This window comes from Chenopodium quinoa, unplaced genomic scaffold (assembly GCF_001683475.1).
Source record: "Chenopodium quinoa cultivar QQ74 unplaced genomic scaffold, ASM168347v1, whole genome shotgun sequence".
NCBI classification, from domain to species: domain Eukaryota; kingdom Viridiplantae; phylum Streptophyta; class Magnoliopsida; order Caryophyllales; family Amaranthaceae; genus Chenopodium; species Chenopodium quinoa.
Genome location: NW_018743434.1, coordinates 88,081 through 229,050, shown reverse-complemented (window position 1 = coordinate 229,050; position 140,970 = coordinate 88,081). Strand labels below are relative to the sequence as shown.

At 37.0% G+C, this 140,970-nt stretch overlaps 13 protein-coding genes, 2 long non-coding RNA genes and 3 pseudogenes across 25 annotated transcripts; 10 read left to right on the top strand and 8 right to left on the bottom strand.

Annotated features, from left to right (window-relative positions):
- Nucleotides 1-6,775: 6,775 nt before the first annotated feature.
- On the top strand, nt 6,776-8,512 carry LOC110739126 (major pollen allergen Lol p 11-like). The gene is made up of 2 exons (XM_021919582.1): nt 6,776-7,026; nt 7,870-8,512. Exons 1-2 carry the CDS (start codon nt 6,870-6,872, stop codon nt 8,199-8,201), a joined length of 489 nt encoding a protein of 162 aa, XP_021775274.1. The 5' UTR covers nt 6,776-6,869; the 3' UTR covers nt 8,202-8,512.
- A 21,679-nt stretch (nt 8,513-30,191) lies between these two features.
- On the top strand, nt 30,192-35,772 carry LOC110739124 (uncharacterized WD repeat-containing protein C2A9.03-like). 2 transcript variants are annotated; one of them, XM_021919581.1, is made up of 8 exons: nt 30,192-30,350; nt 30,429-30,606; nt 30,728-30,901; nt 31,474-31,560; nt 34,192-34,326; nt 34,436-34,546; nt 34,640-34,837; nt 34,944-35,772. In XM_021919581.1, the coding sequence occupies exons 2-8, from the start codon at nt 30,436-30,438 to the stop codon at nt 35,442-35,444; spliced, it is 1,377 nt and encodes a 458-aa protein (XP_021775273.1). In that variant the 5' UTR covers nt 30,192-30,350; nt 30,429-30,435; the 3' UTR covers nt 35,445-35,772. The 2 variants fall into 2 exon arrangements, with proteins under 2 accessions (XP_021775273.1, XP_021775272.1); XM_021919580.1 differs by having other exon boundaries at nt 34,192-34,356.
- A 9,198-nt stretch (nt 35,773-44,970) lies between these two features.
- On the top strand, nt 44,971-46,443 carry LOC110739096. Its single transcript, XM_021919549.1, has 3 exons — nt 44,971-45,123; nt 45,261-45,499; nt 45,747-46,443. The coding sequence occupies exons 1-3, from the start codon at nt 44,971-44,973 to the stop codon at nt 46,441-46,443; spliced, it is 1,089 nt and encodes a 362-aa protein (XP_021775241.1).
- A 3,482-nt stretch (nt 46,444-49,925) lies between these two features.
- LOC110739123 (F-box/FBD/LRR-repeat protein At5g56420-like) lies at nt 49,926-54,062 on the bottom strand. 3 transcript variants are annotated; one of them, XM_021919578.1, is made up of 5 exons: nt 53,707-54,062; nt 51,362-52,298; nt 50,757-50,930; nt 50,555-50,669; nt 49,926-50,470 (listed from the first exon to the last, which is right to left on the bottom strand). In XM_021919578.1, exons 2-3 carry the CDS (start codon nt 52,293-52,295, stop codon nt 50,860-50,862), a joined length of 1,005 nt encoding a protein of 334 aa, XP_021775270.1. In that variant the 5' UTR covers nt 52,296-52,298; nt 53,707-54,062; the 3' UTR covers nt 49,926-50,470; nt 50,555-50,669; nt 50,757-50,859. The 3 variants fall into 3 exon arrangements, with proteins under 3 accessions (XP_021775270.1, XP_021775271.1, XP_021775269.1); XM_021919579.1 differs by having other exon boundaries at nt 49,926-50,464; XM_021919577.1 differs by having other exon boundaries at nt 49,926-50,669.
- A 1,290-nt stretch (nt 54,063-55,352) lies between these two features.
- LOC110739122 (signal peptidase complex-like protein DTM1) lies at nt 55,353-58,091 on the bottom strand. Its single transcript, XM_021919576.1, has 2 exons — nt 57,405-58,091; nt 55,353-55,605 (listed from the first exon to the last, which is right to left on the bottom strand). The coding sequence occupies exons 1-2, from the start codon at nt 57,644-57,646 to the stop codon at nt 55,518-55,520; spliced, it is 330 nt and encodes a 109-aa protein (XP_021775268.1). The 5' UTR covers nt 57,647-58,091; the 3' UTR covers nt 55,353-55,517.
- A 1,510-nt stretch (nt 58,092-59,601) lies between these two features.
- On the top strand, nt 59,602-60,867 carry LOC110739121 (annotated as a pseudogene).
- Nucleotides 60,868-61,002: 135 nt separating this feature from the next.
- On the bottom strand, nt 61,003-66,327 carry LOC110739120. 3 transcript variants are annotated; one of them, XM_021919572.1, is made up of 8 exons: nt 65,496-66,322; nt 65,265-65,405; nt 64,216-64,443; nt 63,580-63,787; nt 63,136-63,272; nt 62,263-62,343; nt 61,653-61,719; nt 61,003-61,527 (listed from the first exon to the last, which is right to left on the bottom strand). In XM_021919572.1, exons 1-8 carry the CDS (start codon nt 65,762-65,764, stop codon nt 61,210-61,212), a joined length of 1,449 nt encoding a protein of 482 aa, XP_021775264.1. In that variant the 5' UTR covers nt 65,765-66,322; the 3' UTR covers nt 61,003-61,209. The 3 variants fall into 3 exon arrangements, with proteins under 3 accessions (XP_021775264.1, XP_021775266.1, XP_021775267.1); XM_021919574.1 differs by lacking the exon at nt 64,216-64,443 and having other exon boundaries at nt 65,496-66,327; XM_021919575.1 differs by lacking the exon at nt 65,496-66,322 and having other exon boundaries at nt 64,216-64,460; nt 65,265-65,354.
- An 18,957-nt stretch (nt 66,328-85,284) lies between these two features.
- Nucleotides 85,285-86,741, bottom strand: LOC110739095. The gene is made up of 2 exons (XM_021919548.1): nt 86,251-86,741; nt 85,285-86,162 (listed from the first exon to the last, which is right to left on the bottom strand). Exons 1-2 carry the CDS (start codon nt 86,739-86,741, stop codon nt 85,571-85,573), a joined length of 1,083 nt encoding a protein of 360 aa, XP_021775240.1. The 3' UTR covers nt 85,285-85,570.
- A 3-nt stretch (nt 86,742-86,744) lies between these two features.
- LOC110739094 lies at nt 86,745-87,830 on the bottom strand. The gene is made up of 2 exons (XM_021919547.1): nt 87,731-87,830; nt 86,745-87,628 (listed from the first exon to the last, which is right to left on the bottom strand). Exons 1-2 carry the CDS (start codon nt 87,828-87,830, stop codon nt 86,745-86,747), a joined length of 984 nt encoding a protein of 327 aa, XP_021775239.1.
- A 207-nt stretch (nt 87,831-88,037) lies between these two features.
- LOC110739119 lies at nt 88,038-88,451 on the bottom strand. The gene is made up of 2 exons (XR_002514732.1): nt 88,412-88,451; nt 88,038-88,308 (listed from the first exon to the last, which is right to left on the bottom strand). It is a non-coding gene; the product is annotated as an uncharacterized LOC110739119 (long non-coding RNA).
- Nucleotides 88,452-96,041: 7,590 nt separating this feature from the next.
- LOC110739117 lies at nt 96,042-96,831 on the top strand. The gene has a single exon (XM_021919571.1). It carries the CDS (start codon nt 96,177-96,179, stop codon nt 96,636-96,638), a length of 462 nt encoding a protein of 153 aa, XP_021775263.1. The 5' UTR covers nt 96,042-96,176; the 3' UTR covers nt 96,639-96,831.
- A 326-nt stretch (nt 96,832-97,157) lies between these two features.
- On the bottom strand, nt 97,158-102,127 carry LOC110739118. The gene is made up of 2 exons (XR_002514731.1): nt 100,123-102,127; nt 97,158-97,766 (listed from the first exon to the last, which is right to left on the bottom strand). It is a non-coding gene; the product is annotated as an uncharacterized LOC110739118 (long non-coding RNA).
- Nucleotides 102,128-102,691: 564 nt separating this feature from the next.
- Nucleotides 102,692-108,279, top strand: LOC110739115 (monothiol glutaredoxin-S15, mitochondrial-like). The gene is made up of 7 exons (XM_021919570.1): nt 102,692-102,899; nt 103,263-103,382; nt 104,250-104,381; nt 104,517-104,616; nt 105,626-105,692; nt 107,857-107,935; nt 108,012-108,279. Exons 2-7 carry the CDS (start codon nt 103,311-103,313, stop codon nt 108,069-108,071), a joined length of 510 nt encoding a protein of 169 aa, XP_021775262.1. The 5' UTR covers nt 102,692-102,899; nt 103,263-103,310; the 3' UTR covers nt 108,072-108,279.
- Nucleotides 108,280-108,687: 408 nt separating this feature from the next.
- LOC110739114 lies at nt 108,688-118,288 on the top strand (annotated as a pseudogene).
- On the top strand, nt 115,774-118,288 carry LOC110739093 (annotated as a pseudogene).
- A 2,111-nt stretch (nt 118,289-120,399) lies between these two features.
- Nucleotides 120,400-126,687, top strand: LOC110739113 (carbon catabolite repressor protein 4 homolog 1-like). Of its 6 annotated transcripts, none has more exons than XR_002514728.1 (12): nt 120,401-120,791; nt 121,435-122,140; nt 122,245-122,331; nt 122,598-122,681; nt 122,768-122,851; nt 122,935-123,012; nt 123,134-123,187; nt 123,269-123,357; nt 124,860-124,968; nt 125,153-125,300; nt 125,419-125,522; nt 125,899-126,025. XR_002514728.1 is itself a non-coding variant. In XM_021919567.1 (12 exons), exons 1-12 carry the CDS (start codon nt 120,700-120,702, stop codon nt 126,381-126,383), a joined length of 1,722 nt encoding a protein of 573 aa, XP_021775259.1. In that variant the 5' UTR covers nt 120,404-120,699; the 3' UTR covers nt 126,384-126,687. The 6 variants fall into 6 exon arrangements, 3 of the variants coding, with proteins under 3 accessions (XP_021775261.1, XP_021775260.1, XP_021775259.1); XR_002514729.1 differs by having other exon boundaries at nt 125,419-125,494; nt 125,899-125,983; XM_021919567.1 differs by lacking the exon at nt 125,419-125,522 and adding an exon at nt 126,352-126,687 and having other exon boundaries at nt 120,404-120,791; nt 125,899-126,057.
- A 429-nt stretch (nt 126,688-127,116) lies between these two features.
- Nucleotides 127,117-135,723, top strand: LOC110739111 (carbon catabolite repressor protein 4 homolog 1-like). The gene is made up of 12 exons (XM_021919564.1): nt 127,117-127,551; nt 128,543-129,269; nt 129,464-129,553; nt 129,790-129,882; nt 129,970-130,053; nt 130,148-130,270; nt 130,383-130,436; nt 130,519-130,616; nt 131,535-131,643; nt 131,836-132,004; nt 132,652-132,812; nt 135,330-135,723. Exons 1-11 carry the CDS (start codon nt 127,460-127,462, stop codon nt 132,789-132,791), a joined length of 1,779 nt encoding a protein of 592 aa, XP_021775256.1. The 5' UTR covers nt 127,117-127,459; the 3' UTR covers nt 132,792-132,812; nt 135,330-135,723.
- Nucleotides 135,724-137,085: 1,362 nt separating this feature from the next.
- On the bottom strand, nt 137,086-138,154 carry LOC110739112. The gene is made up of 2 exons (XM_021919566.1): nt 137,784-138,154; nt 137,086-137,626 (listed from the first exon to the last, which is right to left on the bottom strand). Exons 1-2 carry the CDS (start codon nt 138,045-138,047, stop codon nt 137,177-137,179), a joined length of 714 nt encoding a protein of 237 aa, XP_021775258.1. The 5' UTR covers nt 138,048-138,154; the 3' UTR covers nt 137,086-137,176.
- Nucleotides 138,155-140,970: the final 2,816 nt, after the last annotated feature.

Genomic DNA, 140,970 nt, shown 5'->3' with positions numbered 1-140,970 from the left:
ATGAACAAATTATATTACAACTTAATTAAAAAAAATAGATTATAACTCTCAATAATTATCTTATAAATTTATTTTTTATATATCATAATATTTGTGTTAAAGAGTACTTTAAAATATCCCTAAAAATATACTTTAAAATAAATCTATGACATATTTTATTAATTGACATAAAATATAATTTAGTCATTATTAAAATATATAAAAATGTATGTCACGCGATACAACAAAACTTAGGCGGTACGATTAGCCCAGGCACCAGATATGACATTTTAACTTTTCGCAAGTGTCGTTCCACAAAGGTAACAACTAACCGTTAGATTGATATGATGATTTATTTGGATAGATAAAAAGTTTATATTAATGATATATTTTAAAATTTAGCATATAGATAAAAAAAATTTATCTTAAATTTAATAAACAACCCGGCATCGCACGGGGAGATAGCGATACTTGGCATTCCAATTTTCAGCCAAGTGTCGTGCCACATAGATAATAATTAATTTTTAGTATGACACATAGGATTTATTTGAATATATTTTTTGTAGAATAAGATAAAAAATTTATTTTAGCGTTTTATTTTCAACAAAATTTGAATATATTTAGTAGGATAAAAAAGTTATTTTAGAATTTTATTTTCAATAAAACTTTGATTTAGAATTTTATTTTCAATAAAATACCAATATTTTTATACAAAATGGCGGATCCAGGTCAGAGAGATACAAAAGGAAAAAAAAATGAAAATTCAAATAAACCCATTATTATATATAACTGTTCTCTTAAGTCTTAACATGCAACCAGTCTTTCTCTAGATGTTCAAAGAAAATGATAAGAGATCACACCTTTAGACAACCGTTCTTTTCAATTGTACATTATTATTTCTAATTTGTTTAGATTGTCAAGTGATTATTAATCCATAAAATACTCACAAACGAACAAGTATGATTGTCAAGTGATTATTAATCCATGAGTAGAAAATTCAAATAACATGAAGTATATATTTTAGATAAAAAGTTTTATTATATAATTTAATAACAAGTCAGGCATCGCATTGGGCACAAAACTAGTATATATATAAAGGGGAGTTCTTTTCCCGGCTTTTTAGAGCGCCACGTAGGATTTTAATTTTTAAAAAATTATTAGAGTGCCACTTAGGATTAATATTTTTAAAACGTTACAATCGGATTATGCCAAGTAAGATTAATTTTTGTAAAGTGCTTCATAGGATTATAATAAAAAAGAGCCACGTAAGATTAATAATTTTAAAACGCTACAATAGGATTAAGACACGTAAGATTAATTTTTTAAAAGCGCTACTTAGGATTGTAATATAAAATAAAAAAACTATCAGAGTGACCATAAGATTATTATTTTAAAAAAATTATCATGAATAAAATTAAATGATTTATTTGCATGGATGATTAATGGAACCAACATTATGATAAATTTTACAAAAATTACATAAGGAAAAGTTTTTTCAAGATATTTTAGAGTGTCACATAGGAAAATGTTATATTTTAGCTAATGAAAAAAAAAAAAGGAATTGCAATTTATTTTAGATCTAAAATTTTATACTAATTATAAAAATAAAATTAGCGTGTTTTCTGTGTGGTTGGCCATATCGTGTGGCCGGTTGAGACACACCCAAACACTAACCGAGTAACCCCTGATCGATTGAGTAACCCTTGACCAACCAAGTAACCCCTGATCAAGTAATCCCGACACACGGTGTGACCAGCAACATATGAAACTTTGTAAAATAAAATATTATCTTTCTACATTACGAATTTTATCTAAATATGAGAAACAAAATTAGTATTTCATTTTTATATTAAAATATTCAAGTAGTAAGCAAGCAAATATCACAAAGTTTATTAAATAAATATATATTTCAAAAAAAAAAAAAAAGAGTTTGCCATTGTAATTGCTCTAATTCCACATTTTTTTCATTTGGTTATTATGTAGGATTCGTCTAATATTAGGATATGACATTACTTATATATGTAGAACCGGTCTCAATCTCCTTAATTGTAAAGTTATAATAGTAAACAAAAGATGGTTCATTATTTTAACTAATAACAAACTAGTATCCAACCATGCATTGGGTTACACGATAAATACGAAGATAATCATCTAATTTGACAATTAGGTTGTCATTAGATTGCTCTAAAGGTGGTTAGATTGAGAGTTAATTTAATTTTGAAGTATATGCATACAGATTTCAAACCACAATAGTAGATAACTAGATATATAAGTGATCATTGATATCAAACCTGGTAAACATACATTGTGACTTGGCTAGTGAGGACCACAGTCCTATTTGCTATCAATTAAGAAAAATATTAAGATATTAATGCATTATAAACTAATAATTAGCAAATATCCAAAATAATATATGGTCATAGAAAAAAAGACAATAATATTGTGTTTTATAGGTGACTAGTTTTGTGCCCGGGCGATATCCAGATAGTTGATAAAATTTTAAGATAACATTTTTACTTGAATGTTAAATACGGTCATATAATCCGTTATGATAATGTAGGATATTTAGACATACGATATCATATGGCTTATATTTATATAATAGTGTACTTTTTGTAGTTTTGTTTGTAAATAATAGATATCTATGTTATTATTGACTTGAAATTACTTATATTGAGCTTAAATTATTTTCATTGAACTCAAAGTATTTTTACCAAACTAAAATTATTTTTACAAATAAAAACTTGTTTTTACTGAGTCTCTATTTTTTTTTTTTTAAATACTTCCTTTGTTTTTCTTTGATTACACCATAAAGACTTTCACTATTCACTTAATCTTTTTTGACCATCATTTGTCATTTATCCATTAGGAAAAACATAGTCAAGTGGGATCTAGTTATATTCGTCTCGAAATCTACTTTTCAAATATCAATTTTTTTTTATGATTTTTACAAAAGTATAATTGAAGATATTAATAGTTAGAGTAATGCATTGGCAAGCGTGAAATCCCTCATGGTGCAATAAAAAAAGAACGGGGGAAGTAAAATAAATAGCAATGCATTTGTATGCGGCTAGCCACACCATTTTGCCGGACAAAGTAACCCCTATAAAACTGACAAAGTAACCCTGTAATACTAACTGAGTAACCTCTAACACTGACTAAGTAACCCCTATCTATAACAATGATTGAGTAACCACTATGACACTGACCAAGTAACCCCTATAGCACTAACGAAGTAACTTTTAAAATAGTTGGTGACACGATTTGACCAGCTACATATAAAAGTTTGTGATTAAATATATTATAAATGGATGTTATTTTAAAGAACTTTTTAAAACGAATTTGATGATGGAAATAGAATTGGGTTATAGGATACTTATACAATGTTAAGATTAATTTTGTATATATGAAATATTAGAATTCTATCGATAATAAAACTCTATACAACAATTTTATCTTAAATAACCTATTCAAAAATCTCTTACTTAGCATCATACGTATCACAATAATAACTATTTATCGCCTATGTGGCGCGACACTTGGCGAAAAACTGGAATGTCATGTGTCGTTGTCTCGTGGCCTGACATCGAGACCGGCTTTATTAATAGTGATATGATATGATGCCCTATTAGCATTTGGGTTAATGCCTTATATACAAATAGAAATTAAAATTACATCTTCTTTTTTTGGATCAAATAGGTAATCCAAAACAAAAATCGCGATTGTCTTCTTCGATTTGCCTCACAAACCCATATTTCGAAATTTTGATAATTTTTTATTTTCGCATACATATAATGGCCGATTTTGCATCCCTTGATTGCAATTGTCCAATTAACATATATTGTTTTAGGACTAAAAACAAACTCAGATTCGTACATGAATCCCAATTTCGAACGAACTCAAACTTCACATGTAATATGTAGATCTATGCATATTTCAATTTTCATTGATGTGCGAGTGTTTTTACGGGACAAAGATTACAATAATGGTAGTTATTTCATCGGATAATGAAGAACATTAAAAAAAATGAAGAACAATAATTTGATTTTGATTTCTTAATTTAATCTTTATTCTTGATTTTATTAAAAACTAATTTTAATAACTATTATGAAAATAAAAAAAATCAAAAAATTATCCAAAAATCAAAAAATAATTTTCGAAAATAAATAAATGATTAAAAAAATTAAAAAAGAAGTTTGACCAAACATAAAAATAAATCAAAAATCAACCAATAAGAATTAAGAATAGAAGTAGTCATTTTAAAGATGATCTATGTAGAATTTTCCATTCTAAATTCACAAAATTTGCTAGTGGGCTCAAAGAAGGACAAAAGGCTCTATTTTGCAATGTTTCTACGTTAATTTTTTTTTTTATAGAGAAGGATTTTTTAACTTTAATTAATTAAAATCTTTTTAGCAGTTACTTTAAATTTTCCTAAATACAAAAAGAGGGTTAGAATCTTAACTATTGTCCTTGTCCAACGAGAAATTAGAAAATGTGTTGGAACTTAAAATACAAAACATGTTTAAATTTGGTCCCCCCATGAAAAATTTCTGGTTCCATCACAAGGTTTAACAAGTCAATTGTACCTCAGAGTAGGGCTGTTCATCGGTCTAAGACCGAACCGAATCGGACCAAAGACCGAAAAAATAAATTTCAAGAACCGAAAACCAGATCGATTAAGCTAGGATCAAACCCGAAACGGACTGAAAATATCAGTCCAAAACCCGGACCAGACCAGTTTGGACCAATTTTAGAATTTTTTATAAAATTTTCTAAATTTAAATTATTTATAGAAAACTCGAATAAAATAAAGGAAAAACAATATTTTAACGTCTTTTTTTGTATGTTTAGTACAAAAAAGCTCATATAATTAAAGTTTTCTAGGGATAATTTTAATCATTATTAAAGGCTTTATGTATAATTTTAAGCAAAAAAAACCAATTTGGTCTAAGACCGGCTTTTGTATGATTTTGCCCGGACCGGAGACCGGGAAAAATAAATTATTCGACCCGAAAACCGGACCGATTAATTTGGTCCGGTCTAGAGTTGGTTCGGACCAACTTTTGAACACCCCTACCCCGGAGAATGGATGGGCAAATATCAAGGCAAATAAGTCCTTATGAATCGATGGACTTGGCCCAAATCGTATCAAGCTGGGCCATACCGTACAACTGCTGCCTGGTGAATGTTGGGCTTAGTTGATCATTAGTTCTTGATCATACCATACATGTGACGTTGCATTTGGCCCAAATCATACCAAGCTGCTGTTCTAATAAACCCGCAAGTCCAAGCTCCATTCGATGCTTCACCCATTGATATTAGTTCTTGATCATTAGGGAAGAAAGGATCTGATGCAAAGGAGATGTAGAGAAAGTCAAGGGAAAGTTAAGAGGATAGAAAGTATGGAGCCAATGGAGGTATTTACAATTTCATTGCTCTCATATTCTCATTGTAGCGTAACCTTGAGCATTTTTACTAGTACTAATCCTATGTTATTATTCAACAAATATTACAATTTTTTAATTACTAGGGTTATACTCCCTCCATCCCAAAATATTTGGGATGTTGGACTTTTTTCACTATTTATGTATTAGTTTTGAGTATAATTTTTTTACTAATGTAATAAAAACATATTTTATCATAAAACTTGTTGTTAGATAATTATTAATATGAAGTTTTATAATATAATTTTTATAATAATTTTCATTAATATTTAATTTATATAAAAATAAAGTCAAACTAGTGTATTGGCATGTGTGTACAAGTTGAATGTGTCATATATTATGGGACAGAATGAGTAAATGTCCTCACACTATTTTTAAGAGTAAAAATAAAAACAATTAACGTTAGTGATAAATAAGTAAACAATTTTTTAGAGGGTATAATTGTCTAAAAATTATTTATAAGATTTAAATCATTGAATCATACAAGGAAAAATCTTTCAAGCAATTAACATCATATCAATACAGACATATAGTCTAACAAACATTTTAAGGATATAATTATCCTCACATTATTCATAAGCGTTTTCTCATACTAAAAAAAAGGATGTTTTCACAAACTTTTGAAAAGGTAGGGTTCCTCAAAAAAATAAAAATTATTACAGAGTAATTCCTTGGGTCATTACATAGGTTAATCATTATGGAGTAGGATATTTACATTTAATTTATGACTCAATTTTCTCATAATTAAATTTGTTATTCACATTGTCATTTATTATATACATAAATATAAAATATAAGGTATGACATGACTTGGTGATAAGACGATTTTATATCCAAATTTTATATTACATCTGTTTTATATTATTTGTAATAATAAAATACTTTTCAATTACACTTTATGTCAAATCGTTGTAAATATTAAGTCACGGAGGTAGTATAAATAATGCTTATGGTTTGTGTGAACTTTGATCCCCTAAAATCACGGTCAACAAAGCGGCCAAAGTAATCTAGAAATTAAATTTGAAAAATTACTTCATAATCACGATAACAAAAATTATTTGTTTGGATTATTCAAAAAACACAAAAATCAAACTTAAATCGAAAGCAGAATAATTAAAGTGATTCGCAACATAGTAGATTACAGCGCCCCATGTGATCCACCGCCACCGACACTACCCCACTTGCCAGACCATCTCTCCGTGACACACTCCTTTACACAACTCCTCATCCCCACCGTCCATCAAACAATCCCATAAATCAACGGCTCAACTCAAACTCATACCATACACCCCACCACACAATATCCCTCCACTTGACTCGTTTTCATGACTTTACAGTGTGACTGTGGGACTTCCTTTCCCAAACAACAGTACATTAATTTCTCTCTCCTCCATAAAACCAAACCCAAAGTAACCATACAAATTCATTCAAGCAAAAAAAACAATGGCTAAGATTATTTCAGTAATTGCTCTACTATGTGTTCTTCCTGCCATTGCTTTTGCTGCTAGGCCTGAGAAATCGCCTTTCTGTGTTCGTGGTCGCGTGTACTGTGACCCTTGTAAGGCTGGGTTTGAAACCCCCGCTTCTACCTATCTTCAAGGTTGGTCTCTTTCTTCTCTCTCTTACTCCAGATCTACTACTTTTTGTGTTAGATCTACTTTGTTCATGGTTGTTTGCTTGGATTTGTTGTGATTGAGTTGGATTTGATGTGAATGTGATGTATTTTTGTATTTGTTTATGTTTAAAAGTGTACTGTCACGATCTTGAGTGTGTTTATATTTATTTTACTGGAATTGACTTGTGTTTGACTAATTACTGATTAATTAAATACTTTTGATTATTGTGGATTCATTTATTGATACGGTTACGAGTAGCATTTGCTTGTTAATAATGCACTCTGTATCAAAACGAATGCTATTGTTGTCTCGATCCAGTTGGTAGAGATATGACATTTTGTTATCTTGATTCTCCCATAATTAACGATATGTCATGATTTTACTATCCCGATTCACTCAGTATCAAAGATGTGACGTGATCTTACTACCCCGTAATCCCGATCCACTCAGTATCGAAGACGTGACATGATTATACATCATTGTAGTTGGAGGTCATTCATACCTAATTGAACCATTTATAGTGATTAGGGAGTTCGGAGTATTAAAGAAAGGTTATCATTTATACGGAGTATTAGAAATCCTGGAATCAGTCTGTCTTGAACTAATTGTCAGGTTGATTATTCATGTGATCGGAACGTAGTACAAGTGATTTACGAATTGATGATGTATGAATGATTAATTGATTGTACTATTGGATTTGGTACATTCTTAGGAGCTTGAATTAACAGCATCATACATTCATACTAGTCTAGACTCCATTTAGATCAGTGACCGGGGTCAAGGGCGATGCATGATTTCTAATGTTGAATTTTGATTCGCGATTTCAGATGTGAAGGTGAAGTTGGAATGCCGTCACAGACACACACAGAAAGTCCTCTACCATGCTGAAGCAACCACCGATGCCACAGGTTCATACAAGATCTTCGTGGCTAATGACCAGAAGGACAATGTTTGTGACACCGTGCTAGTGAGCAGCCCCCACGCAAACTGCAAATTGGCCGACCCAGGACGTGATCGTTCCCGTGTTTCCCTCACCAGCAACAGTGGCGAGGTTTCTAATGATCGATTTGCCAACAACTTGGGCTTTACCGTGGAGGAACCCATGAGTTTCTGTTCCCAGTTGATGCAGCAATATGAGCTCACCGAAGATGAAGTGTAGATTTTAGATTCCAGATAATAGAGCATGTTGGCTCGGTAGTATCTAAGTATGTAATGCCTTATTATGCTCATCGCTTAGTTAATTATCTACCATTCTACCTAACTACCTAAGATGAGCCACATTTGTATTCGTTGTGATTGGTTTTAGTGGTATGAATGTTCTCGATTTCAATTATCTGGAACTACATTGTATCAGTAAGTAGAATCATAAACAGTATTTATTAAATCTTTGTTCTTTTAGTTGATAAAGAAGGCACAAACATTATAAATAAGAATTGAACCATCAACATCTCAGTTGACGGGCATTCTTAATGTGGTGGTATTATCTTTATTCATCTTCCAAACATGAAGGTAGTTTTCAGGTTATACTTAATAATTCTTGATTTATTCAAATTTCGAAGTTGCAATTAGTAATAATATTAAGGTTATCACTATCTTTTTTTCTTTTCAATTTATGCCGAATTGTCAGTAATAATCCTCATCAGATGTTTTAGGAAATGGTGCTGAAATTAGAAATCATTCAACCTCAAATTCCTCTAAACCTTACTGTATATATATATATATATATATTTTTTTTTTTATAAATATTTCTTCTTGTAATTTCATAATGGGTCATAGCATGAATGCATGATTTATCTTGTTATTTTGTGCAAGAATAAATACATTTAAAACGAGCTAATAGGAACCTAACACCTTCACTAACAAAGTTTAAGCTTCATCATGTTATGGTTGCATTTCTTAATAGAATTATTTTTTATTTTTTTTAAAGGAAAGGTAAACAAAAAATTACTTGTAGGATATTCTTCTATAAAGAATATACCCTAACTTGTCAAAATAAATAAATACAAAGTGAAAAGAAAGTTTACTATCGATATCTTGATAAGCTTGTACAAAATTTAGTCTGCTGCTCTATTACTCTCCCAGTAAATGTGGTGGGAATCAATAGAGGTGAAATGTCGAAGCTGCTCCTTGAACTCCTCATCAACAGCTGAATTTTCCACGGACATTGAGCCTTCCCCGGTAAAATACAAAGTATGTAAGAAAATGTAACTATCTAGACAATAAACGAAAATAAATATGAAACCCCTTATTAGATCAAACAATCCTAAGAATTTTGGGTTCAAACACTTTTTGACACTTTTCTTATTTATTAGAACAAAAATTAAAAGGAAAATTTAATTCTAATAATCCAATCTTTGCATGATTTTATTATATTAATCCGATCTTTTGATTATTCCACAATAATCCAAGCTTTGGGGGGTTTACTATTCTATTAGGTTAAACAGGTCACTTAACCTAAAATAATAGGTCACCTAACACGTGTTATGTTTTTATTTGTCCAAAAACTAAATTTCAATTTTTTTTTAAAAAAAAAACTATTTAATCCAAAAAAAAACTTTTTTTTTAATTTTCTTCTTCCTCTTCCCTTCCATCTCCATGAAAACGGAGCTCCAAAACCGCCACCTCTAAAATTCGACAACCGTAATCCCCAAAATCCGACCACCTCCATATCCAACCTCAATAACCCCACCCCTCTCAGTCACCACCTCCACCAGAAAACGCAGCCCACCGCCACCACTTGAAATCCCGACCCCTCCAACCGAAATCCCAGAGATATCATACTTGGGAAACCAATTTCAGATCCCAGAAAGCAAAATGCAGCTCTTCCAAAAGCATATCAGCTTCGAAATTCCCAGAATTAAAATTTGCAAGAAAAAAAAAAAAGAAATGTTCTTGAAATTATCCCCTCAAAAAATTCAACATTTTGCATCTAATTTTCTACAAAACATGAACAATGCCAGTAAATAGAATTAATCTTGCCAAAATTCTCAAATTCAAGATGAACCCATTTTCAAATCCCTAGAAATTAACATAAACATGAATAAAAAAATTGATTTCATTGAAGTATGGACAAGAAATGTAATTTCAACAAATACCCATTTCACCACCATCAAAGTTGCAGAGAAATCCCCGGTTTACCACCCTTTCGCCTGAAAAGCCGACCCCACCATCACCCCTCTACCTGAAAACCTCGACCCACCGTCTTTCCTCCACCTTAAAAACCCAAACCCAGAAAACCCAAACCCCTTATCCTTCCCAAACCCCACCCTCGAAACCGAATTCAAACTATTTCCTTTTAATTTCTGCACTACTGGATCCGATTCAAAGGTTCTGGGTTTTGAAAGCTTTGATTATACGAGGTGGGTTTTGGGGGTGGTTGCGGGGAAGGAGGGGCGGCAAGAGGGTGGTCGAAAATCGGAAAAGGTAGGGGAAGGGGTAGCAGGCCCGGCAGTTGGTTGTGGGTGGCAATGGAAGGGGGAGCTCGTGGGTGGCTGCTTGGATGGGAATATATATAATTTTTTTTTAAACTTTTTTTTTGTTAAATAAATTGAAAATAATAAAGTATAAATTTTTTACCGGAAGAACAGGTAGCAGGTCACTTTGACCTAATAGAATAAAACTACCCCTAAATCTTGGATTATTGTGGAATAAATGAAAGGTCGAATTAATAAAATAATATCGCACAAAGGTCGGATTATTATAATCAAATTTTTCAAAATAAAAATATAATAAAATTAAGGGGTTTAGACCATTTAGTAGAATGTAAGCCCATTTTGAACAATTTGAATATTTGATAGGTTAAAGAAAAGAAAAAATTGTTAGGAACTACCCACCTATTAGGTCATTTTGTCTGCAACTACTCGCTTAAAATTTTTATAAAAAAATTTACCCAATATTTATAAAGTTTGACTAGAACTACCCATTTTGGTCGTCCGACAATAAAATCCAGCGAGTGGGGCTCACTTTTGTTTTTCTTTCCAAAACTTAAGCACAATATGAAGAATCACACGATTAAGAAGCCAAATAAGTGAATTGAACATCAATTTAGAAACATTACATATCTCTTAATTAAAAACCACAATTACTTTCCCCTTCTTCAATTAGCGAAATTTTAAAAATTTTGTGTTTTTAGGTTGTGTAACTATAAAGAGGATGAGGTTAGTTGTTATATACGAGGTTTAGGCTTGAGTTTTGAGGGGAAAAATAAAATTCGGCCACACTTGTCGGATTTTGTTGCCGGAAAATCAAAATGGGTAGTGTCACTCCAACTTTTTAAATTTAAGGGGTAGTTTTTTTATAAAAAATTTAAGTGAGTAGTTGTTGAAAAAATGACTTAATTAAGTGGGTAGTTCCTAAAAATTTTTCCTATAGAAAATTGCTTCAACCACAAATCCATAACGGTGTGTTTGGATAAAGAAATGGGAAAGAAAAGAAGGGGAGGGATGTGAAGGGGAGGAAAGAGACAGGGTGGTGAGGGAAGAAAGATGAGTTTTCCTTCCAAATCTCTCCATTGTTGTGGAGATCAATTTCTCACAATTTAATCCCTCTATTTCTCTTCCCTCCAATTCCCTTCCTCCCTCATTTGTTATCCAAATAAAAGATAGTTCATCCCTTCATTTCCCTTTTCTACCTTTCCCTCCATTTCCTTCAATCCAAACCAAGTGTAAATATGGGTTTTGTTAAATGTTGCTCCCAAATTACAAGGGGTCGCTCGTATTTTTGTCATGAATTTTCGTATTTGCCCCTCGTATACAAATACTCACGACACTCACTCGCGCAACACATTTCACGCTTTTACTTCTCACTCTAGAAGTTTATCTCTCTAAAATTTCAAATTCTCTCCAAAATTCAAAAAATCAGAAATTTAGGGAAAAAAAATCTGAAAAACCCAAAAAAAAAAAACAGAAAATTAAAAAGAAAAACACCAACAACCACCACCAATCCAATTGGTACAAGAAATCCGGCAATGGCGGACCGGCGACGAATCAAGTTGACTTTCGGCGGTCGTGGTGGCGGCGGCGAACAGGTACAGTTTGAATTTGTTTGTTAATTGGGAAAAAAAATTCTGGAATTTTAGGGACATCCGCCTCAATTTTCCGGATGTCCCAAGGAACATCCGGAAATTTCAGGCGGATGTCCCTGAATTCCAGATTTTTTTTTGGTGTTCGTACTTAATATTTTTTTTTTCGTTGATTAATATTCTTTAAATAAACGATTAAAATTATTCCAAATTTTTTTTCTCATGATTAATGTTATGTTTTTTTTTTTCGTGATTAATATTCTTTAAATAACCGATTAAAATTATTCCGAATTTTTTTTTCTTTTTTTCTCATGATTAATGTTATGTTTTATTTTCGTGCTTAACTTATTTTTTTTTCGTGATTAATATTCTTTAAATAACCGATTAAAATTATTATTATTAGTAATGTTATTAGTTTTAGGATTGTTATTATTAGTAGCAATATTACTATTATTATTATCGTTGTTGGGAATATTCTTATTGTTGTTGTTATTAGTATTATTACCATTATTATTGTTATTGTTATTAATATTGTTATTATTGTAATATTGTTTATTTTTTGAATTTTAATATTAGTTGTTCAATTTTAATATCATAGTTATATTTGTAATTATTACTGATATTTGATTTTGACTTATTTAATGTAGATTGAGGGTTTAGGTGCTCATCATGCAATATCAAGACGTTTGAATGCGTCTGTTAGGAGGAAGTCGGGTCATTCGGTAAATACGGGGGCACCGTATCATCATGAGCAGCAATATGGGTCTCCTGGTACTTGGTCGGGGGAGCATCACTCGCAAGGGAGCCTCCCCATGTACTCGTCGGGTGGAGTGCCTTCATCTGACGATGAGGACGAAGAGTGAGCAAGTTAGGTTGATCGAGATGAAGAGTATGACCCTCAGGATTATCATACGGTGCATAGGGGTAAGCATGGGAGATTTGTTAATAGCAGTCAAGCGAGACCAGCTCAGCAGAGACATGGGTAGTTCAGCAACCGATGCCAGGTGGTCCTGAGGATGGTACTGTTATCTCTAGTTTTGGTGGTCACGTGGCTGCATATATATGGGGCGGGCAGGAGCGTAATGTTTTGCGCTGTTTGAGCAGAACACAGTTGTGTTCTGCATTGGTTACCTGGCGAGGTCGTCTTGCACAGGAGCACCTGGAGTTGATTGATGGTAGTGGTCTGTCTCGCCAAATGAAGAAATTGCTGAACAATTCCTTTCCCATCAGACATCTCCGTTCTCAAGTCATTTCGGCAATTGTAAATATGTTTGATGTTTGGATGATCATCAGGAAATTACTCTGCAATAGTCGCCATGATGTTACGCGGTGCAACCTTCGACTTTGTCATGTCACGCACAACCTTCTTCGCATCCGGGCTCAAGCCACTAATTTTACGATGACCCTCCTGATACACAATCATTGGATGGTTATGGGTCCTAGTTGCATCATTTTTTGCCCGGATCTTCCAACTATCGGGGATGAACTCGTAATATATCTTGATGTACAAAGGACAACCATTGGCTTTGGTTTTTGTGTCCTTCCGAATTGGGTTCTCAAGATCTCTCGGCTTGCTCTTTCGTCCCCGATCACATCTCAAATATCGATACGGTCGACCATCTCAGGTTTTGTTGTAAGACAATTTAACCAAAATAAATCCCAGATTTATGGCAACAGCATCCGGCCATTTAACTGCATCATCAAACGTTGGAAAAAACGTGTCTGTGACAAAATTCGAACTATAATTCACACCGTCACCGTCGTCTTCAAACTCCGAATCCTATAAAAATAAAAGAAAACACACAAAACACTCCAATGTTTGTATTTTAATTATAATATTAATAACAATATTTTTAAAACAACAACAACAATAATAATAATTACAATATTAATAACAATAATTATAAAACAACAACAACAACAACAATAATAATAATAATAATAATAACAACAACAACAACAACAACAACAATAACAATACCAACAACAACAACAACAACAACAACAACAATAATAATAATAATAATAATAATAATAATAATAATAATAATAATATCACAACATTAACCAATATCATAACATTAAATAATATTAACTAACATCAACTAACACTAACACTAACTAATATTAACTAACACTAACATTAACTAATATTAACTAGCATTAACATAAACTAATACTAACAAAAATAACTAATAATAACAATAACAATCACAATAACAATAATAACAATATTAATAACAAGTACAAACCACATTTTTTTCGCTACCCAATTTATGCTCACCAATAATAATACAAAACAACAACAACAACAACAATAATAATAAAAGAAAACACACAATGTTGTCCATTGTTCTCTATTTTTGCGCCGTGCTCTACTTGTTCTTGGGTTTTTTACTGAGGATATTTTCGGTGATCACGCGGTGTCGTGTGCTTGTATTGTGGGTATTAAACATCGACATAATGTTGTCCGTGATACCCTTATTATTTGCTACAGATCTGGGATTTCAGCAAGAAAGGAGGTTGACATAGGGTCGTCTGGATGAAATGATGGGGCCCTTCACTACAAAAAAATAGACATTTAGCAACAGATCAAATCCGTTGCTAGATTGTACTTTTCTGTCGCTAAATATAGGTAGGAACAGATTTTGAAACAGAATTACTCCGTTGGTAAAACGGTTGTCGCTAAATGAGACTAGCGACGTTGTATCTGTTTTCCGTTGCTGAACTTAACAACAGATTTTTATTTCCGTCGCTAGTTTTAGCAACGGATTTTTATTTCCGTCGCTCATTTTAGCAACGGATTATTTTTATCTGTCGCTGGTATTAGCAACGGAAAAAAAATCCGTCTCTAAATTTAGCAACGGAAAAATTATTTTGAGTCTATAAGTAGATGTTATTCGATTCGACCTCACTCGGGTCAACCCGACTCGGCTTTGCATGTAAGGCTCCTTGAATCCCCAATCTCAAGAATCGCAATAGGTAGGAATCGAACCCGTGACCTCATAGTCACATAGTGAAACTCTTACCAACCATACCAAATATTATTTGTTTACTTCTATGCACATAATTGATTATAAGTGAAAGAAAAATTAGGGACGGAATTTAAAATCCGTCTCTAGTTTAGAAACGGATTTTCAAATCCGTCTCTAGTATAGAAACGGATTTTCAAATCCGTCTCTAGTTTAGAAACGGATTTTTAAATCCGTCTCTAGTTTAGAGACGGTTTTTAGTTTACATAATTCGTCGCTAAAGTAATATTTTACATAATTCGTTTCGAAAATAATTTAGAGACGGAATTAAAAATCCGTCGCTCATATTAGCAACGGAAAACTAAAACCCGTCTCTAATTTAGCAACGGAAAAAAAAACCGTCTCTAATTTAGCAACAGAAAAAAAAAAACCCGTCTCGAAATTTAGCAACGGAAAAAAATCCGTTTCTAATTTTGCAACGGAAAAAAATCCGTTTCTAATTTAGAAACGGATTTTCAATTCCGTTTCTAATTTAGAGACGGATTTTTTAATTCCGTCTCTAATTTAGAAACGGATTTTTTTAATTCCGTTTCTAAATTAATTTAGAGACGGATTTTTTAATTCCGTCTCTAATTTAGAAACGGATTGAATTTCGTCGCTAGAATTCCGTTTCTATATGGACATTTTTTTATAGTGCTCAGACCTGCAGATGTGTTACTTTATTCCTGGGATCGTGGTCGCGATGTATGTGTGGACTTAACAGGGTCTTCTCCTTTGACACAGACATGGCTATCTGACTTTGTTCCTGGACGGGTTGTGGCTGATGCGGCTCATCGAAAGCGGGTGAAGTATGAAGCTAGTTGTTGGTTGATTGGATATAGTTTCATTCCCTTCTCCTTTTCTTCGCTTGGGGAATTAGAGAAGAAGGTTGTTACGTTGCTGAAGCGGGTTCAAAGGTTCTCGGCGATGCAAGACATTGGAGCTCGTGTTGCAGCTCATATCTTCACTAGGGTAGGCTTTGCAATAACTAGAGGAGTGGGGGACCAGATAGTATCGTGGCTTCCCACTAATTTATTGTAGGTTGTATGACTTTGTTTGTTTTTGAGATATAACAATAACAATAACAATAATAATAATAATAATGAAAAAAAAAATATAATAATAATAATAATAATAATAACATTGAAAACCCCTTTACTTGTTCTACAAATTTTTAAACCCCTTAAATTAATAAAGAATCTAAAATCACACAAGTATGTTTAGGGGCGATTAGGGCTGGGCAGGGTAGGCTTTCCTCTTCCTTTTTCCGGCTTATTTTCCGGCGAGTAGGTGTGTTCAGGTCAAGCGCGTTCAGGTCAGGTGGGTTCTCGGTTTTTTTGGGTGATTTTCAGGTGGTTTCGGGCTTCTTTAGGGCAGTTTCGAGGCAACTTTTCCAGGCGTGTTTTAGGCGGCCATCAGGCGAATTTTCCAGGCGTGATTCAGGCAGTTTCAGCCGTGGTTTCTCGTTCAAAATCCGGCAGGTTCCACGTCTGTTTTTCCGGTTATAATTCTCCGGCAGTTTCAGGCGAAGGGCATCGTTTTCAGGCGGTTTTCCAGGCGTTTTTTCCTGCGTTATTCAATCGTTTTCTGGTCGTTTTTAGGCGTTGTTTCTAGGCGTTTCCTGGTCGTCTTGCAGGCTGTTTCTGGGCGTGTGTCTTTGGGCGTGTTTGCAGGCTGTTTCTGGGCGCTTCTCAGGCATAATTTAGTCCAATATCTCGTCTTTTAGGGGCTGATTTAGGTGCTGTTTTGGTGCATTATTGGTGCTGTTTTGGGTGTTGTTTTCAGGCAGTTTTTAAGGGCTGTAATAGGCAGTAGCAGCGTGGTTTTTGGCTTGGGTGAAGGTACTTCGTGGTGGCAGCGTGTTTGCGAGGTGTTTGTTTCCTTTCATGCGACTTGAGTAGTTTTCGGTGGTGTGTAGCTATGTCGGGTGCTCAGGTGAAGTTTCATTGCCCCTTTGTGGGTCTTAGCGGTTGTCAAGATGGAAGTGGAAATGGTCTTACTAAAAGTTCTCTTATCAAGCATCTTTGTGATCGTCATTTTTGTATTGATGCGCGGGATATCACTCGGCATTCTCTGACTTCTAATTTGCTGTGTATTCTGAGGCTGAAGTTACTTTTTCGCGTATGGGGATTTGGTTATGTGGGGTATTTTACAAAACTCATACGCATCGTACTAAGTGTCGTCATAATCCGAGTGAGGTTGTGTCACCCCCGGATGAAGGGGATGGTATTGTTCGTTTTGTGCTTCATGGTTTCTCCAAGCCGCAAGCTCCCTCTTCTCCGGCTTAGCTTGGGCGAATAGGTGGTTTGGTGCAAGATCAACATTGTGTTTTTGATGTGGCTCTTCTTGATTGTTTGTTCTCCAAGGGGTTTTGTACTGTGAAGTCTATACCTCCCAAGTGTCGTTTGGGGTTTTCTCGGGTTCTGAAAGGTGCCCTTGATAAGGTGATCTCTAGGCCTGATGACATTTCCAATTGGGTCTCTTTGTTGGTGTTACCTCTTTGTACCCTTAAAACCTTTCGCCCGCGGAGCAGCTCTGAGTCTAGGTCTTTGGTAAAACATCGGCTTCAAGAAGCAAGTATTTCCCGTGCTATTTGTTCTTGGAGTGCACCAGGTGGTATTTTGCAGCTTGTGAGGGATACTTTGGCAGAGGATTCTCCTACTTTATTAGTGGTTGGTGATGAGGACCTTGATTTGGAGGAGCGTAATATCAAGCAATGTCGTAGGAAGATTTGTGACGGCCACTACACTGTTGCAGTCCGGGTTCTTTCTTCTTCAGGCGTTGCTCCTTATAATGACGCCACTCTTGCAGATTTATAGTCTAAACACCCTACTTCTCCAGCTCCATCCTTGCCTGATATACCTGTTGATGGCCTTCATCTCGTTACTACTTCAGCTGTTGTTTTGGATCGGATTAAGAGTTTTCCACGTGGCACATCATGTGGTAGGGATGGTTTACGTGCTCAACACCTTATGGATTGCTTGAGTGGTGCTGCTGTGGCTGTCTCGGATGAGTTAGTTGACTCTATTTCTGGGGTGGTTAATCTCTTTCTAGCTGGTAGATGTCCTATGGAGCTAGGAGAGTATATTGCTAGTGCTCCTCTCACACCTCTTGTCAAGCCTGGTGGTGGTATTCGTCCTATAGCTGTGGGAACTATTTGGCAGCGTCTGGTTTCGAAGGTCGGTGCTGTTATGGTTGGCCAGTCTTTAGGATGTTACTTTGATGGTCTCCAATTTGGTGTTGGAGTTTCTTCGGGAGGTGAGGCGATTATTCATGCTGTGAATCGATTGATTGAGGATCGTGGTTCCGATGTTGGTCTTTCTATGTTGTTGGTGGATTTCCAAAATGCCTTCAATCTATTTGATCGTGCGGTTATGTTACGTGAAGTGCGTCGTCGTTGTCCAGGCCTTTCGCGATGGGTTGAATACTGCTATTCTAATCCCGCCAGATTGTATTATGGGGACCACATCTTATGGTCGTCTCAGGGGGTGCAGCAGGGTGATCCCCTTGGTCCTCTACTTTTTGCTTTGGTTTTACAACCCCTGGTGTGTAAAATCAGAGACACTTTTGATGTAAGTCTTCATGCATGGTGTTTCGGGGTTTTCTGATGTCCTGCGGGAGAGTTACAATTCCGAGACTGGAACCGGACGCCTGTACCTGCAAAATAACGGAGACTCCTGAGAGCTCCGCCTCCAACGGTCAAGTTAGTACCTGATTAAGGAGTAATTAATACAGAAATTAAAGTAAAAAGGTCTCTCTAGGTGAGAGTATTTAATGTAGATAATCTGCTTTGCTAGCGAGATCAGCCGGTTATTAGTGTGTTCCGTTAATTATTCGGTCTCTTGATTAATGAGGATTAATCGAGTATTTATAGCCTTGGGAAGCGTGCAACTCTCTAGGTTTAAGGTAAACCTAGGGCCGATCGGGCTTCTAGACTGAAATGGGCCTTGATGGCCGGTTGTCCCATTTGGCATGGGTGGACACGTGGCGTGTCTTAAGTGGTCCGTGGAGGACGCGTGGCGGAACCTGGTTGGCCCACTTGTCAAACGGCGCTTGGTGGATAAAAATCCCCTAATCATTTGCCCCTCACAGGTGGCACGCGACTGGTCACGTGTCGCCTGTGACAGGTGTCGCACGGTGACAGGCGACGGCCCGTTACAGGTGTCACCTTGCAGACGGCCGGGAGACTCTCCCGCCCAAATTTGAATTCGGAAGCGACCCTTCGCCTTCTCATTTTGCCTATAAAAGGAAGTGCTGACTTCGGTCATTTTCACATTTGAGAATTTTTGCGAGAACATTCGGACCCCTGAACTTGCTCTGACATTTTCGGACTTTTTCTGCCTACCGCCTGTTCTGACAAGCCGACTGACCCGAACTTTCAGGACTTCATCAACTGTCATCCGTTCAGGTAACTCAGTTCTCTTACTCTTAATTTTCTTTTTATTTTTTGAAATGGCACCATGGAAGCACACGACACGCCCTAAGTTAGTGATCAGCCGGTCACCGGGGACGGCTGAATCTAGGACTAGGAGTGCCGCCTGCCCTTTTCTGGACCCATCTTTGCCCTTTATACAAAGTCCGACTGAATCTGTGTCTATGCAGAACGTGATGGCCAGAACAAAAAAGACTGCTAGAATATCAAACTCAGACGGCTCCTCCCAAAGGGTACTCCTTAGCGAAACATCTGACCAGGCGCCAGATGTGGAACGAGGCGACTGTCAAGCTGACAGTTCTGAGAGAGGGACCAAGGTGTTCCTTCTCATCTAACCGTGGACATGTCCAATTTACCTTCTGCTCCTTCTAAGGGAGAGGAGGCGGGCCCCTCTAGGAGAGGGGAGGAGTCGTCCTCTTCGGACTCGTCAGGGGACGAGTCCGATTCCAGCTCTTCTGACCATAGTTCTTCTGACTCAGAAGAAAAACATAACCGCCTACAAGAGGCGAGAAGTTCCCATGCAGTGGAGAAGGGGGATAATTGGGCAGAGCCGTCCGCCTCTTACAGAGAGGAAAACACCCCCTACTACTGCAGGGTGCCCCGGGGCCGGATCGCAACCATGCGAGACAACGTGGCTAGCTTTATTGCTAACCACAAAATGGGCCCGGAGTATTTACTGTTTGTGCCGGATCCAGAAGATACTGTCGTCTGGCCGGCTGGTACCAGCTATGGTGACGGCTGTTTTGGCTGCTATGTGGCGGCCATCAAAGCTGGTCTGCGCTTCCCATTACATCCGGCTGTTCAGCGGATTTTAGATGGGTATGATCTGGGGTTATGGCAGTTAGCCCCCAACTCTTGGGTAAACGTACTCGGCTATGTGGCCGGGTGCGAACTGAACGGGGTGGAGCCAAGTTTTGAGGCTTTCGCCCACATGAACTATCTCAGCCGGACCCCTAAGTCGGGAGGTACCGGCTGGTATCAACTAACAAGCCACAGGGGTTACCTCATGACGAGAGGTAAGGCAAACAAATGGAAGGATTGGCGGAACACCTTCCTTATTATCGAGAGTTCAGACACGGAGCTGAACAAACGATTTAACAAGTGGAACAGGGATCCGCCTCTTCTTGCAGGCGGCCGCAGCATGCCGCCTGTTCCCCCAAAGGCTAAAAGAGAGATCCTAGACAAAGGACTCTTCAAAGTAGAGACTAGGGTGAACTCTACTTCAGGGGTACGAGAGCAAGTACCCCTACACTGCGTCCCGAGCTTCAAGTGGCTCTATGATGAGTACTTCTTGGCCGCCTGTGGCCTCGGCAGTCGGTGCTCTAGAGGTAGCCGGCCTGACGAATACTCTGTTTTCTCACGCCTTGTTTACTTGGGATTTTTACTAACTTTGCTGTTTATTTCTTTCAGCCGACGCCATGAGTAAAATAACAGCATCTAAGACTGCGGCGGCCATGCTGCGGGTTTCGCTAATGAAGCAGTCGTACGCCGACTCCCCCAGCAAGGAGGCACCCTTGGTAAGCTTTGAAAACTCTTCCCCTTTAAGTTGTATTATGCATATACTAACTCTTTTTGTTTTCAGTCTGGCACTCCAAGGGCTTCTTCCTCGCAACAGCCGGACCCCAAGGCCCGGAGGACGACTGTTGCAAGCTCTCCTGGGTCTTCCAGGAAAACAGTGGCGGCTGAGAAGCAGCCGGCCACTTCTTCAAAAACCCAAGCGGGGCCGCCTAGATGTATGGACCCTTGCTTGTAAAAACTCACTCTTGCTTCCTTCTTGATTAGGTCTAACTTGTTTTTCCTTCTGCTTAATGCAGCCGGCCCCCAGGGACTTGACTTGGTTGAGGTAGCCAAGTCAATGGTTAAAGTAGTTCCTCCCTCTGACCGGGAGGCGGTCAAGGGTGCCGGCACCCTTGACCTCGATGGAATTTCGGGGATCCTAGCTGAGGTATACCCTTTTGAAGTTCCAGGACGCCTGTTAACCCTTTTGATTGGAAACTGACGCCTGTTTTTCTTTGTACTTAGGCCCTGCTCCGAGTCAACAGCCTTCGCAAGCCGATTGATCGGAAAAACAAAGAGGTAAAGGCCGCAAAAGGCTATGGCCGCCTCCAGCTGTGATAAAGCAATGTTTCAAATTGCCCAAAATGAAGTACTGACCATTGATCTTCTTTATTATCAGGCGCAGGCGACCGCCGCTGTTCGGGCTCAGCTAGAGGCGGCCCAAAAGAAGGTTGACGAGCTGGAGGGGACCGTCACCAAACTTAAAGCCGAGCTGAAGCCCCTTCGTCAGAAAATGCACTCTTACGAAGCCATGGAGAAATCTTTGGCTAACGTAAAAGAACGCCTGGTGAACCAGGAGAAGAGTCTTACCCAAGAGCTCTCGGACAAGGCCGAGCAAGAAAAACAAGAGCTCGTCCGGGAGATGGTGGAAGACTCCGCCCAAATCCAACGCATGACCTGGGAACGACTGTTCCCCAGTGCCGACTTTGCCTCATGGGAAAGAACGTACCGCCAGTGTTCGGAAATATATAATCAACAGATCCTGGCGGCTGCTGAAGAAGAGGCGATGGACGTTGCGTTGGAGGAGGAAGAGCCGGTTGTGGCGCTTGTGCCACTTGGGGGAAAGGCATCAAAAGATGATGCAGCGAAGGCCGAGTCCAGCAAGAAGAGTGCTGACCAGGCGGCTGCTGCTGATACTGAACTGCCCCTTCTTAAGCTTTAAGTATATTTTTTCTTTTCACGGCCTGCGTGCCGTTTGCTTTGTAATTACCGGCCAGGGGGCCGGGGTTTTGAATATTCTGCTGGTCTTTTATGGCCGGCTCATTTTAATCAAACTTTTTGTTTTTGTTCAAATTTGTCTAAGTATTTGAAATTTGCTCACTAGACAGACTGTTGTGTATGGCCGAACGTTAAGACAGGTACAAATAGTAAGTATGCCGCCTATGCCCCTGGACGACTGGTTGTCTGTTTCCAGGATAGATGATCAGTCGGCCATTTAATCAATCGGTATTCGAACTCTTTATTCAATTTGACCAAGTAAATAGAATTACCAAGTAGCCAAGGAATTTAAGTAGGAAAACAAGCGGCGGGTACCGGTTGTTTCCCTTTATTGCCAATGTTGGCCTCTAATTTGTTATTTGTTAACCTAGCAAGAGTATTGGTTGAGAGCCTTTGTTTATTAAAAACAAGTGGACGACTCGTACCTTTTAGGCTCAGTACTAAGTTTGAGTGACTATTAAGTTAACATAGGAGTTACTTAGTCTTCGTCACAATCTTGATTGAGTAGTAAAGGTATCAGGCGGCGTAGGCCGGCTAGACCCCTTGATTTACCAATGTTTGTTGGCTATTTACTCAATAGGTTATCCAGTAGGAATAGGGGTTCGAGTGCCCTTGTTTGTATAAAACAGGCGGACGACTCAAACTTTTTAGGTTCCATACCAAATTTGAAGGAGTGACTATGAGTTAACTTTGGAGTTACTCAGTCGCCGTCACTTTTGTTTGAGAAAGTAGAGGTACCAGGCGGCGTAGGCCGGCTAGACCCCTTTATTCGCCAATGTTTGTTGGCTATTAACTCAATAGGTACCCCCTGCATTTATCCCAAGTAATACAGGCGGTCATCTGACTCAGATGTCAACTGCTACCACTGGTTTGGTTAGTGATAGAGTTATCCTTGTCTCAAAAAACGGCTACGTGGTTGCCCTTTGGGACAGTCGTATAGGTGCCGTGTAATTAGTTTATAGAACAATGTTCCACCCAAAAGGGAGCTGCTCTCTGCGACGAATTTCATCCGAATGGATGCCGCCGGACGCCTGCTATAATGTTGGGACAGGTCGGATTAGTTTTTAAAAGTTAGATCAGTTGACTAGGCGCCTGGTCTGATCATTCGGCCGTGGCCTTGGTAAGTTCTTGGTGAACGTAGGTGCTAAGTCAAAGAAGGGTAGCCGCCTGTTAGGCACAGGGTCGGCCAGGCCCTAATCTTTTTAGCTAAGTATTGTGAGTAAAATACTCAATGGAGAGTAGCCGACTGTAAAGGTACAGACGGCATGCCCCTCTGAAGATAGAGTGAAAAAACTCAATGGAGAGTAGCCGACTGTAAAGGTACAGACGGCATGCCCCTCTGAAGATAGAGTGAAAAAACTCAATGGAGAGTAGCCGACTGTAAAGGTACAGACGGCATGCCCCTCTGAAGATAGAGTGAAAAAACTCAATGGAGAGTAGCCGACTGTAAAGGTACAGACGGCATGCCCCTCTGAAGATAGAGTGAAAAAACTCAATGGAGAGTAGCCGACTGTAAAGGTACAGACGGCATGCCCCTCGTAATACAAAATTGAATAGTAAGTGCCAACTTTATTAAGTAGCTCTTTACTTTACATCATTCAAAAGAAATATTTCTTAAGGTTATCTACATTCCAAGTTCGAGGCAACGGTTGTCCGTCTGGTGTTTCCAGACGGTAGGTACCGTCCCTGACTTCCGCATAGATTCGGTAGGGTCCTTCCCAGTTGGGAGTTAGTTTGCCAGACTCGTTAGCCCTACCAACTGCTTCCATTTTTCTAAGTACAAAGTCCCCTACTTTGAGTGGACGCCTGTGCACTTTCTTGTTGTATGATCTAGTCATTCTCAGGCGGTAGATTTCATGGCGCAAAACAGCATTGCCCCTCTTTTCAGGAAGTGAATCTAATGCCAGGCGCATAGCTTCCCAGTTTGCCTCTTCGTCATATAGCATTACTCGAAGAGTCGGCTCGTAGTGTTCTATTGGAAGAACAGCTTCTGCACCATAAGTGGGGAGGAATGGAGTTTCTCCAGTCGCCCCTTTTTCAGTCGTCCTAATGGCCCAAAGAACATGTGGTAGTTCATCTGCCCATAGGCCGCCTGCTCGTTCAATTTTTTTTCTTGAGACCGTCTGAGATGATTTTATTAAAGGCTTTCTACCTGGCCGTTTGCTTGTGGACGGCCGACAGATGCAAAGTAAATGCCTTAGTCCTTAGATAATCTTTCCACCAACAACAATTTAATTAATAATCCGTAATAAAAATATACGTACTATATATATTTAACTTTTTTCATACGTAAATAAGAAAATGAAAGGAGATATATAGTAAATTATTTGAAATTATAAATTAAAATGTAAAGTTGAGAAAAAACGAGTAAAGTAATTAGAGAATTAGTTTATCACAAACTATTGCGTCATTTCAATATGATCAAATGTTTCGTCAGTCCGACGGTTTTTGCTTTATACCAATGATTGCTCCCCCATCGACGGCGTTGTTATAGGCGGTGGTATCGTTAACGGCGAGAAACTCGTTAATTGTTGATTATATTTGTCCATGATTTATGATTGAATCGGCTTGATAATTGCTTGAGATTCTCGGATATTTCGAAAATGCCCAAAAAAATCGATTTGGGTCTTTCTTGTGTGATGTATAATTGTTGAAATTTATTGTCCTATGTGATTGTATGTTGAATTGTAAGCATTTTTATAATAAATGTATGTATTTTGGTTGAGAAATGAGCATGTTATGTTATACCCATGAGCTTAGTACGGGACCTTGTGGTTCCACCATTGTTGACTTTTTAATTATTTTTATAAAATAAATTCTATTGTCTAGATTATATCATCTATAATAAGTTGAATGATATCATCTATAAGTTGGATGATATTCTCTATAAATTGGATGATATCCTTTTATAACAGGATGTGATATCATGTATATAAGCCAACAAAAGGAATATATCAGCTAATAAATGAAGCATATCAGCCAATAAAAGGAACATATCAGCCAACAAAAGATAGATATCAACTAACATATTGAACATATCAGTCAATAAAAGGATGAAATCAACAAATAAAAGCAACAGGTAAGCCAACATATTGTACATATCCTTTATCAAATAATATGTATCCTCCAACAAACTTTATGTATCCTCTATTAAGTAGCACATATCCTCCAACAAATTGTACATATCCTATATTAAATATTACATATCATCCATCAAATACTACATATCCTTTAATAAATTGTACGTATACTCTATCAACTAACACATATCCTCCACCAAATACTACATCATATCCTCTAACAAATTGTACGTATCTTCTATCAAAGATAAATTGTATATATTCTCTATCAAATGCTACATATCCTATAACAAACAATATATATCCTACAACAAACTGTACGTATCCTCTATCAAATAACACATATCTTCCAACAAGTTATACATATCCTCTATCAAATAATACATATCCTATATCAAATACTGCATATCATATATACTTAACGCGCGAATTGTTTGATGCGCCAAAGCCGCACCCAATACCTTCTCTTAGTTTATTATACCTCAGGCATTAGTTAATCTCTCTACTCTTCTATAATTTTTCTTATTTTTGCTTTATTTTTTGTCTCGTAATAAGATCATAAAACAACGGATAATGAACGAACGAAAATAACAAAGAATAAAAAATAACAATGTGAAACCTTCATCTTACTAAAAAATTTAAAATTGTGTATGCATGCATCATATCATAAAAAAGCGTTTAAAATCATCAACGTAATAAGTTGTGTTTGACCATTTTGCCCAAGAATAGGACGGTGGAATTAGATTAGGATGAGATTATGAGATAAATTTCTTATCTTTAAACGATAATCACATCACGTCATTTATTAATTTAATTGCTCCCTTAATCGTAGTTGTTGTAACTAATTATGGTTAAACTAACGGCGTTAGGGTCCCACAACGTTAAGTATGTGACTATGTGTCCCATAGTAAAATACAAGTACCACATTGATCTGCGTATGGCCCAGCGAAGCAGGAAATTGGAGAAAGAGATCACTGTGTGCACGTGGCGTGACATGGGAGCTCCTGAATCTTTTTACTTGGTTTCTGGGTTGAACACGTGGACACCCCGAGGCCTCTCCAGCTGTTCTCCTAAGGTTGCCGACTTCGAATACGGTAGGCTGTATGGGATATACTCCATAACTAGTATTCGAGCTCGGGCAGAATATGAAATTTGATAAAATAGAGTATCATTACTCCATCATGTCTAATCAGTTTAATATTTTGATTGAACTAGTCTTTTAACAAGGTATATATCAGCGTCAACATAATATAACTGTTATGTATCTAGTGTTATAACTTAAGAATTATGACACTTTCATTTTTGATTTAATACTCGTTTTATGATTATAGCAATAAAAATAAAATTTTACAATCTATGTTAAAATCAATTTCCACTTTAAGAGTGATAAACCATTAACCACCACCACCCTAAATATCTCGTAAAACAAACAAACAAAAATAAAATGGTAATCGAAATATTAAAAAAGTGTATTATTTATATCATGACAATACTTTTTTTTGGGAGCATGCACCTTTTTGTTTTGTTAAACTATATGACATATTTTTCTTTTCTTTTTTCCAAAAAAATAAAGGAAAAAGCTTGCATAAAATAAAGGAGAAGGATAGATGTTTACTTTTTTGTTTAATTTATTTATGTGCATACACTTTATATAATTTTTCTTTTCGATGCAATTTTTTCTTTACAGACGTAACATATATAGTAATAGACACAAGGATGTAAGATCAAGAAATAAGAATAAAAAGTCACAAATTTGTGCGATTAATTAACACTTCATAATTTATTAGGTTTTTTTTTTTTTTTTTTACAAAGTGGAAAAAGAAGACTAGCTCTCAACCGACTTATAATTTATTAGTTATGTCCACAAGTAGCTTAAATATAAGTTTTATTAATCACAAAGAATAATACAAGATACATATGAGTAATATCTTTTGTTGGCCGTTTGCTTAATGCATAGACGTATATTAATTCATGAGAATCACGACTAAACAAAGTGAGATTTTGTGATACGGAATCATTTGCTTAAATTTTGCTTTTTATTGAACCTAAATCATACTTAGGCCCTGTTCTTTTGAGCTTTTCAGTAGAGCAGGACAGGACAGGACAGGGCAGAGCAGAGCAGGGCATGGCAAGGCAGGGCAGAGCAGAGCAGAACATAACAGATTTTATTATTATTATTATTATTATTATTATTATTATTATTATTATTATTATTGTCGCATTATTATTATTATTATCGCATTATTATCATTGATTATTTATTATTATTATCATATCTCAAAAACAGACAAATAAAGTCATACAACTTACAATAAATTAGTGGGAAGCTGAGATACAATCTGGGCTCCTCACTCCTCTAGCTATAGCGAATCCTACCCTCGTGAATATATGAGCTGCAGCACGACCCCCAATGTCTTGCGTCGCTGGGAACCTCTGAACTCGCTTCAGTAACGCAACAACCTCCTTCTCTAATTCCCCAAGCGAAGAAAAAGAGAAGGGAATGAAACCATATCCAATCAGCCGACAACTAGCTTCATACTTCACCCGCTTTCGATGAGCCGCATCAGCCACAACTCGTCCAAGAACAAAGTCAAATAGTCCTGTATGTGTCAAAGGATAAGACCTTGTTAAGTCCACACATACATCGCTACCACGATCCCATGAATAAAGTAACACATCTGTAGGTCTGAGGGCCCCGTCATTTCCTCCAGACAACCCTATGTCAACCTCCTTTCTTGCTGAAATCCCAGATCTGTAGCAAATATCAACATGGGTATCCCGGACAACATTATGCCGATGTTTAATACCCACAATACCAGCACACGACACCGCGTGATCACCGAAAATCACTACAAGAAAAAAGGCCATTTCCTTCAGTCGGAAAACCTGTTTCCGACGAAATTTCCGTCGGAACAGGTTGTCGGAAGCCCTTTTGTAAGAGGTTTTCCGACACTGGGATGTCCGTCGGAAATTTCCGACGGAAATTCCGTCGAAAGTTGCTAAAAAAAATAAATAATAAAAAAAAACTACAACACCACCAGCCCTAACCACCCTAACCCACCCTATCGAGCCACCCTGACCACCCAGACCAGACCCCCCACCCCACCTCACCTACCCACCCTGACTAAACCAAACTTCCCCCACCCTAACCCTCACCACCTTAACCCCAGTAAAAACCCAAGAACAAGTAGAGCACGGTGTCGAGATAGAGAACAATGGAACACCCATCCGGTAGCTCAACACACATCGGTAGGTCTTTGCGTTCATCGTCTGACCTAACTCAGAAATAGGGACCACCCGAAGCCAAGAAGAGGTGTGATCTCCCTGCTGCGATTTCCACAATGCAGATTGCCGAGTAGACAAAGAAAAGACGGATTTTGCAAAAGCGGTAACGTTTGTGAAATATATATCTGCCAATTTTTTCATGAGTTTAGGGTCAGCGACCTCAATAGTATTACTCATAATGTCAGACTCCACCGTTCTATTGAACAAGCTCAACGCATCCTCAAAGGCTCGACCAAGGCCAACAACGCCAACATGCCGTAGAAGCCTTGTCTGCAACCCAGCAGACTGTAACCGCGAAGCAAGAAAAGCATAATGGCGAACATCACCTGCGGAATAAACACCAAGCCCGCCATACGTAAAAGGCAAGGTGGCAAGCGGCCACTGCTAATCGCCAAACCCAGGCCCTGAAGTAGTAACAATACGCTCTAAGGAAGATAGAAGAGCCCCATCGAATGTGCGCTGAGCCATCTCAAAAGTACTAGGAGGACAAGTACGCAATGCAAAGTAGAGTTTAGAAACTTCGGTACAAGCCCTAAGCAACAATGGCTCGCACTGAGGATCATCAACCTTAGTAATCTTATCTATAAGCGCAATGATCTTGGTCACCCTCTGCATCACAAGCTCACCTCCAAACCCGGAATCAGAACTAGCGGGACCACCTAGCAACTTAACACCATACAAGGGTCGAGCAATATTAGGTGGAAAGACACCCACAAACCTGCTTCGAGGGTCTTCTAAAGGCCAAAAAACTTCAGTTTTTTCCACGTTAAGATGTAACCTAAGACGAGGTCCTTCCTCCATAATCAACTGCAGAACCTTCCCTACCACAAACGTGTCACCAATAACAGTGCCGTCATTCAAATATCAAGCTTAAAGACATAAATCAAAAGTGTTTTTGATTTTACACACCAGGGGTTGTTAAACCAAAGCAAAAAGCAGAGAACCAAGGGGATCTCCTTGCTGCACCCCCTAGACGACCAGGGGTTATTATTATTATTATTAGATTTTATTTTTTAGATTTTTTTTAACTCTTTTTATAACATTAGAATATGTGTTAAATAATATAGAATATTAATTATAATCATTAAATATTAGAGCAACTCAAAAAAAGACCTTGATGCCATAGTGATTAGTTTTATGTTTACTAAATAAGTCCATACTATCAAATTTGCGACTTTATAAAAACCTCTCACCCTCGACTTTATAAAAACCTCCCCCCCCGTTGCTCTTGCTGAGTTGAAGCCAAATTTGAAAAATAATGTCCATGTACAGCTCATCGACCATCAGCATGCTCTCACCCTTGCCATGTCTATGGCGGGCTTATGCCAAATCAGGCCATTATGTCGTCCAAACCCACACCCAGCTTTAGGGAGAAGTTTCCATTTTGTCATTTACAGTCAAAATAAACAAACAAGTCAAATCAAAATGCCACAATAACAGAGTTAACCATGCTTAACGGCAGGTGACAGGTCGTCTTCTTCTCATGGGACCCAAACCTCACAAATTTCCAATTTAATTAAAAATGACCCACACTTGCCATTTACCAATTCGACCTCCTTCCTTCTTCACTCCCTCTCACCATCACAAAACTCGTCCACCATTCTTTATAAATCACTACTTCTCCTTCTCTTCCCACCATTTTCCCACAATTATTCAATCTTCTCCTTCTTCACATACACTATTCCCGGTTCTCTTTAATCTCCAGGTAAATCACGCGTCGATTTGTGTAATTAATGCCTAATTCTTTTACTTGTGTGTATATAAATAGGATTGAATTTTGCAGGATTCAAATGGCGGAGTTTCATTTCCAAAACGACGAGCTCGAGTTTGTTGATGATATTAACGATTTTACTAATTTTGACGGCGAGCTTTTAGCTTTTTCCGAGAGCTCTTCGCCGACAAGTAGCCTTTGCAACACCGACGATCCTTTCGATTCCGACGTCGAGGATTGCTTTGACGTCGTACGTTTTCTCTATTGATTTTTTGTTACTCCTTTTGTTCGGAATTGAACACACAGTCAAAACTGTTTTTGTTTATGTAAGAATAATTGATTGAAAAATTGGTTGTTTTGTGAAAAAATAGTGTGAAGGAAAGTCGAAAAGCGAAACGACGGCGTTAGAAGCTCGGAATGGGAAAGATATACAAGGGATACCATGGGATAGGCTTAATTTTACGAGAGATAGATATCGTGAGACTCGGTTGAAGCAGTATAAGAATTTTGAAAGTCTTCCTTCTTCTCGAGAACATTTGGAAAAGGTCTGTTTTCTTATTTTGTTTGATTTCTGAAAATATTCATTTTTTATTTTTTATTTTTTCTCTATAGAATATGTTACTCGTACATAATTTGGCTGATTGAAACTGTGAATTTGGCTGATTGAATTTTTTTTTTTTTTTTTTTTTTAAAACTGATTTGACAGTTTATTTTGATTTATGTCGTTTTATTTTCTTAATTGATGCTGATTTTTAACACTGATATACATGAATTGAAACTGCTGTTTGTTAATTGTTTCAAACTGATTAGAATATATTTTTGTTGATTGAAAATTACTGTTTAGAGTTCTTAATTGTTATTAAATTAATAACAAAAAATAAAAAATTGGAAATAAGAAGTTTTTTTTTTTTTTTATATAGAATTTAGTTTTTAGTTGTCATATTTCGGAATTAATTTGATTTTATAATTAAAAGTATGACTAATTTAAATTCTTTTTAATATCGTATGGAATTGTACTTTGAAGAATTCAAAAGTAAGATAGAAAATGACAATGATACTGAATAGGCCCTGTTTTGAATTTTATGATTCATTTTTGTTGATGTGCAATATGTAACAGGAATGCAAGCAAGTGAAGAGAAGCCAAACCTTCTATGATTTTCAGTTTAATACAAGACTTATCAAGTCCACAATTGTGCATTTTCAGGTAAAATTTATGCTTGATTTCCGGTTGTTGCAAAATCATAAGTAGTTTTAATGGAGGGATCACTTAAAGGGACCTTTGAGATTCAAGTCTAAGGTCGTCATATCTGTGTACATTTGCCACAAGGAACAAATGTGAATTTCGGGATCATTTCTATTCTCGATGGAGACTAGACTTCGAATTTGTTTATTTTTAGCGCTTGAGGACTCTATAACAGTTTGCAAATTAAAAAATTAGACAAAAATTATGGTGAAGAGAAGAATTTAATTGAGAATTCATCTGACTTAAAAATTCCCTTTTTAATTTTTTTTTTTATCAAGGGAGATTGTAAAACCAATTATAGAACAAACAGATCTAAGAATTAGAATGTCAATCTGATTTTTTTTTTTTTTTTTTTTTAATATAATCTTTCTCGAAAGAAACAAGCAATTCTTAAAGGTATCTTTTTGTTCAAATGAATATCTAAACTAAATTCTATCCTTCCTAAAACCATTTTTTAATTACTTTATATGCTACTCTGGAGTGCTCAAGTGTTGAAAGTAAACATGACAAGAGTTGAAGTATATTCTCCATTAAATATGGTGATGATTGTGAAATTACTCTTTTTCTTTGCTGCTAGTTTATAAAAAATTACGAGTTTACATTTCGATTTGCAAGGTCCTTGATGTGGCTTTTCGGTTAAGGGTCCCAAGGAAACTCACTTAACAAAGAGTCTAACACGAGTCTGTAGCCATATGTCAGACACAACCATTTCATGAAAATTTGCATGATTTTGGTCCAACATAAACTGTCTAATTGTCATACCTTTGAGTGTTGAGTATCTAAATAGGTACTTGAGGAAAGGAGTAACATTAGATGTTTAGATAGGGGGTTTGCTGCGTGTTTTAAGTTTTTTAGATCCAATTAGCATGTGTTTCTTATAGAGTGATACACTAAAGAATTTCAGCTTTAGGCTTAAGATGGTATAATTGGCCTCTAGTTTGCTTGTTTAGACATTTGGTTATTACATTAAGCAAACAAACCTAATTCTGGCCTAGATGAATTGTTATGTGGCTCAAATTTGACCAACCTTATTTTCATCACACGTTAAATTTCTGGCTTAATCAAATTGTTATGTGGCACAAATTGACCAGCTTCATTTTTCTTCCATGTCTATGTATTTTTATATGCTGTATCTGGTGGAAAAAGCCGTGTGGGTTGTATTTACTTTATCTTTTTGTGCAGATAATTGAAGATTTAATCATTACTATTGATTTGATGCTAAATACTCACAAAATATTCTAAATATAAAAGTTCGGTCATGTAAGGTACTATCTTGAGTGGATTTTGCTTTGTGGTGATGTAATTTGTTATACTTGTAGTAATATAAGGTATTATGTTCAGCATTATGTTATTTTCCGTAGTAGTGCTCATAAAGTTATCTTGTCTACTTAGTATAATACTCTGGTTAGTCTGGTAAAAGCATCATATTGTTGCATGCAATACATTAAGTGTCTGTTGTGGCATCTTGGAAGTCCATGTTTGGAGGTTGTAAAATATGTCACCATTGGAGATAGAACAAAGAAAAAAAAAAGGCAGAAAGAGGTCTGAGAGTCAGGAGGCTATGTTTGGTATCTTTTACAATAGACATCAGAATAAAGCCCCTTTAGTTGCAGAACATGTTCGTTTGTACTGTATATGTGCATGAGTTATAATAAGCAAAACCTCATATTATCCTTGTGAAATAAAGAAATCAATAGAGTTTGAACATCTGAAGTCTGTCTATATATTACTGCTTCGAACTGGATTTACTATTAGTTGACCTTGGCCACTTTGCTTTTGGGTGTCATTTGATGCTGAAATTAGAATAATGTAAACGATTAAAAGTGGTGTTTACAACTCTTTTGTTTTAATTAGCATTATAATATTGCTTTAACCGCCTTGTGGCATTAGAATTTTAACTGTCTGTAGCAGGATGGAGTTATATCTGAGCAGCTGGCGCTTAAAGGGTACGTTTCAATATGGTATGAGAGGATAAATATAATTCTGGACATGTTAGAGAATTAGAAGCTTGCAATAATTGTTGACAACACGATAATTTTTTTTATTTTGTAATTTCTTTATTACTACTAATTACTTCCTGTTCAATATCTTGGATAATTTTTTTTTATTTTTTTATTTTTTAATAATAATCTTATTGCTTATATACTTTGTGGTGGATTGTAGTTTTTCATTATGTTCACCCTTCTATCTGACTATCTTTGCATACGTTAGTAGTTTTATTCGTATTTTTTCACTCCCTTCTGCACAGTCCATAGTTAAGCTGCCGATGGTTGAATGCTGACTGTTCATCATGATTCTATCACCTAGTATAAGTAAAGACTTCAATAGTTCTAACACACTTCCAGTGCCATGTCAATTGGTTGGTGTTGATATGCTTACCTATTCCACTTGATCTGAGATTGTAGAGGTGCTTACATAACAGAATTTACTAGGTTAGAAATGCCAGAGAGAGTGATGAGTGCATCAGTCTGAGTTTTTGAGTGTAGTGATCTCATTCCTGGCACTTGTAAAAAGCTTATGATTCATTTATTAAGTTGGTGTGAGAATTTGGTGGTTGTTTCTAACTCTTCGCAATCTGTTTTGTGTCTGCAGCTGAGGAATTTGTTGTGGGCGACATCGAAGCATGACGTTTATCTTATGCAGAACTCCTCTGTTATGCACTGGTCTGCTCTGCGTAAGAAAAGTGAAGAAGTGATTAATGTGGCTAAACCAATTGTGCCAACAACTGTGAGTCATAAGTGTCCTCATCTGTTGCAAGTATGAAAGCTTTGCAAGGGTGCATCTTTTCATAGTTATCTCACTTATCTGACAGTATTAGTTTCATGATACATTACAGAAATGCACTCGATCTCTTCCTCTGCCCTTGTCAAGAGTGCAGATTAGCACTATGTGCGTGAAGGATAATCTCTTGGTGGCGGGTGGTTTCCATGGGGAGCTCATTTGTAAGGTACATGCCTTTAATTTTATGTTCTGGTCACTCCAGTAGTCCAGTGTTGATAACTTGTTTGGCTTACATGTTATTGTCACTCTCTGGTTGCAGTACTTAAATCAGCCGGAAGTGGAATTCAGTACAAAAGTGACGACAGAGGAGAATGCAATAACTAATGCAGTAGATATATGCCAAAGCCCTAGTGGTTCAAAATGCATTATAGCTGGCAACAATGATGCTCAAGTTAGAGTTTTTGATGCTGCAAATTTCATTTGCATTAATCGTTTCTGCTTTCCATGGTCTGTGAATGTGAGTACTACCTCATGGCTTCTATGTTGGAAACCAGCCCAACTTTTCAATATTGCTGATGATTTGTGAGATATGTGCTGACTTGTTATCTTTGCTTTGTTTGTAGAACACCTCGATGAGCCCCGATGGCAAGTTAATGGCTGTCCTTGGTGACAGTACAGAGTGTTTAGTATCTGAATCTCATACAGGGAAAGTCGTCGGTACACTCAAAGGGCACATGGATTATTCATTTGCCTCTGCTTGGCACCCTGATGGCCGTATCTTGGCCACCGGAAACCAAGACACAACGTGCAGACTCTGGGATATCAGGAACATGTCTCAATCCCTTGAGGTACTTAAGGGAAGAATGGGTGCCATAAGAGCACTGAAATTCACTTCAGATGGCCGGTTTATGGCCATGGCCGAGCCAGCTGACTTTGTCCATATCTTCGATACACAATCTGGATATGAGGAGGCACAAGAAATCGACCTGTTTGGAGAGATTGCAGGGATTTCTTTCAGCCCCGACACTGAAGCACTGTTTGTCGGGGTTGCTGATCGCACTTACGGTAGTGTGCTAGAGTTTAATCGAAGACGTAATAATAAATACTTGGAGGCCATATTTTAGGAAATGTTCCTTTTGCAAACTGCAGACAACCTGTTGTTTTTTCCAAGAGTGAGATGCAAATATTTGGACATAGTAGTAGAAGCTTTTTTTTCCCGGTGTAATTTGAACTGTGGAGGCATTATTTTTAGAGGTTGATGCCGATGCCTCGGAAGTCATCTAGCTATTTTGCTAATTAAGAAGCCTTTTTTCTCCCGATTAGCTCAATGTAAAGAACACTTTATTTTTGGGATGCTTTTTAAATTCGTCTTGTGTATTACTAATACTTTGTATGCGTTCACGTAAATTTTATGTATTTATTTATCATTACTCCGTACTATATTTTTTGGTCTGCACTTGAGCATTTTAAAGTCAATAATATGGATACTGACTTGTAGTGTGTTGGGAGCGGATTCTAACAACTTACAAATTAGGAAAAAGATCAATCAAAGAATCAATTAAAGAATACAAAATTTGACTTCATTTATGCATAATAAGTAAACAAGCTGAAGAAGGAAATTATGCGTGGTAAAAAATATCAATGGAATAGCTCATCAATCAAAGTTGATCCAATCAATAAGTCAACAATCAATTAAAGATCTTATGAAATCAATCAAGACTATAGAATCAATCAAATAAAGCTAAATCAGGAAATAAATTACTTGATTGACGAAATACTATTCGCGTAGTGGTCCCAATTGAGTACAGACAATATGGACTTAATTGCACCTTTCTGAGTAAGTCGACCACCTTTTTGAGCCTTTCTGAGAAAGGCAGCTTCCCTTCAAAGCTCGGACTAGTTGATGACGCGTAACGAATACTTGGGCAACAACCCATGATTGAAGGAGCGAATCGAGGAAATATCAATCATAAGTCAACATTTCCTAAAAGATGAAGATGCCAATCAATATTGTCAACATTACCAAAATAATGAAGATTCTTCAATAATTATCTTTATTAGATTTTACAAATTATTATAAATAGGATGCTCTTTGTAATAGAATTCATTCGTACATTATCTAATATAATTTACTACACTTTTATACTAAAATCTATGATATTATGTCGTCCTTACTGGTATTATTTCGTCCTTACTCATAATTGACTCTTTTACTTTGATCTTTGTTGTTCGATATATAATTATTATTATAGTTCTATTATTTCATTGCTCTTATTAACTCATTCATTTGAAGATTGTGTTTATTTTCTTTTAACAGATTTGATTAAAACCTTTAACAAATTCCTAGAAACCCCTTTCTAAGATTTGTCCAAACCATAGTGCAACAGCCCAATCAGGGGCATAACGACACTTTCAGATAAAAGTAAAATGCGTCACTCTTAATCTTAATTGGAGAACATGAGATAAATTTGGTGTAAACTTTATTGAATAAAATGGCTTACTTTTGGGTTAAATATAGGATTATGAAGCTTCTAGTTGAACAAAGTAATCTAACATTGTAACTATTTTGTCTGGATAAGGTCTAAGGAGGTCTCTATGAGTATTATGACTCTTATCGTTCTCCATTTAGAGTAATGAAATAAATCAAAAAATGACCCCATAAATCAAAATATGATATGGGGTACTACATATTTTAGGCATTAATTAGGAATATCATTCTATGTTATCTAAATTTTATTAAGGGATTTTAGTAATTTCAAGTGTTTGAAGATTTTTAATGATGAAAGCCAAAATTCTTTTGGAAAAATTAATAAAAATAATCCAAATTATTGACCATCTTCTCATTTTAATTCAAACTAGTCTTTTAACTTAGAATAAACCAAAGTATAGGGGTAGTTGCTCATATTAGTTTAAGCAAAGTTTAAATTAAATGTGTGGGCCTCACTTTTAATTTTTTAAATTGCATTTTCTCCTCCTACGGTCCTACCTCATCTAACCACCGAAACTATAGTACAGAGTACCATTTTCATGCCTTTTCTAAAGCTTGGGGTTTCCTCCATGAAAGAGCATTAGTCAAAGAGCAATTTTGCATGTATGACAGTTCGTCTTCAAATTTTGTAAATTTCCATTTTTTTTTTCTCTTCTTGATTACAATTATGTATTTCGTTGCTTCTAATATTCCATTAAAGTTCAATTGCAAATCGTATTATTGGAGCGTAGAGGTGAGACGAGACGAGACGAACATTCGTTTCTCCTCTCTTCTTGCATGTGCAGAAGCTGCAGCTTTAAGTTCCACCAATTCTTGCTCAATTTTTTTTTTGTTCTTTCCCTTCAGCTTAGCTTCTTGATGATTTCCCTCTTACCATAAGTTTCAATCACAAGCTCATCAACGATTTCTTGTTTTTCCCTCAATTTATCTAGCGTAAACTCTTCCTCCCATTTGAAATAATTGCGATTTTCAGACTAACAATATAACATACAACACAATTCAAGAATAATAAAAAAAAAACCGCATCTTTAAATTCAAATTCATGTCAAAAAATAATTAAAATTGAAAAAAATACACTTGCTGGGAACTTCCCACATCCATAAAAACGCTTCCCAGATTCCCAGTATGTACTCCTCCATTATTGACTGCCCTAAGCTTCGCTGGAGCATCGCGGTGACAATCCACATTAAGCCAAAATTTTAATGAATGAGTTGAGAAATATGAGATGGATGAGTGGCTGAATGAGTTTGCACTAGTAGACATGATTTAATTTTGGAAGGAGGAACCAAAAAGATGAAATCTTGATGGTGACCAGAGGAAGATAAAATAGAAGTAGAAGATGGTGATTTTGAAGAAGTAAATGGTTCCAAAAATGAACGGTAAAGGAGGAGTAAATGCAATTAAAAAAACAAAAATGGTCCCCATAAGAGTTATTTAACCTGTCTAGCAGGTTACTAAGTTGCTTAGACTAGTATGAGCAAATCCCTATACTTTGGTTTATTCTAATTTAAAGATTAGTTCGGATTAAAATGAGAAGATAGTGAATAGTTTGGATTATTTTTGTCAATTCTTTTTTTATTATTTTATTTTCTTATTTTTTACCTTAAAATTTAATTTAGTAGATCTTGGTTTTTACAAAAAATAATTTGGATATTATTAAAGAGATTGAGAAATTATACTTGTAGGTGTTTAATGTATCAATATATTAAAAACATATGTTAATAAGTTAATTGATTAGTTTTATTGTATATACGTAATATCTTCATCAGTGTATAAATAATTAAAGCTGTATAAAGTCTAAAATGTTACAATTATTGTTAGGAAAAATACACTTTAATAATATACCAACTATGAACGATTTACTTTTAATAAACCCAACTAAGCTTTATTATCTAATAATCCCAACTATGGGGTCGGTTTGCCTCCAATGACCAATGGTCCCAATGACTGGTGACCTGCTAAAAGAGTGTTTTTTTTTGTTTTTTTTTTGTTTTAATCGCCACGTGTCAACACGTGAATGGTCCAAAATTAAAAATAAAAAAAACATATTAAACATAAAATTAAAAAAAACCAAAATTCCAGCCACCTCTCTCCCACCCCCTAACCTCACCGAAACCCTAACCCCAGCCCCCAACCTCACCGAAAATCGGCCGCCAACCCCCCTCAACCACCGAAAACAGCTGGCCGGCCTTTACCATCCATCCCCGACCCCTAAAACCATACAACAGCCACCAAAATAGTCACGCAACACCATGAAAACCACTGCGCACCTGATAGAGGATCTAAACACGTCATTAAATGCTTAAAACATTATCAACAAAATTTATAAACACTCGACCAATCCTAAACCAAGTATAGGGTAAGTCAAGGGTCGAACCACGAGGAATAGGAGAAGGGTTACTATATCCTAGGGTCAAGCTACTTCGAAGAATGGGAAAATGTTGAATGTGTAACTATAATCTCAATCAACTAAAAGCAATATAGAAATTCAATATCAAAAGCACTAGGGATTAGGATCCACATGCAATCAAGATAGAGATACCAATCAAAGGAAATCAAATCGATTGAAAAGGTGTAAGGACTAGTAGCAATTGCAATTGAAAGAGTCCAAAAGGTTATCTCCTAGAAGTCAAGCTAGGTTTCCTCTATGAGTGACTAACAAGGAGCATCACAATTCAAAATCAATCAATAGATGCAATCCCCAAATCAAGTTGTCATGTCATTAGGAATTACAATGCAATCTTGCATGGAAATCAAAGTTGATCACTCCCATCAAACCAAACACATACACAAATCTACTACTCAATTTAATTACAACGTAACATTCAATCAATAAAAAAATCCCCAAATTAGCTATCATCCATCATACATGCATGCTTCACCTTCACCCTAGCAAGGAATCTACTCACTAAGCATGTTGAATTTGAAGAACAAAACTAAGTAAATCATAATCATCATCATATCCAAATAAATCAAGTAGAAATTCAAATAAATCAAACTATTTACCAAAGGATCAACAAATCAAACAATCATTCATGAATCAAAAGCAAAATCAAAGCAATAGAGAAGAATTAAGGGAAGAAAATATCACTAATCATCATTGAATGAAGGAAATCCAAACTTGATTGTAACAATATAGATATTTCTAAGTCTTTTACAGGATATAAATACCTGTTATCATTGTAAGGAATTCATTCATTCTGGGAAATAAAATTTTCTTTCTTCTTCCTTGGTTTTCTCTCTGCAAAACCTTGTACTCTTCTCAGCTCATCAATGGAGTTTCTTCATTGAATTTGCTAACTACTTAGTGAATTAGAGTCAGATTCCAGTTCACAACTCGTGTAATGTTACAAATAAACTTCAAATTCAAATTGAACTTTTAATTCATTGACGTGTCTATCTATTGCTAATCGTATCCACAAATTTATATCTATGATAAAAGATTCCTGATCATCAGTACGCACATCCACATCGTAGAATTGAAGCAGGAATTTATTAACAGGGATCCCTTGGTGAAGCATTAGCACATTACGCATAAAATTAATAACACGAGGAATTTGTTCATCAGAACATGTTTTACTAGCCCAATTACATTCTTTGAAAAAATCAGTGTCATTAAAATTAAGAGAGGAAGCCAAATCTGCGAATCAATACGATTCTAACAGCATCTAAAATTGGTAGCAATGAAAGATTGTGCACCAATATTTCATTAGGCAATTCACTTAACCTGTCTCTTGCATTGTTTCTCATAGAAGCCTTACTTTTCTTTGAAGTAGACACCATGTTTTTTGAGGTCGTCATAATTCTAGTAGAAAAACAACATTGAAAGGTTTAATTCAGAGTATTATCATCAAACAAAATCAGTTAATTGGATAGAATAACAGTATTAAAAGGTTTAATTCAGAGAGTACTACATCACATATTAAATTAGGTCAAGATTAGTGATATGATTGAATAGAATAACAAAATTTAAAAGCTTAAATAAGTGATTAAGAGAGTGTTTACATCAAACATAAAATTAAGTCAAAAATCACGATATAATTGAGGAATACAAAAAAATTGAAAAACTTATTTTTTATGAACTCATCCAAATTTAAAAGCTTAAATAAGTGATTAAGAGAGTGTTTACATCAAACATAAAATTAAGTCAAAAATCACGATATAATTGAGGAATACAACAAAATTGAAAAACTTATTTTTTATGAACTCATCCAAATTTAAAAGCTTAAATAAGTGATTAAGAGAGTGTTTACATCAAACATAAAATTAAGTCAAAAATCACGATATAATTGAGGAATACAACAAAATTGAAAAACTTATTTTTTATGAACTCATCCAAATTAACCTGAAATTATATTGTCATTTCGAACAAGCTTACGACACAATTGAATAGAATCGCATAGATGAAAAGCTGAATTCAGAGAATATTACATCAACAATAGAATTAGGTCAAAATTACGGAAGAACGGAGAAAAGTCAATTTACCAGATGAAAGAGAAGGGATAAGAAGGCAAGCTTTAAAACTTGAAATTCATCAATAAAGCATGAAATTTGGATTATTCTGCGAAAACCAAGTGGAGGGATTCCAGGCTAGTTGGTTGAAGTAGAATAGGAAAAAAGAGCGACAAACAGGCGAGCCTCGGTTAGTCTTCAAGATACATTAAACAAAAATCGTTTATTCAGTGGCTTTTCTCTAAATAAATCAACAAATTATTTAAGTCTGGCCATGTTCACTTCACTATTAAAAAAACTAACATTCAGTATAATTAATTTCAGTTCAGCAAAAATAAGTTCAGTTTAGTAAAAATCAGTAAACTTAAAGAAGAAATATAATAGAAAATCAGTAAAAAAAAAAATAATTTCAGTTCAGCAAAAATAAAAAATAATTTAAGTTCAGTAAAAATAATTTCAATTCAGCAAAAATAAGGTGAAATGAACGGGGCCTCAGTATGTCATTTTTGTAAATAAATCAACATTTGTGAAATTCGTATTTAATATAAGTTATTGATTTATTTACCTAAATATCATTAGATAAATACGTACTTTTTTGTTTGTTATAGAGATAAATTTGTATTTTCTCCAAATTGAGTTGGATTACTTATAGAGTTTCACCTATAGCCTTTGCCTTGTTTATTTTTCATTAATACAATGACGCATTTGATAGATGATATTAAATTGCGAACATGTTAATGAATTAATGGGTAAATCTATAAAGAAAGTCAATCTTTAACTATTTATAGATAATGGAGCTCAATCTTCAAACATTTTTATTTTTTTTTTAAACTAATGTCACTTACCAGTTACCACTCATGACTTGAGTCTATATAATATGGCCATCAACCACAAGAATAATAAAATTTGAGAGTGAAATTTTTTACGAGTATGTACAATCGGTTGTACACTATGTATTCCTCAGGGTTTTTTTCTTCTTTTTTAAAACTCTTTTCCTAGACAGTGCAATTAAATCATACAATCTCTTTTTATATATATATATTCTCACTTATGAAGAATGGGAACGAAAAGAAATAAGGCGTTTCTAGCTCTAGTTTCGGATGAGCTTCTCCCATAAACTAGCATGTGGCTTACCATCTCTTAAAACAGGGGAGACAAAATGAAGAGGCCTACCTTTAGCAGTAAGTTGAGCACCAGAAACAATAGAGGACCAAGCCTTCCTGGGACAGGAGGCGAGAGTATGTATGTTCACATTTATCAAGGAGCATTGATGTAGTCGAAAGCTTTCTCTGGCAATCACAAGGATCAAGGCGAACCGCTTGCTGTATTTCCTGCTCTTTAAGCAGTTACTTACTTTGCTCGCCTACTCTTTAATGATAAGTGAATCTCGCATATCCAGAATCTCAAGAAATATAGATGCAGGAATGGAATATGAACAACAACTTCCTCGTTGGCAGATCCGATGTTCTACCTTTAAAAAAAAAGTACTAAAACTAGCTTTCCTCTCGCCGCTCTGTCATTGTCTGATTTTTGGTTGTTTGATCACACTCGAAATTATGTATTTACTTATCGTCTTTTTGCCCTTGCTTGGTAGTTCCGTAGCTGGTTTTTTCGGACGTTTTCTAGGATCAGAAGGAACTGCTATAGTGACTACTACGTGCGTTTCATTCTCTTCGATCTTATCTTTGATTGCTTTTTATGAAGTCGCACCAGGAGCTAGTGCTTGCTATCTAAGAATTGCTCCATGGATTTCATCGGGATAGAGACTCGAGACTGAAAACTAATGTCCTTCTTCCTCTGAGCGGTATTCAGCCAATCACTTAGACTGGCTTGAGCTAAGTGGTATGGTAAGGCCTTTGAGGCAGTGCCATATGTTGAATATTATATTGATCCAATCCAGTTTAGGCAAGTCCCCACAGCCCGCCAAAACGGCTCCGAAACAAACAAAAAGGTGCGTGCCGCACTCACGAGGGACTGCCAGTGATATACTGGAGGAAGGTGGGGATGACGTCAAGTCCGCATGGCCGAAAGGGTCCTGATGTAGTGGGATCGTTCGGATTGTCATCCAATCCACAACAAATCGAATGAAACCTGGCGAAAAAGAAGTGAACATCCGGAACAACAGGAGTTATACTCAAGGAAGTTATGGACTGGAATCAGAGATTAGATGGACATCCGGAACAGAGAGGAAGCAAACAAGGCTAGTTCATAAAGACGTCTGACCGTTCGTTCATGATATTCACCTAGAGTGAGTTCGGACTTTGATGAGATTATTTTAGGGATTTTTTACCAAACTGAGATTAATACATAAACAATTTATCAATCTAGACGCGTGGCCAAACTATTTACGAAACTGAGCTTCTGAGGTAAAACGCTGACTTGGTCAGCGTTTTTCCTTAGTTTTTTTTTTTTTTTTTTTTTTTTTTTTTTTTTTTTTTTTTTAAATTATGTATTTTGTGAAATACAAAATAAAAAAAAAAACTGAAAATACACAAAAACGCTGCCTCAGTCAGCGTTTTTATGTAAGGCTAACAGGCCTTAAAACGCTGCCTGAGGCAGCGTTTCATTAATACTAGAAACACGCTGCCTGATGCCTTCACTCATCCTCAAAACTTAAACTCTCTCTCACACTCTTCATCAACGGTTTTTCCGATCTGTCGTCGCCGTCGCCACCGCCTACTGCCTGCCGCCGCCTACAGCCCTCGCCGCCTGCTGCTGGCCTGCCGCCACGCCTCTCCTCTTCCTTAATCACATTGTTGGTACTTCTCACTCGTTGGTTTTTAAAATCTAAAAACCTAGGTTAGTTTGATAATTATATACTACATTGTTTTAATTTGATAATGTTGTTGATTATTCTAAGTTAGTTTGATGTAAATTGATAAATATGTTGATAATTCTAAGTTAGTTTGTTGTAATTTGATAATAGTTTAGTATAAAAGCCCTAAATTGATGTTAGTTTAGTATGAAAGTTTTTGATGAAATTGTGGAAGTTTTTGATGAAATTGTTGATAATGTTGATGAAATTGTTGATAATGTTGATGAAATTGTTGTTCTAATTTGATAAAGTAGCCTACATTGTTGTTTAATTACGAAAAATATGTTATGTAGAATATGTTGGTTGTTATAGTGTGAATATGTTGGTTGTGTACTTTGTTTTGGTTGTTATGTGAATTGGAACAATGTTGGTTAATTATGTTTATAGTGTGAATATCTTGGTTGTTATAGTGCGAATTGCTGGAGATTGCAATTAAGATGTGTTTTTGGTTGTTGTGTAGAATATGGCTGCACAAAACGCAGCTTTGTTATGCCGGTAGGGGGGGGGGGGTGAATTTGTGTTTGATGGACCGAATGTCCAGTATAGTGGTGGAAATATGGAACCATTGCCACTTGGACCGGACATAACTTTCAACGATCTGATGAACGAGGTTCATAGCATTATTGGCTTAAACCCAATGAATGCACAACTTAACATTCAAATGAGGTTTGAGACTAATAATGCGGTTCAAGTGTTACCTTGTTCTAACGATAGACATTTGAAAGCTTTGAGGAGCGCTGTTTTAATGAGGGGTTATCCACATGAGATATATGTAGAAATAGTGTTTACATGTACTCAACAAAGTACTTGACCAGATCAACAAGCTACATATTTTTTCGGATACACAGAGTCCTTCCGAATGCCCTCACAAGACATTCCATCAACTCAATATGGGATGGGGTCCTTCAGTAGACTGCTTCATGACGATCAGTTTCAGATGCCAATGAGTTCACATATAGCTTCACCTGTATATGGTGGACCATCTACGACAATGTTTGGCCAATCTGGTCCTTCGACGTCGAACACATTTATATCTTCTCCGATGCAAGTCCATAATTATTCACCTACGCAGCATGATGATCACACATCACCGACTCAACCATTGGTGAATCATCTTGAAAATCTACAACATTTGGTGAATAACGAGTTGTCTATGTATGATGTGCTCCGGGAAACAAATGATAGGCTGAGAGCGAAGAGGAGGAAGATGGACTGGATAATATGGATGTTGATCCTCCAGACAGGGAAGGTGGGGAGGCCATGGTTAGACCTCCTATTCCTTGGTTCAGTCAACTAAATGAGAATTATGAGGTTGATCAATATTGGGCCGAATCAGGTAGTCATACAACATTTGTGATCGGGGGAGAGTTTGAGAAGGGTATGTTCTTTGAATCTAAGAAACTTCTTCAAGAAATGGTGAAGAAGTATTCTATACAAAGGAACCAATTCTACACCACGGTGACCTCGAATGAGAAGGTCCTTCATCTGCGGTGCAAGAAGAATTGTGGTTGGTCACTACGAGGTGCTAAAAAGAGTGAGCACTCAGACGGCTTTACCATAGTCACATACAAAGGCCCGCACCGGGAGACCTGTGTCACTGAAGTGTTATCTACAGATCATGCACACTTGGATTCATCCATAATTTCCGATTTTGTGAAGTCTTTTGTGCAGAAAGATATGCTTGAAAGTTGAATTTATACAGGAACTCATATCCAAGAATTTTCAGTTCGACGTTACTTATCGAAGAGCATGGTATGATAGGGAGAAAGCCATATCTGAAGTATTTGGGGATTGGGAGAGTTCTTATGGTAGACTTCCGCACTTCATGGAAGCACTCAAACAGTCAAACCCGAGAACCGTTGTTGTATGGAAACACAAAGCTCTGGTAGACGGTGTTTATTACAGCAACATGGAAGTGTTTGAACGAGTATTTTGGGCCTTCGGCCCTTGTGTTGAAGGTTTTAAACATTGTATGTCTGTCATCTGTATCGATGGGACGCATTTGTACTGGAAATTTAAAGGAACATTGTTGGTTGCTACAAGTGTGGATGCAAACTTCCAAGTATTTCCACCTGCATTTGCGTTAGTCGAAGGGGAAAACACTTCCAGCTGGTCTTGGTTTATGGGCTGCATTCGGGTTCATGTCACTCAAAGAGATGGCCTCTGTGTTATATCTGATCGACATGCTGGGATCATTGCAGCAATGAATGACCTTAACGTTGGATTCATCGAGTCGCGAGCCTATCACAGGTTTTGTGTTCGACACTTGGCTTCTAACTTGAAGACTCACGTGCGAAGAAACGACATGAGAGATATGTTCAAGGCTGCTGCGTACCAAAGGCAGGAAAGAAAACTGCAAGCTGATTGAGTTTGATGGAGACAAGAGACGCACTCCTTCCATCTACCTGTTGGGGAGGCGACCGTGACGTTGCGAGACCTGGCGATTATTACACGTCTTCCCATTCATGGGAGTCCGGTGACTTGATCTGCATTGACCAATCCCTCCGGTTATGTAGCTCAGGTTCTCGAGGTTCAGCCAGGTCCAGACGATATCAGGGGCGGCGGATTGAGGACCGCTGGATACGCGACACTGTTCGTGTGTTTCCAGATGGTGCTGATCAGGCCACTGTTGAGAGACATGCTCGAGCGTACCTTTTTCTGCTCATCTAGGGTGTATTGTTCGGTGGCAAGAGTGGCAGCCATTTACAGATCATTTAACTGCAGCTGATAGACCACGACTGGGAGCATATCCGTGGCTACAGCTGGGGCAGTGCTTGTTTGGCGATATTGTATCGCTATCTGTGTAGAGCATCCCGTCGGGGTTCTCGTGAGATCAGCGGTCCGTTATTTTTGCTTCAGGTAACCTACCTATCTGTTAACAATTTAATTTGGAAAGTTCTTACTTAGTTTACAATTAACCTAATTTTGTGTGTTTGATGTCCAGTATTGGTCTTGGGAGCACATCCATGTAGGCAGGCCAGGTAGGAATGTTATACATCGTCAGGGGCAGCAGGATCAAGACCAGCATGACGAGAGGTACATTCCTCCACCACGCCCTTCCGCTGACAAGGCGTACGGTTGCAGATGGGCGATCCCCAGACTGACATATGCGCATGCGGCAAGGGGCCTTCTGTACTACCGAGACGCACTTGACCGACTCACCGAGTATTAGGTGATAACTTTAATTTATTTTGTAAACATTTATTTATTATGTATACTCTTAACCTATTTAATATGCACTAACCTGTTTACGATATTACTTTGTATGTGTTATCGCAGATGACATGAGACCCATATGAAGCTGATTTAGTTGCTGCCTTGCCTCCACATCTGCTAGATCATCAGGCGCAGTGGCGTTCTAGGGTCCCCCTGATCTGTTTTGAGGTTGTGGAGAGTCACCTACCGGATCGAGTCATGCGACAGTTTGGACTACGCCAGCCTGTCCCCCAGCAGTGTGACACTAGTGCCCGGCTGTACCGCATTGACCGTCGGGGAAAGAGCGAGAGGAACTGGCGGATGGAGCATGACTAGTACATTGACTTGTGGCATCGACGGTTAGAGTTCGTCATCACTGGTGACCCCATCCAGGGCGTTATGGATCCATACGATCCATACATGGAGTGGTACAGGCGGATTACACGACGTTTCATCAACCCTAGTTACACGCCGCCATCCGCACATTACCATCCATCCTTTGACGTGATCTATGGATATGTAAGTGTATTTGATTTACTTATTTTTTCATCAATTTTTAATTTGTATATCATTCAACTAACTCATCCATAATTACTGCAGGCATTTGATATGACGGCGATGGTTGACGCACTGTCGGACGCCCTTCCACAGATACCTGAACCGCCCAGAGCACAGGTCGAGCGGGTGCGAGATATGGGCATGGCTACCTTGCAAAGATATGGTCATGCCTATCTCGTTCACCCCCGGGACGGTCATGGAGGCCACTCACAATTCGAGGCTGGCCAGAGTAGCGGTGGGGGTGATCATGCGTCATTCACGGCCGTAGAGGAGTATGTCATCCGCAGTTCCGCGCCCACACCTCATCCGGATGGCTCGTTGTCCAGCCAGCTGACTCCGCTAGTACGCCCAGACCCATTTACCACCGTCCGTCACTACAGCCGTCATGTCAGACCGAGAGGCAACATACAGGATAGAGAACCGTTACACCGGATCGATGAGTCAAGATAGGATAGAATTATCTGATTTAATTGTTGTAATGAGCTTCTCTAGTTTGTTGTATATAACACTTACATTATATTATTATTATTATTATAATAAATGTGTTTTGAATGAATTTATGTCTTGTTTGAACTTCAAATTCCTTTTTTGTGCATATTTGATTCATTTCGTTCAAAATAAATCAATATAGGCTGGTTTGGAAGTCGTTGGGGTGGTTTGAAGTGCCTAAGGATGGTTGAAATCGCCGGTGGAGGGTGTTGGTCGATGGGCGGTGGTGGACGGTGGTGGTGGTGGTAGGTTGGTGGTTGATACCGGTGGTGGTTGATAGTGGTGGTGGTGGTGGAGGGTGGTGATTGGATGCGATGAGATGGTGGTGGATGGAGATGGTGGTGGTGGTGTCGGGAGGTGTTGGAGGGCGGTGTGGATGGTGAAGTGGGGATGGTGGATGCCGGTAGGGATGGGAGGTGGTGGTTGATAGTGGTGGTGGTGGAGGGTGGTCAAGTGGTGGATGTGATGAGATGGTGGTCGTGGTGTCGGGAGGTGTTGGAGGGGCGGTGTGGATGGTGAAGTGGTGGTGGTGGATGCCGGTGGGGATGGGAGGTGGCAGTGGAGGAGGGTGGTGGTGGAGGAGGATGGCTGCTACTGCTGCTGGCTGCAGTCAGCCAGCAGATAAAACGCTGGCTGAGGCAGCGTTTTATGGCTTGGCTTTGACATATTAGCCTTACACAAAAAATGCTGACTGAGGAGGCATCGTTTTTGTGTATTTCCTGTTTTTTTTTTTTGTATTTCACAAAATACGAAATTTTTAAAAATAAAATAATAAAAAGGGGTAAAACGCTGACCGAGTCAGCGTTTTACCTCAGAAGCTCAGTTTCGTAAATAGTTTGACCATGCGTCTATATTCGTAAATTGTTTACCAATTAAGCTTAGTTCCGTAAAAAATCCTTATTTTAGTATCTCAAAATACAATTAAGGCCGTGCTTAGTAAGACTTCGGCCTGATACATGGTATATGCACACAACCCTCCCCAAAGTCCCAAACAAAAGGCCCAACTCTAACATCAATTTTTGTCTCCCCTACCACCTCCGCCCTTTATGACAACAAAGATTCAAACCCAAGTTGGAGCTGTGATTTCAGGGTGTGCTAGTGTGCTACTATTATAACTACACCACTCCCTCTTCTTCTTTTTTTTTTTTTTTTTGAGTTTGTCCCACTCGGTTCACCGCTAGCTCCGACTACATTCAGATTCGATCCGGGTTGCACAATTTGACTTATAATGGGTGAGTCTCTCATCAAGAGTTTTTTGCATTCGGTGAGGCTTGAAATCAGAGACCTTCTTTAAGCGACATCAAGTTGCTTACCACTTGAGTTAACTCTTGTTGGTATAATTACACCACTCCCTCTTTTTTTTTTTTTTTAATATATTTTTTTTAATTTATTATTATTATTTATTTTTTTTACTCCACTCCCTCAATTCAAACAAATGTTGATATCTTTGCATTATTGCTAAATTAGTCCAATTGCTATAAAATTTTGAAAAATAACTCTTCATATGTTATCTACTATATACTTGATCCCAAAATAAAGTGGTGAAAAGGTTTCTCTCAATCAACCATCACTCTGCCACTACTCCACTAGTCCATCTAAAAAAGCCGGTTGACAATGTAATTTGAACCATTAATGCAACAACTAATTTCGAACAAAGTACAAATTAAAACCTAAGAGCGAAGAACTATACTAATAACCTTGTAGATCCTCCCTCAAAAAAAAAAAAAAAAATTAAAAAAATAACCTTGTGGATCCATCCCTAAGAACATCAGAGCGGTTAACAATCTTAATACGATCAACACTAAACTCAGAACTAAACTCAGAGATATATCTATCAAAGAAAGGCCAATCAGGCAAGAGTACACCAGCAATACCACCTAGTCCCACTACATATGTGACCATCATTTTCTTAAATGAATGTGTAAATCCCCACCACCGCTGATCAAACACCACCGTAGGGCTGCATGCCTGCATCATTTGGCAACACTAGAATAGCCACCATCATTGATATGAATACCGAAATCAATTCAAGACTGAGGTATGAAGGTGCAGCTGCCACTAGTATATCTCCGACCCACAGATTACCCTTGCATTTGCTGAGGCCTTAGGAAAGCTTAATAATTGCTTCACAAACTTAAGCTCTTCAACTGCCCCTAGTTTATATGTACTGGGTAAAATTACCATCTTTTCCAAGTTAACACAACTTTTAAGCAAAAATTCAGCTAGTCGAAGCAGACCTTGACAAGGCACCTTGTGGCCATGTATGGTGACAGATTTGAGTAGTGGAATCACACAAGGGGAGGAGAGCTCTTCGGAGAGTACGTGATGCTCATGTGTTTTACGGCTTTTACCCTGTACATTATTGGATTAAAAGACTATTACATGAAAGTCAGGCCAATAATAGATTTTGAATAAGCATCATACACAATATACACTAACCAAATCTTGACGCAAATTCTGCTGTGAATATGAGCATACTATGAGTTCTTCCAAGTGAGGTGAACTATTCAAGACTCTACAAATACCAATGAACTGATCTTCATTAAGCTGTGACTCGATATGTAAACGCTTCCACATAGTTTGTGGAATATTTAACTCCTTGAAGTTTGATTGCTGAATGAAAAATGAGAAGGAAGTCATCAATAATCTAATTTCTACTTTCTTCTATAACTTGTCCAATTATGATTGTATTATATTCAAGTAATAAACACCAATATGTGATCAATAATAAAGCACCACAATCATGATAATACCTAAAAAATAACTTGATTGGATCTCTCAACTCAAATCAGGACAACATGATTTATCAAAGTTTTGGTTTATTAATCATCGCAAGCTACCTAGTACATTACCTAGCCTGCAAACATTGCTCGGTAATTTGAATCCATATGAGATATACAACGATTAAACTGACTTAATACAAATGCTGTAATGGTCAATAATTAGCATATCTATAATTCACTAAGTGTAATATAGAAGATTGAACAGTATCAAAAATCATATCAATTGAAGTGTAAGGCTCTAGGGGAAACAGAGAAACTCACCTGAAAAGGCTCCATCCGAAAATTTAACAACCTCAACTGTACAAATCTTGCTCACAATTTCATCAATTTGGAAAGTAGATTGGATATGAACTTTGCAAACAGATGGAATATTAACCACTTGAAGAATTGACTCAGTGCTACTAATGAGATGAATATTTAGAATTTTCAGGTTGGGGCAATCAAGCACACATCGACTAAAGTATTCAAGATCTAACTTCTCAATGTTTGGAGCAGTAATTCGCAGCTCGTCCAATACATGTACATGCCTCATAACCAACTCTTGTAAAGAAGGGCATCCAGATATGATTTTCTCGAACATCTCATTACCCACCTTAACATAGGTAAGTGATAATTTCCTTAGCGATCCCATTTGGACTGTATTTAGGCACTCGATTTCACAGTGAGCAAGTTTCAGCATAACAAGAAACTGACTAGTAAAAATACATTGAGGCAAATCAGAATCATAAACTTCATTAGTATCACAAAGTTCATTAGTATCATCAATTTGAATTTCTAGTTCCTTGACTTGTCTATCTATTGCAAATCTTATCAATGAGTTTATGTATGTGATAAGTGATTTATCATCATCGTCATACATATATATGTCATTTAAATGAAGCACGAATTTATCAACCGAGATCCCTTTGTGAAGCATGAGTACATTGCGCACAAAACTAGTAAAGCAATGAATTTGTATATCAAAATCTATTATGCCATAAGGCCAATTACCTGCTTTGAAAAATTCATAGTCTTTAAAATCAAGCGAGGACATCATAGTCCAAAGATTACCAAATCTGCGAATTGACACGGTCCTAACAGCATCTAAAATTGGCAGAAATGAAAGAATGTGCACCAATATTTCATCAGGCATTTCACTTAACCTATATCTTGCATCATGCTTCTTTGAAGTAAATCCCATGTTTTTTGAGGTCATAATCTAGCAAAATAAATAAACAACAGTGAAAGGCTTAATTTAGGTTTTAGAGAGTATTATACATCAAACATAATACTTCGTTAAAATAACATAATTGATAAGCTTAAGACCCGTTCTTTTCACCTTAAAATAATACAACTATGTTTTATTCGATAAAAGTAATTAAAGTTCAACAAATACAACAAGTAAAAAGATATACTCATGTATAATTAGTTTATAGTATTAGGGTTTGGTTGGACCCTATGTAACCTATTATTAGGTAAAAGTAATTTAAGTTCAACAAAAATAAGTTTAGTTTAGTAAAAATCAGTAAACTTAAAGAAGAAATATAATAGAAAATCAGTAAAAAATAATAATTTCAGTTCAGCAAAAATAAAAAATAATTTAAGTTCAGTAAAAATAATTTCAATTCAGCAAAAATAAGGTGAAATGAACGGGGCCTTAGTATGTCATTTTTGTAAATAAATCAACATTTGTGAAATTCGTATTTAATATAAGTTATTGATTTATTTACCTAAATATCATTAGATAAATACGTACTTTTTTGTTTATTGTAGAGATAAACTTGTATTTTCTCCAAATTGAGTTGGATTACTTATAGAGTTTCACCTATAGCCTTTGCCTTGTTTATTTTTCATTAATACAATGGGGCATTTGATAGATGATATTAAATTGCGAACATGTTAATGAATTAATGGGTAAATCTATAAAGAAAGTCAATCTTTAACTATTTATAGATAATGGAGCTCAATCTTCAAACATTTTTTTTTTTTAAACTAATGTCACTTACCAGTTACCACTCATGACTTGAGTCTATATAATATGGCCATCAGCCACAACAATAATAAAATTTGAGAGTGAATCCATATGTATAATAAAAGTAATTTAAGTTCAACAAATACGACGAGTAAAATATTAGGAAAGATATTTCTATTTATGTATAATTATCTTATTGTATTAGAGTTTGGTTTGCCCAGACACGATGGCTTACGAACACGATGACCCCCAACAAGACCAAAGGGTATAATGGTCCACTTTACAAGACCAAAGGGTATAATTTTCAAGCGCAAATTAATTAAGTTCACTGAAAATAGTTATAATCAAATAAATACAATAATAACAAATCAGTAAAATAAGTTGAGTGAATATCAAGAGAAGAGAAAAGGACCTAATGAAAATTGTATTTAAATCAAACATAAAATTAGTAGCATAGTAGAATAGAATAACAAATTTGTAAAGCTTAATTTAGAGAGTTCTTATATAAAACATAAAATTAGATCAAAATTGACTTAAAAAAACTTATATTAATCTAAATTTATTGAAATAAGTTAAAATAAGTCGAATAAAACAAATCCTTAGTTTTACAATCGAATTAAATAGCATAATTAAGAACGGCAAAAAGAAAATATACCTGATTAAAAGAGAGGGGGTTTAAGGGGCAAGCTTATATACTTGAAATTCTTCAGAAAAACATAACATTTGGATTGGTGATTTACTGATTGTTGCATAAGCAAAGTGAAGACGATGATTTTATGATATGAGTTTATATAGATTGGCATAACAGGGATACAATGATAATTTCCCATGATTATTATTTGTTGAAGCGAAGTTATTAGTTTGTTACTTGTTTGGAATGGAGAGAGAAAGTTAGAAGGAAAATAAGAGAGAGAAAGAAGACGAAGAGAGAGAAAGTAAGCCAATTTGATCATGAACTAGGAGAAATGGATTGAGAAAGAAATGAGAGATACGTGATCTCATTGTATATATATTTTGTATTTAATTTATTTATTATTAAAGGGTTTATTCTGCTCACCTTATTTTCACTTATTTCAAGTATAATTAGTTCAGTTTAAGAAAAATAAGTTCTGATAAAGGTTAGTAAGTACAAATTAAAACTAAAATAAATTTTAATAAGGTCTAATAAGTTCAGGTAAGTTCAGATAAGTAAAGATATAATGAATAGAACACACCATAAATTACATATTAGTATTGTGCATTAGACTAGTTTGCGTCCCATTGGTTAGCTTTTTAGCTACTGTATAAGCTTGCTATTTAGATGAGCCTCACTTGCTAATTAAGGATGGCAATTCAGTTCGAATCCGACTCTACTCTGCCCCGATCCGAGGAAAAAAAATATGCTCCAAGTCCAACTCCGTTAAAATAATCTACTGTGAGTCGGAGGAGAGTCAGAGTCGGATTCTACAAAAAATCCGAGAAAAAAACCCGACCCCGATGGATCGTAGATTTTGGTGTGCATAGTGGTGGCAGTGAGTGTGGGTTGCAAAGGCCCAAATAGCCCAATTTCTCAAGTATATTGAAGGAAAAAAAAAACTCAGAGTTGGGTTGGATTGGAGTCGGAGTCGAAGGCCGAATATTGAATTCGGATCGGATTCAGAGTCTCGGAGTCGGATTCGGAGTCAAATTTAGCCTCCGACTTCTTGTTGGGTCGGAGTCGAATTTAGCATAATCCGCTCCGAGTCCAACTCATTGCCATCCTGCTTGCTATTTAGATGAGCCTCACATTTTAATTTTAATTTATAATATACCATTTTTTTTTTTTTTTTTTTTGGCAAGTTTTTCTCAAGTAAATTAGAAAATTAGCTTGTCCAGCCTAGCTTGCTTGACCAAACTAATTTCAGTTTTTAGCTTTAATGATCAAACTAGTAGTCGTGAATTTTTAAAAGTTGCAAGTAATTATAATCCCTATTTACAAGCATTAAAAGGTATTTTAGAACCGTCAATTTGCCTAATGGTATTCTTCAATTACCTAATGGTATCTTAAAATGAATTGAAATTAAATTCGTTTCCATCTTTGTACTTTTGTGAATCTCATTTTACTTTTTTTTTTTTTTTAAAAAAAAAAAAAAAAAAAAAAAAAAAAAAAAAATTATAAAGTGTTTTATTGAATAAAATTATGTGATACATCATGGCATCATGCATGTAATTAAGATCCTAGAATGTGATAATTAAAATTAAAATAAATAGAGGAAAAAATTGATGCCCCCTTTTAATGTAAATCTAATTACTTCATACTCAATAAAAGCTTGTTCAAAGTTGAAATACATAATCCCTCTGCCAAATATCTATTAGTGATAAACTGAAATGATTCTTTACATTCTTACACTACAAAGTTCATTGCAATCTGCATGTTGAACTGATATTTATCATCAACTAATTGACAATGTAAATTTGATGTAGTGTAAGATATCATTATAATATAGCTCATTGCCTTACAAACGTCCACCACTTGTACAACCCGAAGCTGTAAACTACAACGTATATTACTGTTCTGACCGGATAGAAGCGAAACCTGCATGTATGTACCACAATGTCATGAGTATTACTTAGGCGAAACAGAGAAACCTTAAAAAATGTGTAATATATATGCACAAATTAAAGGTTATAATAAGACAATAATAAGACTTTATTTCTGATATGTAAACTAGTGTTTAGACCAGCTTAAACACATTTTGGTGATTCACCTCATTGAATGTATCAGCTAGGTATATACAGTGTGTAATACAATTTTACTCAGAATTCAGATGTCTCAAAAAGATTTCAGTAGCTAGATAAGCAAACTCATCACCATTAGCTATCCAATTCGCTTTGAGCCACGTATAGTTTGGACTTAGAAGTTGCATCCCCTCCCATATCAAAATGGATTCAGAGTTGGAATTGAGACGATAAGACATTGTTGTGTATCCAACAGTCAAACACACACTCACTAGGTTCTCTGTCTAGAAAACTCAATATCATCAGAATTCTGATTACGGAATGATGATTATATATTAAGATGCCTGTGCTAATGTGCTATTCAAGGCTATCCCAAAAGAACCAAAATTTTGTAGGTATTCATTCCCTTTACAATTGAAAATGGTACACTCCACACTCTATTTCAATTCAATGGGAGTAGAAACACACCTCGATTGCTTAGTCAGGCCGGTTAAAAACCAAGTCATGGGTATGCAAGTTAAGATAAATGAAGGAATGATTATCAAACAACGTATACGTGAACATTACTCTAGAGTGAGTTCTTATGTTGATGAGATAAATTAAATTTAGTATCTCAGCATCAAATTCAAGATTTCAAGGTATACTTGTTTAGCAAAATTTCGGCCAGGACACATGGTAAGAAAACATGCTATATAAACACATTAGCCACACAACATACCCACCTCATACTTCTAAGGAGTTGAATTTTTTCGTGATAAGACGTTCAATGCACCAGTAAGACATGAAGAGCTCATGAACTCGAACTAGTAGTAGTAGTGATGATAGTAGTAGTAGTAATAAAAATGATCTTTAAGGAAGAAATGTGCCTAGTCAAAAAGAGGATTTAAGCAACAAACCCCAAGAGTTTGTAACAATTGTAAAGCAAGTTTAAACAATCTTATTTAGGTACACAAAGTCCTTTAGGCCACCTTTTCTCAGAGCCCAAACCAAAGGCCTAATTCTAAAATCAATTTTTGTCTCCACTACCCCTTCCCTCCCATTGTTAACACTAGGATTCGAACCCAAGTCGAAGCCTTTGATTTCGGTGTGTGCTACCGTTATAGCTACACCTCCTTCTCAATTGAAACAAACGTTGATATCTTTGCAAATTTGTCAAATAAATTCAATTGCGCTACGAAATTCTGATAATTTGCTTTTCATATATATGTTATCTACTTTTTAATTCTGTAAATCGAATTACATGGGCTCGAGTAATCTACTAAAACAACCAAAAACTACTACAAGTATTAAAAAAAAAAATGCCATTGATCGAATTTATCGTCACATTGATATGAAGTGCTCAAGTGAATCAACAAAACAAAAGTTTACAATTACATGAAAAAATCAAACCATAATCTAAACTAAAATTACGCTCCCATTTGAAATTAATTGTCACATTGATACTTTTGATAGTATTAAAAAAAATTAAGGCGAATATACCAATATTTGATCACACAAGATATGGTGGTTAAAAAAATTTCATTCTCAACCACTAGTCCGTCTAGAAAAGTTGGTGAATGCTATAATTTGAAATTAAACCAGTAATGCGACAACTCATTCCGAATACAATAAAATTAAAACCGAATTAGAAAAAACATACGGTAAATGTATACTAACCTTGAGGATCCAGGCCTAAGAACATCAGAGCGGTTAATATCATCAACACAAACAGGTTGAGTCCACTTAGAGATCTCTCTATCAAAGAACTCCCAATCAGGCAAGAGTATACCAGCAATACCACCAAGTCCCATGAAATACGTTACCATCATTTTCTTAAATGAATGTGTGTAAAATCCCACTACCATAACCACCACCGCTAACCACATCAAACACCGCCGTAACGCCGCATCATCCGCCATTACTAGTCCACCGGCCACCACCTAATTTACGAGAGCGAAATACTTTTTATACTTCGTATATTTCTTTTAGATAGAACAGTACACAAGAAGTTTTAATTAACGAGAGCGAAAGTAAGACAATTGTTACTTGTTAAATATTTGTGAGTAGTAACACTAGTAAGGCATGAAGAGGGCATGAGGTTGAAGTTGTAGTAGTAGAAGTAGACTAGTACTAATCCCTCCGTCCCTTATCTATATGTCCATTTTCTATTTTTTATGGGAATTAATAAACTTAAAAGATTCCTTAAAATACATTATTGGGTAGTACAAATGTGTATGTAGGGTTAGAGAAAGAAAATGTAGTTGATAATTATTAAAGAGATAGAGAGAGAAAGCGTTGGAAAATAATGTAAAAATTAAAAAAAAAAAAAAAAAAAAACAAAATTGATGACAACTTATCAAAAAGGAAATATTGTCAAAAAGTACATTCTTTAAAAAAAATAGACATGTAGTTTTAAATTCCTCTAAAAGGAAAGTAGGCATGTAGATAAGGGATGGAGGGAGTTATGTACTAGTAATGTCATTTGTATTGGTAATTGTAGTAGCTTGATTTATCTTTTATCTTTATTTTTATTTTTTTTGAGGTGAGTTTATTTTCTTGTGTTGTTGCACAACTTTAATGAAAATCTTTCAATTCTCAACTGTCTCCCAACTCGTTAATTTAATGCAATGGTGTGGTGTAGAGGTTAATTAGAATAGTGGGTGGTACGGGTCATGGAACCATAATAAAGGATGAGAAACTTTATGTTTTTCCTTATATTGGCATTTGGCAATAAGAGTGTTTCAGTATGAGAATTTATTTGCAGTATGTACGTGATGTGTACGTTAAATTTAATATGCATAACCTTAACTTTATAACAAGATATGCAGCCTATTAGAATTTGGAAGTCATGATGTGTTGTTGCTATCAGATGGAGTATGGAGTATGGACTATGGACCCATAACTTCATCTTATCCCACCGAGGGTCCATTTACAAGAATATATGCAAGATAACAAGTTTACGCCACTAGCTAGATAGCACAATTAAATTAATCGGCTACAACAACAATAACAAAACTTCATGAATCATCATAAGGAACCGTACAATATAAAGAAATGAACGTAATAAGATAATCAGTTGAAAGAGTTTGAAAAAAGGTGAGTAAAGTGAGAAAAAAAATAGTATCCAAGAAAAAATAAGAGAGATTTTAAAGAGAACCGGGAATAAAATTCAAGAAAGTTTTGAAGCAGCGATGATTACAATTTATCAAACACAAATGGGTTAAAATAAGAAGAATGAATACAAAAATAAATTAAATCCATCAGCTAACCTAGAAAAATCCTAGTCGTCCCTTTCTCCTTTCTCCTCTTTGGTTAATAAAAGTAAATAAAAGCTAAGATTGTTGGCATAAAGCTAATTATAAGGTAAGCCACTGTGCTTCAAATGTCAAAATTTTGAGCATTTGGCAAATAATTATAGATTCTAAAATGATAAGCATGAGCTTATAACAAAAGTACTAGTTGTGGAAGAAAATTTATTTTAGATTGGTGGTGAGAAGTGCTTTAAAATCCAAAGATTAAAGGTTGGTGAGAGACGTGCATTAAAAAATGAAAATTGAAGGTGATGAAACGTGCAACACAAAATTGAAGAGACGTGCTTCAATATCATCAAAATTTGGAGAAGGGGATATGATGAAGTTATGCTTCAAACTAGTTATGTTTAGTGGTAGTTAATTTTCTTATTTCTAGAATTCTAGTTATTAGTCGAGTTTATTTTTATTAAGTCATTAAGCATGTGATACTGTATTAATGAGAGGTGGACTAAAGTAGTGTGGACATTAAGTTAGCCAGCCACTAACTCCACTGATTACAGACATGTATTACTTTAAAATTTATATCAAATAGGGTTGAGCAAAACTATATATTTGAAGATTTGAATATCTGAATATTTAATCTGCATATGATTTGATAATTTAAATTATATACCTCCGATTTGAAATTTTCGGACATCAAATATCAATTTTCGGATTTGATACTCGAAAAATTCTTAAAATTGGGTTTTTGATAACTGATATTCGATCCAAATATCCAAAAATCTAGGTTACATTTTCATTATTAAAAAAAAAAAAAAAACAAAACAAACAAATATTAAATTTTTTAAACTAATTATATAGTATTCAAATATACGATCATAATTTTTTCAAATTGATTCGGAGATTGAATTTTATAATTCTAGGATACCGAATGTATGATTGTCTAATCCATGGTCACCTAATACCAACCCACTACCCGTCAAATTCTTACTATACTTGCACCAATTGGGACACATATGATATGATGTGCATTTTTGAAACCATACTCACTTTTAAAGTTGTAATCCCCAGCCGCGGTTTAAAGATAGGCTGGAATAACACGCGTAAAGCCATAATCAGAACACAAGTTTTTAAAGCTGATTTAGCCAGAATCCAAACCATGATCATCCCAACACGATCCAATGCCAAGCCTACTCCCATCCCAAAGACCAAGTCAACACTATGCAAGTGTATCAACCCAATAACAAAAATTTCTCCGTATTAGATTTATTTCTCCAAATTAACCAATTAAGTGTGGGTGTGGCACTACCAAATAACGAACCAGAACAAACAACACTCCAGCCGCCGGCGTTGCTCGAGAGAGGAGAGAGAAAATTTGACGATGAGGCTGTTAACACACAACATGCTATCTTCCAACATCAAAGGTGTTATCAATGGCTATCCTCTAACAATTGAAGCGGCGAAAGTGGTGGAGAAGTAGGTCGATATGAATGTCGATTTTCTCAAGAACATCTTCAGCAAAATCGAATGGAAGCCATTTGTTGATGCTGCTAAAACCTTGGGCTTTTCCGAGTTACCTGAAGATGTTGATCAGTCTTTGCTTGATTCTCAAGAATTTCTTGCCAAGTTTCATCATGCTCTCCTTGAGATTCATCTTGAAGAAGGTGCTCTTGTTTGCCCTGAAACTGGGCGTAAATTCCCTGTTAATAAGGGTATTCCGAATATGCTTCTTCATGAAGATGAAGTTTGATTTTGATTCTTTTTATTACTTGAAACAATGGCGATTGTAATTGTTTTTTATTTTCTTTCTTTTGATATGTGTGGAATGGATGCATGTTAAGTGTTCGATGAAATGTCTCAATGAAGAAAAACGTGTTATTTTGATGTTATGATGCAAGTTGAGTATTGACATTGCAGTGTGCGTTTGGTTTTCGTGAATTACTCGAATGAAATTTACGAAACAGTTAGTTAGTTAGAGCTAAATCAATTGATTACCATACATTACATAACAACGTGAATGAAACTACTGCAAAAATGAAAGTTTAAATAAATTACCATACATTGAATGAGGGTTACAACTTACAAAAACACTATAGACACTATAGAGTATAGACCTATCGTTAATAATGTGACTAGTAACTAATTGTTGTACATATGGCTCCCTAGTGAAACATGGGTTAAGATAAACTTGCTGGGGAGATAAAAAATTGATGACCCTTGATGCTTCAAGTTCATTCTTCGCTCTTCAGTTTGTTTCTATAGCGAGGAGTGTAGCAGGGTGGTGGCGGCACACCAAATACCCAATCGAGAACATTTAGGTACTTGGATCTGAAGACCTCTCGCTCTTGTGAATAGCAATGCATAATAATGGCTGTTGAAAAGCTAAATACAACCACATCAGCTCTCTTGATGTTTACTAGTGATTGAGGAAGATATCCAATATCAGCCATACATGTGAAGAAGCTCTCAATTGCACGAGCTAGGCAATATAGGGATATTTCGATTCGTCTGCTTTTCTTTTCAATGGCTAGTGCAAGGCCAGCTGGGGACTGTTTAAGAGCCAGATATACCATTAGAAATAATATATCAAAACCTGATTTGTTTTTTCTTTCTTTGGATGGAGGAAAGGAGGGAAAGTGTCAATAGAAAAGGAAAGACTAAGAAGAAAAATTACCGTCCCCATTGCCACCATTGGAATGTTGCATTTCTTGAAAATCCTAAAAAGAATGCATGTCCACATCCTGAAACAATGGTAAGTCGTACCGTAACTTCAGTTGTATAAATGCAAGATTCACTACAATTCCACCAAGGATCCTGTTTAAAAGTAATAGAACTACGAAGTATGAAAGGTTCTAAAAACAAACTCAGTGGGCTTAGTTCTAGTTTAACCCATTTAATGCATACTAAAGGCTTCAGAATGTATCATGCGCAGTCCATAGTTTAGGATAAAGAGAGTACCTCCATCACAGAAGATTTTAAGTTATACAGCAAACAATTTTAAAAACAGAATACAGAAGCAACCTCCAACCGCCAAAGTTTTTAGTTTTTTTTTTTTTTTTTTTTTTTTTTTTTGGGACAGAACAGCCAAAGTTTTCAGACACGTTCAATTCAAACATTAGCCTCTGAGTCTCACAGTTTATCCCTCAGTATGTTCTAAGATAGTTTTCTGCCAGTAGTACAAGTGAGCATGTAGCAATAACAGCACTTTCCAGTTGCTAACCCAAGACATATAAATACATGTTGAGCCAATTACCGTTGAATGTAATGGACAAAAGAATACCTACCAGGCAGAAGCACAATATGAAGACAAGAACAAGCTTGACCGTGCAATACCAATAACACTCTTCCCCAATATTGGGTACGGTCTGCACAACAAAAGGCAAAAACATTGTTAGAAAAACATAGTGATTAGCAAGGATTACAAGGATTTAAACCCCATAGCTTAATTTTTTAGAATACAAGGTGCACCATGAGGCAGAAATATATCCCGTCAAGAAGTCTTTTCACTCAAGGCACAACATTTTGAGAAATCCTTATAGATCATTTCAATACATAAGCTATACTAAGAAGCACACATGTTATACTCCTATTGGGTTGGGCTCAACTAAGAAACACACGTGTTATATCCTATTGCATTGACAAATTAAATTTTGTCCTGCTATAATACATGTGTTACTCACAAAGAGTCTTAATCAAACAAAGATAAGAACTGAAGGATGGATTTGGTCACATCATAATGCAATGTCTTATACACAGGTGTGGCCCTCACCCTATAAAGTGCAAAAGATGGTGCCTCACAAGGCACAGTTATAATAATAAGCCTCACAAAGCGTGGGAAACAAGGTGGGTAGTGAGATACAGTCATACAGAGACATCAGCCAGGTACTACTTAGGTCATTCAGCACTCCCTAAATAGGGTTTTTTTCACCTTTCCCTCACGGTACTTGAGGTGTTGACTGTTGGGGACAGCATCTATTGATGAAGAAACAGATGATTTGGGGACACATTCAAAAATCCTATCAGCATTCTATAGTATTATAATTAAAGCAAAAGGTTGTAACAAAGGTACAAGGCATATAATTTGAACGAGATAATACAACAACCACCTCTGCTAGGGGCCATTGGCATAATGACAGACTGGCTTGTAAAAATCTTACCTTTTCAATAGGTCTTTACGGTGAACTATTAGTGCAGGAACCAAATATACTGGAAGATACACTGGAAGTGCTCTTTTATACGCTTGAATAAGAAACGTGAAGACATGAGCTGCACATGATTGATTCCCATGAACAATCTGCATTATCCATTGAGATCAACTATTAGATGCTGCTAGCATGATTATATGTTGTCCCTTTACTCCACCAAAGCGCATTGTGTAAGATCCCTAACACATATGGCCATAAAGAGACATCACAGACAAGCATGATTATATAGAGGACACTTTATTCTCAAATTGTGATCACTAAAATCTATAACAAGCTAAAATTTTCAGCAAAATAGTATTTACTTGTGGAGGCAAATGTACCCTTCAAACCAACAGAAAATTTTCTCAACTATCTAAGGAAATAAATGTGATAACAGTGGTAGAGAAATATTCATACCGAGCAGGGAACTTTCATTTCTGGATCTAATTTGATGTCTATACCCGTTGATTTATAATAATTCTCTATTGCCCCCAGATTAGAAAAAGGCATGCCACATGCGATCTCTTTCACACCCTGCAGGATAGACAAATCCTTTGCTCCATGTTTATTGAGGAACAACTTGTATGATGAAGGCAGAGATTCTTGCTTCAATATGTAAGCAGACCTGAAAAGGCAGGTCCCAATTTAATTACATAGCTTATGTAATTGGAAAAAGTTGTATATTTATATGCCTATATCAGCAAAAGCAGGACTGCTGTAAAAGCTAACTTTCTTATATACCAAATTACCAATTACTGCTAACGGACAGATATATACTTTAACTAATGTGACTCTGCATACAAGCAAAGCTGACCTTGTAACACTATAGCACAGGATATTAATTTTAGATGCAATGCAGAAGAACCTGGTGCCAAAATTGGGATGCATGAACTACCATCCACTAGCCTATGTCATTCACTAACTCAGCTACCACTATAGCTGGAAGAACAAGTACATCATAAGTTAATGCCCTTTTTACAAAATGTACTAATTTGAGATGCCTGTGCAAATTGTGTGCAAAAAATTCATTAAAAAGTTTAGTAGTATGCTCACAAAATTTGGGAGGATGAAAGACACATGAGGAAGATGTCCCCATGAGTCCAAGTCAACGGTTTGCAGATGCGACCAAATCGTTTGCTCTTAATTCCACAGCGAGATGCTAAAACAGCTGCTCGCATGAGGATATAAATAGCCAAGCTATTATGTTGTGTATTTAACCCAGTTAATAGCATAGAAGGCCCAGCAATACCACCTGCCAGTAACGCCCTCCATTTTGCAGTCCTGAATCACACATGGAGCTGACTTAAAAAATCAATACAACTAGACAAGTACAGGCATTGGAGGAGTTTAACCAAGGGGATGAAAAGTCAGAACTATAACTCCAATGTGTTTCAAATTTCAATAAGTATAGCAAATACAAATTAGTAACAACCCTCTGTATCTTCACAAGTAACTTGAGAATTCACTGCATTTTGATATGATATAATATAATAATATAATAGACTACAAGTATAATCACTAAACTGGAAATGCAATCAAACTGTGCATTTTTTATGAAGGATCTAATAAAGCCAATCACTTCGTAGTGGCAAGGACCCACACGAATAGGTTTGTATTGAAGGCTTAACAAGATTTTTATTTCTTGTTCATTAGACACACAAAGCCAATACAACTGATATAGCCCCTTTGACTCCAAATGGAAACATGATCGGAATGTATCTGAAAAAAATTGTCACTTTACTTGAAATAGTAATAGTTAATGATTAGAATTCCCCAGCAACCCACATTAAATGAAGGTATGAGAATCACATGGAAATGACCTAACTATTATAAACCATATTTCGGTAAATCAAGCCATACCCTTACTATAAGATTGCGACAACGTGACAACTAATTCCGGACTGAGAAACCACGCACAACACATGAATGTGAGCTCTAATTTGCTCAAACATGTCTTATCCAATCAACAAAGTTTCAATTTCATGGTAATTCTATATAAATTAAACAAAATCACAGCACTAAACTATGACACTTTAATCAAGCTATAATTAAGTTAAATTATACAAATCCAATGATGAAAATTAAGTTAAGAAACAACTAACCTACGATGTCCACCCAAAGTAGCAACAATTTCATCAACTGAAGAAAAAGTACCAGCAAAAACACCAAGAAACAACCCATATCTCAAAGTTTCCTTAATCACCGATAAAATCTCCTCACTACTCGAAACATCACTTACTTTCCTGAAACATGCAACCAATCAAACCCTTACAAAAATCCAGCTCAAAATTACTAAAAGTAGTAAGTAACAAAAACGAATCAATCAAACTAACTTGAGAGAATTGGGGGATCTCCGGCGACTCAAACGAGCGAGGAGAGAGAAAATTGAGACACCGCCTTTCAATCCAGCACCAATAGAGAAACCTTTAACGGCGGCGGAGATAATCCGGTGAAGTTTATCGGAATTCGTCTCGGAAGATGACGGAGATGGATCGGAATCCTGGCAATGCGAGCAATTATGGTGGTCGGAAATTAGGTCATCGACGTCGGAGAGAGAATCTCCAGCGGAGAAGCAGGTGGCGCCGTCGTCGTGCGGCGGCATGATCGGCGGCGATGAAAAAAAGAGTGAGTGAGGGAGGGAGGAGAGAGAGTGAAAATAACAGGTGCCGAAATTAATATGAGAGTCTGAGAGGTACGTCAATGGTAGTTACGAGGTTAAGGAGATAAATTCATTAATGAGAATGTGTATAGGAAAGAATTGAAATTTCAAAGTTTAATTCTATAGATTGGTAACGTGTTGAGGGTTCTAAACAACAACAACTATGGTTTCGTGTTAAGTTTTTGTATTAAATTTTGGGGGTTGGAAAACATTTTTAGGTGCTGATAATTACGAGGATTCGAGATATTTAAAGCAAGGCTGGCTAATGTTCATTTTGGGTGGGTATCAAGAGTGGGAAAAAATAAAATACTGTTTTAAATTAGAAAAAATTAGACTTTATGAGAAAGCGAATGTGTGCCCAAGTTGAGTTTACGACATTAGTTGTCAATGTGTAATTGGAGAAATTGGCGAAAAAGAAGACTAGAAGTGGTTTTATCTTTTACTTCCTCCGTTCCAATATAATTGCAATTTGCAACAATTGAACTTTTGCACAATTCATTCATCACTTTTGTTTTACCATATAATATGATTTATACGTTAAGCAAAATATAATCATGTGAGATTTTGTAACACCCTAGAAATTCCTTTCCTTTGAAATACTTGTTTTGCCCTTTTTGAAATATGAAATAAGAAAATCTAAGACATTACCGCCACCGTGAAAACGGCTAAGGAAATTATCAAAGACACACAACGGAAGACTATCTTTTAAAAACTCAAATGAAATAAAGTTTAATAAAATCAACTCAAACTTTTAAAACCAACTTACACTAAAACAATAACTTGGAACCATTAAAATCCCTTTAAAACCAAAGTAAATATAAACATTAACTAATGTTAATGAACAATTACATAAATAATTCAATACAATAAATAACAAATAAAGAAACATGTAACCCTCTTCGCTCAAACCCATCATGCTTGATGTGCTTCATCACCTAAAAGCTTCTCACTACTTGTCCCCACTACTCGCCATTAGAAATGAGTCGTCGTAGGGCCAAGGTAAAGACAAGGTCAAATAAACATGCAAACACACAATCAGCAATGCTGAGTACATAAACGTAATAAAACACACTAACATGCTTTCATCCTATCAACACACAGCTTACCGTGTAGCACCTGTTTACAAGCATACAAAACATTCAACACCTAACTAGATCAATATCAATGTTCTTTTAATTTTGATTACACATCGAACGAGTTTCCAACCAAATCCCTACCTCAAATAAATTGAGGTAAACTACACCGGGAGCTAATCGGGTAGGCAAATGTCACATGAAGTGACTGGATAATAAATAATAAAAAGGAAAATACAGCGTCCTGTACTCCCAGTAGAAGTTATGGTCAAATATAAAGTCGCATAATTCCCCCCATATGTTCATTCTCAAAGTATATATGTTCCAAGAGTTTTGGTGTGTAATCTCTTTCACTTTACGTTATTTACATATTATTAGACTCGGTGATGACTCTCAAGCCATAACACAATCAAACATTATCACTCATTCAAGCAATCAAACATACCAATTTAATTCTTGAATAATTAGTGACCACATAAATTTAATAGTTGAACCCTTTTTAATCTACCTCAGTGTCGAAGACACCATAAATGCATAATGCGCCGCAAATCCTATCCCTCGGTGTTAGAAACACCTTAAGTGCATATAAGCACCGCAACATAATTTATTCTTGTATACTAAGACACTTAAATAACTCTTTCCTCGTGCTTATAGCATCAATAAAAATTATGTGAACCATAATAAAATTCTCTTTTCATATTCCAAACCAAATTAAATATTTAGTTTAATTAAACATGCTCTCTAACATGCCAATAATAAAAGTGTGGTTCATAACCAACATGTCAATATAATTAATTCCAATCACCAATTCACCATAAATAATTCATACATCACAAATCATTCACCAACATCAATCCAATCACAAATTCCAATCAACACCTATCATGATACTACTTGGAATTAATTATTCAAAGCCTATCATGTCTCTACATATTCAAATAGTTACTAAGTACGCGAACGTACCTTAAATCATCTTTCCAACTAGCCACAATGCTAGAAATTACTCAACCTAAAGTCTCCTACAATACCAAAATTATAAAGAAGTATTAATACCTCTTTCACGCAAATTTCCAGAAATATATACTCTCTTCAAATCACTCATAAACCCTCTAAAATAATCTGAAATTTTATTTAAAACCCTTACTTTTATTCCCAATTAATGGGTAATTAAAAATCCTTTCAAGAACCCTAATTATAACCTTTATATAAAAATTTCAGCTTTATTAAACCATCAAAAATCGCTGTAATTATGTTTAAAAACATTAATTTCAATAGTTTAAATTACCCACAATCCAATTCCATCAATATTCATTAATTTAGAAACCTAGGGTTTTCACTTTGGGGCTTTTTGATTAAAAACTAAATCTGAAAATTATATTAGAACATTAAACCTTCGTTAATAATCAAAAATTGCTCGAAAACCATATTTAGAGGCTGAATTTGGCCACGAGAAGGTAGTACAAAGGTGGTGAGTTTTGATTAAAACGTTGTTTACACATGAAAAACACTAATTTTTTTGTAAAAATCGGATGAGTTAGAATCTAAACATGATTAAAAATAAAAGGGAAGGGGAAAAATTGAGGAGAAAAGAAAATAAGAGAAGAGAGAAAATTTACCTTTGGGTGCACTCTACCTTAGACTAGGATTTTGATTTACTCATAACCTCCTACTTACTACCCTTAATAATCTCTTTCCTACTCAAACTAGGATTTTGATTTTCTTTAAAACTTTTACTTTTAAAAATTATTTTTTTATAAAATAATATGCCCCAATATTTTTAAATCATAAAATAAAATATTTTCAAGATTATTAAATAATTAAAAATACACTTTTAATAAAAATCATACTTTTTAAATTAATAAAAACCCTAAATAATTTATTTCGGATTATTTAAATATTTTAAGAAATAGTTATTTAAATTAAAATACGTATAAAAATATGGGGTATTACAGATTTTATTAGATTCGTTTCATAAAATACTTTCATAATATCAACTTTTTATGATTTTTACTCTTGTACAATTATAGATATTTAATATATAAAATATGTTTGGGATGCGTAATTTTATCCTTGTTGCAATATTATTGAAACGGAGAAAGTATATTTTTGTGTTTGTTGACAGTGTTAACACTAACGTGCGGAAGGAAATTTACAGAAAATGTATCCTCTGGTATGTTTGTGGCAACGATTAGGAGTTCTGATTTCATGGTACTGTAGTTCATAAATGGGTGTGACCGTGTGAGAGTTAGACATAGATGACGGGAAAAAGAGATATTGACAAAACAATTTAATGAACACAACTAAAATGTTTAATCACTGGTTATACTATTTATAAGAAAATGTATGTTTATACCAGTAATGGTTATAATCATTTCATTCATTTAGTAGACAGCTTACCAAACCTTTTTTTTTTTTTTCGCTTCCATAAACTTTCTAAAATAGCACATAATCTTCTCAATTATGAACTGGTAAAACGTTTATAACCTTTTTCAACATAATTCTTTACTTTGTCCCTTGTCAATTTAAATATTGAAAATATTTTCATTGCTCCTTACTAATTTGATAACACTAAATAACATTTTGAATGTATGTATATCAATAATTACTGTTTGGGTCCAATTTAGTCAAAATTGGGCCTAAGCACTAAATGATCCAATTAAAAGCCCAAGGTCAAGGTTCAACTCTCCAATTGCACAAAAGTCAAAGGTCAGCCCACAAAGCATGCCAATTGGGCTAAGGCCCAACCTCACCATATATGATGAGGTATAAAAGCCATCATATTGACACATTCATGGATTCACGTTCATATTCATATTCCAATTCATATGCTCATTCTTGCATTCAGAAATATTCCACAAAAGCCTCAAGCTACAAACTCTCTTGCATAGTGTCTTCCTTTTACACATTGTACTGACTTTAGCATCGGAGGGGCCTTCCTCGGAAGCACCCCCGAGGCTAGTTTACGTGTGTTCACTGTGCAGGAAACCTTCGGCCCAACACAACTTGGACCGAATCCAGTCTTCTCCATTTCAGCGGACCTTCGGCAAGGTCCCATTGTTTTCACCCGAAACAATTTGGCGCCGTCTGTGGGGAAGACTTTCAAAACTCTTTAAGCCAAATTCCTAACCAAGATCATCTTGCAATTATCTTAGCAGCCATGGCTAAGAACCGCAAGAGCAAAAGCCTCCGTCAAGGAGCGGGCGAAAAGCCTAAAACCCCTACACCATCGCCCTCGCCGGACCGGAACTCTCCCAAGGGTGCCGGCTCGGGGGAGGATCATACAAGGAGGATTCCCTATCTCCTGTAATGCATGACTCTCAATATAGGCCGGACCACTCTCGGTCTAGCAGGGGTCAGTCTGATCATAGGACATATTCAGTGTCCCAAAGCCAACCATCGGCTGCGCGGCCTCATTCCCACACTCGGCCGAGGACCCCTTTGACGGGGCCCAGCTCGGAAGAGGTGGCAAGAGCGCTGACAGTACTCATGGAGGCAATGAGGGCACAGAATATGCCACCGCCTCGTGATCGAACTCCTCCGCATACCCGGCATCAGCGGAGGAAGTTAGACCATGACGGTGGGAAGCTTCCTTCCTTCCGGGAATTGGAAGAGTGGGAGGAGGATTCTTGGAAAAATGAAAAACAGAGGAAAAAGAACTCTCAATTATTTAAAGGATCCTCATCCTCAAGACCAGAAGCGCATAAGAGCAGCAGCTCAGCTTCTCGGCCAGAATCTACTCGCCGAGAACCTGAGACTGTTCGCAGAAGCGTCCTTGACCGACTCGGCGGCCAGGAACCGAGCGTGCGTAGTCGCCTCTCGTTCCCTGCAGCCGAGGCCCAGACTTCCCAGCCAGGGACGAAAACCACTCCTACCTCTCTAAGAGGGCGGAGCGCGGTCCCTTCGGCCAGGAACAAGGGCAAGGCCGTTATGCTACCCGCTAGTTCACCATTCGAGCAATGGATACTGGAAGAGCGCGTACCCACGGTTAAAATACCGTCGCATATCACATATGACGGGACCACGGATCCGAAGGACCACGTGGCCTCGTATGAGACTCATATGCATCTTTGCCCCAGATCCGAGGCGACTTGGTGCAAATATTTCCCAACCACTCTCAAGGGGGTCGCGCAAGCGTGGATCTCCAAGGGAGTAAGGCAAGGCTCCATAACAGGTTGGGATGATCTGTCCTCCAAGTTCAGGAGCAAGTTTTCCACGGCAAACCGCCAAGAGAAGACTACCGCAGAGCTCATGAGTCTGCAACAGGGGGAAACCGAAAGCCTCCGAGACTACCTGACCCGTTTCAGTAACGAGTCATCAAGCGTCTCCCAGCTGGACCAGGGGTTAGCTGTTTTTGCAATGCAGAATGGCCTTCAGCCAGGAAAGTTCCTAGACTTCATGGTCATGCATACCCCGCAGACCTTGGAGGAAGCTCTTAGTGCTTCGGATAAGTTCATCCGAGCCGAAGAATGGAATAAAGCAAAAACCCAACCTCAATCCGGGGGAGGGAAACAGAGGCAAATACCCTTGTCTGAAGGCCAAGGCCATAAGGCAAAGGGAAAATCAAAGGCTCCGGAGCCATCTTTGGCCAACGACCTAAAGAAGGACAGATTTGCCTCATACACAGGCAGATACGAGTCCTACACTCCGCTCTCTCTTCCACGCGCCAAAATTTACAGTGTGACGAAGGAGGAGCAGAGTTACCGAAAGCCGAGACCACTCCCAGAGTGGTATCAGCGAAAAAATAAAAATCAGTGGTGTGAGTTCCACGAGTCTTCGGGCCACAACACTGAGGAGTGTATCCAACTGAAGGACCAGATAGAGGACATGGTCCGGAAGGGATACTTGAAAAAATACATCGCGGATCACCGCGAGAAAAAAGAATCCGAGAGGTCAGCAAAGGACCCTCGGCAGGACCTTGATTTCCCCCGGAAAAACAGTAAAAAACCGGAGGGGAAATTCCCTCCGATCAATGTTATCTCGGGAGGAATATACTCTCGGAGGAGCACAAGCGTCACCTTAGAGCTTTGACTCACCAGGTGAACAACGCTGACATTCAATCTCCCCAGTCGCCGGTGCCGAACATGACGTTCACAGCCGCCGACTGCCGGGGGATTACGTTCCCTCACGAGGATCCGTTGGTGATCATCGCCACGGTGGCCAACCACGACGTCAGTAAGGTCCTTGTTGACGGTGGCAGCGGAGCAAACATTCTGTTCCGAAAGGCCTACAATCAAATTAAGCTGAAGCCCAAGCACCTTACGCCGGTACCCTATCCGGTATCCGGGTTCAATGGGGCTTCAACTTATCCAGATGGGAAGGTGACACTTCCTGTCACCATCGGTTGCGATGAGGCAGCCCGGAACGTCATGATTGAGTTTTTGGTCATCGACGCTCCTTCAGTGTACAACGTGATTTTGGGGAGACCCATAATTCACGAGATCCAAGGGGTCGTCTCAACTTATCATCAGCTGATGATTTACGTCTCAGACGCCGGCTTCCCCGAAAGGATACAGGGCAACCAAAAGGACGCCCGAAGGTGCAACTACCTCAAGCCATCCAGTAGTCGCCCAGATGACGACAAGGATGAGGAGGAGAAAGAAAAAGAAAGAGAGCCAAGCACAAAAAAGCCGAAAGGCCTAAGTGCTTCGGCCCAAGGATCCGTGCCCAGAGAAAAAGGTCCCGAAAGGGAAAAGGTTGACTCTTCAGCTGAGCCGCAAGACTCAGAGAGCCATCCGAAGAACACAAAGACTGGGACACCTGCTGACATTGGCAGCAGACCAGATTCTGAAGAGTCCAGTCCATCGGCAATGGACATGGACCAACAGACTGAAACAGTTGAGTTGGCCGAAGGAGATGCTGAGAAATGTGTAACAATCGGGATGGACCTTGATCCTAACACCCGTTGTGAACTTATTCAGCTCCTTCGGGATAACAGAGATGTGTTTGCTTTCTCGGCAGCTGATATGCCCGGGATAAGTTCAGACCTCATCTCCCATAAGCTTAATGTTGACCCAACGTGTCGACCAGTTAAGCAAAAGAAGCGGAATTACTCCGCCAATAAGAACCGAGACATCGCAGCCGAAGTCAAAAAATTATTGGAGGCAGGGTTCATTGAACCTTGCCAATATCCGGAATGGCTGGCAAATGTGGTGATGGTTCAGAAGCCCAATGGTACCTGGAGGATGTGCGTTGACTTCACGGACCTAAATAAGGCTTGTCTAAAGGATTTCTATCCCTTGCCGAGAATCGATCAGCTAGTCGATTCGACAAGTGGCCATGCCTTGCTTAGTTTCATGGACGCATTCTCGGGGTATCATCAGATCTTTATGCACCCGACGATCGAGCCAAGACAGCATTCGTCACGAACGCTGGGGTGTATAATTACAAAATGATGCCCTTCGGATTGAAAAATGCGGGGGCAACCTATCAAAGGCTGGTGGATCAAGTTTTCGCCGATCAAAAGGGCCGAAACATGGAAGTCTATGTTGACGATTCGATCGTCAAAAGCAGAAAACTAGAGGACCATGTAAAGGACCTGGCTGAAACTTTCGCCACCTTGAGAAAGCATCAAATGAAGCTGAATCCGAAGAAGTGTGTCTTCGGCGTGAAGTCAGGGAAATTCCTGGGGTTCATGGTCAGCAAAAGGGGGATTGATGCCAATCCCTCTAAAGTCAAAGCGGCGCTCGACCTTCCTGAGCCGAAAACGAAGCGGGATGTTCAGCGGCTCACCGGAAGAATGGCAGCCCTTTCGAGGTTCATTTCCAGAGCTTCGGATAAGGGGTTACCCTTCTTCAAAGCCCTGAAACTCCCGAAAACAAAAGAGCTTGTTTGGGAGGAAGAGCAAAAAGATGCCTTTCAACAGCTTCGGGAGCATCTGGCTCAACTCCCAACGCTGGCTAGCCCAGCTGAAGGAGAAACTCTATACCTATATGTGGCCGTTAGCCCGGCCACCATCAGCGCAGTATTGCTGAGGGAAGAGAGTAAGAGTCAACAACCGATCTATTTCGTCAGTCATACACTGACAGATGCCGAGACCCGCTATCCTCTACTCGAGAAAGTTGCTTTCGCGGTAGTAGTAGCTGCTCGGAAGCTGAGGCCCTATTTTGATTGCCATCAGATAGTGGTCTTAACTGATCAGCCGTTGGAAAAAGTTCTCGGCAAGGTAGAAAAATCCGGTAGGCTAGCCAAGTGGGCTTTTGAGCTCACCGAATTCAGCATCAGCTACCGTCCGAGGGCTGCCATTAAGGCTCAAGCCCTAGCGGATTTCTTGGCCGAATGCTCATACCAAGAAGCGCTGGACAGTGAAAAGAAAGTCTGGACCGTGTTTACGGATGGGTCTTCCACCGAAAACGGTTCGGGGGCAGGAGTAGTGATAACTTCTCCCGAAGGCAAATCCTTTGAGTATGCACTAAAATTTTCTTTTAAGGCCTCGAACAATGAAGCCGAATATGAGGCAGCAATCGCCGGCCTACAATTATGCATCTCCTTGGAAGCCGATCATGTCTGCTTAAAAACAGACTCTCAGCTAGTTGCATATCAGATCAGTGGCAGCTATGAGGCCAAAGAGCCCTCCATGATAGCTTATCTTGCTAAGATCAAATCAGTCATTGCAGAGCTGAAAACCTTTGAGGTTCAGCTGATCCCAAGGGGTCAGAATACTCAAGCCGATGCACTCTCCAAACTTGCTAGTTCATCTTTTACCGAGCTGAACAGGTCTGTATATGTAGAAGTGCGTCGAGAGAGAAGTGTCGACGAAGCACCTGAAGTGTGCTGCGCTGACCCAGAGCCTAGTTGGATGGAACCCATCTTAGCTTTCAAGCTTCGGGGAGAAACTCCTGAGGATAAAGCTTTGGCCTCCAAGATGAAGAGAACCAGTTCTAGGTTCATTGTCTTCAGGGGGGAACTTCTGAAAAAGTCCTTCTCAGCCCCATTGCTGAAATGCGTGGGACCAACAGATGCAGATTATATCCTACGGGAGATTCACCTCGGCATCTGTGGGAACCACATTGGGGGAAGAACCTTAGCCCACAAGGCATTGAGGGCCGGATATTACTGGCCCACCATGATCGCAGATGCTAAGGAGCTGGTTCGGAAATGCGAAAAATGTCAAAAATATGCTCCAGTTATCCATCAGCCAGCAAGGGATCTTCAGCCGATCCTTAATCCACTCCCGTTTGCCCAATGGGGACTGGATATACTGGGACCATTTCCAGAGGCTGTGTACCAGAAAAAATGGTTGATAGTTGGTGTCGACTACTTCAGTAAATGGATCGAGGCCGAAGCAGCCTCGAACATTACAGAGCAAACTGTCAGAAAATTTATCTGGCAGAATATCATCACTCGCTTTGGCATCCCGAGAGTATTTGTCTTCGATCATGGGAGGCAATTTGATAACTTACCGCTGAAGCGATATACAGATCAGTTCGGCATAAAACTGGCATATTCAGCAGTATGCCACCCGCAAAGTAACGGACAAGCCGAAGCAGCAAATAAACAGATCTTAAATGCCCTCAAGAAGAGGGTGGAAGATCAAAAGTCCAAATGGCTAGAGGAGCTCCCTGGAACCCTTTGGTCCCTTCGGACAACTGAAAAAGAGGCAACGGGCCACTCACCTTTTGAACTGGTGTATGGTGCCGAAGCCGTCCTTCCAGTGGAAATTGGCTCTGAGAGCCTTCGAGTGCACCATTTCTCGGCTGAGAATGAGCGACTGATGAGGGAATCTCTCGATTTCCTCGACGAAGTAAGAGACTCAGCTCGAGATAAAATGGCCGCCTATAAGCAGAGAGTCAGCAAATTTTATAACCGAAGGGTCCATGCAAGGCCTCTCAAAATTGGAGATCTTGTCCTTCGGAATGCTGCTGCAGTTCAGAAAGGCCGAATCCATAGGAAACTCTCAGCTACATGGGAGGGACCTTATGAAATTTATGATGAGCTTCAGCCAGGGACATACCGACTTCGGCAGTTGGATGGAACTGAGTTGAAAAATCACTGGAACGCTGATGTACTGAAAAAATATCATGTGTAAACCCTTCGGGGCAGAACAATCTTTGTAAGTACATTTTGAACTAATGAAAGGCCTTGGAGCCGCCATTTATATAAATATTTACAACTTTTTATCCTTTCAAAATTTTCTTTGTTCTATCTACTCTTTAAGGGTTTTTTATTCAGCCTCGTCTGAAGCCTTCGCCTTCGGGTAACTGGGTTTCAGATTGCTGACAAAACCTGTCTTTTTAAAGAACACCGGTCTTTCAGCTGAAGTCAAACTTCAGTAAGACTTGTTCTCCAAAGACATGAGTCCATGGACAATTCTGGGATATTGCCTTAACTGAGCCTTGTATCCCAGAGAGCCATTATCCGAAACATTGCCTTCAGTTGGCCCTGTGTTTCGGGTATCCATTTTTCAAAGATAGACAGAAAATCAAGGATAACAGCAACAGTTGAAAATTTTTAAAATCAGCCTCGTCTGAAACCTTCGCCTTCGGGTAACTGGGTTTCAGATGGCTTACAAAACTCGTCTTTTTAAAGAACACCGGTCTTTCAGCTGAAGTCAAACTTCAGTAAGACTTGTTCTCCAAAGACATGAGTCCATGGACAATTCTGGGATATTGCCTTAACTGAGCCTTGTATCCCAGAGAGCCATTATCCGAAACATTGCCTTCAGTTGGCCCTGTGTTTCGGGTATCCATTTTTCAAAGATAGACAGAAAATCAAGGATAACAGCAACAGTTGAAAATTTTTAAAATCAGCCTCGTCTGAAACCTTCGCCTTCGGGTAACTGGGTTTCAGATGGCTTACAAAACTCGTCTTTTTAAAGAACACTGGTCTTTCAGCTGAAGTCAAACTTCAGTAAGACCTGTTCTCCAAAGACATTAGTCCATGGACAATTCTGGGATATTGCCTTAACTGAGCCTTGTATCCCAGAAAGCCATTATTCGAAACATTGCCTTCAGTTGGCCCTGTGTTTCGGATATGCGTCTTCTTTAAGAACACTGGTCTTTCAGCTGATGTCAAACTTCAGTAAGATTTGTTCTAAAGAGGTTAGTCCATGGACAATTCTGCGATATTGCCTTAACTGAGCCTTGTATCCCAGAAAGCTAATATCCCAAGCATTGCCTTCAGTTGGCCCTGTGTTTCGGATATCCAACTTTCAGACAGTCAATCTTCAGTAAGACTTGTATCCCAGAAGCATTGCCTCAGTTGGCCCTGTGTTTCGGATACCCATTTTGAAGAGGTGCAGAAATTGCTTATTCAACTGAAGTCATACTTCAATTTCTGGGGGGGCAAGAAGCACTCAGTGCAACTATGTTCGGCAGAATTGAAGAAAAGAAACAGTAAAGCATTCAAAAATAAAGCAACTGAAGAAAAGAGCATCAAAATAAAGCAACTGAAGAAAAGAGCATCAGATTAATATTTCATGCTCAAAAATTGAGCTACAAGTTCAATAATTCAATATCGGCAGCCGCCCACAAGCGGAAAATAACAGCTGCCGAAATACGTACATAAGCAAAAAAATAAAACTGCTGTACGACAAGGCAAGCTGAAGCAAAAAACAAGGCAAAAAACTCAGAAAGCGGCAAGTCTGAAGTTAAGCACATGATGAACCGCAAGATTCTGAAGACGACTGCCTGAGTTCCTATGCTTCAGCCTGAGGATCAGACTGATCAGCGTTGAGCCCCCCAGCAGCAGAAGAAGCGGGCTTTGCACTTTGCCGAGCCTCCCTTTCCCTCTGCTCAGCTTCCAACTCCAGTCTCTCAGCTTCCTCTTCGGCTTCCTCAGCCTTAAGAATTTCAGCTTCGGCTGGAGTTGCATACTTCATGTGAGGGTCTTCGGGATTCTGGACCCACTCAGCACATTTAGACCAGTCCAGCTTCGGCTCAGCATGAAGGCAGACTCTTCGGCATACTCGGAATCCGTTTCTGAAACCCATCTCATATTCCTCTTGGGTATAAACACGGACTTTGAGTAAAGCCTCAGCATCAGCCAGCTTCTTCTGGGTCTCCTCCAAGTCTTCCTTGGATTTCTTCAGCTCATCAGCGACTTTGGAGGAGGAACCTTTCAGCTCATTCAGCTCTTGCTGAATTTGGAAAGCCTTTGTCTGAGCTTGGGCCACTTCAACTTTCTGGATCAGCAGTTGATCCTCAGCCTCTTGGAATTTAGCTCTTTGGGCTTCAGCAGCAGCAGCAGCCTCTGAGAGTTGGACGTCTTTGGCCAGGAGCAACTCTTCAGCAGCCATTCGGCTGGCTTCAAGAGCCTCTAGACGCTGCTGCACTTCAGCTTGTGCAGCAGTTCCTTCTTGAATTCGGCTCTCAACAGCAGCCTTGAATTTGGAGACGTCCACTCCCATATGCTCCTGGAGGAATTTTTCCCCTTCCATCAATGGGGGAAAAACTTCCTTCTCCATAGCATCGCAGAAGGTTTTCAGGGCTTCGGCAGCTTTTTTCCCGTACTCCTCAACCTCCTGCTGCTTCTCTTCAGCTGCTGCTTGCTTTAGCTTAGCAAGCTTTACTTCCTCTTCAGCCACCTTCTTGTCGTGCACAGCAGCGTCTACCCTATCTTGTAGGGTATCTATCAGCTCTACAGTGAGAGTCTGATTGTGCACGAACTGAAAAAAAAATAATAATAATAAATAATAAATAAAAAAAATATATATATATAAAGAGTTGAATTTCGGAGGAAATGAAGACAAGGAAAATTACCTGCATCATCAGCAGTTGGTTAGACCTGGCTGGGTCAGGAACTGATCTGCTGGATTCGCCCATCCCAGCAGTGGCCTTCAGCGACCAGATCCTTGCCCTGTCTACTTCGGACATGCCAGCAAAATTGCCGAAGTAGGCTGCAGCTCCTTCTCGGTTTTGACCCCATATGAGGTCCCAGATGTGGTCTGGGATTGGAATTCGGGGGGCCGAGAAACCCATTTCTCCAGAATGCAGAGTCTGGAAAGAAGGGAAGGACGACGATGGAGCTTGATTAGCTTTGGTTGTCTCAGCATCGTCCTTCTCAGAGGAGTCAATTACTATGACCTCCTCTTCTTCAGGGGTGAGGACGAAAGCCTCAACCTCTCTTGCGATGTCTGCCGTGAAGCCCTCAGCTCTGGACATCACGGCATCCTTATTTTCGTGCTCATCAGCACTCTTCTTGATTTCTTCTGGGACCCCTCCCTTAGGTTCGGGAGTTCTCTGATCCACCTCCATCTCAGGAGGTGGCGGAGGGGTCTTTTGAGGTGATTGGGGTGTTGGCTGGGGAACCCTCGGCGATCCGTTGCCTTCCTCAGGTTCCCTTATTGCGACGCCGATGGTCATCGGCCTCTGCTGAAAGTCATGAGGGCCGATGATGGCCATCCTTCGGCGCCTTTTCAGAAGGGGCTGCTCGTCCATATCTGAGTCTGAAGACTCTTGTATTTGGTCTTCGGGACGAACAGGAGCTTTGCCTTCTCTGTGTCTGTTACTCTCTTCAGACTGTAACAGACAGGGGGGAAGAAGAATGTGAGTAATAAAAAAAAAAAAAAAAAAAAAAAAGAAAAGAAAAAAGAAAAAAGAAAAGAAAAGAAAAAAGAAAAAAGAAAAGAAAAAAGAAAAGTTGTCTGAAAGCTCACCGAGGTCTTCAGCAAAGCCTCGTCTTCTTCAGCTGCTCTAGCTGCAGCTTCGGCTTCAGCAGCTCTGGAGGACCCTTCTCCTCCTTCGCAAGCCTCAAGTACCCGTGCAACCTCTTCGGCTGTGCGGGCCGCTTCAGCTTCTTCGTTCAGCAGCTGAAACCAAGGGTCTCTCTTCTTCCACCAAGGCTTCTGCCTCTGATACAGAGCAACAGCCTCGATTTGGAAATGGGAAGAGTCTAGGTGAACTTCCCTATGCCTCGGCTCAGTGATAGACGGGGCCCGTTCAGTCACAACTCGCTCTCGGTTGACACCAATACGAGCGTAGTTAATGCCAACGTTGGTCTCGTCCCGCTCTGAAAAAAGGAAAGGGGAAAGTTTAGCTTAGATAGATCGGCACAACATAAAAAAAAACAAAGCGAGAGAAGAAAAAGAGGTAGTTAAAAAGCCTCGGCCCCAGCCGAAGAAGCTTACCATCCTTAAACTTTCGGCTGAGGCCAACAGCTGCTAGCATGTTCTCTTGGAAAACGTAATGCGTATCGGGGAGCCAAGTCTCCGGGATATGCTGCATTCGACCACTCCCCCCCGGGTTCGGCAGCTTGCCGAAGATATGTTGCTGATCCAGGTTCGGATCCGCCCCGTTATCTGCGGGGGACCTAGACTTCCCATTTCGGGATCAGGCTCAGCTAAGTACCGGGGAGCGCTGAAGACGCAAGGGTGGCCCGGATCTGTGGGTGCCCTAACCCAAATCCATTGACCTCTCCAGTCCTTGTCTGAAGAGTCGTTTGGCCACATGGTCAAGTATTGGGGCCGGGACTCAATCCGGTACCACCCAGAGCCATGGCTTCCGTGCCCACTTTGAATATTTGGCACTAGCCGATGGAGCTTTCTGAAGCAGTGCAGGTTCGGCACGTACTTGAAGAACTTGCAGACCCATAGGTATGTCATCACCCTTCGGATGCTGGTGGGGGTTAGCTGACATAGGGAGATGTTGTAATGGATCAGCAAGTCTCGGACGAAAACGTCCAAAGGGAACCTCAGCCCGTACTGAAGCTGTCTCGTGTACACCCCCACATACCCCGGGGGTGGACGATGGATTCTATCGGATGCTGAGGGCATTCGGCACCAATATCCATCAGCTTCAAAAATGCCGTAATGCAACTCAATTTTCTCGGCAAATCGATATTGATCGGCGTTCTCTACCCACCATGAGTAGGGGCGATTCTTTATCATGGCCGAAACGACTTCGGCATTCTCCCATTCTGAAAACCCAGGGAGGATATCCCAAAGTACAGCGGGAACTTCATCATCCCGTCCAGAAGCGCTCGGCTCATCCGTTCTTTGAGGAGGAGCCGAGGAAAGGGGAGTCGCCCTAATCCCTTCAGCAGGGTCAGACTCCGGCCTTTGACCATTCCAGGTCCCAATCCTGTTCCTAGGATCGGGAATCGGCCTTGCTCTTCTTGGAGCACGGGCTCTACCTCTAACTCCTCTTGCCATTGATTATTTCGAAGAGAAAAGTCAAAAGAAAAGGGGAAGGAGTTCGAATTCGAAGAAAAATAAACTGAAATCAAAGGAATTTACCTTAATCTGAAGCGAAAGTTGCCGATTTACGAATTCGTAGTGGCAAGTCTCAGTTTCTAAGCTCAATGCTCGGGGAATTTGCGAAGTTTTGATGCGGGTTCTTGGTTTCTCTCTCGAAGAATTCTGGGTTTGTGTTGGTGAATAAGTGAGGAGAATGACGCGCCTCTGTTTATATCTCCAGGTACGGGATACGAAGAGTTTGTGCTTTAATTTCTCTTAAATACCCACTAAGTAACCATTAAACACATGATCTTGTGATTAAACTGCCCATTATCCGTCCAACTTCCGCAATCATTAACCGTTGTTATCTCATTAATTACGGTTTAAATTCAAATTTTTGGATCAATTAAATCATTTACTTCCCTCCTTTTCTGAATTAAATCAAACCCGACCCGTCATCCTTCCAAATCGGGTCTGGGGGGCAAGTTGTTTGGGTCCAATTTAGTCAAAATTGGGCCTAAGCACTAAATGATCCAATTAAAAGCCCAAGGTCAAGGTTCAACTCTCCAATTGCACAAAAGTCAAAGGTCAGCCCACAAAGCATGCCAATTGGGCTAAGGCCCAACCTCACCATATATGATGAGGTATAAAAGCCATCATATTGACACATTCATGGATTCACGTTCATATTCATATTCCAATTCATATGCTCATTCTTGCATTCAGAAATATTCCACAAAAGCCTCAAGCTACAAACTCTCTTGCATAGTGTCTTCCTTTTACACATTGTACTGACTTTAGCATCGGAGGGGCCTTCCTCGGAAACACCCCCGAGGCTAGTTTACGTGTGTTCACTGTGCAGGAAACCTTCGGCCCAACACAACTTGGACCGAATCCAGTCTTCTCCATTTCAGCGGACCTTCGGCAAGGTCCCATTGTTTTCACCCGAAACAATTACTAAAACAGACATCAAGAATGACACGTGTCACTTTTTGGTGCTATTTTTTCCCTCCAAAACTTTTTTTCTTTGTTTTTTTTATTCACTTCCTAAAAAAAAAATCACTTTTTTATATAATTGTTATTCACTTTCTTAAAAAAGTTATTCACCAAATCATATAATTGTGATTCACTTCCTAACAAAACATTCACATATTTTCTAGACCTGATCAAGTATGGCCCGGCCCGATTTTGGGCGGGCTTTGGGCAGAAATTTTCGGCCCGAAATCGGGTTGGGCCCGGCCCGAATTTTTTATTTTTTTGGACGGGTTTGGGAATGCGTTTTAAAGCATATTTAGTTGATTTTTTAGGCTCGGCCCGAAAATGGCCCGAAAAGCTCGCACGGCCCGACCACTTTGGGCGGGTTTGGGCACAAAAAATTCGGCCCGAAGCTTGGCTCGGCCCGAGAAGTGGGCAAATTTTTTTAGCTTCGGCCCGGCCCGACCCGCCCAATGATCACCTCTAATATTTTCCATAATTTTATTGTATAAAATATTATTCTATATCTTTTACTTTTTTTTTGGTGTTCTACCTGATTCACCGTTTGGCCTAATCCGAATTTGAGGCTCAATTTTGGGTATAAATTAAGATTCAAACTTTTTCAATTTCATTTAAAAATATGAGGATTATTTTTTAGTAGATTTTGAATTAATATTATAATTCGTTATAAAATTTTGTAAAAACCGTGCGTGACACGGGACTTAATTTAGTGCTACTTATATTAGTGAAATTCATACCCATCTTATATTAAGTGGTGTGATAACTCGTTTTAAAATGGGAAGTTCATCAAAGTTTTTTCATGTTTGTGTTTTTCAACTCTTAGCAAAAGTGGCAATACAGGCCAATTTAGAAATATATAATGCAACAACTAAATGATGGCGATAGTAATTGTAGTCTTCTTGAAGAAGCATGTTGCCAAGTTTTATTAATTGATTCATGTGCCTCTTTGAAAGTACAATAAAATGATCGGTTTAGTGAGCCAACATTTAAAACTTAAATTGACAGTAGCAATTGGAAAGTAGTCGTGATAGTGTACAAATTTATTCTTCTACTCTTTGTTTTTTGTATATTGCGACGATATTAAGAATTAAGCTTTTTAAAGCCTTAACGGGTAACTTGTACGAGAACATATTACAGAAAAATATATAGAAAAATTAAAATCGATAAGATACTGTGACAAAACAATTAAGAAAAAATACACTTTAATAATCTCAATTACGGGCGATTTACTTTTAATAATCCCAACTAAAGTTTGTTATCTAATTAGTACGTGCCCCGGGCGTTGCCCCGACTACCCATTTTAAAGAGTATACTTATTTGTTGGCAGGTCTTGTATAATAATAATAATAATAATAATAATAATAATAATAATAATAATAATAATAATAATAATAATAATACCTTTTCTGAGGGAGATTAGGGCGATTAGGGCAGGGGACAGGGGACGTCAACGGCTTCCACGCTCATTTTCCGGCAGCTTTAGGTGCGGTTATGTCAGGGACAGGGCTCTTGGTTGGTGTGCAATCAAATCAGGCGAAAATTCAGGTCCTCTCAACGCTATTTCGGTGCAGTTTTTGGGTGATTATCAGGAGGGTTCGGGCTACATTTTTGCAGTCTTGTAGTCGGTTTTCAGGCGGCTTTAAGGCAGCTTCTCCAACGACTTTGAGGGTGTTTTTTCGAGCGATTTTGGGGCTATTTTCGGGCAGGTTTTCGGGGCTGTTTTCAGGCGAATTCTGGTCTTTTTGTGGCGATTTTCAGGCTGTTTTTGAGCGTGTTTTAGGCTGCGTTTTATCGCAGCAATTTCTGGTGCAGTTTCGAGTGCTTTTGGGTGCTGTTTTTGGTGCAATTTCTGGCGTAATTCAGGTCAGTTTGCTTGCGTTTTGGCTATGGTTTAGGTCTGGTTGTGGGCTGGTGTTTCTGGTCTATTTGTGGCCAGTTGTTCTAGTGCGTTTTGGGTGTTTTTTTTTTGTGGTTGTTAAAGGCTGTGGTGAGGCTGTTGTTGCAGACAGTGGTGAGGTTGTTGCAGGCAGTGGTGAGGCTGTGGTTTATTTGAGCCATTTCTCGATGATTTCGGGTGTATTTTTGGTGCAGGTTTGCGTGTTTTTTTGGTTTCTTGCGGCTGTTTTATGCTGTAGTTTTTGGGTGTGGCTGTGTATAGATATTTCGGCTGCCCGTTTGAAGTTTCATTGCCCTTTTGTGGGTCTTAGTGGTTGTCAAGATGGACGTGGCAATGGCCTTAGTAGAAGTTCTCTTAACAAACATCTTTGTGATCGTCATTTTTGTATTGGTGCGCGGGATGTCACTCGAAATACTCTTACTTCTAATTTGGTGGTTTATACTAAGGCTGAAGTTACTTTTTCGCGTATGGGGATTTGGTTATGTGGGGTTTGCTGGTTTGCTACAAAACGCATACGCATCGGGCTAAGTGTCGTCATGGTCCGAGTGAGATTGTATCACCCCTGGATGAAGGAGATGGTGTTGTTCGATTTGTGCTTCATGGTTTCTCCAAGCCGCAAGCTCCCTCTTCTTCGGCTCAGCTCGGGCACATCGGTTGTTTGGTGCAAGATCAACATTTCGGTTTTGATGTGGCTCTTCTTGATCGTTTGTTCTCCAAGGGGTTTCGTACTGTCAAGTCTATACCTCCTAAGTGTCGTTTGGGTTTTTCTCGGGTTCTGAAAGGTGCTCTTAATAAGGTGATTTCTAGGCCTGATGATATTTCTAGTTGGGTCTCTTTCTTGGTGTTACCTCTTTGCACCCTTAAAACCTTTCGCCCGCGGAGCAGCTCTGAGTCTAGGTCTTAAGTAAAACGTCGGCATCAAGAAGAGAGTATTTCCCGTGCTATTTGTTCTTGGAGTGCACCAGGTGGTAATTTGCAGCTTGTGAGGGATACTTTGGCAGAGGATTCTCCTACTTTTTCAGTGGTGGGTGATGAGGACCTTGATTTGGAGGACCGTAATATCAAGCAATGTCGTAGGAAGATTTGTGACGGCCATTACACTGCTGCAGTCCGGGTTCTTTCTTCTTCAGACGTTGCTCCTTATAATGACGCCACTCTCGCGGATTTACAGTCTAAACACCCTACTTCTCCAGCTCCATCCTTGCCTGATATACCTGTTGATGACCTTCATCTCGTTACTACTTCTGCTTTTGTTTTGGACTGGATTAAGAGTTTTCCACGTGGCACATCATGTGGTAGGGACGGTTTACGTGCTCAACACCTTCTGGATTGCTTGAGTGGTGCTGCTGTGGCCTATGTTGCACGGATGCCGACACGGACACGGACACGGACACGGACACGGACACGGACACGGGAAAACGACAATCCTGAAATAGGGGACACGGGTACGGCATATAACAAGGCATATAATATATCAAAAAAACGAGAATTTGACAACCTATTCAATAAAACACTAAATAATTAGCCTCAAAACACACAATTTTGTTAAAACAAGTAAATAAACAAAGTGTACGAACGTAGTCTCATACATATCAAGAAACCATCAAACCAAATACATGTCTTAATAATAGTTTTACAAATCATAAATAAAATAAACAAAAGTACTAATAGTTTCATTCTTCACCATCACCAAGTACATCATCAAAAATCATATTCTCCATCTCGGGTTCATCAAGTGAGAGCTCGGCCATCTCTAGAATACCAACCTCTCCTAGGTTGTCATGCTCATCTCCACCCACATCCCACAACTTAGATCTCCCCTTTGTGTATTCTTCACTTCTCCTAGAAAGTAATCGAAGGTTGTTATGAATGTATACCAAGTCTTGAGCACGTTTAGGAGTAAGCTTATTTCTAGTGCAAGAATGAATAAACTTATAGGTGCTCCAATTCCTTTCACTACAAGAAGAGGAAGAAGGTTGACCTAATAGCTTATAAGCCAAACCTTGAAGCATAGGCACTTGGGAACCATAAGTTGCCCACCAATTTTTAGCATCCATCAAAGCCATATCATGCATGCAATCAATGTTGAGAAAGATCCCCTCTGATTTTTGTGAGAATATTGCAAATTCCGTGTTGATCTTGAATCTTTCATCGGGACTTTGGAAAATCCTTCGAAAGCATTGTAATCTTTGTGTGGAAATTTCATTGTCGGCATTTGGAGCAACTCGTCCCGGGACCTCATTAAGCCATTCTTCCGTGTAAAATCTTTAACAACAAAATAAGAATAGCCATAAGAAATTAAATAAAAAACAAGGAAAAATAAATAAAGATGAATTAAATAAGTAAAACTTACCTTGGATTCAAAGAATGTGCTAATGAATGAAGTGGAGTACTACCCTTACTCCAACGACTACTAAGAATCCCTTTAACTACATTAAAGAAGGTAGATTGTTCATAATCTAGTTTACCCTCTTTCTTGTAGATGGCATCTTTCACCTTTTGAACCATAATGTCCCATCTTTCATAAACCAAATGCAAGGAAGATTTGTCGGTGTCACAAACCCTAATCATCTCATAGATTGGGCGTGTAAAATCAAGAATGTAATCAACTTTTTCCCACCATATTTCATCCAAAATCTTTTCCCTTACATGTGAGGCTTGCCCGCGTCGATCATCCTTGTATAAGGACCAATTCTCACTAATAACCATTGATTGAAGTGATGTTTTAAGGAGTTTCAACCTTTTAAGCATGCACACAATTGAAGCAAAACGAGTGTCGGCAATGCAAAGTAGTTTTAATGGCGAAAACTTATTGAACATTGAAAGCCTCATCGAATGATTCATTATTTAATTTTTAATGAACAAGGCATCTGCATGAACTTCCGTTATCCAATGACATTCATAATATACTTCAAAATTATTCAACACATTCTTAGCTGCACAGATGCTTTTCATTGCAAGATTAAGTGTATGAACAACACATGGTGTCCAATATATATGAGGATACCTACCCTCAACCAATTCCCCTGCAGCCTTACAATTACTTGCATTATCTGTGATTATTTGAACAACATTTTGATCTCCAATTTCATCAATCACCTCACTTAGTAAGGTAGCAATGAAATCTTTGTCCTTAATCTCACCCGAGCAATCAATAGCTTTCATAAACATAGGACCCGTTTCAGAAGCAATCATAATGTTAATCAAAGGCCTTCTTTGTGGATCACTCCACCCATCACTAATAATGCTAACACCTTTTGTTTTCCATGTGGCTTTCATAGGTTGTAATAACCTATCCACATTTTCTGTCTCTTTACAAAGCAAAGTTGTTTTAAGTTTGTTGTATCCGGGAGGCTTATAACCAGAGAGATTAGAATTGGCAGCCATTGTATATGAACTAACATAGTAAGGGTTTCTAGCAAGATTAAAAGGCAACCCCCCTGTGTAAAACATTCTAGCAATTTCAGAATCCAAGTGGTCACGAGATTTCACATTAAAAGCATCGGAAATTGTATTTTTTGATTTCCTCTTCTTTACATTATCAAATGAACCTAGTCTCATTGATGTAGCTTCAGTTGATGTGTGAGAAGATATGGGTTCATTTGAAAAAGGTGGAACTTTTGGTAACAAAGATTTTTTATAATCCTCGGATTCACGATGAAGCGATCTTAGTTTAGCAAGGTCATCAATTTTCACTTTATTACAAGTTTGAATCCCTTTCCCTTGTTCACCTAGCAAATGAGCTTTCACTCTAGTGTATGAACCATTTTTAACTTCGCCGCAAAAGTTACATTTCCAATTATAATTTCCTCCACCACCCTATATTTTATCACCCTTAACAACAAACTTCCACAAAGGGTAGAGGTCTTTCATTGACTCAGATGAATTACTACTACCACTGACATTGCATGAAGCAGAGGAACTAGAAGACATTCCTGACAATTTCAGCAACACAACAGCACATTTCAGCAAGACAACACAGCAAAGTGAGCAACACAACAATACAATTTCAGCAACCAGCAAGTCAGCAATACAATTTCAGCAACCAGCAAGTCAGCAACTCAGCAATACAATTTCAGCAACCAGCAAGTCAGCGAGTCAACAATACAATACAATTTCAGCAACCAGGGCACAATACAATTTGACAGCTGAACCCATCTCACAATTAACATCACAATTAACAATTAACATCACATTTAACAATTAACAATTGCGAATTACAGTGATACTGCCTCCACGGCTCCACCTCACAATTAACATCAGCATTCAGCAATTGAATTTCAGAAAACAAAGTACAGAAGACAGAAGTCACATAACCCTTACCTGGTGGTGGACTGGTGGCTGGCGAGTGGCGACGGACGGTACTGGGTGGTGGACTGGTGGCTGAGGACGAACAACGACAGCCTGAAACCTAGGTTGAGCGAGTTAGCGACTGAATTAATTGAATTTAAAAAAAAAAACAAAGTACAGAAGCCAGTCAAGCCACGGCCTGAAACCTAGGTTGAGCGAGTTACCTGGTGGTGGTCTGGTGGACTGGTGGCTGGCGACACTGGGATGGTGGCTGAGGACGAACAACGAGCGGCGAGTGAAGTCTGTGTCTCTGTGAGAGTAAGTTGTAGGCGACGAAGCGACGGTGAACTGAGTGACGGTCTGGACCAGCAGCAGCAGGTGAAGCGACGGCGGTTATCGGCGCGACGGTGAGTGGCTGACGGTCTGGGACTCAGGGAGCTTGAGTAAGGCAGTAGGTTTGTGAATTGTGAATGGAGGAATTGAGAATGTGAGAGAGTCAGAGAGAATGGAGGAAGTTGGGCTTGTAAAGCCGTAATTGCGTGTCCATCACAAAACGGACCGTGTCTGGGTGAGACACGGACCGTGTCCGTACAGAAGAAATTCAAAAAAAAAAAACGGACACGGATTTTCGCGTGTCCAAGACGTATCCCCCCGTGTCCCACGCGTGTCCGTGTCCGACACGCGTGTCGACTCGGACACGCCACTTGGCAGGCGTGTCCGTGCATCATAGGCTGTGGCTATATTAGATGAGTTAGTTGACTCTATTTCCGCGGTGGTTAATCTCTTTCTAGCTAGAAAGTGTCCTATGGAACTAGGAGAGTATATTGCTAGTGCTCCTCTTACCCCGCTTGTCAAGCCCGGTGGTGGTATTCGTCCTATAGCTGTGGGTACTATTTGGCGGCGTCTGGTTTCGAAGGTGGGTGCTGTTATGGTTGGCCAATATTTAGGAAGTTACTTTGCTGGTCTTCAATTTGGCGTTGGGGTTTCTTCAGGTGGTGAGGCCATTCTTCATGCTGTGAATCGGTTGATTGAGGACCGTGGTTCTGATGTTGGTTTTTCTATGTTGTTGGTGGATTTCCAAAATGCCTTCAATCTTGTTGATCGTACGGTCATGTTGCGTGAAGTTCGTCGTCGTTGTCCCGGCATTTCGCGATGGGTTGAATTCTTCTATTCTAATCCAGCCAGGTTGTATTATGGGGACCAATCCTTATGGTCGTGTCAAGGAGTGCAGCAGGGTGATCCCCTTGGTCCTCTACTTTTTGCTTTGGTTTTACAGCCCCTGGTTTGTAAAATCAAAGATGCTTTTGACTTATGTCTTCATGCGTGGTATTTGGATGACGACACTGTTATTGGTGAGACTTTGGTGGTGGGGAAGGTTCTGCATTTGATTATGAAGGAAGGGCCTCGTTTTGGGTTACTTCTTAATGTGGAAAAAACTGAAATTTTCTGGCCTACAGAAGACCCTCGAAGTAAGCTTGTGGGTGTTTTTCCGCCCAATATTGCTCGACCTTTGCGAGGTGTTAAGTTGCTTGGTGGTCCTGCTAGTTCCGATTCCGGTTTTGGTGGAGAGCTTGTGTTGCAGAGGGTGACCAAGACCATTGCGCTTATGGATAAGGTTGCTTAGCTTGATGATCCTTAGCGTGAGCTATTGTTACTTAGGGCATGTACCGGAGTTTCTAAACTCTACTTTGCATTGCGTACTTGTCCTTCTAGTACTTTTGAGACGGCTCAGCGCACATTCGACGGGGCTCTTCGATCTTCCTTGGAACGTATTGTTACTGCTTCGGGGCCTGGGTTTGGCGATTGGCAATGGCGACTTGCCACCTTACCATTTGCGTTTAGAGGGCTTGGGGTATATTCCACAGGTGATGTTCGTCATTATGCTTTTCTTGCTTCTCGGTTATAGTCTGCTGGGTTGCAGACACAGCTTTTACGGAATGCTGGCATTGTTGGTCTTAGACGAGCCTTTGGAGATGTGTTGTGTCTATTTAATGGAATAGTGGAGTATGACATTATGAGTAATCCTAGTGAGGTCGCCGCCCCTAAACTCATGAAGAAATTGGCAGATATATATTTCACGAAGGTTACCGTTTCTGCAGAATCCGCCTATTCTTTGTCTCCTCAGCAATCAACATTGTGGAAACCGCAGCAGGGAGATCACACCTCTACTTGGCTTCGGGCAGTCCCTATTTCTGGGTTGGGTCAGACGATGAACCCAAAGACCTACCGATGTGTGTTGTGCTACAGGATGGGTGTTCCATTGTTCTCTATCTCGACGCCGTGCTCTGCTTGTTCTCGGGTTTTTACTGGGAATATTTTCGGTGATCACGCGGTGTCGTGTGTTGGTATTGTGGGTAATAAACATCGGCATAATGTTATCCGGGATACCCTTGTTGATATCTGCTACAGATCTGGGATTTCGTCAAGAAAGGAGGTTGACATAGGGTTATCTGGAGGGAATGACGGGGCCCTTAGACCTGCTGATGTGTTACTTTATTCCTGGGATCGTGGTCGCGATGTTTGTGTGGACTTAACAGGGTCTTCTCCTTTGACACAACCAGGGCTATCCGACTTTGTCCTTGGGCAGGTTGTGGCTGATGCGGCTCATCAAAAGCGGGTGAAGTATGAAGCTTGTTGTCGGCTGATTGGTTATGGTTTCATTCCCTTCTCCTTTTCTTCACTTGGGGAATTAGAGAAGGAGGCTGTTGCGTTGCTGAAGCGGGTTCAGAGGTTCTCGACGACGCAAGACATTGGGGCTCGTGCTGCAGCTTATGTCTTCACTAGGGTAGGCTTTGCTATAGCTAGAGGAGTGGGAGCCCAGATTGTATCTCGGCTTCCCACTAATTTATTGTAGGTTGTATAACTTTGTCTGTTTTTGAGATAATAATAATAATAATAATAATAATAAAATAATAACAATAATAACAATAATAACAATAACAACAACAACAACAACAACAACAACAACAACAACAATAATAATAATAACAATAATAACAATAACAATAACAATAATAACAATACCAACAACAACAACAACAACAACAACAACAACAACAACAACAATTATTATTATTATTATTATTATTATTATTATTATTATTATTATTAGGATTAATACTGTTTTTTAATCCCAACTTTAAGGTGGCCTATCATTATTCAATCCCAAAAACCGGTAACCTGATGAAAGGGTTAAAAAAAATTTTAAAAAATTATTTGACACGTGTCCCATGTTAATTGCTTCAATAAATTAAAAAAATAAATAAAATCAAATAAATTAAGAAAAAACAAAAAAATTAAAAATTCAAAAACTGAAAAATTCAAAAAAAAAAAAAAAAATCCTCTACTCCCTACCAACCACCCCTATCCCCCTAGCCCAGCCGAAATCCGCCACCACCTTGCCAGAAACCTCCCCTTTCCCCTTCCACTCTGACGAAAACAACCACCTTCCCCAGCCCCACCCTCGAAATCGCCTCAAACCAACCCCCTACCATGCGCGAAACCACCACCCTCCCACTTTCTTGCCCGCTCGTGAAACCACCCCAACCTCCCTCCTTATCTCTTTTCCGCCTAGATCCGCTAGCGAAATTCCCCAACCTCCCCTGCGTCTGTTATTGGAGGTCGAATTCAATTGCTGTGTCGATGGCTGGTGGTTTTGGGGTTGGGAGGCCTGTCGTTGGTGGTTTTGGTGGATTCGAGTGTTTGGAGGGAAATGGGTTTTGGCGAAGGGGGCTGGAGTTTCAATGGTTTCGGGAGAAGTTAGGGGTGAAAATGGTGGCTTGATGGTGGTTTCAAGAGAAGAAGGTGGGGGCTGTGAGTGGTTTTGGGGGAAGAGAGTGAGGCTGCGGGTGGTTTCGAAGAAAGGGAGTGAAGCTGCAGATGGTTTCGGGGGAATTTGGTGGTTTTCGGTGGGATTAGGGAGGGAGATGGTGGTTTCCGGTGGGGGCTAGGGAGGAGGCGGTGGGGCTGCGGTGGCTGGCTGGTTTTTGTGATTTTTGGTTTTTTTTTTGTTATTTATTTATTTTTATTTTTTTTAAAATTTTTGGACCAATCAGGACTTGACATGTGTCAAGTAACCTGATACAACAGGTTTAGTTATCGGTTGGGTATGAAGAATGATAGACCACCTTAAAGTTGAGATTATTGAGGAATAATCCAAAGTTGAGATTAATGAAAATAAATTGGTGAAAGTTGGGATTAAAAAATATTATTATTATTATTATTATTATTATTATTATTATTATTATTATTAATTAAATAGAGTACTTCTTTCATTTTTCTTGTTCAGTCACTTTTGGTCTGATGATTTATGCCTTTATCTTTCATTTATTTTTCTTACCTTCTTGTATATGATATACCCTTCATTAACCTCCTTTGTTCTTAAGTCCAATTCCCATAAACTGATGATTGTTCCTCTTTGGGTTTAATACTTTCCATAATCTAGTGATCCTTACTTTCAAAATCTAGTCTTGTTTGTCGTCATTGATTTATAAATCCTTGATCAAATTAAAATTTACTTGTTCATGTGATGTTCTATGCCTGTGAATGGTTAGAACATAATTTTGTTGTAAATATAAATTGAGAAAGTTTAGTTAACATGAAAAAGCAAACGAAAACTAATTGTAGTATTAAATTTAGTGGTACCTTTTACTTTTTTTGCTTCCATTCTTCTTAAAATAAGCTGGAAAAAAAAAATATATAATATGATTAGCCTACAACAAAAAATATTGAAACACTTATTAAGCGGAAAACCCGTAAAGTTCTAAGACCTTGCTTACATTGATCTGAATACCCTTCAAGATTCTCTTGTATTGTACAATTTATGTTTTTTTTTTCTAATTTTAATAGTTTTTTACTTCTTTAATTTCATAAACACACAAAAAAAAAAAAAAAACATACACAAAAATATTACAACCGAATATGAAGAATACCTGATTCAAAAGCTTAATGGAAAATCAATGATAGACTAAAAAAAATGATTTATGGCCATATTTATAATTATAATTACTTGCTTATTCGTATAGGAGTAAAATTCTATTGTTAGTTGGATATTCATATTAATAATATGTGGTGTGTTGCTATAAATAAACTTCTAATGTCAATAAAAAGATAAATATTTTTCAAAAGAATTATAAATTATTTTATGTATACTTTTTTTTATCCTAAACAAATCTATCCAATTTAATCTAACGTGACACTAATCTAATCACAATAATATCTATTTTTTGCCTACGTGGCGCGACACTTGGCGAAAAAATGGAATGCCAAGTGTCGCTGTTTCGTGGCCTGGCTGCGAGACCGACTTTAAATATTAGTGATATGATAATCCCAACTATGCTATCAGTTTGCCTCCAATGGTCACAATGACCGGCAACCTGCTGAAAGAGTTTTTTTTTTTTAATAGCCACGTGTCAACACGTTATTGGTTCAAATTAAAAAAAATAAAATAAAGATAAAATAAAAACATAAAGAAAAATAAAATTAAAAAAAACAAAAAAAATCCCAAAATTCCCAGCCAACCTATCCCCCCTGTCAAACCTTAACCCCCCCCCCCCCACCCTTAACCTCGCCGGAAACCGGCGGCCACCGCCCTTAACTACCTACACCGGCCGGCCAACCCCCTTTAACCCACCTCCAACCCCCGAAACAACCTCCTAGCCAATCCTGACCCCTCGATTTGTTGAAGCTATGTATTCGAGGCTCCGACGACGATAATGTCACCGAATTTGTCCAGGGCTTTGCCGCCTACGCCGAAGCCATCGCCAAAGAACACGCCCGTCGTCACACCACCTCCGTTGACCAAAAAACCGTTGCAAAGGTGTGACTGCAGGTGGTGGTGGTGACTTCAAGTGGTTTTAGGGGGTCAAGGTTGGGCTGTTTTGGGGGTCGAGGTTAGCTGGCCGGTTGGTTTCGATGGCTAAAAAGGGGTGGCCGACCGGTCCAGCGAGGTTAGGGGGTGGGGGGTTAGGGTTTCACGGTGGGAAATGGGTGGCTAGGATTTTTTTTGGTTTATTTATGTTTTAATGTTTTTTAAAATTTTTGGACCAATCACGTGTCATGGTTACCTGTTATAACAGGTCATTGACTTAGTGTTAACCAGTTGGGACCATTGGAGGCAAACACATAGCATAGTTGGGATTATTAGAAGTAAATCGCCTATATTTGAGATTATTAAAGTGTATTTTTCCAACAATTAAAACAATTTTTAAGAGGAATTGAAGGATAAAATTGACAAACCAATGTAAATGATATAATATAGAAACATACAAATTGTATCAACCTTATATTAGAAATAGTACATACTTAAACCATTATATTATTAATAGGTTTGAAGACTTGATTTAGAGTAGTCTCAAAAGCATTCTCATGCTCATATCCAAGATGATTTACAATAGCACACCTATGCATTCCAAATGTTAACACTTACAGAGCTAAATTATTCTTAACAAAGGGGCCTTAATTCTTAAAAACATTTTTAACCAATGTACAAGTATAAGATTAGTATGAAATCTTAATCAAGACATTTTAAGGATCCAAAAAAGAAGAAGGAAACATTAAAAGTAAATCTAGTTAATAACCAATTCGTTGAGTGTTGCAACACCTATGGTTTATTTAATTATGTTTATCAACTCTCTTAATATATTTTGTCCAACAAGTTGATACATATTGACATATTGTGCTTGTTTGAAACCCAAGTGATATCAACTAGATGGTTTAATTAGTTGGCCAACACTAAAATTTTATTAGCGAGCAGTTGGAAACTTGTTGTAATAGTAATTGGCTATTTATTTTGATTGAGATTTGTCATTTATGGGTCAAGGCTCAAGTGCCAACCTAAATTTTAAGTGGAATTAAGTACTAAAGCAACTTTTGTAGACGGTGATAAGAACCCAAACATATAACCCTTTTGTTTCTTCATTAAATCTTGAGCTTAATTAGTACTTCCTCCGTTTTTTTTGCTTAACTCGCTTTGACTTTTACACTATTCACCACCTCTCCTTGACCGTCATTTGTGAATAATATGTAAGGATAAACATATTCATGTGGGATCTTTTTTTATTTGTCTCAATAAGTACTATCATAATATATACTTTTTTTTTTTATATTTTTTACTTATGGAGAATTAAAGTTATTGATCGTTAAAGTTTTGCGTTGACAAACGTGATAAAAGAAATAGGTCAAGTAAAAAAAAGAATAGAGGTAACTCATTAGGACTTTATGTATCATCTTTAAAAACATTCTTATTAACAAAAATTATAAAAAAAATTGATATTAGAACTGCATATTGAGACGAATCTAACAAAGTCTCACATGTTTAAATTTGTTTTATAAATATATACAAAGTATATATATTAATGATAAATTTTGACCAGAAAAGTCAAAATAACATTTAAATATAATTTATTTTTTAAAGTTTGACCATAAAAGTCAAAATAAGAAAATTATTTTGAAACGGATGAAGCATTATATTTGTACTCGTCTATAAATAAAATGGTACAAACATATTTAATAATTGATTTCATTTTATTTATGAATGGAGAAATTAGTAGATTTGATTTGGAAAGTACAAACTTACAAAGTACTCTGTAAGTAATACCAGTATAATCTTAGAGTATCGGTTTAAAAAAAAAAAAAAATTGAAAAATAGTCATTCGTAAAAAAAAAAATAGAATAATACTTCACAGAAAAGTGAGTATTGGATGATTATTTTTTTTGTTGTTGTTTGAATCTATTGATTAGTGATTACATAATCAACCGGTGTAGCTTGTTAAGTTACTTAAATTAGTTGGTTGACTCCTACGAATCATTAGATCACTTATTAACATTTTGTTTTAAAAATATTTATACTTATTAATTTCAGAATATGGGGCGCAAAAGATAAGTTACAAGTGGAGTGATATCCAAATATCCAATAGTTGATGATAAGGGACCAAAAGCACATCCATACAAGTTTCAGCTGTTTAGAACGAGTGAAATCTATCAAAAATAATGGCAGCCAAGCTACTCTTTAATCAATACTGTCTAAAGCTCACAACTTCTATACCACCATCACTCCTGAAACACCAACCAGCTCATAGAACGTTAAGCTTCAGTCTACACCCGACTCGAAACGATGGAGTTCGAAAAGCTAAGAGGCGTTTTCCGGTAGTGGCAGTTTCTGCAGCAATGCAGCCACTTGACATGACAGAGGAGAATATCGAAATGGTCCTGCCTGATGCTCGGGTCGAGTTGGCTCAACTTTTCGACAGGGAAGTGGGTATTACAGGTCAAGTTGAACTTGCAGAGCTGGATGGCCCATTTGTGAAGATCAGATTAAGAGGGAAGTTCTGGCATAAGAGAAGTACAGTGGTGGCTAGGCTTGAAAATTATTTGAAACAAAGGATTCCTGAGATTCTGGAGGTTGATATCGAAGATGAGAAGCAGTTGGATGACAGTCCTGCCAGTTTCTGATGCAGTAATTGAGTTTTGTAAAATTTTTTGAGCAGATTGTTAATTATGGTCTTCTGGTTTATCTAGAATTTTGTATCAGAGATATTGCTGCTAAGTTCAGTTGCCAGTACAATTAATAGAACAAATCGATGTAACAGCAGATGCAATACTAAACTATATTAAAAATATTAGAGTAGCGTAATTATGATTTGAATCTCATAGTGCATTAGTTATTTTCTGAATTTTTGGGATGTCCCAGGTCAGCCAGTACCAAATATAATCGATGTACAGACTTAGTCGTCACATTATACCAATCTAAGATTGTAAGAGAGTTAAGGTTATAGTAGGAGATCAATGTGTTGGCAGTCAGACATGGGAAATGTGGGAGTAAACCAGAAGAACGGTAACACCTTTTCAAACATCCTAAAATTGTATATTAGACAATTACTGATAGAGGGAGTAGGTTGTTTCAAGATTGCCTTAATTACCAGCATGACAAATTGACAATACATACACAAATTGCCGATAGCTCTGTCAAAATGGAAAGGCAAGGCTCAATTTGATATATTTGCTGTCATAAATTCAGAGTTTTCAAAAGATAAAAGCTATTCTGCAGGGCTAGTAAATATGGTAATGTGACCAATATGCCAACAGCAACATGTTTTTTGATCCGCATAAGGTCAAGAATGAAGTAGAATTCCCTTTGTTCACATCCAAACTAAGGTTATGAACCCAAAATCTTTGATCTACAGGCAATTCAGGTATCTTTCTACAACCAGCACTTCACCAGATTTGCCAATTTCCACCAATTGCAGTAAGCTAGGGCATTTATGGCCATACCGCTACTGCTTACAGACAATGCACATGAATTGACATGAGAGGACCACCAGATTCAATATAGTATGGGTTAAGAGGATAAACATAAATATTCCCCCAGTAGGTGACTGAATGCCAGCTAACCATATTTGTGGAGAATTTCTTAGAAGCTGTCAAATTTCAGTATATTTACCAATCTCAAACATGACATGCTCGTCCATGGCTCCAGCACCGACTGGCTACAATGCAGCTGCGGCTTCCTTTCATTCGGCTTTGAGAGCTATCTCCATTTAACTCATACACAAAGTAACTTATTGCTACTGATGGGTGTGCCTGTAGATGTTCAAGGCAGCACAAAATGAATTAGACAAACCTCATACAAGCTGTGTCACAAGGAGACACCAACAAGGTAGAGGGATTGACAACAGAGGATGTTTCACGAAACATTACTTACAACTTCTTATCCAAAATATGTACAGTACAAGGTGTAACCAATCAAACTGACCAAACATTTCTTTTAATTATATGACCTTGGTAGCATGAAGATTTGATTTAAGAGTCAAACTGGACATAGGCATATTCTATCAAATCAGAAGAAAAACTATATACAGAGAGTACATACTATATATTACAGTTCGGAAAATGCAGTCTATAAGCATAACTAGCAAAGACACTTGTTCTGATCTAAATGGAGGATATATGCTTTCACAACAGTAAACATTTTACTTGTTCCCTCTCATATACCCATCTTCCTTTTGCTCACTTCTTTTTCTTCAAGATAAACCACACCCAACAGTTCATGAATATACTTAACAGTTTTAAAACATATAATATCCATGCCTTTTCACCTAACAATAACTACTCATTTAGAATACAAGGGGTCTTAACCAGGCTCCTAAACACAATGAGCTCAATAAAAATAGATTTGGTCATTGATGTATTATTATCCTAAAGCAGTCCTGTAGAGCATGAACTGGCCAGAAACACAAGGAGATGGATCTCTCATGCTGTTATATTAAATCTAGGCTCTACAACTTGAAGTTTTGAATTATTGCCTCATACAGCTTCAATTGTAGAGAAGGGAGTATGAAGAAGTGTTCAAAATAATCATGAACAAAGAGAATTTGAATGAATCTTGACACGTAAGTGCTTAAGCATGGACCTCAATTCTGTGCTTCATATGAAGATGGAATAACTGGGATCTAAGTCTTTGCATGATATAATAAATTTTGAGTCTTGTCAATCCTTAAAATATGACTGAGCTTAAGAGTGCAGGATGGCAATGACCAAGAAAGCATGAACAAGAGACTCCTACCTGTAGTAAGATTGACAGAATTTTCAAGACTACAGGAAAGATGCAAGAGCTTGGATATGTTAAAGCTGATTTCCTAAACTAACAATCCCCAATACTTTGTCTTACTCTTATCACTAGTAATCATGTTAAAGCCTATAAATTCTTGGACATTGCAGTACAAGAGGCTCAACAGCCAACTTTCCTGAGTATTGATGTCAAACTTGGTACCAGATTGTGCCAGGAAAGACTATCTCAAAGACAGGAGGCTGGCAGAACTCGGAAAAGCTGCATCAAACTCCCGGCTGCCTAGAGATAGTGGAAAAGGGAAGTCTTATTACTCCATATAATAGATGATGATCTTTAACCATTGTCAGAAACATGGGAAAAAATTTAAATTTTAATGTAGATTTATGATATAGGAGAAGGAATTGGGTGTTAATCCTTGGCGCACATTTTGCTAAGAATCAGAATAACGCTGCTCAATACACGACTATTCAATGTGAATTTTCTGATCAACTGTGGTGCGGAAATATGAGATGACCAAAATCAATCACTTGTGTGTATTTTTCCAAAACAGAATTAAACTTTATCATTTAATTTTCAAAGTAAAAATTTCCAACAAACTCCAATGCAGAATTATCAAGCAAAATTAAAGTTAAACAAAAAGTTTGTGACCTGGAACAAGGAATGACAGGGGTTTGTCAAGTTTTGCAAAGGCATAAATCTAAAGGGAAGACTATAAAGAATCTCTTGGCTGAAGCTGTCTATGAAATATGGAGGGAATAAATGAAGGATTTCAACAGCAGGAAATCATCCTGCATATGAATTTGTGACTTCAAGCTGGAAACTAATGCAGCATTATTTGATTAATTAGTGTTTGTTGCTTCCTATCATGTACACATGATGCTCACTCGATAGTCTATACAACTGTTTTGTAGGCAGCGAGCATGGAGTTGGACAGAGTGGAGCTTAATGCCACAAGAATTCTGAAACTTGAGCCTTTTCCCTTGGGTTCTTACATATTAATAACAATATATGAACTTACTGATTACAGAAAATTTATTAGTCTATTTCTGACAAGTATTGTCCTTCTTTCAATACTTGAATACTACTAAGGTAAACTACTCAGCACAGTTCATTCTCCACGGTCAGCACAGATATTTGGGTGGTGGAGAGAAGTGAAGCCACATATAAATTTCCGTCCAAGCCATTATAATTATCAGATTTGGTTCCAGAAAGGAAGAGAATAATATGACCAAGTTCCATGATTTCTATTCTCACTTCCTAGCTCAAAATTGTCTCTTTTTATTCTTTAATTACAAGCTCAGACAGAAAAGGAAAAAAAAAAAAAAATTACTGATTAGCAGTAGGAATTAGGAAAGAGCATATTTATACCTGAATATACTGGCAAGATGTCCAGCATAGAGAGCCAAAATCTCTCCTTGCTTGACTATCTTAATATAAGTTGCCAAAGTAATCAATCTTGCTCCATGAAACTTGCATTTGAAGCTGTCCCCTGACCACCTCAAATGGATAGGTAACAGTTTCAGCACAAGCACCAGGTATAGCCCCATACAGTAAGGTTCTTAGTTTCTTACACAGCTCAATTCCGGTAGACTCAAGGCTGTTATATCCTGCCCCTGGAACATCGTTTCCCTTCCTTAAGGTGAATTCAGATAGGAGTTTCAAGTATATCATAAACCCCATGGAAAACTACATTTGAGAATGGATGGAAGGAAGCCCTTAAGCACTAAGATTAAAAGCCATAAAGGGAGCTGAAACAACAACTGTCCTGATGAGCTCCGAGATGTTTTTCTGCTCATTACAAACTACATATTCTAGCTTCAGTCTCCAGGGCAACAACAGTTCTGAGACATTGAAAATCACTCATAAACTGATGAAGTCAACAAGGTTTAGACCCAAAGAAAGACACAGGTAACAGTTAAAAATCTGAACCATTTTCAGAACACCAAAAGGGATGTGAGTCAGAAAGGACCAAGTATAGCTGATAGTCTCAAACTCTCAAATAATTAACAGCCAAATGAGGCTATCAGACTAGCACTCATCATATGAAAAAATAGATGAACTCTTTTGAAGGGGGCTAGGGTTGAAGAAGAATGAACATAATATGAAAAAATAGATGAACTTTTTTTGTAGGGGGCTAGGGTTGAAGAACGAACTGTACCACACTCATTGACTTGTGCATTTTGACACTGTCCTAATACAATGACTGCAAATATTCTACAACAACATCCACATATATGGATCACATAAACAGGAATATTCAGTACCGGACCTCCTTACATCAATAATTCACACAGCAATACCCCTTGTCAGCAGGACACTAGAACTAGCTGTGGCCTGTGCTACAAAAACCGGTATCAACTATCGAAAAAGCCTAGCCCATAACAAGTCCACATGTGAGGCTTATAGAGTTATAGACCATAAGGTATGATAATAACAGCCAATGCTTGCTCTTAAACTTCATTACACCGCCAACGTATTGCCACAACATACAGCCAATTACCACAGCATTTGCAATCATGCAACATATAATTTCCACAGTTCCACTGCATAACAATTTGGATGTAACGTATCAATTCCACTACATAACTATTTGAAGATTAGTCATCCTCAATTTCAGGCCATGATATTAGAATTTTCCAGCACCAAGTCACAGATAAAATTAATCACAGTTCTACAGAATACTATACACCAAATTCACAATTAGTTGGATTAAAAGAAACCCAAAATTGCTAAATGAACCTATACAAACCTTCAATCAACAACAAAACAAGAACCAAAAATTAAAGGCATTATATTGATTGATCATCAACATGAAAAAGCAATTAATACTAATAACAAATTAACAACAATATTGATCATGGCTGCGGCGGCAGCGCATCCCGAACACTCAACTTTCTCTTTTCCATTGATACAAAGAGTTGTATAAAGATTGCAGAATTTGGATGGTTCAGATGAGGGGTCGAGAAATTGATGCCGGCGAAGAGATATGGCGGCCGGAGAGTGAGAAGGGTTGTATTGTAGAGCCAAGGAACGAAGGTAGGCATTGAGTAAGAAAGAAAAGGGAGAAGATTGTTAGAGCACTCTCACTCGTTTTTTTTTTTTTTTTTTTTTTTTTTTTTTTTTTTTTTTTTTTTTTTTTTTTTGCCTATGAGCAGAATTTTGTGAAAATAAATGGTATTTTAGCTTTCCAATCGTGAGCATAAAAAAAATGGCCATAAGGAAATGGATAAATGTCTTATTTTTCTGATCTAATTGTTTTTTAAATAAAATAACTAATTTTAAGCCTCTGATGCAAAATATAAATATTGGATTTTTTTTTTTAAGAATAGATTTAAACACATTTTGTACATAGATATTAGACATACTTATAAGAAAATTCCGGGCAACTATAGAATCTTAAAGGTGTCACCTAACAATTCTTTCAAACTCAGTTGCACTAGGAATCATCATTTGAGATAGTAGAAGCAACCTTTTAGCATGCGCACTTTCAACCTTGGCAACACTTAAAGATTTTTTAGTTAAAACATATGTCATCTATAAGGGTATCTTTGTCGCAATTGACCAAGGTATAAAAAAAATACATAATGAAGGAGATAATCTCATGGTTATTAGCTCCATTAAAGGTTTTTGAGCAGCCCCATGGTAGATTGATTAAAATGTTGCAAACAATCATCTTCTTCTTAGCACTTTCAACCATTAGAGCATTCGACACGTATATACCTTAATTCGTACTAGTATATTAGTATTTGTCGAATAACCTAGTATCCAACTGACTTGTGAATTAATAGTTAAAAATTAGAACCAAAACAAATTGCAACAACTTCTAAAACATAACTCATACTCTCAGAATCGTTACAATTAAATTAATTCTGATCAGGGTTTTGGCCTTTCAAGTACCGGAATTTTTACTCACCCCTGTCACATACTCACGTAGCCACGTAGGATAACTTAAACCGTTATTTTTTTTTTCTTTTTTCTTAGAACTCAAGGAGAACCTTTTTGGCTTGTTTCACCAGACTATTCATCTTCCCTCCCATCTCATTTCGCACCGGCACCACCACGACTCCCAAACCCTCGCACACAGCACCGCCGCTGCAACCGCCACACCTCCACCGCGCACTTCTGTAGAAGCTACGACTTCCGTGGTAAGCCCTATTTTATAAATCAGCACATTTGACCGAAGAATATCTCCATTCTTTCACTCATAAAACTAGGGTTCTTTCTCTTTCTTAAATTTAATTCTGCAATTTCATCAATTTGCTAATTTTTTCATACCTGAAATTTACTCTGCGTTCCACAAGTTTTTGATTATTCGTATCTTCTCCCTTGTTTTTTTTCCCTTTTGAAATTTTAATTCTTCAATTGAATTTTTAGCTTACATGAATTCCTGATTTAATTTATATGATTGCAATTAATTAACATTGGGTTTTGTTATTTGAATGTTGATTTGAAAATGAACTATTGTTGCTAATTAGCTCATATCTTGTTATTTATCTTGTATGATTCAGAAATTGCAATTTAGCATATCAGAAGGGTGTATTCAGAGTTGTGGGATCATGGCGAGGTCATTATCTAGTATGTTTTTGAGGAACATGACTAATTTTTCGGCTGCTCGTATGAGCGCCCAAGTAAGGATCTTATTGCCCTCCTCATTTTGTTTGTTTGGTTTACGATATTTCGATAGCGGTTGTTGCAGCAATTCCTTGGTAAGAGGATGGAATTTAATAAGGGGATGTAAGGGTAAGGGTTTTAAGTATGTGTAATTTTGGGATGATGAATTAAATTATAACAAAGTATAATTTAATTTTTGATCTCTTGTTTGTTAACTGATTGGATTCATAAACAATCTCATAAATGCTAGCTAATTAGAGCTGTGGTAATGAATCAACGTCACAATTTTGCTTTTTCAATAGCGCCGTTTTAATGTGCCTTATTGCTTCAATGAAGTTTCATGAAATAAAAGGCAAAGGATTTAAAGTACAATTGTTCATTTTTTATATTTGGAAGTTTGGATTTCTTGGTTTAAATGATTCTTCAAGACCAACCATAGAGTGTCTAATTTCTCATATTGGATTGGGTCATTCATTAATAGTCCGACATTAACTTGGCTCCATAGTGAGGATTGTTGTTTGGTGATTCTGAGGAATTTAGAACCAGGTAGGAATTATAGTTCTGTCTTGGGGGTGTACTTAAATGATTTTATTGAAAAAATGGTAGTTGTGCAGTTCATTTGTCTGCTTACTTATAATTTTGAGTTTGGACACTTTTACCATCCCCAAAATGAACAAATAGACCTTTATAATATGTTTAGAATTGCCTTCCTCTCATCAAGGCAAGGTTAAGCTGGTGAATATCAAGTCTGATTAGATGCATTATCAAATATGAGAAACATTTCTATTCTTCTACTTTTACTATAGAGGTGTGGGAGGAGTTTATTCAGATCAAGTTCGGATGTGAGGATTATTCCTGACTGTTCAAGTGTTCATTTGTATTAGGTATCTGGGTTGTCATATCAAAATGCAATGAAGTACTCAACTACTTCGCCCAATGATCCTGATACACATGAAGATTTCAGGCCAACAAGTAAGGTTGAGAGTTCTCTTTCTGTCAAAGATATTGTTGATCAGGTATTTTTTTTTTCCCTTTTCCTGTTCCTATTTATATATTAACTTTGTTACACATGTACATCTCTTTAGCCAGGGTTTGTATCTTTTAGCTTATAAATCTTATGTTGAATTCATCTTCTTTCTTGGTATCTTTAGGATGTGAAGGAGAATCCAGTTATGATTTATATGAAGGGAAATCCTGAAATGCCTAGATGCGGTTTCAGCTCTCTCGCAGTGAGGGTATTGAAGGAGTATCGTAAGTTATCTACTTTTGGTTGATTATTTGACATTTCTTCACATCTGTTCTTTAATTGCTTTCATGCACCATACCAGATTACCAGACATGTGTCTTTTTGCAATTTGAGGTCCTTTAAAATGTTGATATAGTTTTTTGTGAGGTTAACTTATGAACATAATTGCTGGAGCTAGTTTTATATATGATCTTGAGAAAAACTCCTTATTAATGGATTAGGGAGGACAAACCGGTAATAAAACTACCCTGAGCAAGCTAAGTATTGGCTTATTTTCAGTTATCCCATGAAACTTTTGGCTTGCATCCTTGTCATCAAGTCAAAGAATAGGTTCCGATTGTTCTATTAGCCAAACTTTATATGGGACCTTACTGTAATGTTCCTTTATATGTAGATTTCTGTTGTTATCTCTCTTGCTATATGTCAGTCTTGTATATCATGTATAGTCATATTAAGCTTTTTTTGTAGGCCCCCTTTTTTTTAATACATTTGGGAATTTGAATGAAAGCTCTAGATTCTCTTTCTTATCTTAGCTATAGTTTTCCTATTTTCGTGTTTTGTTTTTCTTCATACATCTATTCTTATTAAGATTTTGTTGCTGACATGGCGTTGTTTAGCATTGTGAGTAATGTTGTGAGGTCATACCAGCCAAGTGCAAAAGCTTCTCTTCCTATGTTTAAAATTATTATACCTTAATTTGGTATGTATTTATGCTGTTGATCTGTCCTTGTCAGAAAATTCGTCTAATATTCATCCATGTAAAAAAAGATTTCATAAAGTTGCATTTTGAAGGTAAAAACATTTTTCCATCGTCCACTGACCCATTGAATGCAATTAAAAGATGGCTAGTAAGGTTGTAGGGTTTATTCATAGTTCCTGATATTTTCATCAGTGCAGTTATTCCTTTGTAGTGTTCTTGGTTATAGCTGTTATTTTTTGTAACTTTTTGTATTACCTTAAGACCTGTCTAGAAAGCTGATTTCCTCTTCCTGCTCATTAATGTGTGCTGTGCAGGTGTTCCTATTGGTTCAAGAAATATCTTGGAAGACTTGGAGCTGAAGGATGCTGTCAAATCCTACAGGTGCTTTGCCTATTGATTTTGTAGTTTGAGTTGCTACTTTTCACAAATTCTTCAGGATACATGATATAGCTTGATTTACATTTTGAAGTGTTCAACTTTTCACTGATATGTTATAGCATCTGGTTCACGTTGTATTGGTTATGCTTGTGGTTGCTCGACTTGCTATGGGTTCACTTTGACACTTGCCTTCGTTCTGAGTTTTGAATTGAGCTTTTCCAAAACATATTTGTCACTCTATTTTGTTAGGATGCTGCTATCCTGGCTTCTTGATCCTTCAATACTGTTGGATCAGCTTTTTGTCAGGTGTTATTATCATTAATCTTAAATTCCTTGCTTTATTGTCTCACCTGTAATTGCTGACAAAGTGATTGGTTATTAATGTGATCATTATAGCTTAAATAGATTGGCTTTGGAAACACTTTTAGGTTTGGATAAGGATAGTATATGTAATCTCAACGGCTATCCAGCGGACATTGACAGGTTCCCCTAATAATGTCCCTAGGTTTCTCTGAATCTGTTCCGCTGTACTTTATGAGCTATAAGTATGACAAGACAATACCACTGTCACTTAGGACCTCTATCATTGATCCTACAATTAGAATATTGTTTGCTTCCTAATTTCCACATCCCAATGGCATGTCCTCACATCACTGTCACTGATAAGCTTCCTGCTGTCCCCATCACTCAACCCTCACAATACTATCTGCTGAATCTTTTCACATGTTTCCTGAATTACTTGTAACTTATAAGGAACACCTTTGGTGACTAGTCATTTACCATTGCTTAAGCTTTCTGTTCTTGATAGCATCAAGTGTTAATGTGGAAAGGAGTATGTATGTTCGTATGTGAATTGTGAACTCTTTATCCAGCCTCATAGTCACAGGCTCCAACCCCATTCTATAAGCGTGCACCTCCACACCCTCAATGCATGCAAATTGTCCTTCCGGGTAAATCTTGCTAGCAGGCAACCTTTGCCATAACATATTTTCATGGTTGCTATATACCTCCAACATTGGACTCTCAATGCAAACTAGGTCACACTCTCACCCTTTGCATGTGCTCAACATCACATTCATCTCTGGGCATGTTGGAACTCTGATATTACCTCATGTTGGTCAGCTATTTTCTCATGTAATAGTTTCTCACCAACCCCCTCCCCCCCTCTACCGGCCTGCCCCAGAGACGACCGTTTTTGCTCTGATGCAATCAGCCAACTCAAATTGCTTTTTGGTAGCAATCTGTAATACTCTGTGATGCTGCATTCTAGCAACTGACTGAGAGAAATAGAGTGTGGGTAGATGGAAAGTACCTCTTGCGAAGTTGGTAGGGTAATATCTCTTGTGAAGTTGGTAGGGTTACATCTCTTGCGAAGTTGGTAGGGTAATATCTCTTGCGAAGTTGGTAGGGTAACATCTCTTGCGAAGTTGGTAGGGTAACATCTCTTGTGAAGGGGTAATTTGGATTCAGTCATTAGCTTATTTAGATATTTCTGGTGGATGAAAATTTTCTAACCCAGCTCACTTCCAACCTATTTTGGGGATATTTCATTTGCGAAAATGCTTTGAGAAATGTTGAAATGCAGGGTACCAGATGTTTCTGTGCTTCATAGGCAAGAACCAGCTCCCCTCCTCCCCATGTGGGCATAAGTCGTGAGCATGAGTGTTTGAGTTACACACCTACCTCCTTGTATGAGTGTAGCAATAAAAATGGGGTGTGACATTTGGTGAACTGCTGTACAATTAGCAATGTTGGACACCTTGTATAATGGTTCTCATGGATACTTGCATGTAGGCAAGCATGATGCAACCTAAGAGCATCTACAATGATGGGCGTATCAAGGCTTTTGGCGGGCAAACTAGTACTACCTTTTTAGATCATCTTCTGAAACAATATATATTTATTAGGTTTCTCCTTTTTGTGTCGTTGCTTTGTTTTTGAGCTCAGTGTCTTAATATCCTTTCTTTTACTAACTTGTCATTGCTTCATCTATTGTTAATGTGCATTTGGGGCTATTAATTCTTAACTCTTAAGCAGGAGGTTGTCAACCATCATACTATCACCGAGACTTTTCACAATAGAAAATCTGCATTGTATATTATTCACATTAAATAGTTGTTTCAAACAGTAATTTATCCGTATGATGACCCTTTGCTCTTCTCTGCAGCCACTGGCCTACTTTTCCACAGATATTTATCAAGGGAGAATTCATTGGAGGATCAGATATCATTCTCAACATGCACCAGGTAAATTCTCGTTGCATCGTCAAGCCTACTATTGCTAATAAGTTGAGTTGTGATTTGACACTCTCTTCCTCTGTAGACGGGTGAATTGGAGCAAAAGCTGAAAGAAATAGTTCCTACCGAGAAGAAAGCGGAATGATTGTGTTGCTGAAGATTCAAGCTCAATAATGAAGAGAGATTATTTCTTTTTCTTTTTAGGTGACTTGAGAGTTGAGTATGTGTAATTTTTTCTTTTTGCACCAAAAGATGAGTGGATGTATCACACTGTGTGACCTAGATAGACATATTTTGCAAATAGTAATCAATAATTTTCCATAATAATGGGAAGCAGGTGAATTTTTGGTATCTCAACTTTCTTGATTCATCTGGAGGATGAGCACTCATTTTTTACATTAAATCATTTCTCATTTTTGCTGAGAAAATTGGAATAAAGGGGGTAAGATGGTATGGTAAAAAAAAACATGTTTATCAAAATTGGAATAAAGTAGAATTGCGGCAAAAAAAAAAAAGTGGGAAAGTGAGCAGGAAAAAATAGAGGGATCAATGAAAATTGTACTCGTATATATCAACTCCACATGATTCTCTTGCCTATTGTTTTCTTACTCTGTATTTAAGGTTGAAATGGACATAAATGACTTAATCCCAATGAGCCAATCACCAATATTATTAGTCACGCAATAAAAGTGGTCAAATATGAAAATGGATGTAGTCATGTAGATATGTTTAGATTTTTTGTACTACTAGTGGTGGAGAGATTAAAAATAAAAATAAAAATTCATTAATCAAAAGAACAAGCTTTTGATATGAAAGGAGTTAATGTAGAAGTTTTCATAGAAACTTTAAAGTTAATGACACTTAAGAATAATATAGGACCTGTTTAATGTTTAGTTATAGCTCGTGATAGAAAGATCGTCTTTAGAATGAAAAATCACTTAACTAAAATTTTATGGAGTCATACCCAATAATCCAAAGCCTATTATACTCAATAAATGTTGTTGTGTTCCCGAGTTACAAACCAAGGCCTAGAATAGTTCCCTCACCAAATGATCTAACTAGTTGTTGCCTTGTTGGTAAGTATGGTAATTATTCATTTCTTTTTTTTTTTTTTGGACAAAGTAATTATTCATTTCATTACACTCACTTAATCACTTCTTATTTCATTTGGATGATTGAACCAACCATTCAATGATCCACAAAAGGCCAAAACAAAGAAAGATTGTCCGCGAAACGAAACCTATAAATACTGTAACATGGCGCGAACTCCATTTTTCAAATACTCATTGTCTTCTCACAACTTTGAGAGAAAGAGCGAAAGACAGTGAAAAACTGTAAATTCTCGAAGTTTCCGGATTTGTCGTCCGCCATTGTTACAGAAATTCGAGGTTGCCATAACCTAATTGTGGCCTAAAGCTTCAATCGAGCGATATTCCGACACTTCAAAATGCAAAAATTAGGGTTTTTCGGCATGAAAGGCTTGGATCAATTCAAATCCTTAACAAGATCTGCTTCAGGAACTGCGAAAGCCTTATCAATTTCTTCACGTTCAACTTCCGATTCAATTACTTCAGGAGGTTTTGCGAGCTTGAAGCTCACTGCTGGTTCGTCATCTAATTTTCAATCTGAATTTCAGAAATTCACCGTTTTATGATGTTGAATTCAATCTAATAGTGATGATTTTTAGAGAAATTGGTGAAGGAACAAGCGTCTGTGAGAACTGACCTAGATTTAGCGGTAATTATTCTCTCAATTTTACGATTAGTCCAATTCTGAAGTTGTGATTAGTGAAATGCTGAAGAATTTGCTTCAACCTTGAATTTTGATAAATTTTGTAGAATTCGAAGTTGAAGAAATCTCTGGAGCATATTCATGTTCTGGAAGAGAAGCTACAAGCAGCTTGTAACGAGAATGCGAAGCTGAAAGTGAAGCAGAAAGAAGATGAGAAGCACTGGCAAGGTCTCGAATCGAAGTTCTCTTCGACGAAAACCTTATGCGATCAACTCAGTGAAACTTTGCAGCTGTTGGCTTGTCAAGTTCAGGATGGTAAGAATACCTTCATTTTCGACTGTTTCGCAACTTGTGTTTCGATTCTATTCGAAGTTCTTACTGGAATCATGCTTACTTTAACAGCGGAGAAGGATAATTGGAGAAAAATTAACTGCGAATTCGGCTGCATTGGATACATTGAATGATCAACAGATCAAGTGAAGAGTTTATCTCTTAAATTGGATTCAGCAGAGGAAAAAATTAGAGAACGTAAGCTTCTGAACCTGTTAGAATTAACATTATGCTTATGATAATGATTGTTTTTGTGTAATGTCAGTTTTGTTTGAATTTTGTACCCAGGTGACCAGGCATTTAAGGAACTCAAAGAGCAGAAAGAGGAACGAGAGGTGCTTTATGAAGATGTACGATCCAAAACTACCAAGCTTATGGAGGAAAAAGGTAATCAAAAGCTATACAACATTTATATGATCCTCTCATACATCCAATTTTCAATTTTCGTGTAATTATGAAGTGAAGTGGTTGTATAACATTGTAGAGGCATATCATCTAGTTTAATTGAATTGATTTTATGTGGATATTGTATTGTCACTTTATCTAAGCTATAAGCTTGTTTTGTCAATTTAAAATGAGATTTTATTGCAAGTACCTTATCAATAGTTTACAGAACAGATAATTTGTTATCGACAGCTTCAAATTCATAACTCAAACAAGTTCAGTCCATAATTTTCTATTATTGTTTACTTGCTTTACTGTATATTTTAATGCATTGCAATAGTCTATAATTGTTACGTGTGGATTGTGGTCTTGTGTAATTCTTTGCCATTCCTGAATGGTATAAACACTTTTAGATTCAGTGAACAGTTTCATAATGAGATATTGCTTACTGAGGATTTACATGCGCTGTATTGCATGCAGATTCTTTTATAAAATGCCTTGAAGCTGACCTTACCACAAGTAGACTGACTGGTGAAAATTTGAAGTCAAAATTTGATGATGCGAGTATAGAACTGAAATTGAAAGAAGAGGATCTTACTCGGATGAGAATTACTCTTGAAAACTTGGAGAGGGAGAAAGTTGATCTTCAATCCAGCAATAGTGAGTTTGTCAAAAGATTAGCAACATCAGTGCAGGAGACTCAGAATCTTAAGGATGTGGTTAATGCTTTCGCTTCAAAATTGATTGAATTGGATGAGCACAGTGTGGCTGTTTCCGACAAGATTTCTCAGCTCTGCTCTGTGTATGATAAAGCTTCTAAGTTGGCTGAACAGGAGAAGGATTTCACTGCCAAGTGTGCTCAAGGGAAGTATGGTCTTCTGCATCACCAGCACTTGCAGTTAAAATCAGAAAAGGATGAACTTCAATCAGTTAATCAGGGATTAAAGGATAAGGTAGATGAGCTTCAGAGAGCACATGAGTCTTCAATGGTGCAGCATGCTGAAGAGTGTCGATTATCAGAAGAGAGGATACGAACGTTAGAGTCTGAAGTAGAGGCTCTTCTTTCTAAGAAATTTGAAGCAGAAAAGTTGGTTGCAGACTTAAGAGGAGCAAGTTCGCAATCTTTCTGAGAGCTTAGGGTCATCTGAGAATGAAAAGGTCTTTTAGCTTATGATGATCTATGTTTTTCTCTAGCATCATAAGTCATAATCTCAATGACCATTTGTAAATCTGCAGAAAGATTTGTTGATCAAATTATCAGAGCTAGAATTGGAAAAGACGGAGAACATGGAGAAGCTACAGGGAGATATGCATAAAAAGGAGGATGAAATTGATGGTTTGCAGAAGGAGATTTTGAAGATCAATCAGGAGGTGAAATCTTTTGAGGAGCAAGTGAACAAGCTTTCTTCCACTCTGGAGGAAAAGGAACAGCTCATCTTGCAATACAAGGACAAAGAGAAGGAACTGGACAACCAAAAAGCAGAGGTTTCTGAAACTGTCTTGTTAATTATTATTTTGGATGAAATAACTATGAACCCTGGGATGCGCATGTAAATCGCAGAAGTATTTTCACAGATTCAGGCGCAGTTAGCAGCTGCCGAAGGCAAGCTTGGAGAAGCCAAGAAGCAGTATGATGCTATGCTTGAGTCTAAACAGTCGGAGCTGTCAAGGCATTTGAAGGAGATTTCTCAGAGGAATGATCAAGTAGTATCTTCTTTCCCTGGATATCACAAGATACATATTATTTCATCAGAAATTTTTGTGGCATTTTCTGTTGACATTGGGTGCCGTCATAAAGGCAATAAATGACATCAGGAAGAAGTATGAGGTTGAGAAGCAAGAAATCATTAATCTTGAGAAAGAGAAGGTTGGCAACTGTTATTTCAACATTCATGGTTAATTTTGAGGATAAATTTGAGGAATTGTTACTTTGTTTTGTTTCAATATCTAGAAGATAGAATAGATTTAGAGAATGATGTTGCTTGTTTGTTACTTTTTAGGCAGACAAGGCTGTTGCAGAGATGGAAAGGGCTTGTGAGCAAAGACTTGACAAGTGCAATGAAGAATCAAGGCAGAATTTGGCTCGCATCCAAGAAGAGCATATCGCTCAGGTATGTGCTAAAAATAATAAACCAGTTCATAGTTGAACCAATATAGTAGTGATTAAATGATTCTCCTGTCTTGTCAAAATGCAATTGAATACCTGTATCCGGACAAAATGCTGTTATTTTTTTTTTATTATTTTCCATTTGCTTGATTATTATGGATGCAATTTCTGTCTGCTTATTGCAAAATCACGCATACAATTCATTCACAACTAATCTGGCTAAATCATTGATGCGTTAAATTTTGAATTTGGATAAAGATGGACTAAATCAAACATTTCATGAAACGTGCCATTATTTGATATTGATTGTGTGTAGTAGTAGGCCAATTGGTTGCCTTTCCATTCAAGGTTCAGTCAGGAACTGCAGCTATAACAAATAAGGTCTAAAGAAGCCTCTTTGTTATTGTGTAGATAGGGCCATAGGGCTGCGTACAACTGACCCTAATCTTTATCTGAACTAGGTAGGAGCTGTGTTAGAACTTAGAAGCATTAGGATAATGGTATGTGGTGCAGAAACACTAAATGTTAGTAATAGATTATCTTGACAAGTCATTTGATGTTGGACCATTTTGTGCTTAATTACCTGGACTTGCATAACAGCATAAGTTGCACTTTAGAAAGACACATTTGGCAAGCGTCTCTATATCTTCTAAATGGGGCAGATTATTTTAGTCTGGATGTGATTAAATGAATGTCTGGTCATTCAATATCATATTACTGTCTAAGCCTTGTCTTGTCATGTTCCTAGATTGATCGCATGAAGAAGGAGCACGAAAGAAAAGAATCCAATCTCAAATCTGAGCACCTTGAAGAAATGAAAAATATCCAACTACATGCTGAGAACGAACTCAGAGAGGTTGTGAAACTTCACATTTAGGCACTTGAGCTTTCAAGTTCTTATTGACGTATCAATTTCTCTTTCTAACCAGTTTGAAATTTCCAGAAGACAATGACACTCAGGAATGAGCATGAATCCCAGATTAGAGCCTTAAGATTGCAGCATGAGGATGAATGTAAACAGTTTCAGCAGGAGCTGGATCTTCAGAAATCTAAAGTGTGTGTCAGTACTTTAGATTCAGCAGATAGGTTTATTCTGATAAAATTGACTGGCATCTCATCATATTACAGGAAGAAAGGCAAAGGGCTTTGTTGCAGCTACAGTGGAAAGTGATGAGCGACATACCCCAAGAGGATCAAGAAGCAAACTCAAAGAAGGTTTGATGTTGATCTCTCTACTCACTCTCCTAGTCTCTCCCATCCCCTCTCTCTCCATGGATTAGTATGATATGTATGGTCCAGAAACTTGCAAGTATCTGTTTGACTTACATTTTGTTACTCCGTATAACTTCTAAGCACATCTCTATGATGAATATCGTAAATGTGAATGCCTGATAATAAATTACTTATATTTTGGATAGAAAGTAGTTGAATCACAATCTCTGTTTCCGTCCCTTAGGAATACTCTGTATCATCAATCAGAAGGAGAGATCCAGATGGCACTAAAAGACGCATGCCTCCTCCAGTGAGTGAGCTAAGAGTCTTGAAAAACCTTACTCCTCCTTAAATTAAATCATGGATCTATGGCATTGCTGTCATTACGTTTGACAATGTTTGCATTTAGGAATCACGTTACGAAGCTACAGTGCAAGCCCCAGTGCAATCTCCAGTATCAACCTTGCTTAGGAAAGTAGGGAAAGAAAATGCAGGAAATAGGATGGATATGTCAAAGCATGGAAGGAAGGTGAGTTGTTTTAAAGTTTCCCCAAACTTAGTTGCTTGACTGTTCTATTGGAGATCACCTCCGTATATGAAGTTTTTATTCGATGTTTATCTGACAAAAGGAAGCTATATTAGTTGGTCTATTGTGTATAGTGTTTATTCAGATAATACCCTATTGTGTATGGAGTGTTTATTTTGAGTTGGTTCTGACAGTACTTGTTGCTTTATCTATATGTCTTCTTGGATGTTAACTGAGTAAAATCACAGGTAACTAACCGCGAATTCGAAGAGGAAACAACAAGTGGAGGAGGCATCACCAAACGAAGGAAAACTAGGAGTACTGTTATGCTTGCGGTATACCCTTGAGAGAATTATTCCATAGAAACAGTGAACTTTGGAGTTAGGAAAATGTGATTACTGAAAAATCTGAAACTTTAATTCCTGTGTTCTTAGGATCCAAGAAAACATAAGAAGGTTGCTACTCCTAAAGTCAATACTCCTAAAAGCTCTATCAAGGTAATGAAAGCTATCATTTGCATTTGTTCTGGTTGTTTCTGTAGTTTGTGCCATATATGCTGAGTATTCAATCGGAATAAATAGAGATGAGTTCTGTTTTCTTGCTGGGGTTCATAGAATTGTCCTATTGGCTGTTGATTGCTTTTCTATTTGTGGTTTGGATTGTTGGTTTAATCTGCTCGGTTCCTGCTTTTGTAAGTCACCAATAAACTACAGGACAAAATAATTGATGGCATAATCTCTTAATACAGGGAGTTAGGGCAGTGGGTTACTCTCAGCCTACCAATATCGGTGAATTGTTTTCTGAAGGGTCTCTGAATCCATACGCTGATGGAGATGATCCTTATGCGTTTGATTAAAGGTAGACAATTATATCCTTGTGCTTGGAGTATGGATAGTCTTTCTACATAAAATCATGCTATTTGATTCTTTTTACTCTGGCCTTGTAGCTATAATCTAAAAGGATTCTCTTGGCCGATGTCTCAATATGCATCAAAGGAAAATGTGAAAAACTTCCATCTGAGCGTTATTATTTTGTATCTTTGTAAGGCTTGACAGCTTGCTAGTGTTACGAGTCTTGTGACTTCAAACGGGAAATTTGATTGCAAAATTAAATAACTAGGCATCATGTGGTGCATTGACTGCAAATTACTACTGCATCATTTTTACTGAACCAGTTTTAAACAATTTTGGCAGATGACAGCAGAGAGTTCTTTTCTTGTATAGGCTGTCAGATGTACAGCGATTCAACTGGTTGTAGAGTGCCAGACCGATTTACCTAATGCAGATATGCAGTATACTTGCGTTCAGCTTTAACTTCAGGATCAAGTGTAAATTTTCTTTTGCATATTACAGGTCGTATAGAGAATTTAGAACAATGTCGATGTTGTAAAACATTGGGCTAGATGGACATAAGTGTCCTATCAAATTTTGAAACTCATTGTTCCACTGCTTCTTTTTACAATCAGCTAAGGCTGTCTTTAAGACTTGTTAATTCTTTGTCTTGGATCATTTTTGTGCTTCAGCTTTAAGTGAAAGCATTCGATTCTACTGATGTCCGATGTTATCAACTGCAACTAATTTAGGAACCCAAAAGCTGGTGCACTGGTAACTGCAACTTTTTCGTCTGTTTATTCATAGTTGTTTTGTCTTAAGATTTGACTCTCCAAGCACATCCCCCATCACAATCAAATATATCCAGTTAATAATATATTAGAAATTATTGCCATGTACATTCTATAATAAAATAATTCTTATTCATAAATGTATTTGTTTAAAACCGTGCATCGCATGGGTGCTAATAGTTATTCAACATGTGTATAAGCCTCTTACTCTTGCAAGTTTTGATCTATAATAAATTGCCTCCCTGACTTTCCTCTAAAAGAAATAACCTTTGTCAAAAACATGTCATAAGTAGAGTATAAAATAGGATATACTCATAATATATTGAACATTTATATTATATTATTGTACTCCATAAGGTAAAAATGTATGTTTGCTCTATGTTTTTTTTGCTAATGATTTTGTAATTGAACCTGAGGAAATAAGTTGAACCTGTTAATACCATTTGTGTGTACGTGTGTGCGCGTGTGCTGAACTTGGCATTAAGGAGGATAATTAAGTGGAAGTGTGGAATTGAATGGATTATTCAATGTTTTATACAATCTCTGTGAACTACTTAGGTTTTTCTCATAGTTTTTGATAACCATCTCAAATAGTCCAAAGTGTTTGTTAGAATTTCTTGAGAAAATTATGCACATTTAAAGGCCAGAATTTTATCCAACATGCTTTCCAAATTATGGGATGAGTACACTTACAATTTCTTGGAACCCTTAAAAGTTCCTTTCATCCTATCTAGTATTTACTGCATTTCTTAGAAGAGCTTTTTCTCGTGTAATTACCTTCACTGGTGTCTTAAATGTTGAACATGTGATTAAAGTTTATTGTGTTTTCTGTAGTTGTGGTGCTGAGACCCATGATGCAAAGTCTTGCATGGACAGACCTCGAAGAGTTGGAGCAAAGTGGACAGGGAAACACATTGCACCTGATGAAATAATAGATCAGAGGAAATTAAGCTGGATTACGATGGGAAACATGACAGATATAATGGTTTTGATTCTGCAAGTTATATCTATGTTGTTCATAAATTTGAGATGAAGGAGGCAGCAATAGAAAGATACAAAAAGGAACAACAGTTGAAAAAGCTCGAGAAGAAAAATAACACTGGTGAAGAAGGTGAGGGCGAGGAAGATGCTTTGAAGGTTGATGAGAGTAAACAAATGGACTTTGCAAAGGTTGAAAAACGTGTACGTACAACTGGTGGAGGAAGTACTGGAATTGTAAGAAACTTGCGTATCCGAGAAGATACAGCCAAATGTTTATTGAACCTTGATGTTAATTTGGCCTACTACGATCCTAAAACCCGGTCCATGCGTGAGGATCCTCTTCCTGATGCTGATCCGAATGAGAAGTTTTATGCTGGTGGTTATCAAAATCTACTCAGTGGTCAAGCTTTGGAGTTGAAGCAGCTAAATTTACATGCTTTTGAGGCATTTGATAAGGGACAGGATGTGCATATGCAAGCAGCTCCTACCCAAGTCGAGTTGCTTCACAAGAACTTTAAGGTCAATAAAGAGAAGTTGAAAACCCGGGTGAAGGATACCATAATGATGAAGTATGGCATTGCTGCAACCGAAGAGGAGATTCCACGGGAACTTCTACTTGGTCAAAGTGATGGACAAGTTGAATAAGATTGTGCTGGCCGGATAATTAAGGGGCAGGAGATGGCCGTTCCCAAGAGTAAATATGAAGACGTCGTGTACACTAATAATCACACAACTTTTGGGGGTACAAATGCTGCAAGCAGGCAATTCGAAACAGCTATTGTACAGGTGCTGCCGGGATTGAGGCTGCAGAGGCATTATGAGAGCTGATGAATGCTAATATCGCTCTCAAAGAGGCTTCAGAAGAAAAACCGGAGTTGACTAAGGAGAAAAGGCTGGCTACTTAGTGTACAGAGTTTTGGTTCTTGATGAAAAGAAGCTTGCTGAAGCTATTAAAAAGGAAAATGCAAAGAAGAAAGAAGAGAAGGATGAAAGGAAACGTAAATACAATATCAAATATGACAACGACGTGACACCAGAAGAAATGGAAGCTTTCAGAATGAAGAGGATCCACCATGATGATCCTATGAAGGATTTCCTGTGAACCTATTCTGTTATACTCCATTCTTGAAATACATAACATTTGTTTCGGTAGAATTAAGATCTTACTATATTATTTTTTGATGGTGCTGATCCATGAAGCAAGAGGAAAGAATTCAGTAGCTGATATTTAGTCCAAGGATGCAAGATGTAGTTTGAACGATTTGTACGAAACTAATATTTTGGAATCCCCAATCTCTTGTCTACTTAGTGTATCACAGCAAGATATTGGTGATACTAGTATAAACAATCTAGGCAGTCCTAACTCCTAATGTATACAAGGGGGATTCAAGTCGAAACACTATGATGTGCACATTTTGTTGCTCTTAGCCTCTCGGGTGCAACTAATATAGAATGCAAAATCATGACATACTTCACTAATCCCAAATTTCGGACTGTATTTTGTACTTTAAGCAATTAACACATTACTTCGTTGATTATTAGCTTTCATTTATAAACGCGCTCTCTCATTATTCTTACCTTCTTATTCAAATCGCCTGAAATCAGAGAATACCTAAGCATAATGTGATTGTGTTTAAGCGAACCAAACGAGAGATGATAAATTAAAAACAGAACACAGAACTAGACCAATATCATAAAATTGCAAGAAATTTGTTTAATTACTCCGTAATAGTTAAAATATTTGAACTACTAGAAATTGTTACACTTGTAAACATGCATTCAATTCAACATAATCAAACTGATTGACAAAAACAATTGATTTTCCTTCATTTATTCTCTTCGATTGAAAAAGACGTAAAAGAGAAATTAATATCCAGCAGTAGATACGAAAAAAACTGATGCTCAATTCATCTTCAAATCTTCAGCACAAATCGAAGGCACGCAAGAAGAAGAAAGTGAGCAGAGAGAAAAGCAAGATGATCTGAATCGTAAACTCCAGAAGATTACAGAACTTCAATTTCTTCCTCTTGAAACGCTCTTGAACAACCTCCATCTTCAATTGTTCGATCGTTTGCTTCATCACCTCCTTTTCCTAAATCAATCGTTTTCGCTTAATTAGTTTCAGATACTCTGTTTTAGAGAGAGAAAGTAGAGAGAGAAGGAGAAGAAGAAGACGAAACCTGGTGTTGGATGCGATTGCCGAGGGAGGAGAGCAGCATAGCAGCTTTTGCGCAGCGTATGGCGTTGTGAGAGGTTGAATTGCTTCCGCCATCTTCCTTCTCCATTTTCCTCTGTGATTTTCTCTCTCCTCTTCTCTTTTTTTTTCTCTCTCTAAAAGTTTGAAAAAGTAGGATAACCGCGAAATATTTTGATTGAGAAGGGAAAAGAAGGGAGAGGGCCTTTATATACGAATGCTAAATAACGAAACGGTGTGTTGAAGGCTAAAGTTAAAAAAAAAAAAAAAAAAAAAAAAAAGTTTCAAATTTTCGGATTAGAGATGAATAAAGTGTTTGTGTTATTTTGATAAAATGACAATTGACTACTAATGATCAATGATGCCAACAATAATCTAATTTACAATGTTGAATTATATGTCTAAATTTACTTATTAGAGATGTCAATATGGCTCTGTTCAATTAAGTCATTATCCTTATCTATTTGTACAAAAATACAGAGTTTGAATATATATTATTAATACAAACGAAACATTTTTTTAAATATTTTTTACTCAAGATTATAAGTTTTCTATACTTTTTCCTACTTTTATTTAATACTACTAGTCTCACACTCTGCGTGATTGTTGAAATACATTATAGTACTATTTATACCTGAATTCTTATTATTATTATATTGTAATATTGATTTAAAGTAAAGTTAAAAGATATTTTTCTTAAGAAAAATTACTTCGTATTGACTATTGAGTAATAAAGTAATTAATTTGCAACCTTTAATTTTGTACATAACTTGGATAAACACTTGTATTAAAATTAAGAGATTGTATAGTTCTTTCAAACAAAAAAAAACATAAAAAATAATAAATAAATAAATAAATAAATTAAGAGATTGTATACAAGTACATATGAAAACCATTGTAATAGAAGCTACAAGTTACTCGCTTATATAAGTGTGAATATCATTTTATTGCTATATCATACAACAATATATCACAATAATATAATTTTTATGTGTCATTTACTTAGTTATTTATATCATTAGAAACGGTTTGCATCTCACTTTGAGGTGGGGATTCCTTTACCCTTCCCCCCCCCCCAAAGTGTCTAGCCCGTTAATCCGGGTCGGAGGACTTGTGAGAGGTTCCAGCTCGGTAGGAGCCTTCTCCTTACCAACCCCAAAAAAAAAAAAAATATTGTATATGTCAATAATTACAATTTTGCCTACTTATTTTGTGCTAAAGTATATAGGGTGATTACGTTATCAGACCAAATCATTTGATTATCAACACTAAACGATTGAAGGTTTTGAACAAGTCAATAACAATTGTATTTATTTTACTTCGTATTAAATTCGATTGAAGTTTTCAAACAAGTCAATAACAATTGTATTTAATTTATTTAAATCAAAATAAAAAGCAGAAAATAGTGAGACTAATTCAACTTTGTCAATAAACAATCCATTCTTGTGCTCAACTTCTCATTCTATTCATCCTCATTTCCCCGCCAAACAATAAACAATTGCAATTTGCAACTTTCCACCAAAACACCGAAACTTCTTACGTGATCCAAAACCCCTAACACTTTCTATGCTGCTATCAAATATAAATTTCTCTGCAACAATTTCAATTTCGCCAAAATTGCTGCTACTTTTTTCTTGGATTTTAATGTTGCCAATTTCATCTAAATTTCTGCAATCTAATCATCAAAATGAATTTTCAAACTTTACAAGAGATCCGCTGTGAATCGATACCAATTTCTTCTGGTTCTGATGATCCCAAAAATGCTCTTTTCTTTCATCGGTTAGTTTGGATACGCTTCATTTCCTTTTTATTGAACAAATTTGATCAGTTTATTATATGCTGTATGATGTAATTTTTGGTAAATTGGATTAAATTTTGTGTTTTATGTTTAAAAAATTCAGGTCTAACTTCTGAAGTTTAAATTTGTAAGGTATTGGGAATTAGGGTATTTGAATTGTAGTTTAACTTTATATTCTATGGAGTACTGTGATTAAATTAGCAATGCACTACTTTCATTTTAAGTGTTAGAATCCGAGGAGAACTCAAGAAGGGAATCATTCATGTTGGCTGTTACAAGTGTTTCTCTACAAAATGATCTGGAGTGGGATAAAAGGGAATATTACTTTCTTAAATTTATGAATTCCATTAACATGGTACAAAATCAATTTTTGTTGTTGATATAGTTAGGATATTAGTATTTCACTATTTCCTATGATTTGGACAAAGTTTTTTTTTTTTTTTTTTTTTGTTGTTGTTGTTGTTGTTGTTGCAGATGTTTAGCTAACAACAGAATTTCCTCAAAAGAATTATACTTCTTCAGTTTCACCGGGAATAGGAAATATGTGACTGAATATTCCATCTTGTATATATTTTCTGAAAGCTGGTTATTACTGTCATTAAAACTGCAATTAACTATACACAGGTTTCCAGAACAAGGTACTGATTCCGTTGACCACGCTGACATACATTATTGTTCTATACACAGCAATGATGTTGCAACTGTACAGTGTATAGAATGTGTTAATTATGGACTGCCTGTCAAACACAGTTATCACTGCTCAAACAAGTGCTTCCTAGATGCATGGAAGAACCATTATTTGCATCATTATAATGCAAATGTTAGCAAATCTTGTAATGAGGATACTAAAGCACGGGGAACTCTAAATAGATGTAATTCTTGGCCACCTGGTGATATGGTGTCATGGTTTGATGAAAAGATAGAAGTGGTTATACCAACAGGGAGGATGTGGGTTAACAAGTTGGGCCCTTCAAATGCTTTAATACCATCAGCTGATGGTATTGGCTTTAGTTTTAAGCTCCAATCTGAAGCTGCAGTGTGTGCAGAAGAGACCCTCGTGACAGACACTACCATTCAGAAGCTAAATTTCTCGTCTCGTTCTCTTATTTGGCTACCAGATTCACTAAATACTGAGAAGCATGACTTTACTAAAAAGGTTTCTAAAGTTGGCAGTTTTAAGGTTCTAACTTATAATATTTTGTCCGACATATATGTTTATGTGGACAAATATCCTTACTGTCCTGAATGGGCTCTAACATGGGAATACCGCCGGAAAAATCTGCTTTGTGAATTGATAAACTATAATGCAGATATTTTGTGCCTGCAAGAGGTAATGACTCAGATTTTCATGAACATTTGCCATCCTACTGGTTTATGCTTGATATACCTATTAGTCATATCTGCAAGATTTGTCATATATTGTGTCTTTGGCAGGTTCAGAGTGATCACTTTGAGAACTTCTTCAAGCCAGAGCTAGAAAGTTTTGGTTATTTTGTTGCCTACAAGAAAAAGACTAAAGAGGTATTTTTCCAGAGTTGTTGTTTTCCCTTATTGCTATGCTAAAGACTGATCTTTTCTGCTTCTGGCTGGCTGTATTAGAATATAATTGGACTAATCTTAGGTGCTTATGTGGCTGTGTGCTATTATGCATTCTACAGTTTGAATAAGAATATGTCTAGTCTTTTGGGATGATAGATGAATCAACTGGTCAATAACATCTTCTTAAGAGTTACTCTTGAGTGGCTCTTAGGCTATTCTCATGTCTTTTATTTATGTATCTTACCCAGGTATACACAGGTAGTGGTTATACAATTGATGGATGTGCCACGTTTTACCGCAATGACATATTTAAGGAGGTTATGTCCTATGAGGTAACATTAACCTTTTCCAGGGGTTTTTGTGGACATATAAGGATGAAGATACATTATGTTTATGATCTTTCCCCCCTTGGTTATAGCTTGAGTACAGTAAGTCTGCATTGTCACTGATGGAAAAACTGGAACTGAGCTTGAGGGATCATGCTAGAGTTCGACTGATTAAGGTCTATATTCTTATTTTGTTTGTTTTTGAAATTGTGTAGAATTGGATTTTTTTTTCCTGGTAATCTGAAACTTTCGTTTGCAGGACAATATAGCTCTTGCTGTCATATTGGAGGTGGTGGGCAACTCTGCTGAGAGTGCCGCATCTTCCAGACTCTGTGTGGTGCTGCTTGAATTTCTGTTACTTAATAATTCTATTGGATACTTTTGTTTATTAGATGCTCAATTTTTAGGTTAATGACCCTGTTTCTTTATTTCAAACACATTACTTTCTATATATGCAGGTCAATACTCACATATATGCTGGTAAGGGATTCCCAGATGTGAAGTTACTTCAGGTATGTTGGGATTTTAATATCATCTCTATATTTTGATGTTGGCATGCAGAACCTTGACTTGAGGATGTTTTGTATGTAAAGGTTTCTGATCTTGTCAATGAGATAGAAAAGACTATTGACCCAAAAATGCCTCTCTTTATATGTGGGGATATGAACTCTTTTCCTGGAAGGTGAGACACCTAAATTCAGCTATGAGATTTTGAATAATTTTGACATGGATTACATGGTGAATATTGGGCTTTCTTGTTTCTATATGAGTCTTAGCTGTTGGGCTTGGGTCACCCACTTTGTCGGGCCGCACGCACACGCCACTCCACATTAATATGATATTGTCTGCTTTGGGTCTGGCCCGCACGGATTTGTTTTTGGGCACCTTTCCAAAAGACCTCATACTAATGGAGTGTGCTTCCACTTAAGGAAGTCATTCCTTATTTCTTCCATGTGGGACTACGGTTGAACAACCCCAACAAACCTCCTCTTAGACCAAGGACCACATAACTCATGGCCTCCCCTCCAGCGGAACTATCTTGTACCGCTGCTACCACCAAGGGACACACCACGCGAGCCACAACATCAGGACTTTCGACGAAAGGCTACAACACTGTAGCACAAATCTCCTCATCTTGTACCGCTATCGCTACCACCACGGAACACACCACCTGACCACCATATCAAATGGATTTTCGATACAAGGCACCACAGATCTTCAATCGCGAGGTCACACATTTACGCCACTCCACCTTAGTATGATATTGTCCACTTTGGGCCTAGCTCGCACGGATTTGTATTTGGGCACCTTCCCAAAAGGCCTCATACTAATGAAGTGTGCTTCCACTTATAAGGAAGTCATTGCTTATTTCTTCCATGTGGGACTTAGGATGAACAACCCTAACATTAGCTGACGATACTTGTTGATAAATCTGACTGCGCCCATTGCAGCAGTTTCTAATGTTGATCTACTACTCTAGTAAATTTATCCATGCTTTTAAGATCTAAACATCTTCTGCGCTAAACTTTTATGTCCATTGTGTTTGAAAAATGCTTGTATGATACTACTAGTCTGCTACCCCTACCTGATTATGAGATAGTAATGAGTTGCTGTTGCATGAGTGAGTTTTTACTGTGCTTGCTTGCTTCCTTCCAAATTTGAAGTGGATTGTTATTGAACTTCTTGATAGCAAAGTTGCAAGCCTATAAAGTTGCCGTTCCTGCTATCTTTCAGACCTTAACTGATGACTTAACTTGCAGAAGTAGTTGTGAGTTGTGACGGGACCTTGATGATTTTTGGTAGCTTTTTAAAGACTGCATAGGCTTTAGGTCCAATAAGAAGAAAAAAAGGCTTAGTTACAGTGATTGTTTGTGAATTGTCGCTGCTCCGTATTGAGCAATATATTGACCGGCTAATTGCTGTATACTGTTTAAAATGGGAGTGATTATTAATGTTAACTGAGGATAGATCCTAAATTATACACAGGATCGGAAAAAAAAGGGAAAGAAAGACTTTTATCTGTGAACTAGAATTCTTGATGTTAGCAAATTAGCCTGTTACCATGCTCTCCACTTATTACAACTATTTTCAAATTGATTAGAAAAAGGATCCATTAAATCTATTTGTATCAGTCATGAATAGTTTCTCATGTTCTGTTTCTTAGAAAAAGATCTGTTGTTGCAGTGATCCTTACATTCTGCTCACAAAGCATGAGGTGGATATTGCATGTGCAGAGGCACCTGATCCACTATGTATATTTCAGCATCTCAAACTTCACCATTCAATGAAATTGGTAACTTCAGATTTGAAATTCTTATATCAATTTATTTGACACAATACCTCAACTCTTGTATGTACGGTGTTTTTGTAGTAGTGATGTTGTGTCTGATGGTACTGATTAGATGCTCCATTTCTCTATTATCCCAAATTATTTTCACCTATGGTTATATTTTGTTACAGTGAGTACTTCATTGCAGGCCAGTGCATATGCTTCAACATTTCCCAAGCCTGTCAATGATATCAAAAGAAGAAGGATGAAAATGAAGCATTCTAAAACAGGGGAGCCTCTTTTCACCAGTTTAACATCTTTCTATGGTAGCACCTTGGATTATATCTTTTACACAGGTATTTTTTCAAATTATGCATTTGTCGTATTGTTTTGCCAAAGCCTAAATTTTTATGTTTTGTACTTTTGTTCCCCTTCCCGCTATTTACAAAGTCATCTTTTCTTGATTCCTGGAAGGGGTATGGTTATATGGTTCCTAAACTCCCAGACCCTACCAATCTTTTGTTCAGGAGCTTTATCCAATGGATTGATGGTATAGACTGTTATCTTCTTCAAGAATCGTAACTTTTCTCAACCTTATAATCCACTTTATTATATAGATCACCTTTCTTACTGTGCATGTTTTCATTTGGGAGTTGATCATGCTTTTGTACCTCAGGATTGTTGTTGCTATGCAGTAATACTTATTGGTACAGAGTAGTTGCTAATCAAAGATTTTGCTGCTGAATGATTTTTTTGACCTGTCTGTTTGTTCACTAGTTATTCATTGGTTTCTAAACTCATTCTACCAGAGGCGTGCCATGTGTTAACCTACCTACACTTTTCTTTAGTCACTTCATTAATATCATTAGTCACCATATTTTAAACTATCATCAACTTGAATTTATTTCTGTTTTAAAAATTAGTTTTAGTTAATTCTATATTTTGTTCTTACAGTGGATAGCTTGGAAGTTGAAGGGCTCTTGGAGCTCCCTGACTTTGAGAGTGTGGGAAGAGCGCTTCCCTCCCCTTTGTGGTCGTCAGACCATATTGCACTCATGGGAAGCTTTCGAATTACTAGACCATTCTTGGTGAAATTGCAAGGTGCATATGATGGTATGTCAAGAAAATTTTTGTACCCTGGGAAGCTGTATTATGAATGTATTATTATTACATGTGTTTCACATTGAACATTGAAGGCTTTAATAGTGCTCTCTAGTCTCTACTAGCCAAGTGATGTACTTGTGATCTTAGAACATTCGCGATACCCAAAGAAACCACATATTCATCTGGTGTCCGTCATGTTTCCCAATTGCTCTCTGAAGACGATCTCATGAAGTCCAGATGTCTAATGATGATAGTATTCTCCTTAATTCATCTTTTAATTCATTTTTACTCTACTTGTTTCAGAGACTGTTTTAGAGAGAGAAGAAGAAAACTGATTTTGGATGCAAGTTTCGGGGAAGAAAAGCAGCATAGCAGCTTTGGCGCAGCGTATGGCATTGTGAGTCTGAATTGCTTCCCCCATCATCCTCTGTTATTTCTCTCTGGAAGTTTGAAAATGTAAAAGGACCGCCAAGTTTTTGACTGTGAAAAGAGAATGAGGAGAGAGAGCATTTGTATACGAAAGCTAATCAGTGACATGAAATGGTGTGTTGAAGGCTTAAATTAAAGCCCCTAAAAACTACTTGTAAATTTGTAATACAAGCTATACAACTATACAAGTATGAAATCTTGGATTAGTGACATCATCGTGGTTTTTGTGTTATTTTGACATTTTACTAACCAATAAATCAATGATGCAACTTTTTTTCCCCATAGTTTAATTTAAAATTTTGAATACTATAGAGGTGTCAATTGGCTCATTTGTAAACATAATAATAAAGCACGTTGTATTATGTATATACTTTGTATTATTAATATAAATGAAATACTTATTTGTAACAATTCCTTTATTTCAATATTTTACATAGATTTTTTTTTTCTTTAAGATTTCAATTGAGTACTATTTATAACCTATGATATTAATCAGCAAAGTAATAAACGCAACCCTAAGCTACATTTAAGAACGTATAAAAGAAAATAATAAGATAATCAAACATTAATTACACTAAAATGCGCATAATTTTATCATGATTTAATTCTAGAGCAACCCTTTTAACCTTTTTTAATCCGGTTTTAGACTACCTAAACCCGTACTTTTTTCAAACCAAGACATTGACGGTCAACTTTGCTCTCAACTTCTCAGACTATTTCCCATTCTCCCCTCGTTTCCCCGCCAACACTAAACCATTGCAATTTGCAAATTTCCACCAAATAACCGAAATTTCTCTCGTGATTTTAAATCCTTTAATTCTTTCAATGTTGCTACGAACTAGTATAAATTTCACTGCAACAATTTTTCCAATTTCACAAAAATTTCTGCCATCTTCTTCTTGGATATTAATGTTGCCAATTTGATCAAAAAAAATTCTATTCAATCATCAAACATCAAATTTCATTCTATTCAATCATCAAAATGGCTATTCAAAGTATACAAAAGATCCACTGTGAATCTATACCAATTTCTTCTGGTTCTGATGGTCCAAGAAATGCTCTTTTCTTTTGTGGGTTAGTTTACATAATCTTAATTTCTTTGTTTTTGGACAATTTTGATCAGTTTATTATATAATGTATGCTGTAATTTTTAGTGATTTTGGTTAAATATTGTGGTATATGGTTAAAGAATTTGAGTTCTAACTTCTGAAGTTTTGGGAATTAGGGTATTTGAAAATTTTTGATTACTTTATTTGCGCTTATTATTATAATGTATGCTGCAATTTTCGGTGAATTTGATTAAATTTTGTATTATATACTTCAAGAATGTGAATTGTAACTTCTGAAGTTTTTGGAATCAAGGTATTTGAATTGTAGTACAACTTTCTGTTTTATGGAGTATTGTGATTAAATTAACAATGTAATACTTTCATTTTCATGACTAGCAATAGAAACTGGAGAGAACTCGAGAAGTGTTGTTATTTTTACTTTTTTTTTTTTTTTTTTTTTTTTTTTTTTTTTTTTTTGTGATGAGTGAGGTCGAGAGTAAGAGATTTATTAAATATTCCGTGTAACGTATGAATCCTTAAAGTAGGTACGAAGCGGTAACTATTCAAGAAAATGGAGGTAGTGATCGATCGTGGAATGTGTACAGGAAGGAAAATAATTTAAATGTGTACTCAATATTGTCCATTTGTCCCTCTATCCATCTAATAGGTCATTTTAAGTACTTGATGGAGTTCCTTAAGTTGAATTATGAAGTGGGATAAAAGGGAATAATACTTTCTTAAAAATATGAATCCTTTAATATTACACAAATTCAATCTTTTTTGTATATACAGTTAGGATATAATCATTCATATGAATTTTGGACAGTTTTATTTATTTATTTTTATAGGAATACGAAGTATGTGATTGTGATATTATATGAATGGGCAAAAATGTAACTGCCCTTTGTTTCATATTTTACTTGGGCTAGTTTTCAAATTTTCTTTATTCCCTCCATCTAGTTTTATTCTGAAATTTGATTGTTATTGTCACTAAAGCTGCAATCAACTATACACAGGCTTACAGGAGAAGGTACTGATACCATTAACCACGCTGACATACCTTATTGTTCTATACACAGCAATGATGTAGCAACTGTACAGTGTATAGAATGTGTAAATTATGGACTGCCTGTCGAACACAGTTATCATTGCTCAAAAAAGTGTTTCCTAGATGCATGGAAGAATCATTATTTGCGTCATCGTAATGCTAATGTTAGCAATTCTTGTAACAAGAAGGATTCTAAAGCGCGGGGAACTCTAAATAGATGTAATTTTTGGCCACCCGGAGATATGGTGTCATGGTTTGATGAAAAGATAGAAGTGGTTGTACCAACTGGGAGGATGTGGGTTAACAAGGTGGGCCCTTCAAATGCTTTAATACCATCAGCTGATGGTGTTGGCTTTAGTTTTAAGCTTCAATCTGCTAGCCCGCACCATTTACGAGCAGCAGTGTGTGCAGAAGAGACCTTTGTGAAAGACCCTACCATTCAGAGGCTAAACTTGCCGCTTCGTTCTCTTATTTGGCTACCAGATTCACTGAATACTGAGAAGCGTGACCTAACTGAAAAGGTTTCTAAAGTTGGCAATTTTACTGTTCTAACTTATAATATTTTGTCCCACGTCTGTGTTAATATGGACAAATATTTTTACTGTCCTGAATGGGCTCTAACATGGGAATACCGCCGGAAAAATCTGCTTCATGAATTGATACAATATGATGCAGATATTTTGTGCCTTCAAGAGGTAATGACTCACAGATTTTCATGAACATTTGTCATCCTACTTGTTTATGCTTGATATACCTGTTACCCTGTTAGTTGTATTGCAAAATTTGTCATATATGAAGTGAATAATTGCTACGTTGAATTTTTTTATTTATTTATTTATTTTAATCATAAATTAAGACCATTTAATTTTATATATTGTGTCTTTAACAGGTTCAGAGCGATCACTTTGAGAATTTCTTCAAGCCAGAGCTAGAGAAAGTTGGCTATTCTGTTGCCTACAAGAAAAAGACTGGTACAGGGGTATATTTCCAATTTTGTTGTTTTTTCTTCTTTGCATGCTAAAGATTCTGGTCTTTTCTGCTTCTGGCTGGCAACATGAGAAAATAATTGGACCACTCTTACTCCTGTGTGCAACTATTCATTCCTCAGTTTGAATGAGAATATGTCTAGGCTTTGGGGAAGATAGATGAATCAACTGGTCAATAATATCTTCTTATGCATATTCTCATGTCTTTTATTTTATGTATGTTACCCAGCTATACACTTGTACGTTGGGTAGTGGTTATACATTTGATGGATGTGCCACGTTTTATCGCAATGACATATTTATGGAGGCTAAATCATATCAGGTAACGTAAAGATGCTCCAGGGGTTTTTGTTGATTTATAAGGATGTTTATACATTTTTTTTATATGATATTTTTCCCTTGGTTGTAGCTTGAGTTCAGTCAATCTGCATTATCGCTGATCGACAAACTAGAACTGGGTTTGAGGAAAGATGCTTTAAAGCGTCTGATAAAGGTCTATATTCATATTTAGTTTACTCATTAAATTGTGTGGAGCTGGATTTTTTTTCCTCGTAATCATTGTTTCTTTTTGAATATTTCTTTGGCAGGACAATGTAGCTCTTATTGTCATATTGGAGGTGGTGGGCAATTTTGCTAAGAGTGCTGCATCTTCTTCTAGACTCTGTGCTGCATCTACTAAGAGTGCTGCATCTTCTTCTAGACTCTGTGTGGTGCTGTTTAAATTTCTATTACTCATTGATTGTGTTAGATGCTGTTTGATTATTAGATGCCCACTGTAGGTTAATAATCATGTTTCCAACTGATTACTTTCTTAATATGCAGGTTAATACTCACATATTTGCTGATGTGAATTTCGCTGACGTGAAGTTGCTCCAGGTAGATTTAGATTTTGGCATTATATCTATATTTTGATGTTGGCATACAGAACTTTGACTTTTGGATCTTTTTGTATGCAAAGGTTTCTGATCTTATCAATGCAATAGAATTGAGCCAAAAGACTATTGACCCAAGAATGCCTCTCTTTATCTGTGGGGATATGAACTCTATTCCTGGAAGGTGAGCTGCCTAAATTCAGCATGAGGACTAGATTTTGAATTTTGCTGACATGGATTTCATGGTGTATACTGGGCTTTCTTGTTTGTATATTAGTCTTAGCTGACGATACTTGTTGATATATCTAATGGTGCCCATTCCAGCAGTTGTTAAGTTTGTTCATGGAGAATATATAGTCTTGAATCTCATGCTGAACTACTAATAATTTGATCCGTGCTTTTAACAATCTAACATCTTCTGCACTATATCTTATTTTCCATTTTGCTAAAAAAATGCTTGTATGATACTACTAGTTTGCCACCACTCCCTGATTATGTGATAGTTATGAGTTGCTGTACATGAGTGGGTATTTACTGAACTTCTTGCTTCCAATTTTGAAGTGGATTGTTATTGAATATCTTCCTTGCAAGCCTAATAGTTGCCCTTCCTGCTATCTTTCAGACCTCAACTGATGAGTTAATTGGCAGAAGTAGTTGTGAGTTGTGATGGGACCTTTATGATTTTTGGTAGCTTTTAAAAGACTGCATAGGCTTTAAGTCCGACTAGGAGAAAAAGGGCTTAGTTACAGTGATTGTTAGTGAATCGTTTCTGCTCTACATTTAGCAAAAGATAGACAGGATAATTAGCTCCTTTTGGGTGCTTGGATCATTGGCAGTATATAGTGTAAATGGGAGTGAATTTTAAAGTTAACTGAGGATAGGCACCCTGAATCAGACACAGGACCATAAAAAAAATTGAAAGAAAGATTTACATGTGAATAAGCGTTCTCAGCAGATCTTAGCAAATGTAGCTTGTTACCATGCTCTTATTACAGTTATAATCAAATTGAATAGAAGAAGTTCTATTTAGAATCAATTTATATCAGTCATGAGTTTATAGCTTCTCATGATCTGTTTCTTAGGAAAATATCTGTTTTTGCAGTGATCCTTACATTCTGCTCACAAAGCATGAGGTGAATGTTGCATGTGCACAGGCACTAGATCAACTATGTATATTTCAGCATCTCAAACTTCAACATTCCATGAAATTGGTAACTTCATATTCGAAATTCTTACATCTTTTTATGACTTTTGACCTAATACTTAATTCTTGTATGGACAACATTTGTGTAGTAGTTGTGATGCTTCTGATGGTAGTATGGTACTGATTAGCTGTTGCATTTCTCTTCTATCCCAAATATTTCTCTCCTATGATCATACTGTTAGTGGGTACTTCATTGCAGGCAAGTACATATGTGTCAGCATTTTCCAAGTATCTCAATGATACCAAAGGACGAAGGATGAAAATGAAGCATTCGGAAACAGGGGAACCTTTTTTCACCAATTTGTCACGTGCTTTCACCTGTTTGTCACCTTTTTGTGGTACTACTTTGGATTATATCTTTTACACAGGTATTGTTTCAAATTATGCCTTTGTCACATTGTTCGCCAAGACCTACCTTTCTATGTTTTCCCCTTCTCGCTGTTTACAGTCATGTCAGTCATCTTTTCTTGATTCTTGGAAGGGATAAGGTTAGTGTAATTCCTAATCCCAGACCCTGCCAATCTTCCATGGAAGAGCCTTATCCAATGGGTTGATGGTATAGATTGTAATCATTTTCTAGATTGTAGGTTTCTTAACCTCGAATCTGCTTTCTTATAAAGATTACCTTTCTTTAGACTGCATGTGACACTTTGGAGTAGGTAATCATAATTCTGTACCTGAGGAATGTTGTTGCTATGTGGTTATGTTGATTGGTAGTTGCTAGTCAAAGAATTTCCTGCTGAATGATTTGTTTGACCTGTATGTTTGTTCACTAGTTATTCATTGATTTTTAAACTCGCTCTATCATAGGCACGTTATGTGCTAACCTAGCTACTCTTTTCTTTTTTCTTTTAGCAGTTAGCAGTTTAGCACCACATTTATGTAGATTTTATATCGTTAAGTCATCATGTTTTAAACTGTAATTAAGTGCCATTGCTGTCTGATTTATTCATCAACTTGCATTTACTTATGCTTTAAAAAATAGTTTCAATTCTAATTTTGATTGTTTTTACAGCGGATAGCTTGGAAATTGAAGGCCTCTTGGAGCCCCCTGACTTTGAGAGTGTGGGTAGATCGCTTCCCTCCCCTTTGTGGTCATCAGACCATGTTGCACTCATGGGAAGTTTTAGAATTACAAGACCGTTTCTTGGGTGAAATCGCAAGGTTCATATGATGGTATGTCTAGAAATATTATATATCCTGGTTCATAAAATTGCACTAAAACATCTAGTAAAGATCTCATCATGGAAGTTGTGTTATGAATGTATTATTATTACATGTGTTTCAACATTGAAGGCTTTTGTAGTGCTCTCCACTAGCCTAGTGATGGACTTGTGATCTTGGAACATTGGCAATATCCTAGATAAGCCTATTGAGATAGGAACATATATTGTCATATGATATTATGTGATACCATGTTAAATTTTGGGGAAAATAATTCTTTGTATTTTCTCATTGTATTTTCCCATTCATAATATTCGGCCACATTACAATATATAGACAATAGTAATATCTAACTCTAATATTCCTTAATATCTCAACTTCCTAAAATCTATCACAATAACTCACATATATCTTTTCACAATAATATCTCATATGATACTATTCTCATAATATCATATCACAGTATATGTTCCTATCTCATAATTATCTTGTTTTTGTGATGTTTCCCAATTGTCTGATTATGAAAGTGATCTCTGTTTATTAGAGGTTACATAAGCTAGAATAAAGAGAGGAAGAATTAAAGTATGACGACATGTATTTAGCCTAGAACGTTAGCAAGTAAGTACAAAGGCATGTTATAAAGGGGAATCAAGAAAGGAAGTAAGGGTGAAATTTGAGAGGAAAAAATAATTTCAGTCGAAAGGCTATTTCAGTTAATAACGTTAAGTGATGCTGTGAGGTGATATAACCATTTGCTGTATTATATTCATTTTCCGGGCTTTCTCGTTGGATTTGAAAAAATTATGTATATCTTGAAGCCAGTTTGAGCAATTCACAAATGAGTGCTTAAGTCCATTAGGTTTCTTTCAAAAAAAAAAAAAGTCCATTAGGTGATGTATTGTTGATACCTTTACATGTCACATGATAAGGTTATATAGGATTGTCAATTTGTCATAATATAATTTATGATCCAGATAATACCCACATAAAACCCCCTCTTTAGTTATGTATTTACATTATTGAATAGTTTCTATCAAATTAATTTCATCTTCATATTATTTATTTGGAGAGCCATGTTTTGATTTAGTACCAGAAATTTTGAAAGATTTTATTTTTATACAATTATTATATAAATATAGTTGGAATGAACCACTCAGTTGTTAGTTTGATGTTTTGGTGGACCTTTAGCTATGAAAACCTGGACTGAAATTTTCAATAATTGAATATGAAGTATAAGTTGATTTATATGCCAATTCAGTCAAAGATGTTGGGATCAGAATAAATTTTATCCTTTAAATAGGCATTTTCTTCTCTGGTTGTTCAAGACATTACCTTATGCAATTATTATTAACTCATGAGTGATATTTTTTTAGCAGTATTTTATGTACTTTTACCTGAATTTGATGCATTGTATTTCTGTTTGAAAAAGTCTTGATTTTGAAAATCTAAGTAGTTAATTCTTCCTCAATCACCCATGATTTTCTTGAGAACATATAGTGCATAACCTATAACCTTTGTGGCTGTGCTTGAGGCCTGGATCTTGGGAATTACTCGAGAACATATAGTGCATAACCTATAGACATTACGTTATAACAGTTAGTTGATGTAGACGAGCTTCAAATCCAAATCTTATTACTTGAGCGTTTTACTTATAGAGGCCACTTCAAGCAAGGTAAATGGATTGTGGTAATTAGAACATGAAGGAAAATGGTGGAAGTTAGAAGTCCTATTTTATCCAAAGAAGGATTGGCATTTACGGAAAAACGTGCATATCCTTGATGGCTTGATTGTTGAGACATAAATGCAAGAGTAGCTTGATATAAGTTTTTGCAGCAAATACTGATGAGTATTAGTATTCCAAGCAAGCAAGATGTTAGAGGTCATTAAATTGAATAACTAGTCTGGAGTTTGGGCTTTAAATGAAAACCTTGTCTGCGTATCCAATAGTAAATGAACTTCCCTCCTACCTGGTAGTGACCCAGCCTTTATTTGTGGGTAGCTCCCTTATCTATTATTTTTTTTCTTTCTTTTTTTAAGTGACAAGTGGGAATTAAAATTGAGTCTATGACTATATTTATTCAATTAAGCTTATCATCTCTTTCCTGTCCCATTTAGATATTAATAATTTATTTAATTTGCATGATGCACGCAATCTCTATCTCTTTGTGGTTTAGTCTCGTGTAAAATACTTCCTTCATTCACTTTTAGTTGCAACAATATAACAAAAAAACCCTAACATTGTAGTCGAACGGTTAGCAACAAAAAGTGAACCAAGGAAGTATTAAGGCTTTAGTTGTTGTATTATATTATACGAAGTATGAGGCATGACTGCAGGAGTGCATGCCCTGTCCAAAGAAATGTATACTTCATGTTTTCCGTATTCCTATTTGGCTTCTCACAGTCTTCAAAAATTAGTTTTGTTGACTATTTTCTCTTGATATATTTTGGGACAATTTTTTTAAGAAGATACTTATGGGAAAGTACTTTTGATGATAAAATGCTAATAGTACCTATCTTCTATATTGTCAGGGAGGCTGTGTATGGCATGGCTTTTAAGGCTAGCAAATGGAGTTCTGAACTAGCTTCGATTGTTTGGCATTAGCTAATGGGAGTATCTTGGCTCAAAACACCATCCTATTGACTTAGTTGCATGATGCTGTACAAACCCTTAGCTTCAACTTCATTATGAGTCATTGAGCAGATGAGCACCCTGCCACTTTGTAAAACTCTGCTCAAATATCTAATATTTTGGAATAGCAAATGAAAGGTCCAACCTCAGATTTTTCTTAAGCTACTCGATTTCGGATCAGATAACTTCAGCATGATTATCTGTTGTTATTAGCAAGATTATTTTAGGCTTGTACATTTGTTGTGTCTTCAGTGCTCTTATTCAATTGTTGAAGCCTTTATTTTTTTCTATTAATCATGTTTGTTTTACTTGTTAAGGGCTTAAAGCTAAGTTAACTTTTAGGCTTTTGAAGACTAGTGTAATAGTGTAGAACCCTCCATCACAAATAGACCTCCCCAGCACCTGAATTAGTGTCTAATTCGGCTAGGGCTCATGCTACACAATTTCCCTGGTTTTTTAATTATCGTTAGGGAATGCTAAGTGGTTTTTTTTGTTTAGATGTAGGAAGTTACATTTTCTTCAAATTTGCAATTTCTAGGGAGTTCTACTTCCTTTAAAGAGTAGAAAACTACGAGAAGTTTTAATTACCTAGAGGCGACTAGGTGAGAGTAACTTCCCCTGCTTTGTGTGAAGGAGAGAAGAAGTTGCACTTGATGTGTTCTTGTCAACGAAATAATTCAATAAGTTTAAATTTATGTCCACCAAAACACCGCTAAGTTGCTACGATGAATATAGGTCATAAATTCTCTCCATAAATCATGCATTTATTTCATTTAGGTATAAATTTGATCATTAGCTGCTAGGTATTATTATTAACCCTGCCCCTTAGTAATGAATAGGTCTACAGTTCAAAGCATGAATGTTCAGTTTGCAAATATTAGAGCAAGCAGAACTGTGATTCAAAAACATTGATATAATAACTTAGCCAGTAAAAACATACGAGTAAATTTCTGTAACTTGTAAGTAGTTAGAAATCTTTAAGTATGACACTTGAACATGTACCTTCACTCCTTTAATTAAATTAAAGGATGATCATCATAAACTCAGTCACCGCCTCTCGAGGCGAAAATCGGAGCGTAAATTTAATAACTAAATTAAATTTACGCATTGTTTTCTTTAAGAGGGACATGCATATGAACTCTCACTCTCATTCATTCAGTTTTCAGGTAAGTGTTTGGTGAATGTTTACATCTAATGTCATGAATGTTGTTAGCTAGGTGGAAGTTGGGTGTATTAATAAACGTCGATTACTATTTTTCCCTTTTTTAGGGAAGAAACCATTACGGTTGATATGTAGTACATCATTTATTTTTTATGATGAGAAAGTACCATAAGACAAGACTAGTAAGACTATTGGTAGCCCATCACTTTGTGTAATTACATGTTTATGATCAATGCAATAGTAATTAAATTTTCATTCTTTAACTATGCTAAATTTATTTGAATATTGATTGAGATGGCTCCCCATTTTATTTTTGGTACCCCCATATTATTTACACAACTTAAACTCATAGTTTGACCATTTAGAGTAGAGAGAATGATGATTTGTGATTAAGCAGCCAACTAACTAGTAAATTTGACATGATTGTTGCTAATGATCTATATATTTTTTTTGCAACATACTAAACAATATTATTGATATTATTATTATTATTATTTTTTTTTTTTTTTTTTTTTTTTGGCCTAAATAGCTATTAACACTCAACCTTATGATCATTAATTCATATGTTGTTGTGATTAATAAAAATTAACAAGAGAGGCTAAGTCTTGGCTTGAACAGGTCAAGAGGGCTCTGGCATGGAGGGTGCACATATTTGCAGTTGGGACATGTAGGTGAGGATCTGCACAGCATCACCAGCATATGGCACCGTTTGCAAGCGGTTGCAACCATCTCCTCTGCATCGTCTGCTGTTTCGACATCGATAGTGTTCGTCTTTCTGACAGTACTCAGACTCCTGAATAGATTAGGAGAAGCCGACGGTGGTGGTGAGTGGCTAGACTTCTTCTTGATCATCGTAGTTGTGTTCTTTTCTGATGTTGATTTTGAGATATTTTGGTTGAGTGAACCACAAGGCAGGTTTAGCTCAAGGTCTAAGCTCATGTGACAGTCTTTAGGACTTGATGGTTCTGAGCTTTCCCTTGGATCTCTTTGTGTTCTTTTTTGTGTTCTTGTGTTGTAGAAGTGTATTTCCCCTGACTGCATGCAATATATAGAATGTTTAGATTTTTTTTTTAAAAAAAAAAATCAAAATTTGACGAATTATGTTCTAATAGATGAACTGATGATATTTATAATGAGTACGAAAAAAGTTAACAGTTAGCCAAATAGCCATATCATGGGAAAATTTATTTACCTGCATATCGAGGCACCGTTGCCATTCAGATGGCAACGGGGTCTCGAGGTGAAGCTCAATATCAGAGAAAGATTTGGAGGCAAAGGCCGCTATGGCAGTGGCGGCCTTGGGATTCCTCCAATGTTTGTAAGGAAGGATCACCTCCTCCTCATCTTCTGTGTCATTCCACTTCCTTTTCATGTTGTTCTTGGAGTCATCAGTCGTTTCCGAAATCGGTTTCCGTTGATCATTTAGTTGAAGGAAAGATGTTTGAAATGATACCATCGTTAAGATGTTGAAAGTTGAAACACAGTTATCTGGGTGTGTTGGGTGTGAGATAAAGTGGGGGTGTGTAAATGTATTTGGGGCTTAAATAGGGCAAAGGATGTGTAAGGAAGAATCTAAGAGGACAAATATAAAGGTGGATTTAGGGTGGCCCACATTTATTAAATATATTAATACTACGATTTTCTGTAGTCTTAAAACGTTTGGCGTGCTCAACCAAATTGAAGTTGAACTTGAACTTGAAGTTGGGTTTTTAATTGAATTTACTGCACTGTATTTTGGGAGCTGCTCATCTTTTAAAGCTTGGATGGCGTAGTCCTAACCAACTCACTCTTCTCCTCTTCCTAGTCAATATTTATTGATTCCTCCTCACTAAATTGCATTACCTGATCCCGCTGACTATCTAGCGGTCTCTATTTAGTCGTCAATCGTCATGACTCTCCACTTTGTGTGTCTATAGGTCTTAGGTGAGATGGACTTGCATTCGTATAACTTCTTGTTAAACATTTGAGATTGTCACTAAATACTTAGTACTGTATGGATATGGACTACGGAGTCGCTACTTCAATATTTTGGTATCGTGATGAATTAGTATGTTGTATGTTGGTTTCATACAAGAGTTTGTCTATATCTAATGTGAAAATTGATTAAGACAATAAGTAATTTAATTGTGTCATATCGATTTGTACAATTTATTTAAGATGATTTAGACTCTATACCCATCTTCAATGGATTATTAGCGTTGTCGCTTATGTATAACAAGTAACAACTACAAAGGACATTAAAATAGTGGATGTAGTGTTTAAATTTTATACCATGTATCTCAACTTCCACACCCTATAAGAGTACTTGTATATCTTCTTTAAGTATTGAACGACTTTATAATCATGAATACTCAATTTTTATTCCATTGTAATTGTTGTGTTAAAGACTTAATAAATTATACACACATAATAACAAGTAGATTTGACAAACCTTAATGTAAAGGTCTTTGCATTTCTTGATCGGTTAGTCCTTTGACCTTTAATTTTTAAAAAGGTCAAATTCGCTTCATCTATCACACTTTGACTATGAAACCTTGTTTGTTAATCCTATACAGTATGGATGTGCGTCAATTTCCAAACATATCTCTTTATTTATTTTTTTCAAATATTTTTTAATGGTAGATAAGTTTGGTTGGTGGACGTGGTATGATCGAAAATAAATTAAAATCACCCATCCTACAAATTTCAATTCAAGCTGTCTAAATTTGAAAAAATATACTTTAAAAATTTTACTACCTCTGATTCATAGTACGAGTTTTTTTTGTGTTTAAGTCCCTGTTCGCTTCAAATTGTAAAAATAGGCCATGACTTATCAAATTACAATTTTTAGCGTGTAAAAATCAATAACTACTTATAACAAAAGGCCAATATGTGTAAAATTAAATTATTACAACTAATATAAAATAATAGAATGAAACTTGTTCGAATAATAAATATGGCTAATAATGTAGCCTACTAAATCCAACAATACATAAATACATATAACTACTCTAATAACTCAATTCAATAAAATAAAAAAAAAATCAGATAGATAGCTTGAGGAGCACATTACTATCAATCACATATCAATATACTTGGGTAGCTGGGCTGGGTTCAATATGTATGTTAAGATTTAAGAGCCTAGGTAAAATTGATCATGGATCATCCTAAATTTAGGAGAGAGAAAATAATAATATTAATATAATCATATTAATAATTAATAATAGTACGTAGCTTAGTAAATAGAGGCGGTGACGTTATAAGAGAGAGAAAGAGAGGGAGTCATTAAATAGAGGGTCTGTTGTACAGTTGAAGGAGCTAGTGTCTTCAATGCCTTACTGATCATTTTTAATGGCCGGATTCAATTCCAATATTAAGGACTTCCTTCAATATTATCACATTCATATTGAGTGACATCAATACAACTTCCGCAATTGGATGGCGCATACATAACTCATAAGCCGGACGTTCTCTTTTAATTGTAACGTAGAAGATCAGGTGGATGTATAGTTTGTAATGAGATGAGATAGAGAATTAGAAAGTGATTATCAAAATAGAGAGAAAAATCAGCCAAATATAACTAATCAGCATGTTTTCTTTTAATTGCAACATTAGAGGTCAGGTTGATAGAGAGAAACATATATTAGCCGAATAAACCAATTTTTGCAATTATTTTACGACTTTTATAAAAACGGGGGAAGTATGTATTTAATACAAAGCGAGAATTCATAAATATTTTTTTTGAATAGAAAAATAAAAAATGTTTCTTATAATAAAAGCATTCAACACCCCTTCCATTTAATAAATTTGATCGTCAGCTATTATAACAACCACATCCCCATGACCTATGAATCCAAACACTTTAAATACTTTGTTCAACACACAATAATAAACATCTATGATCTATCCATCCATTCATCCTATAAACTTTAATTCGTTTTCAACACCCTTTGCTTTTATTAACAACTACATCCACCTATACGTACTGCTCCCATGTCCCTCTCCCCGTTTCTCTTTTCTTTCTTACGTTAGTGAGTTACTGCATGCAAAATATCTTTGTTTACCGTTCCGTAGATTGATAGGTACCTATCTGATATGACGTTAATGATGAATGCATGACAAAATTATATGTTGATTGGAAAGATTAATTGTTATTTGATTAAATATTCCAATTCACGTTAATTATTCCAAACACGCAAAATATTTTTTTATTTTTTTGACTCCGAATACATAGAGTATTATTTTGCGCGGATAAATTATTCCTTAAGTAAATGTAGCAATGTTTAAGTAGATCGTTCCCCTCGTACACTATATAATAACGACGTTTTTAAAATTAAATGCATGATTAAGACAGTAATTAATTATGCAAGAGCAGCAGCCAACCAATTGATCTAAAATTT

What these genes read in the sequence shown, in the direction of transcription:
- LOC110739126 (XM_021919582.1), top strand. Translation starts at nt 6,870, where the DNA reads ATGGCTAAGATTATTTCAGTAATTGCTCTACTATGTGTTCTTCCTGCC. An exon ending in CGCTTCTACCTATCTTCAAG is followed by an intron (nt 7,027 to 7,869) that starts GTTGGTCTCTTT and finishes TCGCGATTTCAG; the next exon opens with ATGTGAAGGTGAAGTTGGAA.
- LOC110739124 (XM_021919580.1), top strand. Translation starts at nt 30,436, where the DNA reads ATGGCGGAGTTTCATTTCCAAAACGACGAGCTCGAGTTTGTTGATGAT. An exon ending in TCGAGGATTGCTTTGACGTC is followed by an intron (nt 30,607 to 30,727) that starts GTACGTTTTCTC and finishes GTGAAAAAATAG; the next exon opens with TGTGAAGGAAAGTCGAAAAG. An exon ending in CCACAATTGTGCATTTTCAG is followed by an intron (nt 31,561 to 34,191) that starts GTAAAATTTATG and finishes TTGTGTCTGCAG; the next exon opens with CTGAGGAATTTGTTGTGGGC.
- LOC110739096 (XM_021919549.1), top strand. Translation starts at nt 44,971, where the DNA reads ATGGGGTCCTTCAGTAGACTGCTTCATGACGATCAGTTTCAGATGCCA. An exon ending in TTATATCTTCTCCGATGCAA is followed by an intron (nt 45,124 to 45,260) that starts GTCCATAATTAT and finishes AACAAATGATAG; the next exon opens with GCTGAGAGCGAAGAGGAGGA. An exon ending in CTTCAAGAAATGGTGAAGAA is followed by an intron (nt 45,500 to 45,746) that starts GTATTCTATACA and finishes TCTTTTGTGCAG; the next exon opens with AAAGATATGCTTGAAAGTTG.
- LOC110739123 (XM_021919577.1), bottom strand. Translation starts at nt 52,295, where the DNA reads ATGACCTCAAAAAACATGGGATTTACTTCAAAGAAGCATGATGCAAGA. An exon ending in TTCGGATGGAGCCTTTTCAG is followed by an intron (nt 50,931 to 51,361) that starts GTGAGTTTCTCT and finishes TTTTTCATTCAG; the next exon opens with CAATCAAACTTCAAGGAGTT.
- LOC110739122 (XM_021919576.1), bottom strand. Translation starts at nt 57,646, where the DNA reads ATGGCGGATGATGCGGCGTTACGGCGGTGTTTGATGTGGTTAGCGGTG. An exon ending in CTTAGGCCTGGATCCTCAAG is followed by an intron (nt 55,606 to 57,404) that starts GTTAGTATACAT and finishes ACATACATGCAG; the next exon opens with GTTTCGCTTCTATCCGGTCA.
- LOC110739120 (XM_021919572.1), bottom strand. Translation starts at nt 65,764, where the DNA reads ATGCCGCCGCACGACGACGGCGCCACCTGCTTCTCCGCTGGAGATTCT. An exon ending in CTTTCATCCTCCCAAATTTT is followed by an intron (nt 63,788 to 64,215) that starts GTGAGCATACTA and finishes CTGCCTTTTCAG; the next exon opens with GTCTGCTTACATATTGAAGC. An exon ending in AAATGAAAGTTCCCTGCTCG is followed by an intron (nt 63,273 to 63,579) that starts GTATGAATATTT and finishes TGGATAATGCAG; the next exon opens with ATTGTTCATGGGAATCAATC.
- LOC110739095 (XM_021919548.1), bottom strand. Translation starts at nt 86,741, where the DNA reads ATGAATCATTCGATGAGGCTTTCAATGTTCAATAAGTTTTCGCCATTA. An exon ending in GCACATTCTTTGAATCCAAG is followed by an intron (nt 86,163 to 86,250) that starts GTAAGTTTTACT and finishes TTGTTGTTAAAG; the next exon opens with ATTTTACACGGAAGAATGGC.
- LOC110739094 (XM_021919547.1), bottom strand. Translation starts at nt 87,830, where the DNA reads ATGTCTTCTAGTTCCTCTGCTTCATGCAATGTCAGTGGTAGTAGTAAT. An exon ending in GTGGAAGTTTGTTGTTAAGG is followed by an intron (nt 87,629 to 87,730) that starts GTGATAAAATAT and finishes CTCATTTGCTAG; the next exon opens with GTGAACAAGGGAAAGGGATT.
- LOC110739117 (XM_021919571.1), top strand. Translation starts at nt 96,177, where the DNA reads ATGGCAGCCAAGCTACTCTTTAATCAATACTGTCTAAAGCTCACAACT.
- LOC110739115 (XM_021919570.1), top strand. Translation starts at nt 103,311, where the DNA reads ATGGCGAGGTCATTATCTAGTATGTTTTTGAGGAACATGACTAATTTT. An exon ending in CTGCTCGTATGAGCGCCCAA is followed by an intron (nt 103,383 to 104,249) that starts GTAAGGATCTTA and finishes CATTTGTATTAG; the next exon opens with GTATCTGGGTTGTCATATCA. An exon ending in GAGGGTATTGAAGGAGTATC is followed by an intron (nt 104,617 to 105,625) that starts GTAAGTTATCTA and finishes TGTGCTGTGCAG; the next exon opens with GTGTTCCTATTGGTTCAAGA.
- LOC110739113 (XM_021919567.1), top strand. Translation starts at nt 120,700, where the DNA reads ATGAATTTTCAAACTTTACAAGAGATCCGCTGTGAATCGATACCAATT. An exon ending in AGGAGGTTATGTCCTATGAG is followed by an intron (nt 122,682 to 122,767) that starts GTAACATTAACC and finishes CCTTGGTTATAG; the next exon opens with CTTGAGTACAGTAAGTCTGC. An exon ending in CAGATGTGAAGTTACTTCAG is followed by an intron (nt 123,188 to 123,268) that starts GTATGTTGGGAT and finishes TTGTATGTAAAG; the next exon opens with GTTTCTGATCTTGTCAATGA.
- LOC110739111 (XM_021919564.1), top strand. Translation starts at nt 127,460, where the DNA reads ATGGCTATTCAAAGTATACAAAAGATCCACTGTGAATCTATACCAATT. An exon ending in TGGAGGCTAAATCATATCAG is followed by an intron (nt 129,883 to 129,969) that starts GTAACGTAAAGA and finishes CCTTGGTTGTAG; the next exon opens with CTTGAGTTCAGTCAATCTGC. An exon ending in ATGAACTCTATTCCTGGAAG is followed by an intron (nt 130,617 to 131,534) that starts GTGAGCTGCCTA and finishes CTGTTTTTGCAG; the next exon opens with TGATCCTTACATTCTGCTCA.
- LOC110739112 (XM_021919566.1), bottom strand. Translation starts at nt 138,047, where the DNA reads ATGGTATCATTTCAAACATCTTTCCTTCAACTAAATGATCAACGGAAA. An exon ending in AACGGTGCCTCGATATGCAG is followed by an intron (nt 137,627 to 137,783) that starts GTAAATAAATTT and finishes TATTGCATGCAG; the next exon opens with TCAGGGGAAATACACTTCTA.